The following is a 144,179-nucleotide window of genomic DNA, read 5'->3' on the forward strand; positions in this document are numbered from 1 at the left end:
TCCCCTGCCTGAAGGCTATGTTCATGCATTATCATGCAATATTAATGAGATGGTCTGAACAACAGTTGGAAGTTTCCCTCTTGACATTGCACAAGTATCCCTCTTCCCAGTGTGAAGCCTGCACCAAGACTGGGCTGGTTGTGTGTGCACTATTGTCTCGAGGTGGGAAGCTGAGATGAGGGCATGTGTTAGCCTGCTCCTGTGCTTTTGGACACTTTTAATCTCCTGACAACATAATGCTTATCATAAAGCAAAAGAGGTGCAGTTCAGGACTTCACTATAGATAAACCGAAGAGTTAAAACTGCTGCAAGAGAATACATGCAGAAAAGAGCCAAAACAAACAACGATCCTATATTTTACAGGGACGTTCTGGGAGCCTCTGAAGAAAGAGCCCTCCCATTTGCTGCTCTCTTTCTCTCTGAATTGCATCAGGCACGCAACGTTTCACCACCTTTGCGACAAAGAACTCAAGAAAAAAAGAAACTCTTTCGTGGCGAGAAGCTCTTTGTATGTAGCGATCAAACCCCATTGTTTCAGGGTTACATAAGACATTTCCACACAGTGAACGAAGACGTTAGACGTGTGAAAAGTAGGTCTTGTTATTGTCGGGGCTGCATGCTCCCGCGGCGTGATACTGGCGCTCAGCGGAGGGTGAGAGGGCTCCGCGACTGACTGACGCCAGGCGGAGCAGACCCAAGACGGGCTGAGAGAGCACACAGGAGGAGACACAGGGGAGAGAGAGAGAGAGAGAGAGAGAGAGAGACAGCAGCAAGTGAAGAAAAGGTACTGTGAACTTTCTGTTATATTTTTTTTACACGCTAAATGAAAAGTATCTTTACGTGTCTTTTCGCCTGCTATGGCGTGCATGGTTCTGTTTGTAGGGAAATAGATCCCAGCGGTTATCATCGCAACAGTGTGTCAGTTGGCAGATTCAAACTTTTTTCTTTTTAACTCACACACTAGCAGACTGGAGCTGCACATGTAGCCGCATTTTCATGATGGTGTAAGCTAATTGTTTGGGTTTAAATGGACTTAAGTCATCTTGCAATAATGTAGGCTAGCGTACTGTACATTACAGGGAACAACATCGTTTTTTTTAAATATATAGGAATGTTGTATCATATCTGATTTTGGACACTAAAACAATACCTATTTTGGGTTAATTCTCTTTAAAGCTGGTGTCAGTAGAAGCCCCAGTACATGTATTTGCCTACAGCTGTACACAGTGAAGGAAAATAGATGAAACTGCAGGAATTGAACACATGGTTTCATGAAGCTATAGGATGTGTCATACTTAATACATTACATGGTCAATGAAATGTCAGAACATTGTGAACCATGCCAATCACAATTTCCTAAAGCCCCCATGGTCCTCAAATTGCCAACCCAAAGATTTTCAATTTACGATATTATGAAACCAAGATAAGCAGCAAATCCTCAAATCTTCTGGGAATGTCATTCGTCCTTGACGAATATCTAAAATGACTTTTATCCATTCAGCTCTATACTGTATTGTGGTATGGTGGTAAGCTTGAGCCTTAATACATAGTCTTTTTTCATCATACACTTGTTAAGTGATCATACTTTGATGTGACTAAACCAGTGTTATGAATAAGGAAGTACACATGCAGTATATTTCACCACACGCGCCAGACCATTACATCTTGACATGATAACGTTTTCATCATTTTACTGTCTTTTGTCTGATGTGGAGACTTATCCAACTGGTGCACTAGTGTGCTGCACAGGACGTTCTGGTTTTAGTTTGTCAATATGTTTATGAATTTGTGTATATGTGTATGTGAGAGAGAGAGAGAGAGGGGGGGGGGGGGGGGGGGGTTGGGGAGAAAGGAGGGAGAGAGAGAGACCTACAGCAGCTAAGGCTAGATCTCCTGACATTATTGAAGATGACATATCAGATTACCCAAAGGACAGGAATTTGTCCTTGTCCGTGATTTACTTCAAATAGTTTTTTTTTAGTTTTTTTATCGTTCCTGCATTCTCAGGGTATGCGGTTTTAAATTCTGTTTGAAAATTAAACAAATTGTGTTTTTATAGCATTGGAATTATGGGGTTAGATGTGAAGGCTCTTCAGTAAATGGCAATGCAGATATGATTATAAGACTATTTTATTAGCTGCATTAGAAAATATAACAAAACATTATATTTGCCTCTGTATACTGAAATCAAACATTACTCTATCTATCTATCTATCTATCTATCTATCTATCCTCTATAGCAAAGGGAAAAAACTACTCAACGACACAGTGTAAATATAGGTTAGCAGCATTCCTGTATCCAGAGAGTCAGTCACAACAGTAGTGAACAACGTCCAAACCCTCCTGTGTGTCTGTACGGCCCCGGACAACATAGCCTGCCATGTGTCGGGGTGAGGTGTCCACCCTAACACAACACTAACCCAACACTGAGTGCCAAGCATGGCTGAGATAGCTGCATGAAACCCCATGTGTTTGCTAGTTATGTCTGCAGTCGTTTGTGGGACTGGTGTGTCTGGGACATAAAGAATCTGATATCCCAGTTAGGTCTTTTAAAGTTAGTATTAGGAAGAAGAGTGACTAGTTGGATTTCTCTCACTTGTACGCCAGTGTAATCTTTACTAGGTCCAAGCTATTTATGTGTTGGTGTTCGTGAAGAAAAGTGAGTTTAAGGAGCCTCCCAGGTCAATGCTATAGTCGCTAAGGGCAGCACCTCATGTCTGACTGGTTATTTCAAGCTTTGCTCTTCGACTGTTTCTGCAAATATCTGCATTGGCTGGCTACTAGGACTGGCTATGACATAGCTTAGTAATAGTTGTGCTCAGGATGGGCTGATATACCCGCCAATACTTGTTTATTGCAAATGCGGTATATATGACCTAATATATTGGCCAATAATTAGCAAGAAATTGCATTAAGATATATTAATGCAATTTCATATTGTACATATTTAAATTTGTGAAATTTATTTGATCAGATAGTTCCTGATTTAGTTACATTTTATTAAGGCAGGTCTTGTTCTGCTGTTTGTATTTGGCATTTTTTAATTAATAAAAGGGTTTAGTTTATTAGGACTGCAACTAATAACTATTTTCATTGTAAATGATCATTTATTCTATAAAATAGCAGATAATAAAGAAAAGTTCCCACTACAATTTTTCAGTGCCGGATGTGACATCTTCAAACTGCTTATTTTACAGTCCAAAACCCCAAATATATTCAATTTACAAAGCTCCAAAACGGGGAAATAGCTGATAAGTCAGTTTTTTTTCAATGTGTGGCCTCAAGGTATGTTGAACTTTGGGACATCTGCTACTCTGGAGATGCTTTCATAGTCATTGCTGTGATTTATATTCTTGAATAAGCATATCTTGCATCCTTGTAGTGTCTCTTTGCTTAGTAACGACCCTTGAAGGCACTTAATCGAGAAGTGCTCGGTGAAGAGACCAGATATACGAGTCTTTTCCATATCTCTCTCTCCAAAACAATCACTCTGTCTTACTTTGCCATCACTTTGACTTTATTCCTCTCTTTTTCTTTCTGCATCATTCCCCCCTCTTCCCCTCTCTCTCTCTTCCTCTCTCTCTCTACCACTCTCTCTCTTCCTGTACTCCTCTGTCTGTTTATAGCCAGTGACTCCATTTGAGCGTGGGCTAATGGAGGCCCCATCCAGGACCCTGCTGATAAATAATGTAGCTTCTTTATAATGCTCCGTCCCTGGGGAGGGTCCAGAGAGCATCATTACTGCCTCCTCATCCTACACAGCCCAGGCCTAAATTGATTAACAGACACTGGAGCGGTGCAAAATGATCCATGGGTCTAGTGTAGTGGCTAATAGCTCACACCAGGTGGGTCAAAGCCTCCGCCTGCCAGTGTCGCATGATCCCATTCTGTGCTCCCATTAGCCTCGGTTTCTGTCCGGTAGGCTAACTGATGGCAATAACAAGCTACCACTAACACAATAGCGAGAGAGCATTGCCCGGCTTCAGCTGTTGGGAATGTCAGAGTGTTTTTTATGGAGCTGTTGTGTAAATGATGGTTTGTGTTTTAGCTTTTACAGTGAGGAGAGCAGACATTAGCGATAAGGCTCAAAGGTCGATGACTACATGTAGATATTTGACGCAAGGAATAGATGTTGGAAAATCGACAGAAAATGAATCTACAATGAATGGTCATCAATTAATTGTGTACGTTATCAATCACGCAGACATTGCTGCTTTTCTGTTTACATTTATTGTCAATGTGTTTTGGGCTGTTTTTTTTTTTTTTAAATACAAAAGCTACGTCTCTGGATTTAAGGAAAAGTTGCAGACCTAAAGAGAGTTGTTAGTAGGAATCTAAATAGCTGACCACATTTCACAATTTCAGGTCCAGTGTTTTTGTCAACTTGAGTTGGAAAACTACCAAACCAATCAGATCTTTGGAGGTGGGATTAAAAACAGGGATTTGCCAGTGCCATAGGTTGTAAGGAATGGACATGGTCACCGTAAAGTCACTCATGTACAACCTCTTTTATGTTCATTCTTCCCACACGCAGTTCAAAACCAACCGATTATTAAAAGGAACAACGTGAAGCGCAACTACGAGACAAAACACAACTCTTTTGAGCAAATGTACCCACTTAAATCTGAAATGAAGGCACAGAAAATAAACGACATAGGAGCCAAATCCAATCAGAATCCTAATACATTAATTCACTGCCCAACATGGATGTTAACGGAGAGGAGAATAGAGCTGAAACAAGTGGCTTCAATTTTCTCTTTTTAGAAGATGAGAAGACGATCATTTTTTTGTTGAAATCCCTTCACACCTGAATTGAATGAATATAAAGCTGCAGGGCAACTTAGTTAAATTCATCTTTTTTTAAATAAAGTACTTTAATGAATGCCAAAAACGTTCTTCTCTTTGTTGACATAACTGGGCTAGTCACACAGGCTTAAGAAGTGGTCTTAGTCATCGTGATGTCACCCATTGATTTTTGGGCTGCAGTTATGAAGCCTTGAGTTCGACAATGTTGCCATCGCCATCTTGGAATACGGCCGTCGCCATGTTGGTTTTTTTCAGAATCAATAACAGAGAAGTGACAAAGAGACGCAGTATATACGGCTCTGACCTGTCAATCACAGTAAGCCCACCCTAAAGCAAACTCTGCTTTAAGGTCTATTTGACTCTAAATAACACCATACTTTCACTAAATGAACATCATGCAGTATTGAAGAAGACTTGAAACTATCGATTGAGACCATAAACTCATGTTTACAATATTTACTGAGGGAATAAATAAAATGAGAAGTAGGGTAATTTTGCCATACAATCAGACCATTTTTTGCACCTGGAAGAGTCGCCCCCTGCTGGTCAGTAGAGAGAATACAATTCGGCAGAACCAGAAGTGGTCGCCTTATCAAACCATTTAAATAAGCACCAGGTCAAAAGTCATATCTTTCTTACTGCCAGGATTGGAAATATCCAAGAGATATGGTCTCCATCTGCAGCAGAATGACAACAGAGGGCTATGAAACCTGCTCAAGATGTTACAGTACAGAACGTTCTGGAATTTTATATCTGAAATGAATTAAAGGTTGTCTTTCTGCAGCCAGTCCTGAACTCAGAGGCCATCAAAGCAGCTTTGTGACTGGAAGGGGATCAAAAGACTCCTTATATTTCTGAATGGTGGTCCAAGGAAATATTGCAGTTATCACTTATTGAAGTTGCTATATTTCTGGTATGTCTTTTGTCAGGTCAGGTCATGCTAACACTTGTCTTTTCAATGCGACCCATCAGATCATGCCTGGATGCAATAAAAGCCAAGACTTTAAGCTCCGAGATCGGATCTTGCTCGCATTGGGAACCGAGCAGCATGACCGCATGCTTAAGGTGGCCTGGCTTGCATTGCGTTCGGATCTCAATGAGGTGTAGACAGCATGAAAGCACACACATTATCAAACGTAGGTCTCTCGTCACACAGGAGGAGGAAAGCCAGGGCTGGAGCACAGCTGTAGCCTGATGTCGTTTTAAAGTTACCCTTGAGGAAACACAATTATTCCGGATTTTGCTGCTTCAAAATAAAAGCTTTTAAATAACAAAATAACAGGGTTATCACTGAATTAGCAGATCTTTGATAGCGGATTTTCTTCAATAACGCAAGTTTGCTAATACTGTGGGGAGGAACGGTAATAATATATAATTTAAAGGGATGAAAAAGTTGTTTTTCGTTTTACAGTCACCCGTGAACAGGCTTTCTGACCCATTTCTGACCACATTTTCTGGAAGTTAATGGTCAGAGGTGGCCGGTTTAGGAAACTGCCTTTTTCTCTCCCACCCTGCACCTGTGGAAAAACCTGCAGCTCTCAGCAAGAGGAAGTGACGTCGCTGCTGTGCAGCCGATGACAGATATGAAGACATAACTACACAGCCTGTTTCCTGTCTCTGTGATATTGGAGAGTAGTTCACTTAGGATGTTAGTAGTTTGTGATATCATAGTGGGGTCTTCAGGCACAAGTGATATCAGTGTTGAGATCTCGTATGTATAGTTCAGCCTCATTTTTGATCAGCCAATGTGATTCGGATGGTTAAGCTAAGTATAGGTGCAACTTGCTGCCTTCCCGTCACCGTGTTTAGCAGTAGTAAGAGTCCAGGGCCCCCACAACACACACTACACACAGACACATACACACACACACACACACACGCACACACACACACACACACGTTGTAAACAGCACCTGTTCTCGTCACACTTCCCTGCCTGTTTGTCAGTGTGATGTAGCTTAGACATGCGGGAGCTGACAAAGATAGAAATCACCATTCATCCCATAATCTGAAGGGCCAAGAATAACTACAGAGCAGTCTTGATGATGTATTTGTTCCGGCTAGTAGGAAATCCAATATACATCAGGCTTTACAATCAGCGAGCGACCCATGAGTCAGTGTGGGTAAAAGGTGGTGGATTTCTGAAAAGCTGTTTATTTGATTCTAGGATAGCATCTGATGAGCTGTGCAAAGCCAAACCTGAACCATAACTATGTTTTTATCTTTCTTAATTGCATTCAGAAAAACCTGAAAAGAAGGTGGAACTAGAAGAGCTCAATGTGCTTTTGTTTTCCACCTTTAAAAGTTACAATGTGTGTACGTGCTGGCTACTGAATTGCTCTCCTGGGACCCAAGTGAATGGGCACATTTATTTTATTTTTTTATTGTCCTGCACATTTCCAGATTCCTGCTCAAACCCAGTGTTTTTAGTTGGTGGTGTTGACGCTTTATAGAACATTTGCCTCAGCCGGCGGCTGATTGAAAGACTCCATCTGAAAAACCTTTTCAAATTCCACATATATGCAGAGTTGGCCTGGCCAACACTTTTTCTCACATGTTTGTTAGAGAGCAACATAGAGGTTTTAAAATGTTTTGACTTGCAGTCATATCAAGTAGAACTATGGGCTGGCAATATGGAGAAATTCCTCCATCTCCGTGTATTAAGTTATATATTGCAATAATGATATATTTATGATTTAGTTAGAGTCTATTAATTCATTAGTTTCAACAACTTTTGGCAACAACTTTCACAATTGTTTTTTTAAGTAAATATTTAAGTAGAAATGCAAATAAAGGTACCTGGTTTCAGAGTCTCAAATTTTAAATTAGCTGGTTTTCCTTTTATGATAGTAGCCTGAATATCTTTGGATCTGTGACTGTTGGTTGCAGGAATAAGCAATTTGAAGACATCAAAATTGGGATTTTTTTCAAGCTCTCCTTAGAAAAACTGGGATTTTTTTCAAGTTCTCCTTAGAAAAACTCTTCTAAATTAGGTGTTTACATTAGTGCTGACACAATTAACTGATTAGTCTATTGTCATAAATGTATATAATCAGATCTATCTCAATCAATCTAGCTTTTCAAATGGGAGGATTTGCTGCCTTTGTCTCTTTTACGCTAAATCAGTGTAAATCTGGCTCTGGAAATTTGTGAGGGGCATTTTCATATTACATATTATGGATCATTTTAAAGTCCAAATGTATCCTAGTTTATTTCCTGTTGCAGTGTATATGAATTATATAAGATGACATGAATTAAACATGGTACCAACGGTCGATAGACTGAAAATGTATTCATTAATAATGAACATAATTATAACTTGCAGCTACAGCTAAAAAAACATGTCAAATATTCAATGTTTTGTACTGGAAATGTTTCACTATTTACTGGAAATGTATCGGCCAATGAATGCTTATAGCTGCTATTTAGCTTACAATATAAAATACATGTTGAAGAAATGGTCAGGATGGCAGATTTAACAAGTAAAATAATATACATGTGAAGTCCTTTACTGTACATGACATTAGTGAATGGTGGTAATGTGACAAGCCATACGGACGGGAAGTTATCTGGAGAATGCCTGGTTGGGGCAGACGTCCACTAAAGCAGTTTCCCAGAAGCCGTGACAGACATGGCCATGATGGCTATAATGATGACGACATCGCCTCGTCAAGGGTTGTAATAACTATTTTCTGGTGAGACGTCAGTGCTGCTTGTGAAACAAAAAGGGGGAGAGGTTCATGTGTGCCATAGTTGCTACAACGTTGTTTGGGAATGGACACAGCAAGCAGGACTAATCTCTTTTTTTGATGTTATTGTTAGTCTTGGATGCTAACCTAACTTTCTTTTTCGTCTAGCAAGTGACTGTCAAGAGGACCTGATCTTACGTCGCTGAAGCTGAGGATGATCTGAAACTCCAAAACACACTCTTTTCACCCTATCTTTTGTCAGACGAGACCACTATCGCTGCTCCCACTTTTCTTTTGGACAGAAAGGAGAGGGGAGGAGGGCGGCTTGTCCGACATGAACGTCACCTCGCTCTTCTCCTTCACCAGCCCGGCTGTCAAACGGCTGCTGGGCTGGAAGCAGGGAGACGAGGAAGAGAAATGGGCGGAAAAGGCCGTGGATGCTCTGGTTAAGAAACTGAAAAAGAAGAAGGGAGCCATGGAGGAGCTGGAGAGGGCTCTCAGCTGCCCGGGTCAGGCCAGTAACTGTGTGACAATCCCCCGCTCCCTGGATGGACGGCTGCAGGTGTCCCATAGGAAAGGTCTGCCGCATGTCATTTATTGCCGGGTGTGGCGCTGGCCCGACCTGCAGTCCCACCATGAGCTGAAGGCCCTGGAGTGCTGCGAGTTCCCGTTTGGTTCCAAACAGAAGGATGTGTGTATCAACCCCTACCACTACAAACGAGTGGACAGTCCAGGTGAGTGATTTGGTCCGGAAATAATTAGAGATATAGCGATCCTGTCAGGGCCAATACTAACCTTATTGAGTTAATCAGCCACGACATGATGACCCACATTGTCTGAGATATTCTTACACCATAATCAGTTATAGAAATGCAGTCATGGCATTCCTTGTGTTGCCGTAAATAAAAATTTAATTTCAAGGACATCCTGGTGTCCTTGTAATTCAGGAACATACCATTTACTGTGATCGCAACATCCACATTTTTATGTTTTTCCTAATAAAAGGAAAACCTTGAAGAAATATTTCCAGAACTTTTTGAGCCTGAAGATATTGAATTTTCCTTGCCAGTGATGTCTTTACCTCTTTTTTTTTCCTCCCACATGTTTATATGCTTTAATTTTTTTTTTAAACTGTATAGCTGCGACATCACAACCTTATGGAAGTACTGACGGCTAATTTAGAGGCACAGTTTGAGTGTGGAATGTTTGGTTTGATAATTTCAAAGGTTTTATTTTGCACCTAGACCTGCTGTATGAATGAAAAAAGACAACATGGGGCCTTCAAAGACAAGTTACTTCACACAAGTGAGCAAATTACCATCATCAAATTACAAATATATAAAAAAGCTCAGAATTAAATTGACAAAACAAACTCCAATAATATACGCTAAAAAAAATAAATAAGACAATTCAAGTAAAATCTAATAATAAAAAAAACTAACTAAAATCAGAATAGGCTTTCCGATAAAACTGTGTTCAGCTAACAAAGCTTGAAGAGATATTAAAAAGATTCCAAAGCCGCAGCGCCTTCACTGCCAAGGTAGAGCAAATACTACTTGGCCTCTTACTAAATAAACAGCAAATGAGGGTCAGCTGACAAGATAGAAACAGCTGTTTGCAGAGTGCTAAGTGTGTAAAGGGCCAAGAGTATGTGTCTGTATGTGTGTGTTTTTTTCTTCTTCATATTTTGTTGCTGTGGGGCAGGAAATTCCATCTGGGAGAGAATGAGGGCGTTGTTTTGGGCATGCTCTGTGCTGCTGGCCTTTTTTACATTAATGCTCACATGTAGACACACAGTCACACACACACACACACACATGCTTCGGCCCTTGCACGCATGTTACAAAAACCAGGATACACACACACACGCCTGCTTGCACAGTTTCTGGCTGGAACAGGAAGCCAGTCACCCACACACAATGGGAGGAAAGAGTTGTTGCCTGGCTTGCACACTTTTTGTTTTAGCAGCGGGTGGAAGACGGAGGGTTAAGGTGATTAAACCCCACAGCACCTGTCTGTCCACATTACCCCCTCCCCTTCTCCCCTCACACCACCCGCCTACACACACATCCTGTCAATCTCCCCGTGCTATTTAACCAAACACCTGCTCCACATATATCCTTTGAAATAAACTGCTACATTGATGCATTGGCCTGCTGCAGCACACATGGGCTACCTGCAGGAACACTGAGAGCAGCTAATATTTCAGCACCAGCTTTATTTATCTGCACAGGTATTTATAGACACAAGTGGAGCGTATATCTGTAGTTTGTATGCACTGCATCTGAATAGCCCTCACATCAGCCAGGATATTTATTTACCCCAAGTGATGAATTCCTCAAGAACGGCCTGCCTCAAATGGTCTTTTCAGATCAGAAACCTGAGAGTCTGGGCCAAATACCGCTGGCTAAGACCAACAGGCAGGAAGCTGACATACAAAAAAAATGCAGGGACATCTGCGCTCAGAACGTAGAAACATGGCGAGAGCCAGAAATATATATGTATATTTATTATGTTGGAATTAAATTATTTTTGAATTTGTATAGATTTGTGTTGCTTTTGTGTGACTGTACAACTGTACGACTGGAAGACTGTGTCTTCTTTGTTAAACACAATAGTCAATTAAGCCAGCAGCCAAGTCACATAAATCACAGAACAATAACATAAAGACACTCAAAGATAAACGTAGGAAACAAAATAGAATAAATGATATACAAGTTGTATATTGCCTTGAAACAGTCATCCTCTTTGATTTACAACGTTGCCTACAATGGCTAATAAACTGTATGGCAAAGTTTGACAGTCTCACAGTTTATGGTTTTGTATCACCCAGCTGTTATCAGAAGGGAAAGAAAAAAGGTTCAATGAGAGCTTTAAAGCTTTCTATCAAGTGTTTGGTTTGACTTATTAGTGGAGTGCCATTCTTAAAAAATGTCTACACACAGGAAAAAAAAACATTCTGGTTAAAGAACTGCTGGTGCGTCAAAGCTTTTCCTGTGTTAACCATTTCAATGTCTTTCTCCATCTTCAGTGCTGCCCCCTGTGTTGGTACCGCGGAACAGCGAGTTCAACGCCAAGCATACAATGTTGCCTCGCTTTCGCAACCCTCTACAACAGAATGAGCCGCACATGCCGCAGAATGCGACCTTCCCAGAATCCTTCACTCAGGCCAACACAATGCCCTCCACTTTCCCCAATTCACCGGTAAACAGTTACCCAAACTCGCCGGGAAGCGGCAGCAGCAGCGCCACCTTCCCTCAGTCACCATCCAGCTCTGACCCCGACAGTCCATTCCAAATGCCAGGTGAGATTCAACAGTGAACTTTTCTTCCACTTTTCTTCCACTTTTGTTCCCTTTCCTCAGTGCCGGGCAACAACTCACTTCACTGCTCTTTGTTTTTCCTGATGCAGAGACACCCCCTCCTGCCTACATGCCCCCAGAGGAGCAGATAACTCAGGATTGTCCCCAGCCAATGGACACCAACCTCCTGGTTCCAACTTTGCCTATAGAGAGTAACAACCGACCAGGTAACCATGGCGGTTGCTATCTCACACACACAAACACTCGTCCTTGTGTTCACAGTGATATCATCCACATAAAGCTGTCTGCACCTGCTTCCCTTGATCCGCAGGTGCAAACATTTCTGGGAAGTCTGATATTTCTTTTTTCCTTTCTTGTGGTCAACCTCCAAATGCAAAAAAAAAGAAAAGAAAACCTCAGATGAGTTTGTATGCCATATCCTGTCAGATAAAACCTGAACAGTTGGTGGAAAGGATCTGCTAGTTGACAGTGAGGCTCTGTCTGGGTGTGAGCCCATGGGAAGCTCAAAACCTCAACAAATTAAGCCAGACCTCCGAGCAGTTTTACGAGGTCTTTAAAAGCTCAGGCTTATGTCATCTCTGCTGGTGGTAATGGCTTGAAACTCGTTACCAATAAGGTTCACTAATTACCTCCAACTTTCGGATCGGAAATGTGGTGCAATAATTGCTGCTCTCTCGACTATGTGGTTTTGGCTTTATTGTGCGAGAGACACATGTGAACTGTGCATTCATGAATACGTAACAGACCATACAGCACAATGGACATGAATAGGCGTCCAGCGTCATCTCATTTAGAGAGTCATTCTTAAGGCTGACGCTTCAACGACCGAATCAGTATTCAATTGCATCGTTTGGGTTTTCTCAGGATGCTCTACATGTAAAGACACAATGGCGGCTGTTTTTTTAAAATTCCCCCACAACCTCATTGAACTGACAGCTGTATATCTGATTGAGAGCTGAAGGACTGAGTCAAGGGTGAGAGGCTACTGACGCCTGTAGAGAAAGGGAGGTTTTCTTCCGCTCTTTTGATGATACAACCAATAGAAATTAAGGCCAAAACAAGGGAAGCTGACCCAAGTTGTAATAATCCAATCCATCTCTTTAATAGTTACATTTTCTATTTTTGCACAAACACACTATGCAGGTGTTTGCAATCGAATTTGCCTCGCAACTCATTGGAATAACTGCTGAACTCTGGTATGAACCTTAGTTTTCCACACCTGACAAACAACATATTTGTACTTTTTAATGATCATTCATCCGAGGCCCAGTAATGCTGCCCACACATGGTGACAGCAGTAGCAGGAAGAGCTGTTGAAAGGTTTGCTGAAAGTGGGAGTTTGGGGAGTTTTTTTAGTTCTTTTCCACAAGCTGCATCCTGAACAGGGGGAGCGGGTTTCTATTGTAGGCCAGTTCTGGGTAGGGGACAGACAAAACACACCTGCTAGTCAGTGCCATGCTACAGGAAGTTTAGGAGAAGTATGTGCTTCGATAAACATGATTTATTCTTCCCTCTCAGAGTGGGTGAGGCTGGCTGGCACTGGCTCAGAGAGCATGGCCAGGCACCGTCTATTGACTGTTTTTCTGCTCAATAAAGGCTTGACACACAGACCTCAGACAGTGGACATACTTTAAGAAGTATCTGCATTGATTTTGGTCAGCATAAATGTATAGAAATGTAGCCAGTGGGTCCTATATATTTATTAAGAACATTGTTAATGGGCTATAGGGGACAATTTGCCAGATATAATTGTGCAGATGAGTAAGATTTACAGCTGGCATCAGCGGCTCCTGGCAGCTTGTCTGTAGAGGAGTCTGCTCTGAGGAGTCTTAAATGTGCATTAAATGTGTCTGTGTCTGTGTCTGCGTGTTCAGTGTACTCAGCACACCCCTTTGACCTGACAATGTGTTTCCTGTGCAGATGTGCAGCCCGTGGCCTATGAGGAACCCAAGCACTGGTGCTCAATTGTTTACTACGAGCTCAATAATCGGGTCGGAGAGGCGTTCCAGGCATCCTCCACCAGCGTGCTCGTCGATGGCTTCACAGATCCCTCCAACAACCGCAACCGATTTTGCCTCGGCCTGCTCTCCAACGTCAACCGCAACTCCACCATTGAGAACACCCGGCGGCACATCGGCAAAGGTGCAGTACGGAGAGCCTTGTCAATGAGTGCAATGCACCGACTGTCAGCAGACGAGACTAAATCAATTCATGTTGTCGATAGGAACAATAACAACAAATTGAGTAAACATTTTAGCGTATTGATTTTAAGGCGACGGCGCTGATGTTTTGGGGGCTTTCGTTTTTGCTGATGAAAGTGACACAACGGCTCTGCTTCTCCAGGTGGCCGACATTGAATTCTCTCCTTCTTCCTCTCAGGTGTCCATCTGTATTATGTTGGCGGGGAGGTGTATGCAGAATGTCTGAGTGATAGCAGTATCTTCGTCCAGAGTCGTAACTGTAACTACCACCACGGCTTCCATCCCACGACTGTGTGTAAGATTCCCAGTGGCTGCAGCCTGAAGATTTTCAACAACCAGGAGTTTGCTGAGTTGCTGGCCCAGTCCGTCAACCACGGCTTCGAGGCCGTTTATGAGCTCACCAAGATGTGTACCATCCGCATGAGTTTCGTTAAGGTAAGCGTTGACTGACTAATGCTAATATTGACCTTCCTACGGTGTATTTTGTAAGAACTGACTTGAAGTTTTACAGTTCTTTTTCTTTTTTTAAAGAAATCTGAGAATTTCAAACATTTTATTTCGGTGAACATTGACCTGGATTTCAAAAATCACAAGCATCAGAATGTTGCATTTTATTTGCAGTGCAAACAACTAAAGTATCTTGGTGTAATAAGTTGCTCATTTGTTTTTGACCCACACTTTGTTTTTTTCTAGTTCTATTGTCATTGAAAATCAATACAAACAAAAATCACATTCAAAAAAACCCCACATCAGATATTTGAATATATGTATCGGTATTTTTTATGAATAATATTTGAATTGGGTATAAATATCAACGTCAACATGCGACAGCCTGATATATAAAATAAACAAATTTGAGTAGAAATTAAAAATGATGTGTTTTCGTGTGTTCCAGGGTTGGGGAGCAGAGTACCACCGCCAGGATGTGACCAGCACACCCTGCTGGATTGAGATCCACCTGCATGGTCCCTTGCAGTGGTTGGATAAGGTGCTAACCCAGATGGGCTCCCCCCACAACCCTATATCCTCCGTCTCCTAGGCTCCACTGTCCTCAGCCCCGTGGCTGTCCATAGCCCAGCACGTCGGTCTAAGTAGCAAGAATAGGGTCACAGATTGGCTTGTGGTTCAGCCAGCCTGCCTTTTCCAATAACTGATAGACATTTTGACAGAAACACAAGCTGATTTGGGACAAGTAGGGCTGGGCGGGTTGTTACATTGGTTTGTTCTTGAAGGATGTCTGAATTGGGCACATTTACAGTCTGGGAGAGGAGTAAGCAAAGTGAGCGTGATGCAACTGGAAGATACTTGATCTTTGTGACCAACTGTAATAATTAGACCATCATACTCATCATGATGCAAGTATCCTCCCCGATCTTGCTCCAACAATGTCGCTTTTTCATTGTTCTATTATTCTGACTCATTACTAGTTTTCATATAAATATTCCCTCTGAAATCCAGATATACTTGTGTAGTTACAATAATTATGGGACATTCCACCAAAATTGCAGTCGGCTGCTGTCTATTGCCTGACTGCAGTGAGGTTGGCATGAAATGTACTTACAAAGTGTAAAAAGTTAGCAGGTGACCAGTATGACTGAAAAATTCATCATCTCCAAATACTTAAAACAAGAATGCCGTTTCTTCAAAGTGTTCTTTCTTTGGCTAAAATGTTAAACCAGTACAAAGTTGTTATATAAATAAAATCCCATTTCAGAGATCATGACAAATAATCAGAGGGCGAAATTAGAGTGAGTTTGAGAGTTAAGAGTGGGGCTTAGTGTGAGGCATGGCACTTAAAGGGCATTTCAGACTATTCCGGAAAAAAGTATCTAATGTTTAAATGTTGCTCATCTTGTGTTACACTCGTGTTTCAAATGAATTTTAAGGAAAAAAGAATAGTGTTTAGATATATTCACTATTAGAATATGTGCTGTGCAGTCTGGTTTTGCAAAGCATAGTTTGGTTAGTGTAGTGTGACACATTGGTAGCTGAACACCACAGGAAGAATAGGCAAATACAAGATCAAATGTGTCAGATACAGAATCACGTTGAGGACATCAATATTTCAGTGACTCCTCATTCTCTTTTTACATCGACTGAGCAAAACATGTTAGATGACTGTTATGGGAAAATGTTGAGCATTCAATTTTTTGTTGTTGACTGAAAAAAGGGTATCAGTTACTGATGTCTGAATATGATTTTCTTTTTTTTTTAAATTAAATGCAGATTTTGCCATTCAGTTATTGTATGCTTTGAGCAATCCTTTTTGCTGTTAAACTGTATTACTCTTTACATTCTTTTTGTATTTTTTTGAACATGTTTTCTGTTGTCTGTCTGCACTTTCACACATTGACTCTTTGTTTTGTTTTAGTTTTTCTCCTTCTTTGTGTTTTTGCTCAGTAAAACTCCCAGAAAAGCAGTTTTATTCCATGAATATCAAGCCTCTACTGGAAGATTCAATAAATTTGTTTCAATACTTCCAATATGTCTGTCTCTTTTGTGAACGCTTTGTCAGGGCATGTGTTTGTGTGTTTTTGTGTGCCCTGTCTATTTATTGAAAGGCCACCCATGCAAAGAAAATATGCATCATGTTATTGTCTGATACTTTCAAAACCATCAACCACTCTGTATGTGTGTGTGTGTGCATATGGATGTCGTAGACCTTCAATTAGGGAGGCACAACAATTACAAGTCCATCTGAAAGCCAACTGCACTAATGTTCAGCATGATTGCATTTTCCAGTAAATTTCAGGAAAATGCATGAAATGATGTGTTTTATGGGGCACATTGTGACAATCCTGGAACACTGACAACAATTTTCCAGGAAATCACTGAAATGTGTGTTTGTGGGTTAGGGTTAGCATGCAGGAGTTCCATCTGACTACGTGACGTGGGTGGTATGGTTGCACAGTGGATAGTGCTGTTGCTTCCCAAGAGTTTGCATGTTTCTCTCAAATTCCACAGAGAGGCACGTCAGGTTGTCTACAGACTCCGAATGTTTAAAGTGTCGGTGTCATATCCCTGCATATGGTATATGGTCTAATAATCCAGAGCTGTCTCTCTTCTTGCACTCCAAACTGACTGAACAAATGTAATAAGGGCTTTGAAACACACTAAGATAGGTGTTAATTAATTTTTCTGGAAATATGCAAATTTGTCTCACGTATGGACCTAGAACATTTATTTTATTGGATGTAGATTCATGCATTTTCCAATGTAACTTGTGGTTTTATTTCTTTGAAAAAAAAGCACTACTATTTTATTGTATTATTTTAATGTCTGTAATGTACTTTGTGAGTCCAAGAGGCCACCAAGACCCCAGATGCAAGTGACATTTTTCAGAAATTACGCAACTTAATTTGATTGTATAGCCCAACCAGATCTACGTGTTAAGATTAAGGATTTTAGACGTGAACTACACATTAGAAGTTGCAGCTTTTATGCATTTTCTGTAAATTCATATTTATTTTTATTTTGGTATTGCCACATTCCACTGCTATGCTACGTATTTGCCTATTTTATTGTCTGTGATTAATTATCTAAGAGCTCGACTAATTTTTATTCTGTATAATCAAAGCTTTTGGAGTAGCCTTGGTTAGCCCTCTCTTCAAAACTGATGAAGCTAAAAAGGGGGTTGGGATTATAAATTTTAAAAGCAAGACAAATGCAAGCAGTACATTATATTATCATTTAATGTTCAGAGAAATTGTCCAAAATACTCTACAGCCCAGAGTGATAGGAAGACACTTTTCAATTAAGAGGTTCATAGTTATAAATAAAGAGTGCATAGTCAGTAATACCTTCAAAACAAGCTATATATTAACAATCTGGGCGTCATAACATATTGCTACACGGAAGAACAACGCTTTTGTGTTCAGGGATGTGAAAATTAACCTCTGCTACCCCCTGTTGGCGAAAGTTATCCACTGTCCTTTAAGTTTTCATATTTCATACTTCATATATATATTTATAATTTATTTTTAAATATTGTTTTGCCCTTTGCGTTACATGTCTTCAATCCTAGAGATTAAATATATTTGCATTGCATAAATTAAACGACGGGAACCGTTTGTCGGAGGCGGTGCCCTACGTCACCGGAAACAGGAAGCGGATAAATGAACCGTTGATATGTAACGTTAACCTGTAACACACCTCCAAGCAGCGGGGACGAGGTCAGCCTGAATTGTCATTTCAAACTATTTGTTTTATTAAAGTGTTTTATTCGCCGTATTTGTAACAACTGTATATACAGTCGCAGGACGGGGAAAACGTCGAGTTCACAACATAAATTACCGTTAAAACAGCAAGTTGTGTCGCTGTCTGAAAGTTATAAGCTAACCTAAACAACGTCAGCTAACTATACATAACATAAGTTACCGCAACGTGTATGGGACGGAGGAGACACTCTTCCCTCATTTTGTTATTTAAATAATAAAACATTGTAGCTCTAGCTAAAACGCTCAAGAATCAACTCTGACTAATTGTTTGTCGTCTCGTCTCTCCTCCTAGATGCCCCACATTTACCATAAAATGCGGAGGTTTGGCTTCTCCCTCCATCGCCACATCTCTTCCACTGTCCCCTCGCGCACCAGGACATGCTGCCTCCTCCAAAGGGTCCTCCCGAGTTCCCAGAGCACCGTGCCTGGTCCCAGCTGCCAGTACAAGAGGGATGTGAGCACAGCCCTTGGGTCGCACATACAGGACCCGAGTGGGCCCGAGCAGAGGCTGCTGGATAAACTGTACGAAGGGCTGATCGGAGGACAGCGGGCGTCTCTGGCGGAGTCCATCACTTTGGTGGAGACCCAGCATCCCAGGAAGAAAGAGCTTGCTCAGGTGCTGCTGCAGAGGGTGCTGGTCTACAGGAGGGAGCAGGAGAGTCGTAATGGAGGGAAGCCCGTGGCTTTCCGAGTAGGTGTGTGTTGAGTGGCTGAAGTTGGTTGTTTTCAGCTGGGCTTTTGTGAAAGACACCACCAAGGGAACTGAACTACAATATACACTCTCTTACCAATTCATCACCAATACAACCGATCTGCCACATATTCTGCATTGAGTAAGACTATAATGTTCAGTTTGTGTTTACACTGTCTGAGATATGTTTATTATTGGAAAAAAAACTTGTACGGAACTACCTTTATATTGAAAGAAGTTTCTAATACTCTTATATGTTTATAAATAGGGTGGGTAAAGCATTAGAAATACCTTTCAGTTTAATGCAATCCAGTTCAACACAAACTACTACCTCAGTAATAAACACATGATGTGGTTAACTTGAGACCTCTCTGTCCCTGTCAATCAAAACTTAAAATCTTTTTAAAGGCAAAGTTTATGACTGAGCTGTTGTATTGGATTGCATTATATTTTACAAGTGTACTAAATGAAGTGGCCACTAAGTGTATGTATGTAGACCACGTCTCCAAGTTCAAGTACAGTGGCGCACATTATACATGGCCCTAGGCCTACTTTGTGTCCGTTAAAGTGAAATATTAAAATCTGATCATTGTTTTGAATGTTTCTACAAAGCGAAGAGCAGTGTACCACGCATTAATTTGGTTGCTGATTCGATTGCTTTAATTTCTCAGGTCTGTCCGGTCCTCCAGGAGCGGGGAAGTCGTCCTTCATCGAGGTGGTGGGGAAGATGTTAACAGCACGTGGACATAAGGTCTCAGTGCTGGCTGTTGACCCGTCCTCCTGCACTACAGGAGGTAAACACAGATCATCATCGTATATGATTCTGATGAAGAGCTGTAATTGGGTGCTTTACAGTTTACAAGGAACATAACAATTTTTTGTGAAATTGTAAAAGATAATGTGTAAAGATTAAAATGTTTTATGTATGTTCTGATGTCTTAATTGGGCTACAACTATTATATTTGAATTAACAGCAGCACTTTAACACTAATAAATGTTCAATTTATGACTGATTCATCCCTCTTGTTGCAGGGTCTCTGATGGGTGATAAGACTCGTATGACTGAACTCTCCAGGGACATGAGCGCTTTCATCAGGCCATCGCCGGCCTCAGGAACACTTGGTGGAGTCACCAGAACAACTAATGAGGCCATTGTTCTCTGTGAAGGAGCGGGATATGACATTGTCCTTGTCGAGACCGTAGGTAAGACACTGATTCTCAAAATGAATATTCTCTCAGGCTATAATACTGTATTTCTATCCATTCAAGACATATTTCTTTAAAGTCATAATGTTGGTCTCTACTTGTTAGTAGTTTTTTTCTGTTGTAATATACACCCTTTTCAATATAAAAATAGGAATTGTCATTTTTTTGACAATTGTTTCTCCCGTACGCCTTTTCCTCCAACATATTTAACATTTCAGTTAATTGTTTCTTAAAAAACTGGTAACTCAACACATTGGCACATTTTCTTAGTCGGGCTACATATTAATATTAAATGTTTAGATGCCAATGTGAAAATGCCAATATGCCTTTTTTTGTTTGAACAAAATAAGCCAAACCACACAAATTCATCAATGTTCAGTGCTGTTCTAAAATTGTCTTTATAAGAACTGTTCCATATCAAATCCAGTATAAAATTAACAAATTTGGGTTTTGAAGTCAGTACGTTTCTGACCTAAGAATAAGAAACTCGCAACCATTTCAGCAAGTATGCGTTGTAACTCAGTTTTTGATACTTAGTCCTACAGACACAATTTGGTAAATATTAGCTGTTGAGGTTTGAATTCATCCAGTGTGATGAACGTGAAGTTCCTAATTATTCAAAAGCATTTTTGAACCTCTGAACCACCTTCCTTATTTATTTGTTTGAATATAGTGAATTGCATTTATTTTTCTCCTGTTCATACATTATACTGTAGGATACAACATGCAAGCCTTTTTTATGGATTTAGTTTTAGATTGAGGATTTGTCACTTACTTTTTGTCTGATTTGCTGATCACTGGTGACACTTAAATCCGTCTTTTTGTTTTTAGGTGTGGGCCAGTCTGAGTTTGCAGTGGCTGACATGGTTGACATGTTTGTGCTGCTGATTCCTCCAGCAGGGGGCGATGAACTCCAGGTCAGTGAAAAACACGAGCTGGAAGAAAAGAAAAGAGTAAATCAGATGTTCCAGGTTGAATAATGTTCATGTTCAAGCTGGCAGGTTATAAAGTTGGTTCTGATAGTGGCATTGAAACAATTTCCTGAATGTTTTTCTTTATTGTTGTCAGATAATTGTGTCTAAATTTGCACACACAACATTTGAGTAAAAAGTTTTTATGAAGGGAAAACATTGATTGATTTATTACACCACAGATTCCTGATGGAGTAAATAGATGATTTAGAATAACCTTCTTGCATAAATACATTTACAAATATACATGCATATTAAAGCAGAAATTGACTTGCATTCACATTTGTATGTAAAGATGAGTCACGACTGTTTGCTGTGCTGGCTCCTCATTGGTGGAATGAGCTCCCCATTGACATCAGGACAGCAGAAAGTCTCTACATCTTCCATCGCAAACTAAAAACACATCTTTTTCGACTATACCTTGAATGAGGAAGGTAGCGCCGTAGTAGCACTTTAGTAGCACTTAAATGTCTCTTACTGATAGCACTTTGTAGTTTAACTTTATTGAAAAAATTGTACTTTCTTGATTCTTGTTGTTCTGAGTTTGTACTCATGGTTTAATGCACTTATTGTATGTCGCTTTGGATAAAAGCGTCAGCTAATTGACATATAATGTAAAGTATGTTGACAAAAACTACATGCTAATCAATTTAATAATTGGTTAAATTAATGACTTGATTAGCCTTGGTGATTAGTTTGGGACATTAATCAGCTCGATCGTCATTTGTTTTGATTATTTTTAAATAATACGCATTCTTTTTAAAGATGATCAAACTAGCATATAAACAATAAACATATGGTATTCAGATTGTAAGTGGAGTATTCTCAACAGCACAGTTAAATTGTTTAAACTGTAATTGAATGCCGCAAAACTATGTGATATAAAGACATTCATTTGCATTATTTTACGACGCATTACATGACTCAAAGTAGAGCAAAATAACTTATAAAGCCCAAACAACGTTGACAGCTGCAGACATTCTCTACATCTGCTCTAGCTTCGAGTCGCCAGCTGAATACAAAGTCAAAGACATTTTCAAATAAGCTCAACAACGGCGGTCCTTGTTTTGATCACTCAGAAGCTGACAGCAGTGAGGGATCGATAGAAAGCAACAATATCAGAGTAATAAATTAGTAAACTGGCAGTCAACCACAGCTCCATCCATCACTCTGTACACAGATCCCTCAGTAGATTAGGTGTCTAGACATCAGATTTATTTGCAGTGTTTTGGGAAGTTAATGACCCCCCCGGTTTAATGCCAAAATCTCTGTCCAGGGTATCAAGAGAGGCATCATTGAGAGGGCCGACTTGGTGGTGGTGACGAAGTCGGATGGAGACCTGGTGGTGCCAGCCCGGAGGATCCAGACCGAATACACCAGCGCCCTCAAGCTGCTCAGGAGACAGTCCAAGTCCTGGAACCCTAAGGTGTGTGTATGTGTGTAAGGGACTGATTTTGTGTGTGTGTGTGTGTGTGTGTGTGTGTGTGTGTGGAGGTAGTGCAGTGAGGAAGGGAGCCCACATCAGAATGAATAGGCATTTTCAAAAATACAAAAGGACAATTGACAAGTGTTCAACATTTGACCTACTGGGCGGTCGCAGCAGTATTATTGCTGCTCTGTGTACCCAACAAGCCATCCCACTGAGAGGTCAGTCGACCCTTGATGGGGCGGGTCGATGGTGATGGTGATGATGTCATGGCATCATGGTTTCAGTACTGCAGTGTCCCACCACTCCCTGCATGTCCCAGCTCACCCGCCTGCCTGGCCAGGCCTGCCTGGCCTTGTCCTTTTGTTTTCCCAGCCCGATGCAGCATCTGCCCACTGGGCAAGCTGCCAGGAAACACCTCCACCCCTCATCCCCTTACTCCTCCTGCTCTGAATACTGGGCTGCTGTCTCATGCATTTTGCTGATTAGAAGCATGCGCACTCCACATAAAAGCTGATGGGATTCTCTTCGTCGTCTGCTCTCCGCATTTATCCTTGCTTTGGCTGTCTTGCCCTCTTTTGTGTCTTGTGTGTCTTCTTGGCCTACAGAAGCACAATCTATGATTTAGTCTCTCATCTTCATCAATCTGCCCTCTATGGTCCACCGCGCTCAGCATGAATACCTAATTTATGAATGGCACGACATTAACGCTACTTTGATTTCTAAGTTATTGTCAATAACATACTGTAATATGTAAAGAAATATTGAGGCCTAATGATAAACTACTTTAACTAACAATTAGGGCTCCAACTAACAATTATATTTCGCAATCTATAGTTTGTTCGATGGTTTGTTCCATAAAGTCTCAGAAAGATGTCGAAAATCAAAACCATCTTTAAATGCCTTTCTGTCTGACCAACAGAACAAAATCCAAAGAACATCTAATTGACAATATAAAACACAGAAAAGTATAAAAGCCTCATGTTAAAGAAGCCTGAACCACAGAATATCTGGAGTCTCTCAGCTCTACCAATAATTTGACAATGTCAATTGCTAATCATTGATCAGTAGCAGTCTGTTAATGCCTTGTTCTTGAAGGTGAACTCCACCAATATTACTTTAAGTAATAGTAAGTGGGATTTAGCTTAGTCTGTGAAAATAGTTGAATGATTTCTTCTACTCCAATCTCGTCTCAATTTGATCTTTTCTTGAAATATTTATTTAAATCCTTTTTTTAATCGTCTTTTTTTGTAACTTCAGAGCACTTTGCAACCCATGTTTTGAAAAGTGATACCTGAATAAACTTTGACTCGCTCCCACCTCTTACTTCTGATCTCGGTTTGACTTAAAACGGTGTTTGAAAGTTATTTACGAGGCAGAGATGATCTTAAAGAAATGCTTTGAGTTGGATTATGAGATGTTGAGAAGCTGGACATCAACACTGAAGTCCACTCTCGTCTCTACTTCTCCAAACTCCCTTTTCTCATTCACAGGTTTATAAGTGATAACAAACAGAAGCTTAACTTTTAATGGGGTCCTTAATGGGTCTTCCACATCTTAACGAATGGCCATTGAGATGAATTTAAACGTTATTCTGAATTTCATCATGTGCTCTTGAATCGGCAGCAATCTCTGAAAAAAAAAATGCAGTCACATGAATGAACAAGGATTTTTATGGAGACAAATACTCACAGTTTGAAAAGTGACATGACAGCTTCTTCCAGGTTGACGGTTGATTGCTAAAACAATCTTAAACATAGAAGAAAAAATTACTGAAAAAGCAGCAATGCTCCAAACTCAAGTGCAAATAGAAACGCTTCTTTATCCTTAAAAACAAAGCTTATGCACCTTTACATTATATCTTTGTCAAAAGAAACCCAAAGTGTTTTTTGTATTGAAGAGCAGTATTTCTTTAGAGATATATATATTAAACATACATCATATTGACATATCCAGGTCTACCTTTATTGTTCAATCAACACTGACATTTTGAAGATCTATCTAACTGTAAAAAATAATAGTAAAAATCGCATGAGGAAATAAGAGGAAATTCTGTTTTGAACAAACCTATAGACAATTTCGAATAAATAATGTGACGTTAATTGCCATTTTTGCCTTCACGGGACAGTTGTCAGTACAGATGGGAAACAAGGGGAGAAAGAGAGGGTTTAACATGCAGCGAGGATCCTCGGCTGTAATTAATAGATATTGTAGTTATATATTATGTGTCTCCACCATTTGGGTACTAGGACAATTTTAACTGTATTTTAAGTTTGATTATAAAAATACAGTGTCCAGTGGAAAAGTAGAGTATTCCAGAGGTGTGCTGCTGTCGCCTCTGGCAGCTGCCTTTGTTTTCCTGGAGGTACGGTCCATGAGATTGACAACGTGGTTTAAAGGAGGACATGTTGTTCCATACAGAATCTTAAATAACACACAAAGGTTCACATCACGTTTCCAACTTCCAATACCAAATGCAGTTTGCTCTGCCTGTGAGGATATCCTCAGACCGGACAGTCGAATTGTCCAGACTACCAACTGGTTGTTGAAAAAGAGACCCTTTAAATTCACACATGCATCGCTCCCCCCTCCCCCCTGACTTCCTCTTCAGGTGGTGCGCGCCTCCTCATACACCAGTGAGGGCATCCCAGAGGTCTGGGCAAAGATGGAGTCGTACCGGGACGCCATGTTGGCCCGCGGTGAACTGCAGGGCCGGAGGAGGGACCAGCAGAAGGTTTGGCTGTGGACTTTGATCCAGGAGAACGCCCTCTGCCATTTCCAGAATCACCCCAGTGTCAGAGAGGCTCTGCCTCACCTCGAGGAGAGGGTCACCAAAGGAGCCATCTCCCCGGGCCTGGCTGCTGACCTGCTTCTTAAAGCCTTCTCATCATCATCATAACCATAGCAATCAGTGGGGCTGTACTTTTGGAGAAGGATGGATGGCTCATGGCCGGTCAGGGCCACTTGGTGCCAAGGAAAGCCAGGACCATGTGAGGATATGTGAACTTGACTCTAGTTTGCACAAAAAGAAGCTGCCTTGCTTTTTTCACTCTTAATTTGAAATTCAAAACACCTAATATGAAATAATCCAAATGAGGAGAGGAAGAGCGGGCTGTGAGTTGTCCCTTCTCAGCTACTGCTTCAAGACACATCCATTTGGACCGTGGACGGCATTTCAAAATATTTCAATTGTGTCCGATATTGCTGTGAGATATGAAATGTTGCGCTGCCAACTGGTAACCAGCTGGTTATCCAAAGCAGATCCTGTCCTCGATGACGGAGACACTGGAGACCCTCGTTTTAATACGATTAGTGCAACACACACAGAACTGTAAAGACTATGTTGGTACATTTGGAGTTTGCACAATAACCATCACCTTTTTAAGAATGGGGTCATTAAATGTGACTTGTTCATGCCCTAAATATTGGCATGACAATTACTGTAGTGGTATGATTTATTTCTCATACAGTGATCAATAACGCACACTATTTGTCACCCAAAAATAAATGATCAGGCTCAGAGAGAGGGCATTTTGTTATGGTCAGGTGTATCTCTTGTTGAGCTGCCACGGACAATAACAAACGCTCTTTCTCCCTTTTTGAAAAGCAACTGACCTACAATGTTTTTATTCTCCATTTGTGTTCCCAAGTTGAATATTATATTAAAAGAATGATGTGAATCTTAAATGGATAAGAGAGTAACATTAAATCTGTCAGTACAGTTGGCCAAGCTTTTCTCTCTCCTCCTCTTTGCTCACGATATGAACAAAGGGGGGAGTGATTAATATTACTTCCTCTACGAGTATTAGACCTGAGATTTGTCAAAGACGTAATTACATTTTTTCTGCACTCTGGAGCCAGAAATGTCCGTGCTGGGTATCGCCTAAATGAGTCGGCTGCTTCTAATTCAGGCAAAACACACTTTTAATATTTTCAGAATTACTTTAATAATGCACTGCACTCCTGGACGCCACCAGAGAATTATAGACAAAGAGAAGTCAAAGGCTCATAACTCCAGTGCAGCTAGTTTATTAATTTATGCAGACATGCTGCTTCTTTCAGGGTAAAGCAGAAGACTCCAGTGTCAGTGACATATGCCTGTATAATCTATATAAAGAGTATTTTCAAATCATAGACATCGATCATTGTAAAAATATAATATATGTTTATAATATCCGTGCAAAGTAGGGTTACTACGAACTGTTATTCATTTAGTATGTGCAATTCTAGTAACACATCTGAATAAGTTGATAAAAATGCTAAAAACAGACTATTAACCACACATATATTACAATGATCTAAAACTGAGAAAAGCAGCAAATTCTCACATATGGGAAGTCAGCGGGCCTTTTGGTCATTTTTGCATAATAACAGGTTAAAGCTAATTTAAAAGGGCGTTGCAGATGATTTTAGTTGCAGGACTGTTCGGTGGAGCTTTTTGGAAGTGGAAGCCAATGAGGCCATAATGAAATTGGGGTAATTGGTTCTTCTTTCTTAATTATAGTTAAACGCATAACAGCTGTATTTTGAACCAACTAAAGACGACTTGGAGCTTTTTCAATTCAATTAATATAAAAAGAGTTACAAAAATCAAATGGCTGCGTCAATAACTTTCTACAGGTCAGCGGCAGACAGCAGGGGTTGGATTTGATAATATAGAGTATGTATTTGTGAACATGATACTTTAGCTCTACCCCCCATGTGGGTGTGAGTTTCTACCTTCTTCAGCCACTAGAGGTCTCCCAAATTCCACTCAGCTCTGGATTCATTATTGTAATGACTGGGCCCTTAGTGCCAACCACCCTCCTCTCTATGCCCCCGCCTCCTGCCCTCCATCCATTCTTCATTTAGGGTGCCGAGGGTGCCAGGTCACTCGGAGGTGAGGACATCAGCAGCTGCCACTCTCCCGGAGCACAGGCTGCACTGTAGTCTTCGCCTTCGGTGCCAAACCTTCCTCTGCGGTTCTGGGTTCCTCGCTGAAAAGCAAAAAAGGAGCCGTGTTACAGTGCAGAACAGGAGGCTTGAGTGTGTACGGCTTTCAACCTCAGCCCCTCTCTTTGAAAGTAGGCTATATTTCAAGGCCAAAAAGAAGAAGAAGAACAAAAAAAATGCAGTACTAATCCATGCTTGTCCTTGCTGTTCTGCTTTGGAAAATACTGAGCATGAGCCCCCCGACCGCTGGACGCGCTCCCAGGTCGCTGCTCGTTTGCTCCCGCCTGCGTACGAGAGGAAGAATGCCCCTTGAATGCAGATGGATTCATTAGGTCTGAGTAACACCCTTCTCCTCCATCATGCTGACACAAACACATACACACTGTACAGCTCTGGCTTTGAAAAAGGGAACAGTGAGTTCTGCAGCTCTGGACACACTCACTCACACACACACACACACACACACACATGCATGTACGTACACACACACAGTTGTCTCCAGTGTCAACAACACCATGCGGTTTCACTAAGGAAGATTAACTCAAATGCTGCCGGATCGTGTTCGGCCATTTTAGCCTAAACACAGGACCCATCCACATGTGTTTAGCATTTCGCTGGATCCCTTGAATGTAAGCAGAGGACAGCGAGTGGCTCTTTGAGGGTTTTTCATGTTTTATGGAAGGGCTTACATTGACAGCCTTTCTTTGTGTCAGCAGTCTGAAGTCAGAATGCTTTCCTGGCTCAGGACAAAACAAAACGGTGCCCTCATATTGTTGTAATTGCAGTCGACATACTCAGTCCTCCCCCCCCACACACACACAAAACCTCAAAGTCTGGAATGAGCACTGAACAATGGGGCTGCTACAAATGTCAGTAAACAAAGTGAGCATATCGTGGCACGCAGAGACATCAATGTTTTCCCCTCTCGTTGGTTGAGTCAGAGTTACAGTTTGGTTGTTTTCTGGTCCGATCAGAGCGCGAGGGGGAGCCTGACACTGAGGGAAATGTCAGACCGGCCCTCCTACCAGGCTGATTTGGGAGCTGTGCTTGTACTAGTGTGACAACTGGTCACGGGCTGCTGATCCACAAAGCCTCACCCCGTCCGCGCTCTGTTTGCTCTGCACCTCCTCACACACAAGCGCATACCACCACACTCACCCACCCTCCCCTCTCTTTGAACAGCCATCCTGCTCACCTCCTACACATCTTGTACATACATACAAGCCATCCGTCCCCTGTCACACACTCGCACTCACACGTGCTGCCTGCCTTGTTGCCCAACTGGCCGCTCCGACTCGGCTGGCTGCACTGCTGTCTCTCTGTGGTGACAGATGAGTGTGTGAGATGTATTTCCTCCAGGCTCAGAGCTCACTTTCAAGACGGCTGCAAAACGATACAAGAAGCCACACGCTAATGGGGTTTAAGTGCTGCAGCAAAGCCCTAAGTGTGTGTGTGTGTGTGTGTGTGTGTGTAACACCCCACTCATTATGCTGCTCTGATGGGGCACTGTGCAGCCTCTTTATAAGAAGACGCTTTTGGCAACATGTCTTATTATATCAACTGCTGAGCTGGATGTTAATACCAGGCTGCGCTGTGCATGCTGTGTGCTCTCTAGCCCGTCGAATGGTGAGACGTGGTTGGTTTTTTCGAAGTCCGTCTCATTGCGTGGGCTAATTCTATTTAACCTGGTGAAGTCTGCTAGATGGTACGGTCAGAATCCCCCAGGGAGACCAGTATGTACCTCCGCTTTATTACCCACCTGAGGAGGCTTGCTCTCCCACACATACACACTCCACTGTTTGCTGTGTGTAATTTACTGGGCAGCCTGTGGGCCAGGCCTTCCTCTGCAGGAAGGCGCGAATAGAGCCTTGGCGCCAGTAATTGGACTTTAGAACTGATTGGGGAACTTGATTGACCCCCGGTAATGGATTTGAGTGAATAATTATTTGTAGTTATGGTTGGAAGATGATATCAGGGAGAGAGAGACCAATCCCACCAGTGTGACTCACCCCTGCCACCAGAGCAGAACGCTGCCAGCACTTAATTAATGAAATCCAGCTGCTCAGACTCCCCACGTGTAGTGGCTGATCAAAAAAAACACACAGGGGTCTGGTCAGAAAAAGGGTTATCTTCTTCCAATCTTTCCCTTTCGCACAGCCGGCAGCCCGTGGCCCATCACAATAGTGATTATAAAATCTTCTCCACTCCAGGTACAAGACATTAAGGTTGATAATGTCTCCATTATTTTTTAACTGCCGGTGGCAGTGCTCAGCACAGCCCACGGCAGCCATGATAATGAGACCTCTCAAGATGGCAGGCAGCGCCTCCTCAGGACACAAAATGCAATCACTCTTAATCCAGCACTTTAATTGCTGGCCAAGCCTGCCTAAGTGAATTCAGCTGTTCCATATCTGCAGGCGAGTTGCTGCACCCCGAGAACGCTCATCATCCTCGCAAAGATAAACTCTGCCTCAAAACAAATGGGAAGTGATGCGCGGTGGTCCGTCATGTGAAAGCCAAGGCTTGTTTTCTCCTGATTTGAGGGTGTCGGACAGGGACCGAGAAAAAGCACAAGTCAGATTTTCTTTTTTCTCTTCCCGCACTGCCGTAACCCATAATTTGCGAGGTGAACAGCGACCACCTTCCTCACCATACCTCACCATTTATCTTCCTCTCTTTGCTTCTTGATTGACCTGCATCGTTATCCTCGCAGCCCTCTTCACGACAGTGTGTTTCTTTCCCCTCTCCTCTTCTCAATCTCCATCCTTCGCTCAGTGCTCCTGTCATATGTCCTTGTCTCCCTCCTCCTCCTCCTCCTCCTCCTCTCTCCCTCCGTGTGACCCGTCATTGCCCTCTTGCCAGTCTCTATTATTTCTGGCTGCCCAGTAGCCTGGTCAGGCTGGTGCTCCGGGGCTCCAGGCAGCCCGTGTTATGACAGGTAACACTGGGCCGCACACTCTCTCTGGTAACATGCGGAGGTCAGCCTGTCATACCTGTCCACGGCTCCACTGCGCACACACATGCGCATGTGTGTGCGCACACACACAAATGCCATGATTCACTGTGTATGGATAACTGCCAGGCAGCACTAGCCGTAACCTTAGATTCAGCAAAGGTGAGTGATGAGGCGCAGTGGAGTAGAAATACACCTTTCCCCATTCTCTTCCTTTGTGTCTTATTTTGTTTCTTTACACTGTGTGTTGCTTTTACATTCTTGGCAACCAGTAGGAATGCGGTGGTTGTTCTTGTTTAGCACGAAGGAGGAGGATTTAACTGGATAGTGGCTGTTAACTACCGCTCTCCCTCTCTGGCTTGGCCTGCTCCCCCGTGTTAATGACCACTCACAGTTACTGCCCTGAGGGGCTGCAGGACAGAGTCAGCCAACATCAGACCCCGCGCAGCACCTCCAAGACCATCTGGTCAAACAACAGAAAATATGTTCCCTGTTATTTGTCTTTTGCATCCATTGTTTTTGGCTTGTAAGAGGAGGCGCCAAGTTACAATTTGTTTCATTCATAACCATTTTAAATCGGATGGGATTGCTCCAGCGGAGGGTCCAAATGTGTTCCCTGAATGGATTTCCTACTCATGATCTCTCATTTATGTCCAGCTGCCCTCTATCAACTAGTGAATAGCCACGTTTTGTAAGGTTCAGGGCCAGTAATGAGAACAGCCATCCTCTACCGGACCGAACAAGCTCTATCCACCCCGGACAAGATGGTAGCTCCCCGGTAGTCGATCAGCGGTTGTTGTTACGGTGGCATGTTCCTGGCTCCCTGTCTGATCCAGGGCAGCGGCCCACACCACCAGGCCTGTGAGGGCCAAGGGGCCGGCATGGGTTTGTCACGCCAGGTTGACATTACAGGGAACTTTGCCAGGACACCACGGCACATTTTGTCCTCCTGGACACTGGTGTGGGAGCAAACGTGTCAACTTGGGCAGATGGGCAGGCGCCAGTGCCAACCGCACTGGACCGTACCGGACCGCTGGCCCGGCAACTGTCAACCAGCCAGCCAGACGTAGCGTTTCCTGGCACATAGTGGAGGGGCAAGTGTCTCCCTCTAGCAGCGAGCTCGGGGAACATGTCTGCCTGCATACAATTTATGAGCCTGCGTGTGTGAGACCGTGAACAAAAAAAGATCAAACCATACACATCATCTCAAGATAAGTACGCAGAACAGAATTTAACTGGCTTTGATAGTTGAAGTTCAGGGCTGCCAACACTAAAATTAAATAATTCAAACAAACCAGACAAAGAAAGCACATGGTAGAAAAAAAAAAGAAACAGATACCAGACAAAAATGAAGGGAGAGTCCCTTCATTTTTCAGGCAACTCTCCAAATTTTATATTAGAAAAGTCTACGGCTGCTAATGTTAATTTAAAATCCATTTGAAGAAGAAAACCAGAGCTGGAAACCAGAATACAGTAACTTTACTTTAAAGCAATACTTAACAGAAAGAAATCACCCAAATTGTTTCAGGGGGGGCACAACTCATACAGTTTATCATACATACATAAAGTGTAGGCTATCCTTTTGCCCTCTGCTTCCTGCTGATGGAAAGAAAGACATTTTATATTTATTAGTTAAAATTTAAAAGACAAGTTTGTAGTTAAATTGTTCAAGTTTAGTTCTGCACATTGTCTGCAAATCAGAAAAGGGGAAGTCCAGTTCACATTTAATGTCATTGTAATTGTGACAGTGACTCTTAAACTGAAATGTGTTTGTGGAATAGAAAACAACTACAGGCGAAAGCTATTGTTGGATCAAGCGTGCTCGAGGATGATTTGTGAATGTGTGTATATATATATACACACTCATTTGTGCGTACATATGATAGCATTGCATCATCTGTGTGAGCATACACCTGTGTCTCTGTAGGAGAACGCCTGTGTTGTGCTGCGTGGCTCAGGCGGGCTTGCTTGGAGGGAGGGCCATTAATCTTAGCTAAATCAAATAAATCAAGTGCACTTTAGAAAAGAGCTGTCAGTGTAATTGTTGCGATAGCCATTCCCCAGCTTCACCGGGGTGAGCTCTCTTGAAAACTGTGCCACGGAATGCACACTCACTGCCCCCCCCCCCCCCCCCCCCCCACCCAACCCACCCCAACCCCACACACACTAAAAAAAAAGCAAGGGCTCTGAGAAAAGATAGCCGAGGCTGCCCCTCTGAACGAAGACATCTGAAGGCGCTCAGTGACATGATGAGCACCGCTGACAGCGATGAGACTGAAGTTAGCAGCTCCATCGTAGTGGGATGTTCGGACAAGGCCGTCGCAGGTCGTTGTGTTTGATCTTCTCCTGTGTTGAATGTGGCCAAGACGCCTCTAGCGCTCCCCTCTGCAGCTGCTGCTGCTGCTGCTGCTGCTGTTAAACGGTTTTGCTCAAGAGAAAGCCACCGCTGTGATAACACATCAAACCTAATCTTCAGCTCCATCCTGTGCGTCTGTGCAGAAAGAGCACAATTTGGTATTTGCATTGAAAAGATTGCCAACCCCCCTTTCAAGGAAACCATACTGGTAGTTGTGCAGATAATAGGGGGGGGGAGCAGCATGTGAATAGGCTGCCCTGCACTCTGCGTCCCTCTCACCCAATGATGGTTAAATGACTATCAGGGAACCGTGGCAACCATTTCTGCATTTCTTCCTCCTCTAATTTGGCAGTGAACTGGCTGAGGAGGCTGCATTCATCAGTCCAACGTGCCTTCGCTTTGGAGAAGTATCTTTATACTGTACTTTCTTACAAATATCCTCTCAAGCACTTACATATTTCTCAAGGTTCCAGCAGATGGTGCCAGACTGTGTGTGATTGTGTACCAAAGTGTGGGTTTGTGTGCGTGTTAATCTGTGTGTTGTTGTGTCTTTTGTACGAGAGTGTTCTTGAGACTTCACATCAGGTATTACAATAACCAGCAGAGAGGAGCAGGACAAAAGGGTTTGAGATAAAAGACCATAATGTATTTATTTAAGCTTTCAGTCAACTACATTATAATCACAAGCACAGCACTCATTTGTGCACATAGAAGGGTCAGAGTATTGGAGCCATGTTGACCCTATTTATAGTTAAACATATTTAACTCTTTTGATAGAAAATACTAAATAGGGTTTGAGAAGAGTACAGTGATTCATCCAGAACAAATCTGAGCTACTACATTTAACTACCTAAGAAAAGGTAAAAAAAAAAAAAAAAAGCTGGAAAGACATGGATGGATGCGATCTCTGTTAATTTGTTTGACCCACTCTCTTCTCAAATGAGAATGGATGGAGGGATTCCCGATGTCCCGATTGGAAGATGGATGACTGTGCAGCTATGGCTTTAATTGATTGAAGACAGGAATTCAGTTAGGGATAATTGAATCATGGAAATCATTAAAAGCTCAAGTGCATGAGATAATTAGGAGAGCTAGCCAGGTTGTAATCAACCCTCATTACAAATCATCTTTAGGATACTGACTAAAGGGAGCTCGTTATCCTGCAACATTTAAGGTGTTTGATGTAAAAACATCAAACCCTTCTTTTCACATAAAGTTACATTCAACAGCGTTGAAGCTTCTTTTTTGGATGACTCTGATCATATTTATTAATAAATGACTGCACTGTCTAATATTTCCGTTTACTTCTGGCTAATTGGTCTCCAGGCCAGTTTTCTCTGCTACAGATTCCCAGGGTCAGCCGGGGGTCAGCGTTCTACTTCATTACTCCATCCAGGGAAATGAGGAGCCTGATTAGTTTGGGCTTGACCTTGCTATTCTGTTAAGCTCTCTATAACAAAGTCTCCTCATTTCAGGTCTCAGCAGACTCCATTCATTGAAATCGTTGCATCTCACAGGTGAAAGCAATAAATAAGATTTTAAAAAATGTCGATGTTTGAAAATGAACATCTTGTCGCGCTTCAGTCTGAGAGATTTTTACTTGTAAACTGGTGAGAACCAGTGGGCGACATCTTCAGGTTCAGTGTCATAGAAGATGTGAATGAAGTGCAGCGCCAACTGTTACCCATAGGAACCAAGTAACCTATGGCTGGTGACTGTCATAGAATGCCATGGTAACAGCAGAGCTTAACAACAGGGGAGTTGGCTGGCTTTTGTCCTATCTATTTCAAAGACACGATCATACTTAAGTAGAGCTCCTCCCCTCCCCCTCCCTCTTTTCTATAATGTGTTTGTCATCCAGTTGGAATGGCCAAGCAGTAGCTTTATATTTGAGGCAGCACCCAACAGGGGGTACGATCTGCCCTCCCTACTGATTCAGGCTGCCCTAAATCTGGATATGCTAGGCCCAGGGACTTGTGGGTAATCCCTCCCCCTTGTCCCCATCCCCAAACACCCCCCGCAGGCCTTCCTGACTCAGATTGCTGCTGACCCCCGCCGAGTGATGTCTCACCCCAGAGAATGGGGAAGGGGCACAGCGGGGGGTTTGGGCAGGCAGTGATGCTATGCCCGCGGGCTGGGCTCCAAACATGCATGTAAATATATGCCCCGCCATGCGTGTCCAACCCAACTCAGTGGCGAGTGAGTGACGCACCGCACAAGCCTGCAGATCATCGCTCGCTCTCCGCTGCTCTCCCTCAGGTGGACCTCAGGTGTGAAGTGTCTTTTGTGCACGGGACTTGAACCTGCCATCTTTGTTTTTGGCTTGCACTTTGCATGTGTTTCTAGCGGCCTGTGCCGACTCGCACAACTCCTGCGAAGGACTGAATAAACATGGACATTTCATATTCACCAATTCATTTTGGTGCTTAATTTTTTCAAAGATTAATAGATTTTTTTCGAATCTACAAGCAGCCTCCGCGGAGCCTCGTTTTGCGCGAGTTTTTGCCCTCGCCTCAACCCGTGCCAAATCGATACAGAGGTCATTTTCTCCCTTAATTTTCTCTTCCCCCGTGTGCCAGTGGTCCTGCTCTGCACCCGTACTCTATGGCAGGACTTTGTATGTTTATTTTCTCTGTTGGAGCAAAAACAAAACGGAGATCTGTCTCCACTTAGCGAAACCTCTGCTCGGTCACAGGGTAAATAAATGAAGAAGAAGCTGGCTGGTGGCGAGGAAGGGGGGAGGAGTCCTGGAAGTATCGATGCTGAGTGAAGCACGCATGGCGTTAACTGTAAAATAAGGAAAGGGCAGAAAGAGATGAGAGAAACAGGAGTGAGGGTAAAAGGAGAGATTCAGTGTGATTAAAAAAGATGTATATGGAGCTATAAAGGCAGCGGGAGGGAGGGGAGGGGGAGTAGTGGATGTAGTGAGCAAAATGGAGAGAAAAAGAGAGAGAGAGAGAGAGAGAGGGACCGGGCAGCTGGGAGCTCCCACAGACACGCACTTCTGTCTAAGCAGCTTTCCTCTCAGGGCAGGGTCACGGTGGGTCACGGTGGGATTACACTTTTGGCAAACAAGAGGGAGCTCCTCTCTCACAAAGCCGTGCACGACTCCCCCGTGACTCTCAGCAGCTGTAATAAAGCCAAGGCAGCCTGAACCTTCAAACAAAAAGCTAACACGCTATCGATCGACAGCGGCCAACTTTCGCGAGGTGGTGTCGAAAGGTCGACATTGTGCAGACAGCTCGGGCCGGGGTGAAGGGCTATTATTGGGATGAGGGAAAACTCCGGCGTTTAGTCTCATCACAGAAGTTCCACTCTCGGTTGACAAATTTCACCAAACCGTCAGCATCAATGGAGTTATTGTTATTGGGCAAATGAAGAAAAAACGGCCCCTGTGTACAGTGTGGTATTCCAATCACAAAATCCAAATGAGCTTTTCTATCCTTTCAATCAATAGCCATCCCCTGCAGTGCCTGCATGTCTCTTCACTTCCTAATCAACACTTCCACTCATAGGGAGGTCAGCTGAGCAGGCGCGCAGTGCCCCGAGCGCTGCTTTGAACTTAATTAAGCAGCTTTAAACACAGCCGAAAAGATTCATTATAACGCGGGCAAGATGAGCAGCTAGATGGGAACATGGCCCTTCCACAGTAGCCATTCGGCTTCGGATGGCTGTTGAACCCATGCGGGTCAACATTGAGGGCGCGGCAAACGGAGGTCCCGCCAGGACTGCCAAAATGCCCTTTTGAAGCTTTGAAACTCTCTTTTTCTTAAAGTTAAAACTTCACCTCCGCGTGTATGAACCCTTGGAAGACACATACAAGATGTAAGCAGTGATATTGTGTGAACGCGAAGCAAAATCTGCAACGACAAAGTGATAAAGAGAGCGGTGAAGATTGCGGCGTTCATGTGGCTGGAAGGCTGCAGTGTGCCACCAGGGTGCTGTGAGGCAAGGCCCGTTAAAGGAGAGCTCTAGACCAAGGTGTTCTATAGCTCGGGGGCTAACGGTGATAAATGAGTCCCTTAATGTCGGCAAACACTTTATCTCTGCTTCATCTGTTTTCATTAGGCAGGGCCAACCTTTGGCTGGGCGAGAACGTGCAGTAACTTTCATTACTACAACACAGGAAGGAGAGGGAGAGAGACCTCCCATCGGTCTAATAAAAACACCAGCTAGACACCATGACAGACACCATTTCTTATTATTATGATGGCACGCCACCGATATGAGTTAGAGAATGCTTTTGTCCCGCAAAAGATGATCAGTGCTGATTCTTAACTGGTGTCCCCCGTCTCCTCACTGAAGGATGTCGACTCTTTTCTGCTCTCCTTGTTGCTCCGAAACGAGCTTCGGTCTCTCCTTGCTTTGCTCGAGGAATATTGAATGGGCACCAAGGCTTTTGCATTTCTTTTAATTTGGATTGCAGGATTTTGATTTAAGTGTGTCCATTTATTTGAATGCAAGCTAAATGACGACATTAATAACTCGAGGGGCGGAGAGACCGAATGTCCAATCTCGTAATGTGTGCAATCATTTGTGTCTCCGCCCCATTTCTGATCCACTCCAGAAAGCAACGTAATCTTTCTTCCTGGTCCATGCTAAACCTTGGGCTGAGCAATATTGAATATTATTGATCGTTGACTTTCGGTGGAATCGTATTGTGATAGAATTATTTTTAACACAATTAAAATAAACATCCTATAATAGTATGCCATAACATGACTTAAAATAATCAAAGTATAGTAAGAAATGTGATAGAAAAGTCATAATGCCATAAAAGTAAAGCAAAATACATAGTATAGTATGTCAAAGAAAGTCATTACAATCTTATATTAAAAAAGTCATATTATACGTTTTATATATTATATTTATATTATGCATATATTTGTATGCCATGAAAAAAGGTCATAGCCATTAAAATGTCAAAATAATAAAATCATATATTTAGTATATTATGTCATTAAAAAGTTGTAATATAGTTTGCCACAAAATGCCATGAGAGTCATAAGAGCTGTCAAAAGATCGTCCGTATAGTATGACATACACATTCCATTAAAGAAATTATAGTAGTATAATGGGTTGTAAAAAATGAGAAGATATAAGATATCGTGTAGTATGCCATGAAAATGTCTTGGAAATGTAATAAAAGTCACAAATATTTTTAAAATCAGTATAGAATGCCATAAGTCAAAGCACAGTATGTCATATAAAAGCCATAGTATGCCATAACAAAAAATCATGGTGTATAGGTGTAAAGATATATTTTTTAAAAGGTTATGGTATCCATGTCACATGGGCTGGTGATGTTAAGTAAGGGATCCGTTATATGGAGCACACATACGAGATATGAAAATATAAAGAGCTTTTTAGTCACTATTCAGTGAAGAAACAGTCAGCGAGGAGGATGAAGAGAACATCTTTTGGTCCGCGTTGAGCAACGTGCGAGAGTGATGCCGTCAGTAGTGAATGATGAAAAATATGAGCAGAGGAAAGACAAACAACTGACGTAATATCTGATGTAAGCTTTACTTTCAAATCCTGTTACATTTAGACCTGGCAAGTTGAACATAAAATAATGCCAAACAAAGAAAACAAATACAAAACCAAAAAAGTACAAATGATCTATTTACCAGTTATCGTCACAACCCTGTACAGCCTTAACAATGGAGTAATAAAAAAAAGCTTTGTACAGCACATACCAATCTTTACCGAGTGCCAACAGAGAAGATAGCCGAGCCTTTTCTGATCAGAAAATACAGCCAAACTTAAAGCCAACTGATTGTAGACAGTGCAGTGGGATGCCAGCTAGATGCAACCGAGGGAGTTAGTTTCAAACACAATTAAGTGTTGAGGAACTCAAGAGAGGGCAAAGTCATGCAAACTCTGAAGTGCTGCAAAGGTAGTCAAGCTTTAAAAAAAGAAAAAAGAAAATAGGTCACTGTGCTGCTCACAATTGGGCAAAAAATAAACGATAAGTGCTTCAGAATATTGATTTTTCAAAAAGGATAGAGAGGCCTGTTGCCTTTTTTAAACATTACAAACTAAGTGACAAAGAAGTGCAGCCGTTGATGATGATTAAGCTGTAATAAAAAAGGCAGACATTTATAAAAAAATTAAAATAAAAAAAAAAAAAGGTGTTGAGATTGGACATATCCTTTTAAAAATCGTTTTTTATCTTTCGGACCCTGACAATTAGTTTGACTCATTCTCAGAAGTCTCAGGTGGTTTCCTTCCACCAAGTGGCACTAGAGTATAAAAGATAACGCAGATAGTACAAGAAGTGTGTGTGTGTGTGTGTGTGTGTGTGTGTGTGTGTGTGCGTGTGAGACAGTCCAGAGACAGCGTGCCAAAAAGGAACAAACAAACAGCCGTGTAAAGGGGGACAATCGAGGCATCGCTCCAGACCAGGACGTGACGGATTAAATCCTAACATCACATCCTGCGGCGTGTTACATTTTGGTCTCGACAATTCATGTTCTCTGTCCAATCAACATTTCTTTTCTTGACATGATCAAAGTAGAAAGAAAAAAAAAAGCAATAATGATTCATTGATGGAAAATGCACGAGTAAACTAGACAAAAGATAATTTTAAAAAAACAATCCCTTTACAATAAGAGATTTTGGCTTGTACTTTGCTGCTCTTGTCTCGCAAAACACTCCTTTTTGAACATTTTACGGACAAATACATATTCTCTTAATCAAAAAGTGCAGCACTGTGCAAAACTGGCTATCACAATTTAGCCTGGGCCCTTTAGTTCCCAGGGAGAGCTTGACCTATATGTCTAATTCATGCAATTTGTATTAATTTACGTTCTCCGGTTTCACAGAGGCCCTTTTGCACCGCTAGAAATGCTTACAAGTGAAACTAAGGGCTGATGATTGAGTCATTTCCAGCAACTACTGTCCACTTCACATTATGGTAACTTGGTGGATCTATGTTTGCGCTTTAAAAAAAGGAAAATAAAAAGGTTTAAGTGCTTTTGGCTTGAAGTGTTACTATATTAAGTGCAATTAAAACTCAAAAGGTTGAAAAGAGAAGGGGGGGGGGGGGGGGCAGTACCATGTCTGCCGGCCTACAGAAGCCAGTGCCATTGAAAACAATGCTGTACAAGTGAATGGCTTTGCTTCATCATTGCACCTGCAGGAGCTTTTTTTTCCTTCTTCTTCACGATGGGTTCTCTATGAATGTTAGTAGAAAATGTTTTATTATGATGTAAAAGGCTCAGTAAAAAAAGTGAAAAAAAAAAAGACCAAAAGAAAACAAAGACACAGAAGGCCACCGAACACACTAACTAACTTTCCCGTCTTTTCCAGCACAGAAGACGTCCCTGCTCACACTTCTGTATCGCTTCTTTTTCATGTACATAAACAAAAATACATTCATTCAAGTCATTTTGGAACAGTTTTTTTCTTTTTTTTTTGTACACAAAAATTACAAAAAGCTCCAAAAAGCACCATTGAATCGGCCTGTGGTGACCGTGGCTGTGGGCAGCTTGCTGACCCCGAGCCGGTCACCTCCACAAAACAGTTATCTCATATATCTCTTCTAAGTATAGGTGCGTGATACATAGTTCTGCATATGAAGCTGTGCTGATTTCCACCTGGTCTCAGAAATAACCAATGAACGTTGCTCATTTTTTTCACTGCGAGTGCAAACTCATTGTCAACATTTGACATTTATATTCAAATCAAATTATTAGTAATAAATGTAGAATGTTTCTTCTAAGTCAGAATTTCCTTATTTACATTATCACAGCTTATCTTCTGTTTAGTGAGCTTACAAAAAAAAACTATTACAATTAACTAGTAACCCATTTAAATTATAGTTATTTTGAGACGGAGGTGCTATCAGGCAGCAGCTATGCATAATATGGTTTCACCATTATACAAAAAAACAACAGAAATCAAAAAGATGGGAAGGGGAGGGGCTACAAAACTATGTACAAGACTGATAAATAAGTAAGTGCGTGGTTTGAGGCGTTGCTTTGGAAACGTGCCTTTTTACGATGAAAAGCATTGCGTTTCCTTGGTTCTGTCCACATTGCACCGCTAACACTTCAGGATATCTCAAATGTAGCTTCCTAATGACGTCAAAGCTAGTTGAAACACAGGCATGCTATTTCGATGCATAATAGCAATAGACAAAAATGCACTAAAATATAGCACTTGCGAGTTTTGTTTTGTCTTTTTATCTCGTCAAACGACTAAAGAAAAATATCTATAAAACTGAGATACGTTAGTTTCCTCAGATAATGCAACTGGGTCCAAGTCATTCAGACATTTCAAAACAGAAAAAAAGAAAGGGTAATAGAGAGTAGTAGTTGAAGTAGTAATAATTCAATCGATAGAACTGATAAGAAAAGCAGCTTTTTGATATAAATGCATTTTTAGCATGTACAGCCTTTTTCTCTTATAAATGTTTTTTTCTCTTCTTTTCTTCAATATGTTTGTCTGGTCCAGCTTATTCTGCTGGTCTGATTGGAAAAGACGTTGCTCCCACTGCGGTGGTCAAGTGTCAATTCACACCACCGTCCGAGGAGTGAGGGAAAGAGCGAGGGGAGGGGGAGGTCAAACAGTCTTGGCCCTCTCCGTCAGTCCCAGGTAGGCCAGGAAGGAGTGTTTGTGGGAGGAGGGTGAGGGGGAAGAGCGGGAGGGCGACGCTGAGCTGGAGGAGAAGAGAAGAGGAGATGTGGCGGGCCGCCATCTGGAGTGGAGGTGCGAGTGGAATGTGAAGCGGCTGTTGTGGGTGAACAAGGTGGTGAGGGGGATCAGGTGCGCCCGGTCGCAGTTCCTGTACTGCTCGAACATGTGGCGGGATGAGGGGAGGAAGAGGGAGGGGCTGCCGCTGCTCGGGCCGCCGGGGTTTCTGGTGGTGCTGTTGTTGCCGTTAGTGTTGACCAAGCAGTGCGGAGGGCCAGGGGCGTCCAGCTGGTGGGACTTGCCCAGCGTGAGTGACAGGGCGACGGACTGGAGCGCCTGGGACGCCGTGAGACTCATGAGCGGGCTGTTACTCCCACTCCCTCCGCTGCTCCCTCCTCCTCTGCCAAACAGGAAGTTCTCCTGACTCTTCCTCAAAGAAGAGACCCCTGGTGACGTTCCCTGGAGTGGCAGCTCCTCCTCTCCAGCCTCCTCATCTTCCTCCGCTTCTTCTTCTTCTTCTTCTCCGATCGGACCCCCCGCTCCTCCACTCTGGTGTTTCTTGAGGTGGCGGCTGAAGACGAAGGGGTGTGTGGTGGTGAAAGGGCACTCTTGGCAGCCGAAAGTCTGGCGCGGAGCGTGCTTCAGCTTCTTGTGCAGGTTGAGGTTGTCCTTGCGCTTGCAGCTATAAGAGCAGCGGTCGCAGTGGAAGGGCCGCTCGCCCGTGTGCACGCGCACATGCTCGATCAGCTTGTTGGCCGTCTTGGACAAGTAGCCACACTGCTCACACTTGTAGTGGTTGCCCAGGCGGTGCCCGCGCATGTGGGCCTCCAATGAGGCCTGGTCCGGCCACAGTCCCTGGCAGATGCGGCAGCGGTACTCCATCTTACAGTGCGTCTTAAGGTGGCACTCCATGGCCGCTGGACGATTGGTGGAGTAGATGCAGAAAGGGCACCTGGGTAATGCAACAAAAGGGGAAGTAGGGAAAGGGGGACACGACACACAAAAGCAAAAGGACAGTTGAAGGGGAAAGTGTCCACTCAAAACCACATAAAAACACCTTCAAATTGAATAACACAAGATGATGAAGAGGAGAAGGACAGGTAAAGGAAAAGTGTGCATCATGTAGAGTTCTTGTGTGCTCATGGTGGTATGTGTGGCAGTTTAATGGTGGGAGAATTGAGGTGATCAGGTATGTGTGTGTGTGTGGAGGAGGAGGGGAGGGGAGGGGGGAGGGGGGGGGGGGGGGTGACAGGCTGGAGAAAGGTTTGGAGCAGTAGGACATGAAGGGAAATGAAGGAATGGAGTGGCACTTACATTTAAATAGCACCTTTCATCTGCTCTGGGCCCCAAAGCGCTTCACAAACCCTGCAGAACAGAATCACCTCAGAAAAACCTCGTAATGGTCAAGGCCCTCGCTCCCTTTCTACACACTCCTGCATATATAGTAACACTTCACATTGCTCAAGTGTATACCCGTGTACACACACGGGTCTAGGAAATAATCTTTCGGTCGGAGGTTAGGAAATGTAGGCAATGGGAGTTTACCTAAAACCTGTTTGACCTTCATGTCCATTAACCAATTCTACACCTGCTTTTGAAAGCAAACATAAATGTGGTTTACATAAATTAAGATGTGTAAACCTTGAAGAGCTGAAAATACAACCTACATGTGCGGATATAAACAGTACAGCAAAGAGTAAAAGCAGCTTTTCTTATCAATTTAAAATTAAAATAAAAAGGGCCTTCCTTCAATCGCTCTTCTTTCTCCGTTGAATGAAAAGGATCTAAAATATCCACAACCTACTTCTTTCCCTTTTGAATGATAGCTCAAAGAAATCAACCTGGCTTCGAAAAAACATTAACACCAGACAGAAGAAACATTTAAAACCGTTATAACTCCTAGACATGTATTTACTCACATGCTAACAGCTAGCAGCAAATCCTCAAGTAAGGGACTAAAGATGTTTTTTGGAGATCTGATACCAAATGATACCATTTCCAGAAATTTAGCAATGTTTAAGACATCCTATCTCCACTGAAGGCTGCACAGAAAAAAACGATATAGAACACAGATCTTTGTTTATGACAAGATGAGGCGATAATCATAATGATTCTCAATGATTCTGCACATGCACAGACTGGAGTTATGAGAACTCAAAAACAACAAAAATGGCTTGTGTTATGAATCTTTTTTTTTTTGTAAATATAAAAAGTAGTTTAAATCACAAATGCTGTTATTTGCTACCTTAGAATGGTATCTATGTGAAAGTACATTATGATTGGCTTGAACTCAAACACTAACATCACCAGGGTGTGTTGGGACGGTGAGATCAGCAGATGGGCTTTATGTGAGCTCGACAGGCCTGTTATGGGACATAAACGTGTTACAGTACAACAAAGGCTCCTGTGGGACTGAAGTATGGAGATGGGGGGTGGGAGGAGGGGAGATGACTAGAGCTACATAAAAAGTATATTTGTATATGTAGGGCTTATGATACAAAGCACACTGAGATAGGTTTGCACTTTGTATTTGAAAGCTTTGTTTTAGTGTCATTCTTCAAAAGAAATGCTGTGTATCAAGGAGCAAAAATGTGTTTTATTACAATTTATATACAAATATATATACAAATGTAAGTGATCTGACGTGTGCTTCTTCTAGGGGTGTGCCAACATATTCTATATAGATTTTGTACATATTATAAGTGTCTGTATCGTAGGTTTCCTCAGTGATTTTTCCTTGGCATGGCTGCTGGCTGTGGGCAGTGGAACAACAGACCCTGAGGGGAAACCCGTTTCCATCTCCTCTCCATTCTCCCTTCTGTTCAGAGAGCCACTGCAGACCCAGAGACCACTGTCTAATAAGTTCTTCTTGCCAAGAGAGGCGGTCGGGCAAAACTGCAGCTTGTATCATTTAATTTGCTGGCTGCAAATAATGAACATTACAGAGAGGTTAACTGATCGAGGACACACGGCTCCGGAAATCTTCAAATAGACCGCAAATCTGTGTTTCTGTCTGCAGCAGTACGGCTGTTACAATCAGCTCGAATTTCAAATAACCGTAATAATATCAGCCAGCTTTATATAAAATGACATGCATCTTTTTGTATATGAAAAAACGTGTTAAATATCGCATGTAAAATAATTGAAACCATTGCGAGTTGGTTTAGTTTGTTGCCATAACTTGCACCCCCCCTAAAGTTGGCCTGTGTGTGTGTGTGTGTGTGTGTGTGTGTGTGTGTGTGTGTGTGTGTGTGTGTGTGTGTGTGTGTGTGTGTGTGTGTGTGTGTGTGTGTGTGTGTGTGTGTGTGTGTGTTCAGTGAATTGACAAGGTGAGGAGTGACGGAGGGGGAGGACGGGAGACGTTAGGAACCTCTGTCTGTACTTGCTTTCCTTACTTGAGCCCTCCGGAGGGGACGGTGTGGCACTTCTTGTGCTCCAGCAGCTGCTCGGGCGTCTTCAGGAACTTGTGGCAGACGTCGCACTCAAACATTCGCGTGATGAGGTGGATCTGAAGGTGCCGTTCGTACATACTACGCGTCTTGCACACAAAATTGCAGAAGACGCATTCGAAACCTGTGGAGAAGGAAGGAGAAGAGGGTTATTAGTTAGGACTGAATGGGTTTGAATGATTCTCACGGCGAGATGATGATGTGCTCTTCAGGCTCGGCGTGACTGAAATCTCAGAGTATCTATAGAAACTGAAACAAAGGGAGTTCAGATTCAGGGAGAAGTCCGGTCCAACAATGACCTTTCACATGAATAGAGGATATCGGCAAGATTCGGAGCTGCAATTGCACTTCAATGAACTTGTGGGAATAACAAGAGACTTTTTATTTATTTTTATTTTTTTAACTAGAAAAAAGTAAAAATTGAGGATGAGATATCTTGACTTTGAGCTGCAAATAACAATGGATGCCATCGTTCTCATAATGCACCTGTCAGACCTTTTTAGACATTCTTATGACATTTACAACATGATTTTGTTTTGCTTTTATGTACTTTTACTTTATTTGTGACATCCTACAATTACTTTTCAAGACGACATACTATAATTACTTTTCTACCAAATAAGATGCTGTCCGTTCTTGTGTCATACTTTTTAAAGTTTTTAATGACAAAGTTTACTTTTAAATAACTTTTTTTAATACTTTTGACTTTATAACCACAAATATGTACTCATCTTACTTTTTTCCCCAACATACTACACTATTACTTTTAATCATATCCTGTATTATTACTTTTTTAAATTAATTTTAGTGAGTATATGTTGACCTTTTGGAACATATTTAACTTTTTCATGACATACTAATATGACTTTTTTTGTACATTTTAATAAAATATATGACCTTTTAATTACTTTTTTGTGACATACTTTTTCAATGACATACATTCAACGTACATTACTTTTTTCATTTTACGACTACTATATACTATACTATGACTTTATTGAATTTCTAATGACATACTATATTGATAAAAAAAAACAAGAAATTAAGACAGGCTTCTTTTTTTTACATACTATGCTATGACTTCTTTATACGACAACCTTTTTGTCATTTTAATGAAATACTATAACTTCCAAAAGGACCTTTTCATGACATACTATTCAATGACTTTTTTTGCTCCAAAAATTCAGTTCAGTCGATCCAAAATGCTGCAGCACGTGTATTGACAAGAAATAAGAAAAAAAGATCACATTATTCCCGTATAAACTTCTCTGCTCTGGCTCCCTGTAAGATCCAGAATCCAGACTTTAAAATCTTTACCCTTACTTACAAAGCCCTAAATGGTCAGGCACCAAAGTATCTTAAAGAGATTATAGTAACTTATTACCCCGCGGGAACGCTGCGCTCCTAGAATGAAGGGATAGGCTCAGGCTTGCCTAGAACAGCCCATAGTTATGCTGCTGTCGGCCTAGACTGACAGGGGACTTCCTATAATACAATGAGCTCCTCTCTCCACCTCTCCCTCGGTATATATTCATGTCCCATGAATGCATGTTACTAACTTGGCTTCTTCCCCGGAGTCTTTGTGCTCTCTTGTCTCAGGTTTTCATGGATCGGGTACACCTGGATCGTGCTTTCGCCTGCTACCGTGGACAACCACTGCTACTATAATTAATCATAACATCATATTCATATGATATTATATACTCTATTATTATGATCATTCTATTATATCCACCGCTCTCTCTCTCTCGCTTTCTTTCTTTTACTCTTGCTCCTTCTGCTTAAAAGGGTATCTTTTTTCCGGCCTGTAGTGCTTACTCATTGGAAGTCCGATTTAGTCTTCGATGAAAAGTGTCTCGAGATAAATTCTGTTATAACTTGACATATCAAATGAATTACATTTTTAGTAACAATTGTCAAAGGCAATATTTTTAAAAGTAATGGTAAAATATGTAATTAAAATACCGTACAAAAGCAAAACACCATCATTTTATTTATGTCCAAATTACTTCATCAGTTCTGGAACAATAAAGACGGCTCTATCATTGTATTAAAAATATCATTGTTTGCCGTAACTACAAAATGTTATGGGAAAATCCTGTAACATCACTATAGGTTCTGTTGAGGATTAATTGATGGTGTTTTGTCTCTATATTCTGTGTCGTATACTGAAACATTCCACATGCAAACTGAATAAAAGGGCAACATATTGGTGGAAATGGCTTTGACTAAAAAGTCAGGGTATAGTATGTTCCAAAAAAGTCATTAAACAGTAAATCATGAAAAAGTTTGTTTTAAAGATAGTATATAATGTAAAAAAAATGTCGTAGTAATATTTCCCCCAATCCCTTACCTTTGTCAGACTTGTCCTCGGTTCCTGATCCCGAGTGGCTTCCAGAGCTGGACTGGCTTCCTGCGGAGGAGGGCAGGGCCAGGAGGCCCCTGAGTTCGTCGTTACCGTGGGTGAGGTCTCCGCCCTCCGAGCTGTTGAGTGAGTCGCTGAGGGCCGAGAGGGACGAGGAGGTGCTCTTGGTCTCGCTGAGGGGACTTCTTGAGCTCAGGCCTGGAACACATGGGGACAGACCGCAGAGAGTAAAGAAGCTTCTTCATTTGACCAGGTCCAGCTAAAACTCCTGCATTGGAAAAAAAACTGAAAACCCTTCAGAATTGTGGGGGATCTTTTATGCTGAAAAATACATACACACATAATACAAAACACGCAGCCCCGGTAGCCCAGTTCTCTGACTGAGGACCTGCTGCCAGTCAAATCGAGATGCAGCCTGCTTCTATTGATCCCCTTCTCTAAGTCTGCAATTCACTGGGAAGAGCGAGGGATTTAGAAGGGGAGGGGGCAAGAGGGAGGTATGGGTGAGGAGCGAGGGTCATGGCCGAAGGAGCTAAGATGGCGGGAGCATCTCAGGGCACAGCTCCACAAAGGGCATTCACTCAGACGGGAGTGAAAGGAGGGACAAAAGGCTGCGCAGATCCTGAAATGGTTGACCTATCTTTCTAACACAGGGCGACACACGCGTCTAAAACATACAAGAACATCCGCTTAGAGTTCACACACACGGAATTGTCGGAGAAGATATGATTAATTTGCTCTCAATCAAATCTAAATAAACCAGGGTCATTCAGTGCGGCGTGTTAGCAACATTTTGAATACAGTATTGAACCAGCTCCAGGGGCTTTTATCTTCTCTGCTGCAGTATTTAACATACACTTGCCTTCTCTTACAATAGCCAAAAGGCTAATGACACAGAAAATAAGCAAAAAGGAAAGAAGGAGCTTCTTTGAGCCGGTGGGCTTCGACCTTGAAACACACCTTTACCGAAAAATATTAAATTTTTTTCTTTTACTGAATAGCTTCGTCCCGGTAACGTTCAGCAACGGAAATAAAGAGGCAAAAGTATGTCTAGCTGACAGTGTATCCAGGGTAGATATCAAGTAATACAGTCACATCAATCACCACCTCGCCCCCTACAGTTAAGGGCACCCAACCAACCCTTTCCCTACGTCGAGTCCAGGTTTCACAGGGGGTCAAGCTTGAACTATGACACCTGCTGAGCTGAGCTCAGCCATCTCCCGCCAGGGTGTGTCTACACAGTTGACCAGATAACTACAGTGTGTGAGGAGTGCTGCTCAATCTACCTTACACTCGGAAGTAGAGACACATTAACAAAACAAGGCTGAATCATGACAAACCACTCAAATCTCCATATGTAGAAGGTAGAAAGTAAGAGATGGCTGTAAGACACACTCCTGTATACGTGTATGTTTAGTGGTGTTGTCCATCTTGTGGGAGACTGAGATAAATGCCAAGCCAGGCTGAGAGACTTAAAAAATGGCCACAGTGGCATCGTAAACCAAGCTCGTCTCCAAAGGAACCAAGGCCTATTGATTTTTCCCCCTCAGGCACGATAAGGGCCAACCTACTCAGATAAACAAGGCCACTGTGGCCTCTGAAAGACCCCTCAGCTGTCTAGGCTGGACAATCCCACCCACACACACACACACACACAGGGGAACAGTGGAAGAACAAAACGTCAGCAATAAACCGGATAAAGCTGTTTTAGACAAAAACACTCATATTGACCACCGGGGGTTCAAACCAGCAGCTTTAAAAGTCCAAAGAAGGTCGACTGGAGGCGGCTAGTTTGTGAAACCCAATTCTACAGCTCGTCTTTCCCGGCGTCCTCTGAACTGATGCAACAATAGGTGTTTATGAGGTGTAACTTACTGTTACGTTAGGATTATCTGACCTGGAACTTCACATAAAGTAGATACAGTACAGTCCATTTAGACCGTGCCGCATATTTGTTGTGCTGTACTAAAACACATTGGATATGAAATAAGATTTAATTTATCGTTTTAAGTATTTTACACTTAGAAATAGTCGGCAGATGAATCGATAACCTACTTTACACACACAGCTTCGGTGGATAGTGTATGTACTGTAACCTTATGATTGGAGGGACTAAGTGTAAAAATACTTTATTTCTTAAAACCAATAAAGCCACTGTGTAAATGTAAACCCCACGTGTTGGAGGACAGAGCCAAAACAATAGAAAATGTGTCACTGTCCAAGTACTGTACTGTTTTTCTATTATGAGCTGTGAACAAGAGCCACAATGTGTAAGCTACCACCCACTCTAACATGTGAGAGATATTGTGAAAATAACTCCATAACGCATTTTCTAGGGTTTGAATCATGCCCCTTTGGTAATACACTGAGTTTGAAAACAGTGCATGAACAGCAGTCACAAGAACATTACATTATAAAGCTGAACCTAGTCTATTAAATCGATTAATAAAAAAAAGCATCTACTTTGATAATCGTTGAACCGATTTGTTTGAATAATTCTTTAGGCAATAAAGCCAAACAAGTTCTGGTTTCAGCTTCTCAGTTGTGATGATTTACTGCTTTTTGTGTTATGGAATTTGTAATTAATTGCATATGTTTAAGTCTTTGACTGTAGGTTGGGGGGAAAAAGGGTTTTATTTTATAGACAAAATCAAATAAAGATAATGTTAGTTCCAACCCTTCATTACACCAACACATCTTATTAATGCGGTCTCTCAGAACCAGTGGACTCGTACCTGCATGCCCGGTACTAATGTGGTTCTTCATGTCGTTCTCCTCCATGCAGACAAAGTCACAGACGCTGCAGCAGAGCGAGAACATCCACTGCTCCTTGTCCACATGGAGCGACATGTGGCTGACAAACTGGGCATTCAGCTCCGTCTGGAAATCACACACATGGCAGCTGGACAGAGAACAGAGAGGAAAAGGAAGGAAGATGGCGAGAAAAACTGTCAGCTTCAGTGTTAGATTATGTCTGCATTAATGGGTAATACATCAATAGAAATGTATCCACCATGTACCAGTGAGACGATTGAAAATAAAACATTTCCTCACTGCAGACATGGTGCTATTCAACACGTTTCAGATCATTAGACACATTAAAGTATTGAAGCATTAGTACAACATTTTGGAAAATACACTCATTTGATTTATTGCAGAGAGTTAGAGGAGAAGATCGTCTTTTAGCTTCACGGAGGAGTCTGGTTGCGACTGTGCGGTTGCATCAAAATAAGAGATATTTCAGCACATAACACCCCGTATAAGCAAAAACATTTTTACACTTCTGCTTTTTAAATGCATTGAATAAACAATATTTAACCTTATAATCTGGGAGCTTAAGGTGTGCTGATAAGGGGGTTCTTTTTTTTTTTTTTTTAAACCTTTGTACTATCCATCTCCAAGCTACAGATTCATGTTTTAATAAACAAATGGTTTACGGCTCTGCTTTTGATTTGGATTTTTTCTCTTTTAAACAAAGCAAATTATTATTATTTTTAAATAATATTTAAAATAATTTCCAGATAAATGACTCACAAAAACAGAGAAAAATTGAATAAACAAAATAAAGTAATTGGGGAGAAATTAAATAAATAAAAAATATCTGGATATATTTGGGCATCAAGCAGCAGATGCAAATCAATCCAAAAAAGCCGTGATTTGAACCTCCGCTCTTGGCTGGAGACATCCTCAATAGAGTGTTGTGTTGTGGTCCATCATCATTACCTGTAGTAGTAGAGGCAGTTCTTGCGCTCGGCAGACTCGGCTGTAACAGCGCTCACAATCTGCTCAGCATCTGTATTGACCAGCTTGACGGAGTGGATGGTCAGGTGCTGATTGAGGTTAGCCCTGCACTTGGCTGCATAAGGACACAAGTGACACTTGTACTTCCTCTCGTCTGCAAAAACAAACACAAGACCACAGGTTACTGTATACATTACCTCAGATAATATTTCATTAAAAGTTGCGCACAGCCTCTTTAAAACAAGCTTCAACCTAATTATTTGATGCCTCACTTTCGCCTGACCCTAACTTAAACTCTGATCTTAAGGAAGAAAAAACATGGTGTGATGTCTGATAAAAATCTACTTTTCAGGGAGCATCTGGATATTTATAGCATAGAGACATCATTTTTTACAAATTTTAAAGCATTCTAAAATCAAATAGGGAAAAAAAATCGAATCACAATATTTCCTTTCATGCCAACACAATGTCTTCTCCCACTAGCTCCCCCTAAAACACACACACACACACACACACCATTTGCCCCAAGGACATGAAGCCAGGCAACCTTTATGTCGCCGGGGAAACCAAAAAGACCATCACACTGACATATGCCCCTGCTTCTGCTCTCTGTGGTGTGGCCAAGCTGTTCACAGCCAACACTCTCAGATGGCGTGTGTGTGTGTGTGTGCGCCATGTAGTGTGTGTGCATGCAAAATGTGAGAGCATGTCCAATTGTGTGGGGGCATTTTGTACACGAGTCTCCATTTGTGCTCCCGGAGATTTAATCTGCAATCCCAAGTAGGTTGCATTAATTTCTAATCCAGCGTTTAATTTGCTTTAAATAAAAATCGCATAAGCAGGATATTCATTAATTTATTGTCCTAATAAGGGCAAAGAGTGAGGGATTGCAGAAGACAGTGATGGGATAGAATGGATCAATTGGGAGCAAAGAAGGGCCAAGTTTGAAAACACAGAGTAATCAGGACACAAGGGAGTGTGTGCAGCTTCATTCGGAAGAAGTCTCCCGTGTCTGAGTGTGAGAGACAAAGTGAATGAAGGAAACCAAATTTTGACTGCCTCAGAATTACTTTTGTGTGTGTGTGTGTGTGTGTGTGTGTGTGTGTGTGTGTGTGTGTGCGTACGCGTGTGTGTGTGTCTGTGAGGCATACCTCTGTCTGAGTAATTAGATGGGCAGTTTTCCCAGAGAGACTAATCATGGTAGTAATCTCTTTAAAGGAAGGGTAATCTAGTCTAGTCAACCTTATTTACTTACTGGGGGGCAGCACAAACCCACCAGCTAACATCTATACATTAAACAAAGAGATGGGATGGCGTGGCGCTTGTGTGCACGTGCTTTAACAATGTTGTTGTGCGCGCGTGTGTGTTTATTTACCTGTGTGGAGAGACAGATGTCTAGAAAGCGTCTGCTGTCTCCCGAACACTTTGCCACAGACAGGACAGGGGAAGAGCTGTTCATTTAGTCTCCACGGGGCAATCCCGTTTCCCGGCTCCACGTCATCCTTTTCCGAGTCTGGAACAAACGCACAAAACCAAAAGTCATAATTCACTGCGGACACAATCAGCCACAGAAGCAGCTACAGGTAGACCAAAGGCCGTTACCACGCGGCTATGACTCAAACAAAGTAACTCAATATGTATCGATGTTTAAACCGTAACTACCACACACTGCTGCGGTATGTGCTTATGTACTGTGGTGTTCTTTGAATTATAGGGTAATCTAGATGTTATCCATCTTTCTTACATATTCGTATGGCGTAAACTTATTAACCAAAACTATTCCTATACTCAACTATAATAATAATCTCCTACAGTATTCTCTTTCTGTGAAGGTGGCCGATGGCGGCTGCGATGCTTTCGATGCCTTTCGCCTCCACCTTATTGCCCAGGCAGGCAGGAGAGGCTGGAGGTGATGGCGAAGGGACAAACTACCGGTACTCACAAGCATTAAAGACTCCTCCTCTGAGATTCAGTTTCAGTACAACATTACATTTACTCATTTAGCAACTTCGCTGCACGGGTATTGCCACACCAAAAACTGGTCGTCAAATAGTCTAATCCACCAGGAAAGGTCTCATTCCCTGCAGTGAAACGACAGAACAACTGATACACTGTGGGCTAATTTGCTAACACACAAGAATGAAACCTGTCTGCCACCATTTGACAGATGCTCCTCGTCTAGCCTGCGGGTGGGATGAAGTGCGAATGCATTCTTAATGTCAACAGCGTACACCAGTCCTTTGCTCTAAAGCCCGCAGCGTACACATATCACTGGAGCTCTCCATGCTGCATGTCACCCTCCTTCCCTCCCCTCTCCACCCCGTAATCAAAGAAATAAAAGGAATGAGAGCAACTTTTTTTTTTTAGCTTCTTATCCATCATCGGACATAAAGGAATTCACAAGAAACAAAACATATAGAACTCAGATGGGAGGCATGTACTTAATGTGTGCATTGTTAAAAAACTTTCTCTATTCATCTGTACTATTGCTGTCCTTGTTTCTGCAACAACTGACATTATCTGTGTGAGGATTACTACAGGTGTATCTCATTTTTGTAATGTTGGTAAAATGTGCCACAAAAAAAGTCATAACAACATCATATTTTTTTTCCACATTATCTTGATTTGGAATAAAAGGCCTAAGAATATAATAAATATGTTCCGAGGGGAATAATGAAGGTGTCATAACTTGGGATTACTAAAAGAAAATGTTCTATCAACTCAACTTTGAGGAGGTACATCACGTTCAAAACTACTTTGAGTTAAGTAATGAGTTCACATTATTTTCCGCCAAGTTAATTCTAGGAAATGTAGTATGAGATATTAGCATTGGGCTGCAGGCCATGTCATATTGAATGAGCAGAGCCTGCTGCGACATAAAGATCAGGTTTAACTAGAGATTAAATCAATAGTTGATTAATCAATTAATCATTTAAGTTGCTTAATGTCTGGAGTGGATACATTTTAGATAATTGTCAAATCTTTAAGTCCTTTCTGCTGCAGGTTTGTGACTCAAAACATATAAGTCGATCTGGGAAAAGCAGTATTAGGCTGAAACATATGTGAATAATCTGCAAAAACAGTGTGTATGTTTGATGTTCCTCTCGAAGGTAGCAAGAAACTGCAACTCCGACAGACATCAGAGCCACGGACTTCCCGACATCCTGCATTAGCTGTAACCTCCCTCTCACAATGACAGCAACCGGATATCTGACTTTTAACGGGCTGATCACATCTTTTTCAACCCTATGTCCTCAGCTCATTGTCTGTTTGGCTTATTTGGAGAATCCGAGACCTTCTTATGGGGCTTATGGCCAAAGCTCAGCACATAAAAGCCTTAACTTGTCCTGACTCACAAGTGAGACCAGGGGACGGCCTGGTCACACAGGTGATGAGAAGCAAGGGCTGGAGGCCCCGACCCGGCTAACACACTGATGATAAAGCCAGTTAGGGTGTGGCGTGAGCCTTGAAGTGGGTAATGGCTTAATTAGTGCCTTTAGAGCAGGAGAGAGAGAGAGAGAGAGAGAGAGAGAGAGAGAGAGAGAGGGAGGGAGGGAGGGGGGGGGGACACAAACAAGAAATAAGGGATTGTGCTTTTCTGAAGCGAGAAGACTTTCTTGCTTTATTGGTATTACAATAACGTATGTCACCTAATACTACAGGACATTTAAATATGTTGTTTTTTACATTACTAAAATATCTCCAGTAAAGCGTTCGGCTTTTCCTTTTAATTAGACAGCAAGTTTCATGACGATCACAAAACAGCCAATTGCTGCTCATCACTAACAAATCCTTTTACAACCAGTACATTGTATGTACTAGTAATACTAAAATAGACTGCGCTAAACCTGCGAATTTCTTAATGCTGGGTGCAAAAAGTGTGATGGCTTGCGAGGGACAGGTGGTGTGAACTCACAAGAAAGGACATTAGATTAAAAGGTTTGCCTGCCTACAGCTGCAACTAGATACGCTTACAAATACTTGGAGCAGGGGTTGGTAAAACAGGCGGAAAAAGAAAATGAAGACATAATAGAAAAAGAGCAGGCATAGAGAGACACGCATGAGGGGGGAGAGAAGAGTAAAACAGTACGACTGTAAAACTGTGAGCAACAGAGGCTGGATGTGAAGCTCCAACACACAAGGGAAAGGGGAGGTGGTCGGGGCGAATTAACTTTCAGGACACTCTTGACACCCAGAAGCCAATCAGATTTTCATTAACTGGCAGAGGGACAGGCAAAGCTGGCACAAGCTAATTAACCTCTGGATCTCTCACTGCCAAAAGGAACATGGAGGGAAGTTATGGGATGCCAGGGAAGAGGGGAGGAGAGGGAGACGGGGGATGCCCTGGGCAGAGGCCTTCGGGTTGGGGAAATGCGTGAGAGTGCAGTAAGGCCGGCCGGAGCTCTAAATATGAAACGGGGAGAGGGGGGTTTGGCCGGAGAGGAAGGTGAGATCACGTGAAGTTGGAGGTGGTTAATTGAGATGTGTCCTTGTGGCTGTATACTCAGATTTAAAAGGTGTCTTCATGTAGAGTTTGATGTTGAGTAACTCAGCAGGCTACAAAGCTGCTGTGCAAGAGTGTGTCTGTGTGCACATGTATAATGAGCATCTCTGCTAATTACATTTCTACAAGCAACAGAACAGTGAGAATAACTTGAAGACTTTGGAGATACTATACTATGAATGACTTGTTTTGATCAGCTGCAGATCATTTTTCTGAATATTATTTCTGAGGAGATAATAATTTTATAAAACAACAAGCACAAAAGACACCAGGGCTGTAACTAACAATTATTTTCATTATCGGTGAATAGGCAGATTATTGTCTTAAATAATTGTTCGTTGAAAAATGGTAAAACAAATGCCATTCACAACTTCTTCTTCGAGGATAATGTCTTAAGTTTGCTTGTTTTGTCTGACTAATGGTCCAAAACCAAAAAAACTAGCGAAAATAGCAAACATTTACTGCTGAGGAGCTGGAACCAAAACGCTTAAATATCACAATTGTTGCTCGTTATTGATTAAATCGACTTAATGTTGCAGCTCTAAAAAACACTACATGAGCAAAGATAATGTCCATCCATCTACAGCCTGCTATAAACTGATGCATCTGTTCCATTACTACTACCACATGTTCCTGTGTGCGCGTGTGCGTGTGTGTTTTACACATGTCTTACCATGGAATAGTGCCCTGGCAGAAGAGCTGGGTTCTGCGGGGGAAGAGCTCTTGGAGCGCGAGTTAAAGGGTGATTGTCTGAAGCACTCGTCCAGGAACGAACTGAAACGTGATACATAATCCGAACAATTAACATGGCAACTCAATTAAACACATATTCAAACATCATTATTATCATGAGACAAACCAAGAGGGAAGTCTTGACTCACCTGTTTATTCCCACCATGTTACTGTCTTTGTGGTTGTTGGCCTTGCTGACTTTTTCTGTAAAAAAAACAAAAAACAAGAAAGCAAAAGATATTAAACAGTGTCAATAAAATACTATCTATATATGTATATTTTACCATTTCTGTTCCTTTAATACACTATTTATTCAAATCAGACGTCATGGTAAACCTTTACACAGACACACACGTATGACTGCCTGTTATCATGTGACTGAAGATCCATAGTTACGTCACATGACGGCAACTGAGCCATCTCAAACAAACTATCTGCAGATGAACAACATTATGGGAGGTGCCATGAAAAGCTAGAAAGTAGACCTGGAGTTAAGAAGCTAGTTGTTGTTGTTTTTTATTTCAAGTCCACTGCATTGAACAGACATTTCGATGCCACTATAAATGACTCTTTCTGTGAATAAATGGACACCAAAAAAAGCTTCCGTGCACATCGTCCATCACAGACCAGAGAAACAAACACTACATCTTCCTGGTTTCTTTAGGCTTAACTCGGCTGGTAAAGCCCAGGTTGGCCATGCCAGCAGGGGTGTCCTAGCCATCTGGAGTAGTGGGTGTCTCTCTGGTGGACCTGCCGACCTGCGAGCCAAAAGCTAGCCCAACAACACTCATACGAAAAGATTTTTTCTTTTCTTTTTTATGTGCATGGCTGTTCAGATAAGACAACCCAGATGGCACATAAGTGTGTTTGAGTACGGTTGCACTCGTGTGGCCAAGGCTTTTTTTTTGATTGATTGCATTACTGCACATTGTAAAGATCTACAGAATAGACTTTTAGACACACAGGGAAAGTCTGTTGAATGCTACTCATCAGTGCAAAAATATGCAAATATTTCATGGTGCTACTTTTGGAGGAATTAATGGAAAATGCGTGTCTAACTGGTGATTATCAAACCAACCTGTCTGACCTGAAATGCAGTGTTTTTTTCCTCCCTCACACATTAAACACCCGATAGTAACTAGCTGCGTGGTTCATCTCGTGAACTTTTCCCAACTTCTAAAAACTCAAAAAAGGTTCTCTTTTTTTTCCTTGACATAGCAACGCGCCGCTCAGAATAATTACAGTGGCGGTTCAGAACAATGTGAGATCAAACGGGCTAATGTAGACATCCACTGACTCTTATAGTATTTAAGTGTAACAATTTCAACTGATATTAACAGTAAAAATCAATAATTACTTGTGTTTTCCATAAAGCCTCGATGCTTTGAGACAACAGGTGTGGCATGGTTTACACCTGTTTTAGGGTCGTGATTACACATTATGCCAATTCTGTTCACAGGCAAGTATAGTTTAAATGGAGGGAATCCAAGTCCACTTCCGTGTGCCGGAGTGTTGAGTGAGTCCACTGAATGAACTGGGACAGGATGTCGTATGTGTACAGATTGTAAAGCCCTCTGAGGCAAATTTGTAATTTGTGATATTGGGCTATATAAAATAAACTGAATTGAATTGAATGCTGTACTTGTAACATAGCAGCCTTATCTAGTTACTCACTGTGTTTGAGTCTTAAATACAAAATATGTTTAAAGAGGTTTCTAAGTAGTAATAAAGTGAGAATGTAAAATCAGCTAATGCTATTACTTAACCGGCTGATGAAGCGTACATATCATGGGCTTTCCAGTATCAAGCCGTTAGGACCACTATACATAACGCCTGAGGATGGAGCCATATGTGTGAGTTTCAAGGCGATGCATTGAAGTGAATTTCAAAGCTGCAACCATCTCAGTGTTCAGAGCGACCTTGCTACTGATGCGTCTCTGAGGTCCTACTGCTCTGGGTAATTCATATTGATTGCTCATTGTGTGACAGCAGCCCCCTCTGTTCCAGTCCTCCTCCCATTCAAACCCAGTTCCAAGGGGGCGGTTGTCGCCGTTGCCAGGCGAGTGATGCCCCGGCCTCCCTGGGTGGGCATACTGTGTACCCCTGCTGCCCTCTCTACCCTCCTTATCCTCTACCCCCCCACTACAACCCACCACCACCACCCTCTAAACACCCCACTCCGTCACACTGCTCGCCAAGGACAGAGGTCTCTTTCCACGTTGCCATGGAGATGCCGCACGGGAGAAATGTAAAGGGAGGGTGGGAGAAGTGCAGGGGGAGAGCGTGTGCAGCCAAGTGTGCTTGAGCCGGCATGTCTGAAAACGAGTCAAGGGAGAGGGAGAGGAGGGGGAGAGAGAGAGAGCGAAAGAATGAGAGAAAGGAAGAGCGGGAGGAGGGAAGAGGGGGCATTTGTGCAGACACCACTCCCCATGGGGCCTTGTGTGAGTGTGTAAAGGTGTGCATGCAAGACTGTGTGGGAAAGAAAGACTGCCAATGTGTGAATTTGTGAATAGGTGCGAGAGCAAGAAAATAATTTTTTGTAATTTCTTCTTCTTTTTTTTTTACACAAGCGTGTTTCTCCTTATGGCATTTAGAGGTAGGATAAAGCCGGGGTCACAGCCCAGGACTACACACACCTGACACACACACACACACACACACACACACAGTACCTTTCCCCTAGAGGGGGGTGGGTCCACCTCAAAGCTCTGTCTTAATCTAGCAATACAAACAGCTGTCTGCTGCTTTAACGTCAGTTTCATGGCCATACAGGTAAAAAAGCAGGATGTCATTTCATGTCCTATACCTTGGCCTTAACAACAGAGCCACCGGAGGATGGCAATGGAAACATGTAGGTTTTATGGTCGAGTATCAAAACCTGTTCGAGGTTTATACTGTGGTGCTGCAGGGAAAAAGAAGAAGTGTTGGTGCATGTGTGTGTGTGTGTTGTGTAGATAGTGACTCAGAGAGCAGTGTCTGTCTGACAGCGCACATGTCTGCAAGGAACTTACCTGACAATTTGAACAGTAGTTCTGAGGCCATTTTGACCGATATGTCCTGGGAGAACAGGTCTTTCTGGGGGCGGGCCAACGTCTCTAGAAGGTTACTCATCGGCTCAGTCTTCTCACTTGCCCCTAAAGTGCCAAAGGCCCGCAGGAAAGAGGCAGGTCGGGTGAGTTCAGCAGGGGGTGGGTCCACCTCCATGGGCTCTGCCTTTACTTTCACCCTCTGGTAATGATCTTTGTTGTTCTCTGCAGCAGATGATGGAGCAAAAGAGGAATAACTGATTAGACTTGATTTATCTTAAGAGTTTGTAAACGGATGTTTTGATACATTTTTGTTAAACGCAGCTTTGTTTACTTCAGTTCACTGTTGAGGCATGCAATAGCAACGTTTTCTTCAAGAATTCAGGGTAACAAAGAGTGAGTAATCGATATACATATAGTTATTTTGGGGGTTAAATTATTCCTTAAAGTAGTATTTTATATGTATGACTTTCACTTGTAATGCAGTACTTTAACATTGTGGTATGGGTACTTTACTTAAGTGAAGAATTTGAATTTGAGTACAGCCCAAAATTCACACCTGCTTCAAAAGGTTCTACAATCAGTAAAACTTACGACACCCTCTATTGTCAAAGCCTTCTTACGGGGGGAAAAAACATAACCCTCAGATAATAATAATAAATAATCTAAACAAAACAAAACAAAATAAAATACTTTGGACTTTCACCCAAATACAAGTACACCACACAACCAGCACACATGTTTAAGATGTTGCATAGACGGAATTAAAACTCAAAGAGGAAAATCCAAATAACAGCCAAAACATTGCAGCTAAAGCTGAGCTGAGCCGGTTAGCATCTAGCTGTGTAATCATTAGGGCAAAAGAGCACGGGAGGTCACACAGCTTCACGGGGAAGGCTCCAGCAGCTCATGTAGGTTCACTGAAGCGAAAAGAAAAGACTCTAAACAACTTTAAATGTAACCAAGAAGCAATTAATATATGTTTACAATAACTAGAGGTGTAGGATAGAAGATTTTCTGCTTGATAAAAGGTTTTCAGCACATGGACTAAAAAGGTGAAAACAGCTGTTGACTCACTCCTCATACAAGGAGGTGAGGCGAAGTGACCATCCTAAAAATAGGCAAGATGGCATCTGTTAGGAATGTCACGATTGCAGAAGGAAAACACAGACTCTCCTCTCTCTACGGATATTAAACAAAAGACTAGAGGTCGCCATAAAAAGGTTTGGGAAAGAATTCAAAAGGAAACTGTGATGCACGCTTTGTTTTCTTCACGGAGAGCTATTCTGTAATCAGAAAGTTGTTCTCCAATAGCCTATGTGGCTACATTTATTTGATTAAATGAAGGCTACAGTAAGTATACACTGGGCAGCTGTATGATAATAAATCAATCAATACATCCATTAGCATCTGTACAGCCAAGGTATCTGATCTCTGACTGCAGGGATGGCAGGAGACAGTGTTTCAGTGTGGCGACAAGCAAGAGCAAGACAAAGCAGTGGGGTTGATACAGTGCTGCTGACATGGCGACTCAGCACGATTATGGGATATATGAATTTGGCAGGGCATCGAGAGCAGCGGGAGGGGCAGGGGGAAAGGCTAGAAGAGCTGGAGAAAGAGTAGGGAGGGAAGGAGATACAAGACAGTGACCCTGTGCTGACCCTGACCCCCCTCCCCCTCGCATTCACCACTCATCTGCAGAACGAGGCCAGTGTGAGACACCAAGACCGGACCTTTAGTACATTGTGTACATGTGATGCAGAGTATCTACCGACTAAGTATACGTGTCTGCTACTGTGTTTGTGGGTGAATTAAAGTGTAAAGTCCCCCCGTGCTGCCTCCCTGAGGTCCAGGTGTAGCCAGCATGTGGGGGGACACTGACAACCATCAGCCGCACTAATCCCTTAATCAGGTGGCCAGAGTTGGCCAAGAGTAACCTAGGAGAGGCTGGTGGAGGGGCAGAGGAGGAGAGACGGGAGGGAGGTGGAGCCACTCTGTAAGGGTCAACAAAGGGACACGCAAGCTTCCATCATTGGATCACCACCCTAACGACGAGATGCTGAGTGGACTGCTGCGCTGCAAAAACAGTTACACACACAAACACATCCCTGCACTAACGGACACCATATGTAGTTGAGCTCCCAGCGCGGGGACAAACATGCTTACGACCCAAAGAGCCATTACTGAGAGGTCACGTGACACAGTGTGTGTTTACGAGCAAATGTTTTCTCTCCGACACCACATTGAAAGCATAACATCAGAGCAGGCCAGATCAGAAGTCTACCTGTCACACAATGAAAATGTGGCCTTATTCCCACACTGATAATAGCTGTGGCTTTTTGGTCAGGGTCATGACCTAATGTTCTGAAGCCATAAAAAGCTGCCCTTAGTCTGCCTGAATCCAGCTTGTGTGTGTGTGTGTCTGTAAGTGAGTGCGTGTGTCCTGTGCGTCTGTGAGAGTATGTGTCATCCCCTCTGGTGCAGAAGCCTCTTCTGTGATACACCAGCTGCCATTAGGCCACAGAATCAGGTCTAAAAGAGTGTGTGTGTGTGTGTGTGTGTGTGTGTGTGTGTGTGTGTGTGTGCGTGTGTGTGTATGTGCGTGTGTGTGGAGACAAAGGTGTCTAAATTACATGAAATGTAATGTCTGTTCCCTCCTTCACTAAATATCATAGCGTTGTACCGCCACCAAAAACATATTTACATTATACATATTATAATATACATATAATAATATTTTAAAAACACACTAATGGTATACATGAGACCTGCTTTGTGGTCATATTTTAGAACTATTAGAAATCAGGGAAACAGACTTCTTAAGTATTATTTTATTACATACAAAGCATTATGAATTAGTCGGTAGAGTTTGTCTGTCTGTCCTCTTGTCTGATCATTACATAGGGACAACATGGTCCAATGTAACTCTTAGTTACAATGATATTCCCTTTTTACCTGAAGGTTTCACCTTTCAACTGCTTAAACTTGTTTTAAGTAACAGGCGCAACAACTAAGTATACATGAACACATCTTTGTTCTTCTGGCTTGTGTTTGTTTATCCATTTTATTTGTATTTTGAGTGCTTAAAATTCACATCACTGCTCAATCAAATGCACACGGTTCATATTCAGGAAGCACTGCGTGTAATAGCGACACACTAATAAACTGCCGGATCGCAAGTCTGTCTGGATTAGGTGGGTTAAAGTGCATCCAAATGTATCGGAAGCTTTTTTTCAGCTCCATTTGGTTTGTAATGGCAACCAAATTTCACAGTTTTACAATGTGTGTGAATGTGATCTGTATGCCAAGGTACTTTAAATGCACTATACATACCTTGCTCCCTCTGAAGCAGCAGCACTCAAGTTTTGAGTCAGAATGAAAGTGATTGGGGTTTGTGAGATGTTCTGTTTTTAGTGATCAACTTTGACCTCTGGTGTCCACTTGAATCTGCGTGAATGTGACAGCCTCTTTCGCTGAGAATATACAGTAGGAAGGCACGGACCCTAGACAGATTTGTTACTACACAAAAAAGTCACACACCATTAGTGACTTAGTGCTCACAAAGTCAATTTATTGCACCACTTTGATGCACTGATGGCACAGGAACAAAAACGTGGACAGACAAGAGGGAGAGGTGAGGAGGAAGGGTAAAGAAAGAGAAAGAATTGTCAAACAGTGCCAGAAAAAGAACACCAGAGGGTAAGAGAGAAAACAAGAAAGTGGGATGAGAGAGAGAAGAGCTGGGGGAGGACAGAAGGATGAGGAAGGGCTAGAGCCTAAATGACAACCTCTCTACCTCTCTTCCCCCCACCCCCCTACCATTATCTTAGTCTACCCTTCTCCCTGCTCTGTTATTCCACATCTCTCTATCCCTGCCCCCATCCCTCTCTCTCTTTTCTCCTGCTCTCTAGCCGACCTGCCCAGACAGGGGTGAAGAGTTCATGCGCTTCAAAGGCTGCAGTGTGGAGACTGCATGTCATGTGGGAGCCACAGCAGCCTTGCCTGCAGACTTCACAGACAGCTGCTGCTACAATTGATCCTCAACCAGCTAGCTCTCAGTAGTTCCACCTTCCAACGTTCTCAAACTGCGGCTACATCTGACTCTAGAGCAGCGTGCTTGATGATCAGCCCACGAGAACCAGAAATGGTCGTTATTAAAGTGGTCCGAAACAACAAAAAAAACATTTTGGCACAAGCTGGAGCTGATCCAAGGAGAGTGAAGCTTCATCATAGATGAAAGACAAAAAGACGACAAGTGATGTGCCCCAGTCATTCTGTCAATCACTACCTACCCAGGAAACAAACACCTACACCAAGGGCCAAAAAGAATCAACTCTGCATTTCTGTAAATAGAACTACAGGCAGTGATAAGTAGTCGGAGAGACAGAAAGAAAGATGTGGAGGTGTGTGGGGGGGGGGGGCGTAAGAGAGGTCAGCGAGCGGCCACACCGAGGGGGCATGATGAGGACACCGTAGAGCTCAACAGAGTAATACTGTACTAATACTGTACAGTAATGCCACTGTTGTGCATTAGAATGGTGAACTGCTTACAGTCTGCCATGATAAGTCATATTTAGTCAATAGTGAATCCTTTAATGTGAGGTTGAAGAGGAAGTTGCTTGGTAGCATTTTCTCCTGAAAGCCAAAGAAGGCGAGGCTTCTGATATCATCTTTACTGTTTCTGTTGTTTAAATACATACATTTGCTCTGTCACATAACAGCTGGGGACCAGTGTAACCAGGGCTATGTTACATCTTCCTAACTTACTTCAGCTGTGCTTAACTACCACAGACTGTAGAAAAGCTGGACGTAGTCTCAGCTAATTTAAAAACAGGTAAAGCGGTGGATAGTTGGTGGAGCTGAGGCGGTGCCCGAGTAACCCAGCAGAGGAGACAGCTAGCTACGACCTGGCAATCAGCCGCCACTCCAATGAAAGGAGTGAATCAAAAAAGAATTGCCATCTGTGCAGTTGCCATAAACAGGGATAATACCTGTGGGGACCAAAATTGTTTTTGTCAGAAAAAAAATCCAATATTTGGCACTTACGTGTTGGCTTCTTTTTATTTCCAGCACAGAAAGTTTCCGCTTGTTTACAACCAATGGTGAAAATCCGGTAGAAGTACTGATATGACATGTACGCTCCATACAAACAAGGTAGTGTACAGTGTTGGTGAAGTTTTATAATAAAAAATAAAAAAATCTCAATTCTATCATCAATTGCAATGGATGTGAGTGGTGCAAATAAGCAGAAATCATATAATACTGCAGAATAATGAGAAGAAAAAATAAAACACATTCTACAACCAGTGGAAACATAAAGAAAAAGCACACATCAATACGCCTGTCTGCATCTATCATCCTAAACTGATCATAGACTTTAAGAAAGCCTTCCACTTTGTTAGACTAAATCCTCATAGCTACCCTAAAGCCGGCAGGAGAAGTACAATGTGTGTTTTATCTGCAACAAGTGACGCATCAAACAGCAGAGACATTATCCAGTGTGGTTACGTCCAGGAATTCGAACTAGGGTGGTTTATCTGTCAAATAATTGTGTTATCTAGCAGAATTCAAACGCATGTTTTAATTAAAGAGTAAACTTTTCAGCTAAACAAACCTCCCTCAAAACTCTTGATGAAGAGGTGTGTAACTGTCAGATGTATCCAGTTGACCGTGACGATAGCCACGCTGTAGGCTGACAACTTGTGGTATGTCAGTCAGCTGTGGCTCCTACAGTAGGACGCAATCATGTGACATATTTTGGAGGGATGCCAGGTACAGTTTGATTACAACCAGCGTTAATTATTTCTCAATCAATCAGACTTGGCTACTGCTGTAAGAACTGCCAATGCTCCTGGAAATCATCACCCACTTTCCTGCTTCTTGCTGCATTCAGCTAATTGCTCCGATACGCGGACAAAAAAAGACGATACCATTTTCTTATGAAAACCATAGGTATCAGCAATCGGTAGACGCTGATGTATCAAACCAGGGTTTAACACCCGTTTAATAAACCTACATTTTAATGTAAACCAGAAAAAGAAGGTCCATGTTGCTTTGTTACTGCTGGATGTTTCAGTAGGCTGTGGTTTTCTATCATTAGCAACAAAAAGAACCTCATGAGCTCCACATTTGTAGCTGTCAGTTTGGTTCGAAGTCTTTCTGCTCCTTTGTGGTCAAAAATGGCTTAATGCAACTTATATTAGGAAGGTAACGAGCACTGCAGGGGGGGGGAAGGACTTTAAAATGTCCTCAGAGATGTAAGGCCTGTTCCTAAGGAATGAGGAATGAGTTAAGCAAGTACAAAGTGTGATTTCACACCTATAGTGAGGGTGGCTGGATGGTGAGTGGGTGGCACGGCTGTTACCCACACGATGCCAGTCTGCCAGGCCACCACCTAGGGCCCTGTACCCCCCTTCCCCTCCCTTCCTGTGACGCCATGTTCCCCTTGCCCTGCAACACCAGTGCCCATCTGCTAGGACACGTTAGCCTCTGGCGCCAGGGACTATTTAGTCTGGCGTAATTAGCCCCCAGACACCAGCAGCCTGGTTTTAAACAGATGTGGGGGAGGTAGCGCTTGTAAGGCGACTCAACACGACCAACCAATGTTTGATAAGGAAGAGAGGAGAAAGGAGGGGGAAGGAGAGAGAGAACAAGTGACCTAGTTAAAGGGATGATGCAACTCATGTTACAGCACAATGGGCAGTAATGATGACAACCCCACTTGCTCGGACTGTCCAATGCCGTGGTCGAGGAGGGATGAGCAGCGGGAATCTAATTAGGCTGTGTCCATTTGCTGTACGCCAAGCAACAATGAGGAAATGGGCCCTTTTTAACAGAGAAATGGTGCTTTTTTTGAACAAGGAAACTGCTTAGTCTAAACTCCCGATTGTGATTTCCCTATTTAAGTATCCGTACTGGGTTATTGTGCTCTGGGGCTGACCTTTAACAGGGGACAGAAAGAGGTTACAGTGTAGATGCCCTTGAACCTCATGACCATAATCACACGTGACTGTAACGACATTGACCTTTCCCTGTCTCTCTCCTTCTCTCCTCGCCATCTTTTCTCCTTCCCTTCCCCCCAGGGTCATTTGAGGGTCCAGACTCTTGTCAAGGCTGTCACTCTAGACAGCCCTCTTCATCTACCGCCCCCGCTGTTGCCATGGCAATGGACGGCACTGCGCTCTGAGGACTGTGTGAGGGGGCAGAGGGAGCCAGCGGACAGATGAACGCTGCAGCATCTTTCCCTAACCTAGGTCAACCTTGCAGAGCTAGTGTAAGTGATGGGTGAGGATAAACGCTGGCCATGCTGCTTGAGAACCAAATACACTGGCAGGGTAGCATCGATGCAGGGATTGGAAATGGCAAAATTGTTGGGAGAGGAACAATGACCAAACAAAGAACATAGGTGGAGGCAGTACACTGGAGGAATTACATCCTGCCCACATCATTCTCTCAGCTTCTCTCCCCGATTAAAACACAAAGGCCAGCGTACTAAATCTGTTTTTATTGTTGTTGTTTTAAAGTAGTAATCATGTCATCTCGGTCTTCCTCAAAGACACGCACAAAAGCACACACACGCACAGGAAAATGTGACCTGGGGGCAGGCACTGGAGCAGCACACGTGTAGGACCACAGAGCTTCCAGCCAACATGACTCACTCCGAACACTAGTCAACCCAGAGAGAACAATGGCAACCGGTGTGTGAGGTGTCTGTCAAGTACGCATACACTGGCACAGGATGAAGAGCCGCAGATGGAGTAACGCCCCACTGCGCCACCATCAGACTGCCATTTGCTTTGTGCTTTTAAACACTGTGCATATTTGCACGAGTGTGTCACACACACACACACACACACACACACACACACTTTATGGCTGCGCCATTCTAGCATACCATCAATTCCAATATTGAAATGGATCTGTATTATTTTTTTTACAACAATGCATTTAGTATTGCAAAAATTGTTGAAATCAGGAATTTAAAAAAAACATATAGCTAGGGAAGCCGGCTCTGTTGGTACATACTGATGAATCCTACCTGACAGATACACTCCAGTCGCCCACAGAGGACAAACACCTGTCCATAATACACTTGAACTGGACCTGGCATTCAGTAGTGATTGTGAATGTAGGCTATAATAAGAAGCGGCTTTAACGTTTATTTAGCAGTGTGTAGTAATTGAAAAATAACAACAGGTGAAACAACACAAGAGCAGCAGCAGCACTGTTGCAAGTGCTACACAATAAAGAACTGGGCTTGAGTCCCTGCCTGAGGACTTGGTACCAACATGCATGCGGAGCTCAAACCAAAAGCTGTAAAGGCTAAATCATGCTGCATTGGATGATGACAGAGTGGTCAACGCAGGTGGAAATTGTTTAACTACCTCTCATGAACAAGGTTTGAGTTTTAAGTTCAATGTAGTACGCAAATACTGTAGATCTAATGCCTTTTGACAGCACTGTTGAGAAGACAAAACAGAACTGATCCTCAACGCACTGGTTCTTTTTTCCACAATAACTTTAAAATAAACCACAGATGCACAGAGTGGTACTGTAAATAGAAAATGAAGGGATACCAAAATATCATCACAGAGGGTACAAAGACATTCACAGCCACTATCTAGAGCAGAGGCCTCAAAGAAACAAAAGATGCTTTTTCACCACAGGTACACATTGCTCACCTTTGAGAAGGCCCCAATTTCAGCTTGGTTAGGTGTGTCATGGCAGAAAACAACAGAACCCTTTCATGGCAGTCGGTGACATAACCTTTGGCCTAAAACTAACCTCCTGAGCCGTTATTGGCTGATCTGAAACTAAAACTGCCGCCCAGCGCAACACATATCAATAACACAGTGCATGGTCTGTTCTTTCAATGAAATAGTTGTGTATGGAAATGACTGGTACTTTTCTATGCATATCTGCAGAAGCTTAACAAATACAGTGAATGCATCCATAATTGCGACCACATATGGAATGTTTGCTTAGATTTAGTATAATTAAATAATTGTGTGTACTGTAGCAAACATGCACAGATCCACAGAGCCAGTTCGTACATACCTGAAAGCTTAATCAGCAGCTCAGAGGCAACCTTAATGTTGATATCCTGGTTCAGCAAGGTATTCTTAGTCCTGGGACTTCCTTCCCTTGGTTTCAGTGACCCTGGGCGCTCTGTGGCAGCTGCCGCCCCCACTGGCCCGTTCTGGCAGAAAGTTGCAGGGAAGCTTGGCTGTACCTGGCTCTGGGACTGGGAGGTTGGTCGAGGGCTCACTGCTTCCTCCACTTTGGGCTCTTCCTTCAGGTGGAATGGAGACTTGAGAGTCTCCCTCTGGTTGGCCGCTGCAGCCAGAAAGAAAAGAAGGAATGAGATGAAATTAGGAAAGAGAATTTGAGTGCACCGGGAAAAGAAGAAAAAAAAAAAAAGAGTCCAAATACAGTTTGTGACAAGTGAGGTTTGTTGGGTATTTCTAATAAGATCTATGTTAAGTTAAACCCAGAAATAACAAGAGGCAATATGGCTGCTCTATTCTTCCCATCAAGACATTACTTACTGAGTGTATTGCACGCTTTTATTTTAAAGTAATGTTATCAGAACAATATAACAGGCACTCTCGGAGCAACAGCAAGTTAACATACGGTATATAAATCTGTTTTCTCTTTTCTTCTGAACAGGTACCAGAAGAAACATTTGTCTTGTATCAGGGAACAGCATAAACAGCCTCTGTACAGTAGTATGGGTCCCTGTTAGAGTGAGGTTAAGTGGTCTAGCGCAAACAAAAGTACACAGCTGGAATTTACTGTGTAGGGAAATTTTTAGTCTGTAAAGCTTCTGGATTTCCTTTGGAGAATCTCAGTCAAAGAAAAAATAACTTTGTCAAACGCACTGTTCTGCAGAGATACTGTGACAGAGCGCGTGTTCGAACGGCAGATGTCTCGCAGCAGCATCATATTTCTTGCACTATCCGTGCTAACTTTAATGGAAACTGTGGGTACCCAGCATGCAGTAGCCTCCAGTGAGAGCAACAGTTGGTGCACCTTGTAACGCCGTCACTTGTGTAGTCCGCTCCGTTTCACAAGTGCGACTTGAGGGAGGCTCATACGCGCCGTCATTCATTGCGATTCTAAGGACGCTCCTCAGACCGACATCTTCTACTACAGGAATCAGCCATGCAGTCCGTTACTATCCACTTGGCCGAGGCATTTGTTTGGGTAGCTATTGGCTGGCATCAATGCTGTGTAACGCCTTTAAGTGGTACTTCATGTTCGTAGTACTCCGGTGACAAGATCATTTCAGTTTACAGTGGTTACAAATAGCTTTGCTTTAATCAACTAAGTTTTTTATTTATATTTATAAAAAATAAATACAAAAGTATAATACATTAAAATGCAAATTGAATGGAACCACAAAGTGGTCCACAGTGGATTTTCACAGCCCTATCTCCGCAACAGACACCACAGTTGGCGCGCTGTGGGCCGACACAAAGGGTGCAACCTCATGACTGTCCTTCTCTCTTGGTCTTCAGGGCATCCACAACAAATGCCCAATTCATTTCCCTCCTCTTTTCTCCTTCACACTTCCCCTCCCCCATCCCATTCATTTCTGTACACTTTATTCTCAGCTCTATTCTACTTCACGTCTGGTTTCCTTATCCCTCCTCGCCCCGGACATTGGCTGAATCCTCTTCAGACATAAGGACAAAAAAAAATAACTACTTCTGTAGAGCGCGATAGCAATCGGCTAAAGTCTAATCTGCCATCTCTGCAGCGTGTAGCCTAGGTTAGGGAGTGAACTGTCACATGGATCCCTCTGCTCTAATGCCATCTTCAAGAGAAACTGGGCCACATCTAATCCGCCTTAGATGAATAATTAATAATTAGACATGGAGCAACTTCCGATAGCCACCAAGAAAAGAACAGCAGGGCAAGCGCCTCTCTTTGTGTCTCTCAGCACGTTCCACTACACTCTGCACTAAAACAAAGGTTTACACAGGCTTACGGCATTGTTGACATTTAAGATGGCTATACAACTATGAAGGAATCTGCAGAAATATATGTTTTTAAATGTATTTTACTTGATATCTTCATTATATTCAGTGCAACTATGGGAACTATGAGGGTTAAAGGATACTATTGTCCACTGCCCTAACGTGATTTACAATGGGTGCACCAAGCCCTTTATCAGAAACAATTACAACAATATATATATTATTGAAATAATTTTAATTTCTTTCCAGTTTTATGAATGAATAGCAAATGATACTTTATTTTTTATTTTTGGTCTTATTATAATAAATTATAAACACCTGCTTTAGAAGGAAGTGGGAGAAGCAAAGTTTCTTTGAGTAACACGTTTGTAGAAGTCTCTGTCGAACTTTATGTTCTCCTCATTGTTTCCATGTTATTGTTTGCCAAAAGTAAAACAAATAAGCCTTGATGGATGAAACAGTATCCAGAACTGGAGTGTTGTGATTTAGACTGTTTCACACATGAGTCACGAAGCACAGCTTTGTTGCTACAGCAAACATTATAAGGCTGGCCATTGCATATGCTAATGATAACCAAATGTGGCAAAGGTTGCTTTCTATATTTGCCTTTGTTAATTGTAATAATATATGCATTCAGCAATGATCAGGATCATATGCTGATGTTAGAACTGACACGACATAGCTACACAGATTGTAAAAGTTAGACTCTATAGTTACAGACATGTTTCATTTTGAAGAATAATTCAATTGAAATTGAAAATTAGGTTAATTTTTACAGAGTAGGGTACCAACAAACTTACCTATATAGCTTATCAACACCCTTCCCCACCTTTGACACATCAACAGTTTTCAAACAAACAATCTGTACACTACTACTATCTGTCTCGCACACAGACGGACACAAACACACACTCACTCACACAGGGCATGGATATAAGAGAGGCTATCACTCTTGGGCAGACTGCTGTCCAGTCTCCTCTGGCCCCAGCAGAGATCTGCTCCACTCCTCGCCCTACCGTCTCACCTAACATCTCTAACCACCACAGGCCTGCCGCCCCCTGCCCACATCATCAATCTGTGCCGGCTCCAGCCCCTCTGATTAATGATGATCTATGCCGGAGGGACAGAGGGCTCGGGGATGGGGGATAAGGGGCAGGAAAAGGGGACAGGTGTTTTGACCACCCATGTGGTGCCCACAATGCAACAGTGCCACGGCACGGAGGGCCGAGGCTGCAGCTCAAGAAGGGGAGAAGGAAGAGGTTGAGTGCGGTGGGCGGGGGGGTTGGGCAGTGACCTTCAAGTTCAGGGGCAGTGGCGCAGGGTCGCACACAGCACCAGCTGGAAATGTCACACTGTCAGATGTCAGCGGGCAGGCTAAGTATAACCTGGTCAGCACCTGGAAGGACGTCCTCTAATTAGAAGCGTGTTGGGCCATGTCGGATCAGACAGGGCCAGCACACTTGGTCACCGCCTTACAAACACACATAAAATTACACATCTAATTTACATGCTGCATTCAAACCATATGAAAATGCTGGGTTGCACATAAACCACTGACAAATACAGACTTGACACAGGCTTAAGATTTTCAAATGCTTCTCCTCTGTGGCCTCACGAGAACAAAAACAACCCCAGGATGTGCACTCACACACAAAGTCACACCACTTTAGTGACCTTTTGGATTGTTGCTATAAATAGAGTGAATTTCCACTCAGAATCTATGTTACAGAGCCCAATGAATTATTTAGTAGCCTAATCCAACTGGCAAGTTTTTTTTTTTATTCCTCTAAGCTGATGGCTCAATAACAAAAAGCTGGAGCACACTACCAACAGGAACAATTCAGCCCGCAACGCCAAGCTTACACTTTGGCCTTTTGTCTGTCAGAATTTCACAATAGCATCATGCGCATCCGGTCTCTGGCAGATCATCTTCGAGCACAGATCTGAGGAGGAGATGGGCATCTCTTCTGTGAGAGTCCTGCCTGTGCGAGTACAGACCCAGGCCAATGTCAGCTCCCTGCGCATGATGCTGTACGGCTGGTTCTAGTTCAGGGTTGACGACGCCATCAGTTTGTCTCCATGTTATCACACCCTTTTGACACCTGCCACCAATGCTACTTTCATCGTCGTTCTCGTCCCCGTTTCTCTCCCCCCTTCCCCGCGCTTCTCTCTCGCGCCTCATCCGTCTCGCTGCCAGGCGCTTGTCCACTCCGCCTCACCTCTCGCTCCGTGGCCAGCGCTGCCGTCAAATAACTTCATTAGCTTTCCACCTCTGTCACGCCAGCCTGCTCCCCCTCTGACAATTGGCTGCTGTTTTTTCCCGGAGAAAGGGGGAAAAAAAAAAAAAGCAGAGGGCTACGTGGGGCAGGTTGAGAACCCAACAATAGCTGACAGTGTGCTAGACGTCGGAGAGCGATACTCATGGCTGCAGTGGGGATGTATGGACCAGAGGTCACGCACAAAAGGTCTGCCTGTGTCTGCTCATGCAGCGCTGGAAAGCAAAAGGACATGAAGATGAAATCTTGATGTACACAAAGTGACATAACTGAAGACGGGACATTTCAAAATTCAATAGAAATCTGTGTCAACTAAGATGGTGAAACAGAGCTAAAATGTTCCTACACAGCACCACGCATGCTGTATCCAAAAACAGTAATACACAAATAATGTGTATACCTAGAATAATGACATATTACAAAAGGGGAAAAAAGAAAGAAATCGATGTCCTGGAAAAACCCTAAACAATACTTGTGTACGATGACACAATTCTGCCAGTGCATCATTTCACTGTAGCAAAGCATGCGAGATACTCTCCCAGGAAAAGGATAAATAAGACAACTGCAGAAGCATCATGACAGATGCAACACCTCCCACAACCCCCTGCATGCCAATTATTCACACCCAGCCAGGGTCAAGCTCGTTGTGCCTGTGTCACCGCAGCGGGAGGCGGGGAGGGGGGTGTTTGGAGGGTGTGCAGTGCCCACTGTCATTATTAACTCGGGGTCCACTGGGCACAGGGTAGGGGCTGCGCATTTCAAAGTACCTCTGTGGCTTTCATCTCTGAATCAAAATGTGGATCACACTGGATAGCTAACGGTTGTATCAGCATGCAAGGATAAAAATCAAAGGGTATCAGTATAACACTCAATGGAAAGCAGGGCAACCCCAAAAAATGATATGCTTATTATGTCAGAGGTCAGGAAGAGTTCACTGGCTTTTAATGCCTGGGGAACTCAATGCAACTCCCTCTTTGCCTCTTTCTCCCTCTCCCCCACTTGCTGTCACTTTATCCTTCTCTTTTTTTATCTTTCCCTCTCCACATCTTTATACCACCCCTACCTCCCTCCCTCCCTCCCTCCCTCCTCCCTCTCCTTCCACCCTCCCTCTCCCTCGCCAAGGCCTTGTGGGATTGAGGCACTGAGACAGCAGTGTAAAAGCAGGAGGGATGAGCTGCTCGTGTACACATTCAATCTGAGTTGGCAGGGAGGTCAAAAGAAATAGAGTCTGGAGGTCCCAGGAGGAACTTCCTCACCTCTCCCTTCCCTGGCTACTCCGTGGCATGGGTAAGTCTCACAAAGATCTGAGCCCAGTTCTCCTCGGTTTCATAACCCTCTATCTTTAACTCCACCCTCCAACAAAGGGAGAACTTTGTGATCAAAGAAGCAGTATTCATTAAAACACATCATCATGCATTCAAGTTCAACATCCTCTCGTCCTGTCTTTTCTTTTCTTTTTTTTTATCCTTCCTCATCCTCCTTGAATGATGCCCTGACTAAGATGTCCGCCACTTGACACTGGACTGACATTGCGAGGAGCCATCGTGGCTCCTCTGGGAGTTTCCTGGGCTTGATTGTGCAGTCTGGGAGTGAAATGCAACTGGCACCCAGGGGGCATCCATGTGGAGCTCGGGCGTGCGAGATCGAGGGGGAGTTAACTAAACCGGCCCAGTCCCTGTGCATCCTGGTGGGGTCACAGGATGGCGCTGAGGGCGCTAATCATTTCAAATTATGAATTCCTTTTTAATTATGAATTATGCATACATTTTTAATTAATCTAATGTTCCCAGGGTTTTTTCCTCCCATCCTCGCTGAAGATCTCAATCTAATTACACAGCATTAAGTGGAAGAGTGGCAGCCGTAGCCTCGACCCCGACGCTGAACCTCAGTCAACCTTTTTCCATCAATCTTGCCATCGTCTCCAAGCTCATCCTTTGATATTTTGCAACATGGTGAAATGCATCTAAACACGTCTAGTCTGAGCCTAGTATACCTTAGAGCTGCACGTTTGTCAAGTTTGTTAAAAATAATGCTGTATCAATACGTTATAACACTCAGGAAGTCTGTCATATTGCAACTTTACCAAAAGTAGATAATACTGAATTACATGTCAGCGTTTTAAGTCTTAAACCGTTTCATGAATGGGAAATATTGCTGTTACCACTTTTGAGGCGCAGACAACCAGGTCCTAGTATCAACCTCAGGAAAGGTTGAGCCTTAAACCGTTTCATTTTTTTAATAAGGCCATCAAAGGTGCCATCAAAGTACAGTAGATCTCTTTAAACAATCTTTAATGCAGGGCTCCAAGTGGAAGAACAACTTCTTCCACTTGTCATTTTCAGTTGATCTTTACACCAACAAAATGTGTCACCATTTTAGCGAGAGAATTGTTAAAAGGAGAAAGATGCCTAGAGGTTACAGATCTTCAACTCCCCTGACAGCTAATAAGATGAGGGGGAGAAAAATGAATCCAACAACTTTTGTCAGGGTGCCCTTGAGCGAATCATTTAGTCCCCAACTGCTTCAGTGGAGCTAAATCAGTGGCCAACCGCAGATAAATGAGAATGTACAACTGGGTAGTCATCAAATGTCACTTTAACTGTGCAAAAGAAGCAAAGAAAATAGACCAACCTCAAATATGGAAGAATAATGGAATATCAGTATTGTAATTAAATTTTAAGCAGATATGAAGTGTACAAACAAGACCATTTATCTACAAGATTAGATATGAAAATACCGCATACGCTCTGATTTAGGTCATGACTTTAGTGCTGCTCAGTGGCGCTTCAGTTGATATTCTACTCTGTTACTACCAATCACTGGAGACTTACTTTTAAAAAAGAAAAAAGCGCAATATCAAAATATTGTCAGTATGCTTTCTCCTGAAATATTGTAAATATGCCAAGAATGTCTCCTCTCTTTTGCTTATTCAAACTTGCCTTCATTGTACAAAGAAGTGGCACGACACAAGGAAAGTGCCCAAAAAAATCAGTTAGACGTGTTAGGCTAAACATTATCCACCATTTATACATGGTATGGACCCTCGGGCATTGAGATGCATCTATTTTCAATATAGATTTGCAAATTCCGATCTCATAGGTGACATCTTTCAGGTCCTTACCGGTGTAAAAAGCATGTGGTACTTGGGGAAAGGCTAAAAGTCCATGGCCTACTTTTCTGTCATTCTCATGGGAGACACACAGAAACCAAGGTTGTATGTCTGAATAATCCTGTGTACAAGTGAAGGCATCCCTGATATCCTCAAATATGCACAATGATAGCTAAAGTCAGGAAAAACAACAGCTCAAACATGTGTCTGAATCCCACGCAGCTTTAGCCCACAATGTGTAAACTGGGTTTTACATTTGATACCTATGTTGTTGCCCATTAAACGTCTAAATATGATTGTATTTGCCGCTGTCAACGCTAAAACGGTCTATTCCCTAAAGGCTTGAACTAACGGCGAGACATTTTAGGATACCATTGTTTTAAAAACCATTAAAAACAGCTCACAGAGACACACTGCGGCCTTGACCTGAAACGTTAAAACATAAAACTGTTTACACTTCTTACGAATGTTATTTCTGGTGACAGTGAAAAAAATCAAAACAAAACTTAAGGCAAAGGGAAGACAACATCTAGCTGGAGATCAGAACGGGTGTCTTCACGTTCAAGTCTGGAGGAAGTGAAATACTTTTTATAAAAGTGCAACTGAAATGAGTAGAGTTAGGAAAGTCAAGTTAAGAAAACGGCACAACAAACAAAACAATTATGGATTAAAAGAGTCAAGCTAGTGTTCCATGTTGTTTTTCCATGTATTTCTCAACTTGTAATATTTCCTCCGATTAGACAGAAGTAACTTTTAACTGCAGTACATAATATCCTGGGCATCGGTGGGGTTTATCTTTTTTATATAATTGCAATAAAAGAAAACCCTCATTTTAAATTTCTATAGTCAATTTCTATAGTCTCTTACTTGCTACTGCCATTATACACAGGCTCCTAACTTTGTCGGAATATACATATATGGATTGACTAAATTAGAGATAATACAATTAGTCCATTAGACAACTGTTACTGTGCAAGTATTTAAGCAAGAATGGCCAAATTAAACTGGTAAAAGTGTAAAATATCAGTTTTCTGGGTTTTTCTTCAATACCAGACTGAAAATCTTTGACTTTTTTGAAAACGAGACCTTTTCATATGCCATCAGAGGCTCTGCAAACTTGTGATGGGTATTTATTTGCCATTTGCTGATATTCTAGTAGATTAATCGATAATGAAAGCCATAGTTGCAGCTTTCGCGTGAATAAAAATGTTCTTTAATAAAAAAAAATTAAAAAAAAATGCTAACCTGAAAGCTTCATAAGCAGGTCAGTTGCCGTCTTGGTAGTGATGTCATTGCTGAAGAGGGAGGCTGTGGTTGGACCACTAGAACTGGATCTGACCCCGACCCCAACTCCCGGTAGGTCCAAGGAGTTGGCGCTGCTGCTGGGACGGTCCCTGCACATGCTAAAGGGGGAGAGCACAGACAGATCTCTCTCCTGTGGCTCCTCCTTGATGTGGACGTGATTGGAGGAAGCCTCGACCGGAGAGGACGTCTGCTGCTGGCTGTCTGAGTGCAGTGGCGACATCTCCGTCCCTCTCAGGTCTGTGGGGCCGCTGTCACCCATCAGGGAGCCCTCGCCCTCCGTGTCGGTGGTGAGCTCCTCTTTCACCTTGACGTCCGAGCGGGGGAAGTGCTGGTGGCAGCGCATGTGAAGCTTCAGGCTGAAGTGACGGGAGGAGGTGAAGGGGCAAAGTTCACACTGAAATGTCTCACCCCGGTCCTGGTGCTGATGTACCTGGAAAAGGAGCTCAGGTTTACGTGTCAAAGCACTTATCCTCTTCTCCGGTACGACAGGACATCAAAAGGAAAGACATGACTCCATATTGGAGATCAATGTAACTGAAATGACGCAAACACGTAGTGTTTAATTATGCCATGTAGTGGATTATTACACCTTAAACTAAAAGCATGCCTATCCCTTAATGTTAACAATTATATTCCAAGAGCCATAATTGGCACCAATTGGGGGGTGACAAGGGCTGCAGGGTCACAAGATGAAGACAATTCATATCATCTCACCTTCATGTGGGACTTTAGATTGTCTTTGCGAGCACAGCGGAAGGGACACAAAGGACACTGGTGGCTTTTCAAGCCTGTGTGGATGACCATGTGTCTCTTCCAGTAGCTCTTGCGTTTGATGACCAGTCCACACACAGGACACTGGAACGGTTTGCCACCATCCTCAGGAGAGCCTTGAGTGCACCAAAGAATATTGAGTCATAAGCGTTTTAGTGAATGGAAATATGTACCATGTTGCTGAAATGCACCTTTGTTACTGTAAAGAAATAAAACCAAAGCTTTCCCAAATACAGACTACAGTATTCACAGATCTGGAAGAGACAACTACTCCTCACCTAATGGTGAAAACTATCAAGGGAAATGCCAGCTGGAAGCAATGGAACAATGGAAGGAAAAACTCAAGCATGTTTTAGTATCTCGATTATTGTTGTTGGCTTCATATCCGGCATCCATTACTGTTTAATTGGTCTTATTAGAAAGAGGCATGATTGCATTACAAATTCTACAAGAGCCTGTCAGGATGGCTTCATAAGTATTCCAGTGCTGTTCCTTGAAAAACATCTGGTAATCAGTGTTTGGTGAAATTACTGTGCTCAGCCATTCATTGACCTGGGGTGTAAAACCTCGAGACTGCCTATTTGCAACAATAAACCGCCATCTGCGGCCCAACCTCTCCAAGCACAGCAGAGATCACAATGCAAAAAAAATGACTTCTGCGTATTCGGAGTTGAGCTGAGTGAAGCGGAAATAAAACAGGAGAGGAAATATGCGTGTTGAGTACCTTCAACCTAATATTTAACACGTCTCTTTCCTATGCAATCACAAACATTTTTTAGAAAAAGGAGAGAAATCTTTCCTTATATATTCAGAGTGCAGAACATGCCCGTGCAATAGAGTTTTATCGTTGAACTGGCAAGGGACGACAATAAAACAAGACATGACAGTCAATAATCAAGGTCACATTTTTCAGTCTGGCGACCAAACAACTACCTGCATTTTTACAGCGCTGCTCGACCTTGACGGCTCGCGGGTTAGCGCAGACCCCCTTTTTAGCATGCAGATCACAGAATATTACATCGACTGCTTCATCTGTCTGAAGTCAATTTGATCCAGCCATTTTAGATTTGGCGGGGTTGCGACACAATCCCTCAAAAGTGCCCATCCATCTCCCTGAAAACATTCTGTTCTCCCTAAAGCCTACTTAGCAAGAGCCTGCACTTTGAAGCTTTCTCTCTCCCTGTGCAAGAGTGAGATCTTTGTGTGCACACTTGTTTGGTTATATGTCTACATCGAAGTAGACACTTACAGTATATATGGCACGGCTATTTGTGAGTAACAGAGAGAGCATAGGAGAGAGACAGAGTGTGCGCGTGTGCGCGCGTGCGTGCGTGTGTGTGCATCTGTATCCAGTCAGTGGAAAGTATGATGTGTTTGGCCTTAAGTCTGCAGTGCTGATCAGTGCAGAGGGCTCTGGCTAGTGGGGGTTGAAGCCATGAGTCGGCTGCCGAGATGGATATGGACTCCAGGGCTCCCCACTGTGCCGAGCACACACTGACGGCCCCCTTTTGGCAGCACGCACATCTGAGCACAAACGGGCTGGTCTGGGAAGGCAGTGAGGTCTCAGTCGGAACCCCCCGTCGAGCCCACAGTCTAGAAGGCCAGCCAGAGCCGTTTTCTCTCGGCTCTGCTCTCTGCTTGGCTGACAGTTAAGCTGAGGCTACACTACTCGCTACTTCAGTCACCGTGAGGTGAGAACAAAACCATTACAAACCCAGAAAAAACATATCACGGAGGTCCAGAATTGTGCTTTCTTTGGTGACAAGCAAACAACCTCCTCTTCCACACAAAGGCAGCAAAGGCATTTTATCTTTGTGGTGCTTCCATTGCTAAACCAACTTTAATGTTTCAGTACTAGCGGTTTTGATTTGCATGTCATGACATAAGTGGGATTTGTTCTGTGGTAAACGCTGAATGGGAAGAAGTATTATGTTAGGGGAGACAGTTCATTTGAACTTTGGGTAAATTTGTACGATTACTTTTTGAAAGAAAACGGTATGCTGAAGAAAAATTAAAACTTTCCATAAATGAAGTGCATCTGAAATGATCTTGAACCTTTATACTCCCTCTCTTCCATACAACACAAGGTCCTTTTATTTCATTGTAGCAATCTTGTTTGAGCTTAGGTATCCTGATTATGTGGCAAGACACAATGCAATGATTGAATGTCTTTCAGCGTTTTGTAACTAAAGAAAAGAAACATATTTCCACTGGAAATATATCATAAAAAGTACCTAACCTCAGCTAAACTCTCCTCTTATTATCTGTATTGGTGCAATCATTTTTGATTGATGTAATATATTATTACTTTAGATTACCTGCTTGGCTGTTTGGTTTGCCTCTGTTCTTTGGAGTAGAGGGCAACAGCAAGTCTAGGCTCTGGGTGGGTGTAGAGGGTGTAGGAGCTCTCTGGTTCTTGTCCAGCAGGGGCTTCACATCCTCTTGGAGGACCCCAGCAGTCGCCAAGGAGGAACCATCTTTCTTCTCTGCCAGCAGGTTTCCCGCTGCCCTGGCTGCCACCTCTTTGAGCAAGGCAGCAGAGGAAGTCATTGACACAAGCGAGAGGAAGGAATTGGAGGATTGGTGATCAGTAGCAGCACTGGGCGTTGACGAGGTTTGGCTCCGCTCGCTGACTTTCTTGGAAAGTGCAGCGAGGGTGGAGCTAGCGGACTGAGGGCTGAACGGAGAGTTGAAGGCATCAAAGCGCACCACATCATCTCCTCGACCACCCCCTCCGAGGGCGGGCACTGCAGACGAGGCAGAGGTGGAGGAGGAGGAAGAAGTCGTTGAGGAGGAGGCCACGGCATTCTTGTCTTGAAGCACAGCATTCGCTGCTGCTTTTAACTTCTGGATTGCAGAGTCCGGGGATAGGCTGGAGCCACAGGGCGTGGAGCAGCTGGCCGGTGGCCACTTATCTGCAACACCTGCCCATACAAAGCCACTGCCGTTGCTAGGGGTGACAGAGTTAAAGGGATCAAGGGGCTCTTGCTTAATGTTGGTGACTGAGGGTGCCAAGGAGGCTGGTGAGGCGGAGCCGCTGTTGTTGTTGTTATTGGCCAGTTTTCGGGCAAGAGCACTTAACTGCTGGGCATGGTGGGAAGATGGGGAGAGAGTCAGAGGTGGGGCTAGACCTATTGGAGGAGACTCCCCCCCAGCACATCCCCTGGATGACCGACCCAGCAGCTCCCCAGTGTCGAGTTTCAGCGACCCAGCCTCAAGGAGGCGCCGTAGGTTGCTGCTGAGGGGTTTTCCCAGGGCACGAGATGCTGCCTCGCCATACAGTGTTGACACCACAGAAGAGAGTGTGTCCTGTGCCGAGAATGCACCTCCATCCAGTCCGAGAAGTTCCAAAGAGGCACGATGGACGGGTGTGGGGCAACCCAATGAGCTCTCACCTCCACAGGTATCATGGTCCCCGGACCCAGTGCTAACTCCAGGCAGTTCATCAGGAGAGGAGCCCCTGGCAAGGAGGAGTTCATCTTGGGTGTCTCCATAGGACGACGACTCTGAGCGTGTGTCAGAAGCATTCCCAAACCAGCCTTCTTCCTCCACTGGACCATCATCAGGCCCTCCTTCCTCGTTGCTGTCCACATCTGGAAGAGGAGAGAGAGCATATATACAGATATCACTATGTTGCTATCCTGAAGAGTTAGACTAGGCATCATCTTTCAGCTGAATACTTATCCTAAGTAGGAATTGTCAACATCAAACACTTCCTACAAAGAGTTAAGTAGAGGGAATCGTCATAGCCCCTGGCTACACAGCTTTTTAAAATTGGTAATTGCTTTTTACTACTCCCTGTTATTATTTCCCATACTTGCTTGTCTAATGTGGCACAGCAATAAGTGATCTGGACTTTGTGGACGACTATTTTAAAAACAATTACCTGCCTAAAACAAAAGGCAAACGGCCATTAAAAGATACAAAAAACACACTTGCTTTCCGCAAGGTGCATCTAAGATATTTGAGTAATTTAGATTTTTCTCTCTTTTTTTAAACCATATTTTTTCCCACCCTTGGTCTGGAAGAGTCTAGTAAAGGGGTTACCATGACAACGGGTCCTTCTGGGAGGCTAGACAGCAAAGATTAGGGTAATGGAGGTTACAGAACTAGATTAATATTCATGAGCCTGCAGATACCACCGGGGAGCCAATAAGGATAGGGTTAAGGTCACCAAGGGTCATTAATATACACTTCATGTATCAATATTCATAAGCAAAACATTACAGCTTGCCAGACAAGGGCGAACAAAGAAAAGTGAATATTCCTGATACATATTAACAAACCTCCATAAGAACATTTCAAAAGCACCAAGCTTGAGCAAAACAAAATGTTAAAACTGACTTTTCCCCTCCTCTTTGGGTTTCTGAACAAAACCTCACTAAACATCTGATGAAAAGGAACTTCTCAGAAAAGTGTGCACTCATACAGTTGCAAAACCATGTGGCTCGAAAAAATTGTCATACACACCAAGATACGAACAGTACTTTCATACACACACACACACACACCAAAGCTGCCCTCGCCCTCTAAACCTTGACAGAGGCCTGGTAGGCCTGCTCTCTGTTTACAGGCAAAGGCAAAACGGTTGCCAGGCAACCCAGCAAAGCAACCTGTTGGGATCATTAGAGTTGGCTGACATCTGGCCAGTGTGGCTTGCCATGGTCCACAAAGTTGACCACAATCACAACCCACTATGACCGGTACTCTCCTGCTGCAACAAATAGCAAACAGGGCTCACACACACACACACACTTCCAAACATCTTCCCATTTCTGTCTCACACACAAACACATCTTTAATTTTTTCAGTACCACATAACCAGAAACTGACAGGAAATGTCAGATGCCAAAAAACCAAGGCTACAGATTATGTTATAATAATGGCCTCAGGGCTCTCCAACCAGTCTATGAGCTTATGTCTAATAGACTTCACCTACACAAAAAACAATGCAAGATGTATTAGACCGATGTATTGACCCTTCTCACTTCTTTAAGTTAATGAAAACGTCATAATGTGCCGATTGTGAACCCACTTTTCTCATGCTCCTTGATGCCATTTTGCCACCCGAGTAGGGTTGACAGGAATGAAAGGGAGGGGGAGGGAGAAAGAGCCTGTGAGTCATGCAGGGCAGGGCTTGACCCATTTATATGTGACATGTGAAAAGCAGCAAGAGCCACTAATGGCTGTAATGTGGTTAGAGGGAAATCACTAGATTGCTGACCCAAGGTCTCAGCTTTGAAGCTGAACTCTCTGGCTTCCTAGGCTCACTCTTAAACCTCAGGGTTCGGTACAGCTGAATGCAACCTTACACCACTAAGGTTCTACCAGAGTGCTACAGTGCACTGATGCACTCCACTACCATAGCTTTGTCTGTCACAGGCGAGCCACCACCGTGGGCGGAATGACATTTCCCAAGGTCATGGTCTCTGGCCCAAGCTGTAAGGGGGCTTCGTCTGAACTCTGCTGCTGCATGCCCACCACATGCATAGGCGCAAACATATGCACGTGCATACATATGTTCAGACAACAAACACTAAATGCACAGCCAAGAGTGTAATTTAATGCTGATGTTCTCCCCCCCCCCCCACACTGCATTTCTGACACACATTCAACTGCTTTGCCTCCAGTACGGGGGCTGGCTCTGCGACAGTAACTGCATCCGCCCCCCAAGTGATGGAAGCATGGAGATAGGGAACAAGGCGGCAAGCGTCTGCCACTGAAAGGGAACCATTTAGCGGTGTAATGGCGGGGATGACTTGCATGTTGAGACAAACAGCTGCGGGGTGCTCAGCAGTCTGGATCTGTTATCACTCACACACGGGTGATTCAGTGGTGCAGCAGCGGGGGATTTTCTCTCTGTGGCCCACAGAGATGTATAGCGCCACCACATTATAGACAAAGAGAGAGCCATAACAGGTCAAAGTGCAAGCTGAGGCTACACAAAGAGAAGGTCGTGAGGCTTCAAGACCAGCTAGAATAAACTGCCTTGAGTTTGAACAGAGACGTACACTGAGCAGCTCAAAATATTATGATGTAGCACCTCTGTGACTTACAGTGTTTGGACCTGTGTGTTGTGTTAACCAGTCACAAAAAAAGCTCACAGCCTGCGAATACAGCTAAAAACAGTTGGACATTACAGGTAGTGTACTTGTTCATTGTTTCACCATGCGGTGCTGTCAACAATCTCCATTTGTGAATTTGGCAGGATTATTTTGGCCGTGGCTTTTCTAGGTCAGAGAGGGGTGCATGTATGTGTGTGCAAGTTTAGTATGGGGGTGAGCCAGATTTCCTTGTCAAACAGAATGATTGCCGGTAAAGGGAAGAGTGTGAGTTAGAGAAGGGAGGGAAGAGCGAGGGACTGGAGTAAAGGTGGGTCAGGAGGTCACCCACCACATGACTTGAGTGAGGTTAGGCTGCTGACTAGCACACACGCACAGACAGAGCGAGAGAGAGACAGAGGGACAGAGAGAGAGACTTAGCCAGGCATGAAAATTGGCCTCACTGACCCCAGGCCTGAACTGGGTAGAGGAGAGGAGACCGCAAGACAGAGGGAGGAAGGGACAGATAGCGGGATGGTTAAGGGAGGGGTTGATTTGTCTGGGCTGGAAAGAAGAGGAGGCCATTAGCCGATTAAGGCTGGACGGGGATGCATCAATACTGTGCCGATGTCAAAACGAGAGTCATGCCCATGAGCTAATATAGCAATGAGTGTAAGAGAGGCAATGGGAGAGGGAGCACGAGCTAGAGAGATAGTGCAGGTCAGGGAATCACTAAAATCGCAAGGATTGCTCACCGCAAAGCCATAAAAAGTGAAATAACATAAAAGACTGCCACAACATACCAAGACTAAAGCCATCACATCCACATCGGCAAAATGATTAGTCTTACATCTACCCTGCTATGAATGGGTGGGGAGGGGGTGTATGTGAATGTCTTTGGGAGTGGGTTAAGGAGGTAGAGCAGGGGGTGATGACTGAGGAAGGAGGGCAGCAAGTATGGATGTAGTGTGGAAGGAGCCACGGCGGTAATTAAGTGTCCGGCTGGGCCCTTGCGGGGGTTGCCACGGCCGCGGGCTATGCTAATGAGCACGCCCGGCGGTCAGGGCTGCCTTATTAGCGCCTCCTGGACAATATGGTAGGAGAGACTGGCGGACTCACGTCTCTGCAAATGACTAACTGTCCTCCCGAGGAGGAAGGTAATTCCATTAATTGGGACACACTGGATCAGGATCGCTTCCCTTCCCTTTCCCATAATCTCTCACTTGCTTGATCTCTTACACACCCACATCTTTTTTCCCCTTCTTGTATATCCCTCCCTTCATCCCTTCCCCTGTCTCCATAACCAGGAATACAAATATTAAAAATAAAGCATGCATGCTCTAAATAAATCCAGCTGAGCTATCAGACATGGATATATCCCTACCTCCCCCCCCTTAAATTAAATTATACGCCATCAATTTGTTAAATGCTGTCTTTTGCAGGAGCAACATGATAATTGCTCCAACGTTTATCCATCGTGTTACTTCCATTAGGAAGTTGATGGAACATGACAACCAACAAGGGTACGGGCAAGAAATGTGATCACTAAAGCAAAATGTCATGATGGCATTTGACTTTTGTTTGCACTTAACATCACTCTTTAACATTAAAAACTGAACTCTAAAAAGCAGCACTTTCAACTACATCATATATATATATATATATATATATATATATATATATATATATATATATATATATATATATATATATAAAAATAAGATTTCACATTTAACCAGATTTTTTTGTAAAACAGTTTACCTGCCTACAAGTCACTAATTATACAGGTGGAGAGTGGTACTGCAGCTTGTGAGAAAACTAAACAAAATACTTTAACACATGCTCTTTGGGGGGTTAATTGTTTTTCGAATTACAGGAGATGCCTGGACAGATTCGGTAGATTTGGTCGGCAATTGGAGCCGCATTTTTATTTGTTGCCGATACAGACACCAGCTCAGAGTGGGACTGCAGCCGGTGAGCAGTTCATGACCGGCTTTAATCTTCTTTTCAAAATTATTTGTTGACTCTAACCTTCTGGTCAGCGCTAGCTAAATCCCGGAACCCGCAGTTTATTTTTTGACTGTTGCAAAGTTAAATTGCCCGTTCCCCTGGGATCTCAATCCCAATGCAGGCCTCTGTGTAGAGCTCTGTGTAAACACATTGCGCTGCTCTCACAGATTGATCCAACTTATAATAACTCTTATTGAAACAATGTCATTATTAAAAGTACTGGTACGAACAAAATGGGGTATTTCGCAGTTTTTAACGGCAGTATATTGCGATCCCTTTCTAGTATCGTATACACTAGTTGTCATCAAACAGCCATCTAGAAAAAAACTCCTGTGTTATGATCACGGTTCCTGTTAGACATTATATAATTCAAACTCAGAATCAACTTTTTCATTTCAAACTATCTACATCATCGTACAACGTGTACCCTGTGACAAAGAGCTCATCTTTTAGCTGGAATCTGAGGTGAGGTGATACTCTCAGTGAGGATCAGAGTTCAGGCAGCACGGCTATATATAATGGCGGTTGAGTCGTATTGAAATGTAGTGCAAATTACCATCTGTGTATTTTCGGCCTTGGCCTCGGTGGTTTGAGGGTACTTTGGGCAGCATGCCAGAGGTGAAACAGGAAGGAGAAGTGTTCTTGGAAGAGAATGAGACGACTGAGAGCCTCAGACCTCTGAAATTCCTCATTGCACATGAAGTGCACTTTACCCCCTGGTTTATTTTTCCCTTCCATTTTTAGCATCTCATGTAAAAAATGTTTTTAAAAAACGTGCTCATAAGCTCAGATGTGTCATCAAAGCTATGGCCCTAAAATGCTGGAGAGAGAGAAGTGGTATGTCTATTGCATCTTTGCAGCTTAACTGACATATTACAAAGATTGTGGTTAGAGGAAATAACAACTGAATTAGATTAGCGACTATACTTTTCTAAACCTGAAATGATTGAACCTGGACTGGAAGTAAGTGCATTGTGCAACACGCATGATTTTATGCTTTTGACGGACCGTGTTTTGTTGTACACGTTTGCATTATTGCATTATGATAGTGTCATTAAAATAGTATTGACCGTTTCAAATGTTGTGATCTGAATATTCGTTGCCTATATTACAGCATTAAAAAAAAAGATAATAAAAGTTGGCATTAACATACCTGTTTTTTAATCTCAATATTGAAATGCAGATCAACATCATGCCAAGACAGTATATTAATTTAGTTCAGTTGCAGTGAACTCTGCAGTTAATGTGGCTCCTGCAGTCATGTTTAATTTAAACATTTCCCCAGAAAGCAACAACAGTCTCATGCAAATGTGTGAATTTGGAATGAGATCATTACATCATGGCCTGTATGAGTATCTAATTGACCAGAAATAGACATATTTTGCAATTTGTTTACTTTATCATCTCACTTATGAACACCCTTTGCCGTTGAACATAAGAGAGTGCCTCACAAGATCGATTTTCATTCTTCCAAAAATCTTTTAACCATCAATCATTTCGATGTGGCAAAAGTAATCACGCTATAGCTTCTGTGAATGGGGAGAACTGCGACATCCAAGGAAAACTAAAATATCTTGAAAGAACTACGACTCATAAGAATCAACAATGAACTGTACAATGTACTGGACAGTTAGTGGTTAGTAAATATTGGCCAAGAAAGCCTCAAGGCATATAGACACCTGGTAGGATCCGTCAGCCGACAGATATATCTTGGTTGTCTGTGGACAGATTTGGAAAAATGTGCATGTTGCATTTAGAATACTGTGTGATTAGTTGTACAGTTCCACAGCCCCCGTGATGGTGTTTTTCTATTCGGCCTTTGGCTGCCTGTAATGACTTTCCTTCTTTCTTAATCTAATTGTGCAGTTGATTTAGGGTGTAAATTTAAGACGCAAATGCTGACTGACAATCTTAAGGAGTGACTTCGGCATCTTCTGCGTCTGGTGATATCATCAACAAGCCATTGGCCTCCTACATAGCAAACTGTTATCATCAATGGCAGCTCCCGGTCACTTAACCAATTATTCAATGCATACACCATCTGGACAGAAATGTCAGTTTGGGCTTATTAAATGCCTGACAAATCAAAATCATGAATTACATTGATGCAAAATCCTAATTTAATATTGACAAAAAAACAATACTACCATAAACAGTCCCGCTTACTGGTTCACAATCGCGGCCACAACATATACTGTATTTACTGTAGTCGTACAGTATTTTAGCAGTCGTGGATAATGTGTGCGTTTGCGCAAAGTTTAAAATCTGACAGATTAATTCCTCTAATATCATTGACAAATGTATGAAATGATATTATTCCAAGCACATGAATTTGTGTGTATGGTTGTATGGCACGAGTCACTCTAAATTATTCGCAAAGTTATTGGATCCCTGACTTACTCAGGAGGTGGCATCGAGTCTGACTGGGTACATAAAACGAGAGTGGTCCTGTGCCACAGAGAGGCAACGATTAACTGGTGAATCTAATAATTCTGGTGTAGCTTACTTTAGTATTTCGAGGTGAGAAATACTAAAAAACAGCACACTGTTATTCTCAGGGCACTGGTTTGGACAATCAACTGGCCATGGGTCAGCATCTTACTGGATGGTTTTACTGTCAAACGCTCTGCCAAAGGTTTTGTTTTATTATGGATGACTTACTCATACATGTTTTTGGGAATGAGGAATGTTTTTTTTATTTTTATTATTATTATTATTATTATTCTGCTTTGCAAGTAGCCAGTAGAAAACAGCAGCTCATGTCCAACAAGGTTTTCTTTTTAATGAATAAGAAAAAGATAATTAGACTAACAAAAAAAACGCTACAATGACCATCTGTGGATCACCATACTCCTGACTACAAAACTGTTAGCACTGACATAATACTTTTAAAATGATGATTAAAATGGTGGAGGTCAAATTAAATATGTATTGGGTGTCACATGGTTAGTCTCCCACTCATTGGACATAATTTATTGGTTTGTTGCTAAGAGAGTGGACATTTCCTGGTGTGATTTTACAAAATAACAACTGGCTGCGTATTTAGAAAATGTTTGGCAGCAAAAAGGGGAGGGGGGATCTAAGGAAGAAATCCCAAAACCGAGGAGTACGTTGGGGTCTTTACCAGCATGGCGTCTGTGAGGTGTATTATCCCGCCGCATAAATCCAATCAAAGCATTTAAAACTGCTGATCAGCCATTCTGCTCAAAAAGAGAAATTTGGTCACATGACTTCTTCCAAAAATGTACATGTTGCATTTCTCCATTTTGTTTATTTCATTAATTTACAAACTTCTTTGAGTGAAATGTTTTAAGACCTTTATGTTTTTTAATTAGCTCTAATGTTCCATTGCTTGTCGGCTAAAAACACGATACAATGGAACTTTACATTCAATACAGTACAAATGTAGTCTATCCAAAATTGGATAACATGAATCATAATATAACACATTTATCATGGATAAAAGCCAGATGCCCAGTCTGTCTATAACCAGACAAAACACAATCCTTTTATTTTTCAAATGGCAGTAGGCCATTCAGCAGGATACTGTTGAGATGGCATGGCTTTTATTTTTGAGACCGATGGATTTACACCATAGATTTAGAAACTCATGTAATACTCCTGCACGGATGGAGATCATTCTTCATCTATAATATGCACATGAACTAGAATAATTGTCAAAGTCGCCACCTATATAAAAATAACTTTTGAATTGAAGGTTTTCTTTTATAAATTCTTTGAAAAAAAGCATTCATAAGTTAGTTGCTTGATAAATGGGGCTCATTGCCAGGATGGCGTTTCTGAACTAGACACTACAAACCAATCTTGATTCTGTGAGAAAGAGCTGTTTATATTCATCAAGACTCAAGCCGTTCCCTCTCATAGGAATAGTCATATGTGGGTGGCATCCCTCTTAGTGAAACTGAATACAGGCAGCACATGGAGCACACTTTAAAACACCACATATCGTAGGCAAAAACTTAAGTGTTTCTACTTGTGTGAAATATGAAAGAGATTATGCCTCCGACACATGAGCTCTCACAACAACACAAGTTATTTTGCTTAAATGCCCAATGTTGGATTGCTTACCTAAAATGCACTTGGTACCATTACATTTTGATCAACGTTATCAGATCAATGTTGTGCTGCAGTGGTTGTTTATCGAGGCGTCGTGTAGTCTACAGACTGGCATAGTAACAAATCCAGAAGAATCCAAAACAGTCATATTTGTTCACAATTTCCTCTTCTCAAACACTGAGTAATTAGCATATGCCTGCAACTGTTTAACTAATTCAACTCCCTCGTGTATTTGCTTTCCATCAGGCAAAATTGTCTTGAACACAGCCCCATTACCATTTCCTGTGCTTTTAAAAAACGACTAATTATGAGCCACTTGACATACTAGTCAGATCCCATCAATTTGTCTTCCGGTTGACCAAGTAACCTCATTCAACCACGACGCGGATGTCGCGCTAGCGTTCTCAAGTAGACAGGGTACATTCTTTGGAACAAGTGCAAAAAGAACAGGCCATCACCCTGCTGCGTTGTTTTCTGGCATACTGAAGCTCCTCGCAGAGGTGATTGTGTGTCTGTGGAAGAGAAGTGAGAGAGAGTGGGAGGGTGGAAGGTGGGAGTGTGTACAGCGTCCATGTATTGTTTGTAAATCACCCTACTGGCAAAAGGGACACTCGGCTCTATAGCAGCTAGTCCACCCAGGGATACAAAGCAAGGTCCGGTGGGAGGTGGGGGTAGTGAGAGGTAATTCTATATGTGCATGCATGTATGTAAGGGGACAGTGTGTGAGAGCGATGGAGGCAGTGTCTATTAGAGACACTTGGAATGGATGGCAAGGGAGAATGAGCAGAGGAGCGAGGAAGACGAAAGAGGGAGGGAATCTCGAGAATTGAGGGGGAGGGGGGAAGATGCCTTTTTTTAATGGTGGTATTGCTTTGACGGCTGCTTGGCAGAGGCGCCCAAGGCAGTGCCTGCTTGGATTTTAGCCTGTCACTTAGGACAGGGACACTAATCAGGATTGGTCCTGGTCCCTACCCCAGGAAAGGGGGAGCACTTTCAGGCCATTATTTTTTTTTTTTAAAGAAAAAAGAGGGAGCAAGTGAGGGAGAAGAATTGCTGTGGCACAGCAGGAAATGCTAACCGCTAACCTCATTTACATGCAGGTCCAGGGAGAATGGGGGGTGGGGGGGGAGCTTATTCCGTTTCCAATCTCCATGTTAAATGCTGGCCAGGGCAGCTGATGGGAACGAGAGGCATTGTTCGCCCCATGCTGCTCTCTCCGTTACACCAATACCTGCCTCGCTTTTCTTCAAGGTATAAAAAGACATTTCATCAGTAATTTTAACCCCCACCTGATATCTATATGAACTTGACATGCGATGTATGCGGCTATTTAGCTTGTTCAGCCTGTGTACTGCTGCAACCAACCCTCATTGGTCTATCTGTTCTGTCATAACCAGGTTGTAACCTGAGGCTGTCGCATTCAAAGCCATCCTTCACCCACTGAGTCTGTTCTGTGGCATAATGATTGCTATGACAACCATCACTTAAAGCCATGGGTAGGTGGAGGAGAGATGTCAGCTTCTCGTCTACTCTTCTGATGATCTCATTTCTGGTTGGCAGGTAGAACAAGGTCAAACCACTGAAACTGGAAAAGTGGCTGCTTGCTACATGCAAATGACAGAACCGAGTTTCCAAACAATTACACTGTCCTGTCCAAATCGACATGGGGCTAAGCTCTGAGAAACACAAGGTGGGGCATGAAAAAAAAAAAAAGTTAAATCAGGGGAGTCAGAGAGAATGAGTTGTAGCGGGAGGGATGGCTGTCTTTGGCGAGCTACGAGCACAGAGTCTGGCTGTGCGTGCCAAATGAGGTTTTTAAACGTTTTTTTCTGGGAGGATTTGTGCTAATCTAGAAAACCTTCTGGAGGAAGTGCAAATACATCTGCCGCTGACCACTCCCCTGTAGAGTACAAGGGATTAATGACATGGCAATCTGAACCAACATGGCCCCCATTCAAAACACTCGTGGGGAGTGGGAACATACTGGCAATCGTGAGTTGGGCCATCAGATTCGGTTGATTTTAGAATAGCCTGCTACCTCCAACCATCCATTTATTAATTATCTTAGTCTGCTAATTGGCCCAGCTTCATTTGTGTCAACATATGGTAATGGTGCATATAGGTACCATGAGCTACAAGGCTCCTGACTCAGAATGCAATATCCAGTGAATAGCTAATCTCATTAGCATCACAAGGACAAAACCAAGTGACCAAATGCCCTTGGTAAACAATGGCAATAAAGGATGAGACCTGAATCACATTGTCTGTTTAATGCACTAGGAGATGCTACGACCACATTGTGCAAATAGGGAAGCCTCCCCTACGACACTGAATTAGTCAAGACGCTCACCTGCATTTTCAGCATCATAAATAACCTCACATGGCACTGACAATGGCTTTCTCCGAGATGACATCACATCAATGATTTTAACTTCTCTGGATTTTTGTCCCGGAGCCAAACACTTCCACTCTCCTATTAGAGGTGATATATTGTTTCCCTATAGAGCTGTCACTGCCTTATGGTCCTACTATCCTGTGTCTGTAACAGACATCACCCCCCCCCCCCCTTCTGTACTTTTAATCTCCCTATAAAACTGATCCTACTTCCCAAAAAGCTTCAGACACACAGCTGTTAGTGCGGCTAGTTAAAAGACATTAGCCTGTGCTTTGCTCTTGACGGCCTAAATGTGCAATGTGGAAACACTTCCACACCAAGAGGAGTTAGCCTGGCTAGTGCACTAGAGGCTAACTGGAGCCTGGCTAGTACACTACAGGCTAACTGAAGCCAGGCTGTGCGAGCCAGCGAGAGAGAGAATGTGTGCATGTGTGTGTAAAAGGCCTCTTGCCCTACTCTACCCACACAGGAAGTGAGGTCATCGCATAGCACTGCGCTGTGCAGAGTGCATTCAGGGAAGGCGACAAAGATCAACGAGTTGGCCAAAAGCCATTTTAATTTTGCCCCCTAGCAAAATATACATACTCTGATGAACTACACTGAATGACTGTTTCTTTATGGACACATGTAATATTATATATAAAGCAGTAGGTTTATAAAGACAGTCAAATAGCAATAGTTGTAGCATAATCCAGAGCCACCGTATGCTAAAAACTTTGAATTGCACGCACTAGTTAAAGATGCACCACATGCTTCAAATAATTCCTCACAGCCCACAGGCGATGGTCTTTCTTCCATCACAATTTAGGAAGTACTTTATCTCTGTACAATGTAAATGTTGTGCCTTTCTGGGAGGGAAACGTGAGACAGAGTCCAACAATAAATCACATCCCTGTTTAGAGCGAGCGTCTGGCACGACTGGCCGGCTTCAGCTCCCCAGACCACTACCTCCTCCTCCTCCTCCTCCTCCTACTACTCTTCTTCTTCTTCTTCTTCCTCCACCACCACCACAGCCTCCTCCTCCTCCTCCTCCTCTCCATCCCTCATGCCTGTTAAAGGCTTGTCCTGCAGGGCCTGGATGCACTTGTGTGGTACAACAACAGAGAAACCGCCCAAAGCTCTCAACAGCTCTTCCTCTCCACTTCCTCCCTCCCTCCATCTCCACTGCTACCACCACCAGCTCCTCTCTCCCTCTCCACTCTGCTCTGTCTTTCCCAGCTGCACCGGCGAGCTGTTCCGTATGAACTGCTGCCAGCTGAAAGCCTGCTACTCCTGTGAGATTGCTATTACTCAGTGCAAGCAGGGCTCTGCGTAGCCAAAGGGCTGCTCTCCGAGCTGTAGATCTCCATGTTGTGACTTGTCAACACGGGAAAAATCGTTACCAAGGCTGAGGCACTTCCATTCCACACAGAGGGGGATCTGATTGAGACCAGGCAGACAGGCAGGTACTGTACTGGAGGTATTAGGAAAAAAACACTGTTACCCAATTTGTGCTGCAGAGGATTTTCTGCTCAGAAAATACACTTTGAAATGATTGGATAACAATAAAAATATATTTCCAGAGTATATTTTAACTTAAGTCATTGATATTAAATTAAATAACGTGTAGCCAGATGCTGAACAATCTCATCTGAGACTCCACGTTTTAAAAGTTGACCATTTTATTTATTTTTATAAATGGTACAATTTGAACTAACCTGTGATGTGGAGTATCATTTACTTTTAACTTTTATCATTTACTTTTTTAAGATGCAAGGAGACAACTTATAAAATTGCAAAAAGCAAGTATTCTAATGTGTGCTCTACCCTCACTTTGCTGCATCAATGTTTAGTGTTTACAGCCATATGCCTAAAAAAAACTGCACAAAGTGAAAAAAAGAAGAAGTAAACTACACCCAGAATGTGACTAAGCAGTAGCAACTATCATTATGGCACCAATATTTAACAATCAAATAAATGTATTGAAAATGGGCAAAGCTTGAAGCACAAGATAATTTTTCTCTAAATAAAGATGTTTTGTCACATTTGTTGCTTTTCCATTAAATACGTGAGCAATTGTAATACTTGTTGCGAGTTGCTTTAGACTTGTGGGACACAACTAGCCTCTTAAATGCACATGTAAATACTTTACAGGCTCTTATACTAAAAACATGATTGTTGATCCTTCTAGTGAACACAAACATTTCATCAAGAAAATTTGTAAGAGCAACAATTTAGGGGTCGAAGTCAAGTCCATTTTATTTTATTTATAAAGCCCAATGTCACAAATACCTTCTGCTAACTTGGGTTGAACACAAAGTGGATTTACGACAATTATTAGACACAAAGTTTGCTCGACGTCAACGCTATATTCTCTGTAGTATTGTAAAGACTATGGAAGTGGCCTTGAATTCCTGAATGGCAAAAGAAATCTGGCTAGAGTTAAATAAAACGGGGAGAGTCTCCTTCAACAACTATGATCAATGTGATGATGAACAAAGTACCAGACACTTAAGACAACTCAACAAACACTTAACAAAAGTTGTTGCGATAGTCGCCACCATACAAGGATCTTCTCCTATATTACATTTTCAATTTCAGGCATTAGCCTAGTTCTATAGTGACACTACAAGGTGCTGTGTGAAATAAATGGGCACTCAAATTCAAATGAATTATTCAACGGGAATGTGAGAGGTAATTCTGAGAAAACTCCTATTACGCGTTATTCTTGGGTAACATACAGACCCACCCATGGCTTTGATTCTTAAGTGACATTTATTTTTAAGTTGAATTAACTATGAAATGTATCACTGACATCATGATGATAAACCACCCAGCACTTATCGGCCTGGCCAATTGTCCAAAGTAGTAAATGAGGTTAACGTTTGAGTAGAAGATCCACACCCTGAGGCTCAGCCAGGCCCATTAAACCGTATCCAACTACCTGTTTATTCACATCAGTGTTTTCATTTAGCATCAAGCGAAACACAAAAGACAGAGTCCAGTTTGGCCATTGAATATTCAGTGAAAGCAGGTTTCTCTGCTCTATGTTACAGTGTACGGTGAGCGACGCATCCAACACCTTTCTCTTGCCCTTTAATTCATTTCTAAGTTAAAGCCTGTGTATCATTATTCGCTTGAGCTCCACTCGCCCGACACCGCCAGAGCACCCAAGCCCCATCAACTTGAGGGGGGGGGGGGGGGGGGGGGGGGGGGGGGACGGACGGACGTAGCGGTGGTGGTAAGGAATGGGATTCTTGGCAGAAATTCCCCACAAATTTTATGCCAAGAGCGAAATGGAAACCTCCTCTAATTTTCCTCTCCCCTTAATCCAATGTTTTTCAAGCCCCAGTCCTACCAAGGTCATTATAATCATAGCAAGTGGAAGGGAGCCAGTGACCCGCCATTACAGTAAGGTACAGAGCCACCCAGTCAGGAGGAGCCAATATCTGTCTAGAAATGTTAAAAATCTCTCCATCTCAAATGTAGATTACCGGGGGTGGGGGGGGAGTAAGTAAGCAGAATACAAATGTCCCTCCACCCCCCAATACACTTAAGGTGGTGACCCTTAAGATATGGACTCCCTCTCAGTCTATATTTTTATCATACTCACCAGTTTACTTCCAAGGACAAGAATCACGACTGGTTGAGAAATGTTAACAGGACATGTTTGATCTAATGACAACACAGGCTATAATATGAACAAAATATACCACAACGACACTGAATATTTAGGCCTATTCTGACTTATTTAATGGTCTTTTTTTTTTTTTAAGTCACAAACACAAAACAGTCCTTCCAGGCATTTTTACTAACCCTAAATTTAAAGAGTGAGTAATAAGGGCAGTAAAAATTACAAAAACAATAAACACACTGCAAGGTCATAAAGAATGGCAGTTTTCATTGTGGCACCAAAGGTCATGTTTACTTGTCAGAGTGAAGGCGCCATACTGTACTGTGACCTCCATAGCTGCCTTATGTACCCACACAAACACACTGTTCACTTTCGCATGTGCGTGCCACACACACACACACACACGGAAGAGTCTCCTCTCACAAGCTGTGCCACAGACAATAGGACAGTGCACACACTGGGCAACACAACCCATATATCTGGGTCTGTGCTAAGATAAAGCACCTCCAGCATTACAGCCAGTGTATTAGTTTGCCCTTTTTCACCACAGATGAAGAGATTTGAAGCTCGATATTGTGCTTGTTGGCTGGCACACCACCAGGTTGTTGTTGGCTGAATAATGAAAACACACAGACTGACAGCAAATGGCATGAGGTGACACTTCCATTCTAGAGTGGGAAGATTCGAAACAAAGCGAAAAAAGCTTCTGACAAATTCATACTTTCCTCTGACAGTTTGTTGACTGAGGAGGAAAACAACTCCTAAATCAGAAACGGGCTTTCATTTCAACCCAGGAACACAGGCGCAGCAGTGCTCCACTACAGTGCCGACACAGGAGTACATGATTTCATATGCTTGGGTAAAGGCTATTTTTGCTCCAGACCAATTACAAAAGCAGATTAATCGAAAGGTTTACACGGGCTATCTTTGGTGTTCTTGCCTAAAAGACAGAAAATACTGGACTTCATGTTTGACTCATCCAGGCAGCATGAGGACGCTGTGTGAATACAGCTTTAATAAACACAACCCCTCGCCGTTTTCCTAATGTGCTACAATGTCTTAAAAAACATTTCAATGTTGAAATGGAGAATCAGTTTCAATTAAAAGAGTAGATGCTAAAACATGATACTATGTCATCTAGACAACAAAATAAAATGGATTTAAATGTTGCTATACTAAGTCATATGATAAATGTATTAAAAACTGTGTCCACGTAACACAGGGCTTGACAGTAAGGGTTGCCACTGGCAACCAATTATTGACCTTTGGTTGCCAACCACTTTGTGACATATAGAAAATAGGGACAGTGAACAGCAAAAAAAAGGTGCCACCCAGTCTCTTCAGCTTTATGTGAGAGGGGATTCAGGCAGCCGTCTAAGAAAAAAATCAATCAAGATAGATTGGAGGTCATCTCTAAATTGAGATGATGGACAAGCTCAACTTGGAATCTGTGAAGAACACGACAAAAGCTTCACAATAGGAACTTTGGAAAATGTATAGCTCAAAGAATCCGTGAGCCATACTGTACTCTGTATTGTACTCTGCATCTAATCATAAACAAGTGAATGAATGTCACTAACAAAGAACGGAAAGTCAGATACTGAAAACTGCATGAATACACTGCACTCCAAACACACTTCATAAAACACATATTTTGGTAACTGATGAGAAAAACAATTTCAGTGAAAAAGTTCTCGAAATGATGACTGTCTTCTGCGTTGCAGAGTTCTAGTAATATAGAAAATATAATATAGAAAAAAAAAAATATATGACTGTTCTGCGCAGTTCATACAGAGCTTACATTGTCCCTATGTTGCGTATCACTGTCTAAATCTGTCACTTAGTTACACACACACACACACAGTCACTTACCACTGTCACCCAGTTTCCACCTCTATGCCTTAAAGCCAACCCCTGCTATTTCCCAAGTTCAACCCTAGGTCAAACACCTGAGCAGTAAATCAGTGAATATTACTACCAAAAGAAAAAAAACGAGCATTTGTTTATATTGTGTGACGTTATTGGGATAATACCTCCATAATGTACATTTGAGTTAATGTGCCAGGCATATTAAACTGTGACAGGTGTAGCAGGAGCTCATTCATTACTCAAACCCTTTGAAATGAGACTTACGCCGATGTAAGAAAACTGAGGAAGAGACACAACTTAGTGCCTGTTTTCATGGCGGCTGGCTATGTTGAACAGCTGGCATGGTCTGACATTTAAGAAATGAAGAAGATAGTGTCATAAGATAAATGCATCAAGCCGTTGTTGATTTAAAGATGAATCACCCAATTATTCATCCTATTTGCATACCAATATGACTAATTGAGCTGTTTGCTCACGCATGTATTGAGCAAAAAAAATTTTTTTTAAATGATCAAGAGCAGGAAATGTCACTCTCGGGATAAATCCTTTAATAATCGTTGTCATTGCCCACTACCGTGTGAGCAATCCTCTAGTGGCCGGTGTGCGTTATCGCAGCTTTTCATTATCTGGACTGATAAAGCACAATACGAACATCCAAGATACGGAGGGTCAAATGTACAAAAGTAAATCAACCTCCGACCAAAAATCAGACCGCACGGGCTTTGCAATACGGGTCTGCTGCAGCACGGCGTTTATTTCCGGCAACGTAGTAGAATCACAACTGTCGTTTCCCTTTTTCTAACTGCGTTATTGATCGTAGTCTGTCTGCAATGAATGGCTGCAAAGGAAAAGAGGGGGGGGGAGAGAAGAGAGAGAGAGAGAAAACCCTGAACTTCAGGTGACCGACCATGGCTCTGACATAGCCTGCATGCAGACTGGGAGGGGTAGAACAAAAATTATATATCGGCTTGAGGTGGGGGACTGAGGTGGGGGTGGGGGGAGAAAGAAAAGAAAATCTACACACTTTTTTTTGGGTAAAAAAATAAATAAATTTAAGTCGACGACAAAACAAGAGCGAACAAATTCGGTTCCGCGACACGGAGCAGCAAAACTATGAGGCGAAAGTTACATGTTTATCGCCGAGGAAATGAAGTTTACCGAGCGTTGCTAGATAGCGCTGTTGCTAACTAGGAACACCAGGGTACGGGGAGCCAGACTCCGGCTCGTCTGATCCGACTGACCCTTCATTTTATTGCGGCCAGACTCCCAGATCCTCCCCTTTCTACCCGAAAAGCGACATAGCAGTGGCGAACACATAACCGCCGACGCTCGGCCGTTATTCCTCGCACACGCAAAACGACACGCATGCCAACTGACCGCAACCTTCTTTTTTTTTAGCGGAACCGGACCTCTCATCGATTTTACTCTTAATAAAAGCCACGTATCGTTTATCCACGCACTGCCTAGCTACCGTTACCCATCGCCAACAACATGGCTGCCTCGCTCGGACCTAAAAAGGGAGAAATAACCTACGCCGAGTCTTTTGTCTGTTTCACCTCTTTAACCCTAAACTACTGCGCAAAACATACGGAGAGCCGTTAAAATGGAACAAATCGAGTGAAGGACTTACGTGAAGGCAGGCGCTTGGGTTGCTCCTGCTTCCTCCTTGGCATTTTCCCCCGTTTTTAATCACATTCTCGTCCTTGTTTAGGGATAAGAAGAAAAAAGGTTTTTCCCATTGAGACTGGAGGCGCCAGTGATGGCAGGGACTTGGTCGTGCACCTGGCTTTGCTCGGTTTAAAGTGTATTGTTGGGGAATGGGAACACAGGCGGAGGAGGTGCCGCTGTTGTTGTTGCCGTGTCTTGACTATGGCTGCTCTCGGTGCAAGTGTGTCTCCGAGCCCCTAACTAACACTAATGCAGGGATCAAAGGGCAGCAACAGCAGAGCAGCGCCACACACACACACGCGCGCGCGCACGCACGCACGCACGCACACATACACTCACTCACTCACACACATTCACACGCTCACACGCACACACTCGAACACGCTCTTGCGCGCAGGCACACATTCGAGGAGCTCGCCCCCGAGAGCAGCGGACGGACAAGGTGCCCCCGAGCTTTCAGGGTGTATTGCTGAAAAGAAAATGTATTTAGGGGAAGAAAAAAAAGAGGGTATAATCATTGATCGAGTCGATTTACATTAACAGAATCTATTTAATTAACTTCAAAAATAATATAATGGTGAGTGACGATAATAATTTATGCAATAATGCGAATGATACAAATATGAACGTACACGTCAATTTAGACGCTATGAATACATAACGCAGAGGCATGATAAACATGCATTTAGCTTGCTTTAGCAAAACAGACAATGAAGCATAACAAAAGCTGTATCTTAATTAAAGATACACATCCCAATTGCAGCAAGGTAAAAAAAAGAAAGAAGTAAGCTGAATTTGTGTGGGTTAATATTGACTGGATGACATTTTTACACCCTGATTTTTCAAACTTACATTACATATATTAAACATATGGTGCTATGTAATTTAATATTAATACAGTGGAATTTTAATACAGAAGTATTATTATAGTAAATCCACAGTACGTATATACTTAAACATTAAGACATTTCAGGTCTTTGGCTTATTTTATCCACTCATTCTGCCAAAAAGTTTCTACTATAGGCTGCCATTTCATCATGATTGCTGAACTATAAAGTTGCATGAGGAAAACAACTAAAAGCATCAACTGTTGATTGACTAATAACAAAGACATAATCATGATCACACATCCTATATATTTTAATTTGCTTTATATCTGTCATCACCTCCTCCTGCCCCCACGTCTCACACACAGGCTTCATACATGTCAAGCTTCTAATTTAAAAACTGCCTGCTGAGTTAGGCCTACATTGTGTCTATTAAAAGAACAGTAATACAAAAAAAGGTACATTGTGTGGGAACCAGTATCAAATCAGGTGGAGACAATAACAGGTGTTAGTGTCAGAAAAATGTCCAGCAATTATCAAACCCAGTGTAGTCATCTCCTCATCAAAGTTGAGAGACCAAAACTGGCCAGAGCTGAATCCTCCTCCCTCTCAGCTGGGTGTTGGTGCTTTTTCACAGCGCAGGCTGTCCCCCACTCCCTGCTGTTGGACTCCTCCAAGCTGCGTTCTGTTGGCCTGCCGCGTTCTTTCACACCTCGGCTGTGTGTGAGGAGAGCTGTGTCTTCATCCCTCCATCCTTCCATCCTCCAGTCCTCCTCCTGCCATGCCTTCCACCCACCCCCAGCGGAGGCGCAGGAGGCTCGTTACCGTGGCAATTAGTGAAAAGCCTAAATTAGCCCTCTTGGCTGTCCACAGGTGACAAAGACACTTTGCATTTCTGCTAATTAGGAAACAGAACAACATGATTAAATGGGGCCTATCAAGAGGAGAGTGGACAAACATGTTCCACAAATAGAAAGGAGTAATATTTTATTGCATCTCCTGCATGAAATGATTAAGACATCCCATTAGGTTTTTCATTTGTGGAGAGGATAATGTTGGGTTGTGATACTGAATAGTCTAATGGCTTGCATTACAATCTTAATAGTGTGAATGTGTTTGTCTAGACAGCTGTGTTTCTCACCTTTACCTGCAGATGGATGGTATTTGGACAGTTGCTCTGACCAAAGAGTGGATGAGCTGCTACAGGGGAAAGGTTAAATCCTTTTTGGTTTTTGCATTTCTTGCACATTGTCTTTTTTCTGTCAGCACAAAATATGCATATGGCAGGACCTCGAGATGAGTTCTCTAAGTACTCAGAGGAAAAGTACTTTGATATAAGCTATAGTTCTGCTGGTACAACAATCAACTTAGACAACATACATGGGTTTGTGATGTTATGCTGGTGCTAAAATAAATAAGCTAAAACTAAAATATGCTAGAAATAAGATTTCTTTCAAAGCTGACTATAAGAGCATACATAGACATTTTCTGGTTCAGATCAGTGACCATGTCTATAAAATGCAGTGCAGGGGGAACACGATTTGTAATATCCCACTAAATCATTGTAATGCAGCAGCTCTGATTTGTATGTCTTGATGAAATAACAGATGAATGTCGTAGATCTGTGGGTTTCTAGATTTCTGAGAGTGAAGTTAATGCAGACGGATTTTTCGTATTAACAATCCTAGGGAAGCGGAAATTGTCCTGCCGGATGGCTTAACCAGTGCTAAATCTTGCTCTGTGTATCAAGCCTTTGCTTATCACACCACATTAGGTCTAAATTAATGATGGCAAACTCCATGTAATATCAAACATCATTTATCAGAATGACAATTCTGTGTAGAAATCTTAAACTTCATCATTTCCACCAAACATTTTCAAAAACAAAAAATTATACTAGACTCTAAGTGTCTTGACGGTGTTTTTTTTAGTTTGGTCACCACAGGGAGGTCACAGCATGTTCTATGACCCTGACAATAACAGGCAGCTGAGGTAATGCTGGCAACAGGGCAGTCTGCTGATAGTAGCCATGGCAACACTGCCATGACCTCAGCCGGGGTTGAACCTAAAGGTCATTCCTCATTGCTCCGGGGGAAGAGTGCTCCAGCTATATTACCAGGGACAGCGCTCAAATTTCCCAGCTGGAACACTGTACACATACACGCTAATTCAAAATGGCTTTCACCGTAAACCCCTAAACAACACCACGATAAGTGCTGTGTTATTTGGGTCTGCGTTTCAAACGAAGTTAAGATGTAGAATATACTCAAGTTCAATTAAAATGTTTTTTTGTTTCACTCACCAATAACTGGCGCAGGTTCCCTGCTTTGAAAGCTGCTCATATTGTCAGTCGGCATTATTACTACTTATTAAAATTGTTCCCTATAGTGGCACAACATTTAGTGGAGGCTAAATGAGTTTCAGGTGCTTCAGTGGAGGATGGAGCAGACTGGAGAGAAATGAGCTAACTTGCCTCTGTGCCTCGGGGGCAAACTGAACATCCTCCAGTTTCTTCTTCTCCTTTTCACTGCCTCTTTTTCTTCCTTTCCTCTATGCTCTCAGTTCCTGTTCTGTGCGGGCAAGGCTGGTCAGGCTAACGTTAGGCTCGCCCAGTGAGATGTTGCCCTGGGGTAAACAGAAACATCTGTCCCCTGCCCAGCCGTGACTTTCGCTGAGTGATAAATCCGGGGGTGTCTTGTGCCAGTGCTGTCCGGCGTGCCACCTGTCCCCCTTCTACACAATATCCCTAACCGTGCACACACACTTCACCCTATTTGCACTCGTTCGCCTTCATCCTGACAGTGTGACAGAAGCAGGTGGTTCACACCCTTTTTTGCCCTCTGGCCTTCTATGCTCTCGTCCTCGGCCGGCACATTTAATGCAGCGAGCGAGGAGGGTTGTCGCCTCAAGCAAATACCAGCGACGAGATCCCTGTAGGTTATTCTGCAGTGGTCCTAGGAAACTCAAAAGCCTGTAGCAGTTGTTTACTTTAATCAGACATAAAGTCTGCACATCAGATCAACTGAGTTTCACTAAGGTCAACAAAATGCTCAGTGAAAAAAAAAAATACATTAGAAAGTGCGTTTTTTTGTTTCGAGGATGCGACTTAAATTGCATAGATGTTTTACTTATTTAAGGATTGTTATGCTATAACCCATCTGACCTTCTTGTAAATTCAACTGTCAGACAAAAGCCTAAACACATACTGACTTTCTCCGTCTGTCATGTCTTCCTCTCTCTGCTACCACTTCCTCTCTCTGCTACCACTACTTTTACTAAAGTGACAGAGGCAGGTGGCCAACTTCCTGGCCTTTGACCTTCAACAGTTTCCCCGCAGTAAGACACCAGTGCAAAAACACACACATACACACATACGCACACATACACGGAGGAGGAGCCTATAGGCTGGCCTGGGTGAACTGGGGCAGAGGTCTTGCGAAAGGCCCTGGAGGGAAGCGAAGGTCCTTCAACTCGGGGACAAGAGTTATTTTAGCAGTGCCAAACCTGACAGGCTGAATGATAATCCCTGCAGTGCCAACGCCAATATTCACATCAGAAAGAAAGAGATATGCCCAGTATAAATGCAGCCCTGTCTAACTAAAGAAATCAGTGTGATTAGTGGCACACTCCTTGCAATACATTTTTCACAGAAAGTCACAAAGCACTAGAACAGTAACACTGTCTGCCAGCTTCCTCTAAATCACTTAATTTAATCCAGAGGCTCTGTGAGCAAGAATTATTATAATATATAATATGATAATTACAAAAAAGTGTTATGAACAGCTATTTATATGTCCACCCGTCTGCCCTTGGCTGCTTGATATACATTTTCTTCTTTACAATACGCCTGCATTTATCTGATTCATTCTCTATACCATTTGAAATAATATCAGATGAAGGAGCACTTCAAATCTCAAAACGTGTGTTCTATTGAGGTGCACTTTAGGTGTGTGCATATCTGTGTGTATGATTTGAATGTTTGTTTTAATGCGTCCATGTGTGTGTAAGAGGACCCCCGCTGATTAATGTCACTTTGTACTGTAATGGAGCGTGCTGAAGATGTTCTGATATCTGTAATGTGTTACCAGTCTCAGCTTGATTTTATTGCCATGGTCTAATAGGATATTGCCACTATCACAATTTGGATTAACTTCCATATCACTGCTGTTAAACCGAGAGAGATTTGTGTGCAGACAAATGCTGGAGAAGTGGGGATGACTATCAGGGTGGGTCGCTCTGGTCGATTAATTTCACATTCAGCACCTCCTTCATAGAATGTCTTTTCTGTTTGCCACCACAATAATTTTCATTATAACAAGTTACAGCTGCTGTTTTTTCTTCTTATTGATGTTGGTGACCCTGTGTAAAACTAGGTACTGCTGTCTGAATTGGGGGGAAAAAAAGACCACTGGCAAGTGCTTTCGTGGTCTTTTTTTTCTTTCTTTACCAGCATTATATGATTGGCTTGCATCTAACACACACAAAAAAAAAAAACACACACACACACACACAGGTATAACAAACCCTAGTAAAGAGATCTGGCATGCTTTTGTCTGAAAACATTTTTTGCCAGCAGGAAGCAGGGAACTCTATGCAGAGGAGGCTGCCCTTGCTCTGTGAGTCCTTTGTCTCCCTACATCCCTAAGCTCCACCTCTCTCTCAGCCAGCCCTCCAATGAGAGAGCCTTCAGGTGTTGACCTTATCGGGTGGAGGTCAAAGCCAGGTCAGGGATCTGTTGCTAGGCTACCATCAGATAAGTGGCTAGGGTAGGCAGCAGTGGATAGCTCTGTCATTCAGGGCTTGTCATGTAATCTTGTTCATTTGCAGACAATTGTCTGGACGTCAGAGAGGCTATCTGGCCCATACTGTTGTAATGAAACACATTAAAATATTAAAACCAGCCATGCTGAGCATTGGCAGCTCCGCTTGGCACATGCCTTTTTTTTACTGTCATGCCAACTGTCACGCAGTAACATGAACCCCTTAAATACGCTAGTGTGGCTGGCTGTGTCGAAAATGTGATAGAGGACAGGATGCAATTCATTTAGAGTTTTTTTTTCCATTTTGTCCTGCATCATTTGAATGTTAAGCAAATGCGATAATATGAATATTGAAATGAATGTAGCGAAGCTTAATTTCAGCGGAATTATTGATATAATCAGAGATTTAAAAACTTGAAATCTTGATTGGGAAAGCACAATTTCATCCATCTGTGGACATACAGCTTGAATGTGTTTTTCTTGCAAATACTGTACATGAATAAATGAATGAATTCATGACTCTTGACTCATTTAGGGGTACAGGTGGGAAGGCATCTTGTTGTTTGCTAACCTACAACCTTTAAATAGAGTACAAAGAGTGCTACAGCAGTCTGACTGTTGAGGGAGGGAGGAAGGGAGGGAGTAAGGGAGAAAGAAAAAGAGAGAGATAGTTGTTGCATCTTCACACAAACATGGTCTGTTCTCCCACTCTGCCATTCCACCACCTGGACCGAGCTATGTGGGAGACTGTGCCACACAGTGATGAGCGACACCAAACAGGACAATTTCTGTTCACACTGTGGGTCATATGCAGTAAGACGGGTTGACACAGCATCTGTGTCATATCACAAGTTCCTCTTTGGTGACACCTGCATTTTGTCAATGTCACCCACTCAGTCGTTCAGGTTAACCGCCAGGTCTGGGAGGAAGTGGCCTTCGAAGGGCCGTTTGAGGAGCAAGACCTCAGACAGTCAGACATAAAGAGACCTAGATAAGGCACGTGGCAATTTATCCGTGCCAGTCCCTTGTACTGCAGCTCCAACATGGGATCTCGTCTGTTAGATTGGCGCATTGTGAAAAGAGGTTCTCGGTGTCTGGGCGCTTGCCAGCTGACATTCCACAGAGACAAATTGAGAGAGAGGCTCCGGCAGATTTATCGGGCCATTGGCTCGCCTCAGGAATTCTCTTGTAACATGGCACTCCTGTGAAAGGGATAAAGAAATTAGTGTAAAACAGCCCCGCCCCCCCACCCCACCCACCCCCCACATCCCCTCTCCCACAGAACCCAGTTTAGATATCTAGTACTACTTGTACCCCCCCTTACATATATACAAATGTGGACGAATACAAGGTGGATGGTCTGAGCTTGAGTCCTGTTATATCTATGAATATTCAAGAGGGTGGGCAAGAGAACGCTGCTGTATTCTGGCTGATGAGTCACAGGTCCTCAGTGGCAGGAAGCACTGCTGGTCAAATGACATAGAGAGAGAAGGAGAGGGAGACATGGACGAGAGAAGGAGATCTGCGTGTGTGTGGGATTTGAAAGGAACTGCTCCTGGCTGTCTTGGATATTTATTCCTTTCTAAAGCAATGAGGTGTTTGGAGAAAGAAGCCAGTTATATGTTCAGTGAGAACAGAGAGCATTCTTTTGCACTTGCCCTAACAGACTATGGTCTGTGAATGTAAGCACACGTCTTTGCTGCTGACCTGTTGTTGATCAATAGAGACATTTGATTGGCATTTTCCAAAATTTCTGAAGTACACGATAATCCAAATACACACATTTTTTATTTCATACATTATGTATGAAATAATAAGGATTAATTAATAAATACTGGTATAAGCATCTGTTGGAATTTCACTTCCTGGTTTTGCATACAATAGAGCCCTAAAGCCATCCCCCATATCATCTGTCAGCATCTAGAGGTTATCTGCCAAGTTGATGAACAGAGAGATTGGCTATGAAACACAAGGTGTGACAGTATGGCAATATGTTATAGTATGCAGGCAGAGCTCATCAGGAAAGAGAGGACGAGCGGCTTTGTTCCAAATGTCACGATGCATATTTATGGGCGCACTGGAGTGGCTCCTTGTATAAGCACCATTCACCATCTATCAAGCAAAACCACTACAGTGTCTCTTTGACAACTTGGTAGGATAGTGTTGTGTGACAAAGTGATCAAACTGGGCGATCTGCTCATGGCTCGAGCCAAGTTTTCTTGCGAAACTGAGTGTCATTTAGACAGTCGAGACAATAAAGCATGCTGAGGTTAACAAAGTGTAATTATTAGTTACTGCGCACACAATTATTTTCATGACAGGATGCTTCTAGATAAACTTATCCACACAAGCTTGTCATATTGTTGAAAACATTTTTCTTTTAAATATAGCATAATGCTCTCTTTGTCTTTCTAATGTGACAAAAAGGAACACAAGGATGTGGAGCTTTAAAATGCATCGCCTCCTTTGCCTTGGATTGAGATATTAAATTGAAGGGAGGGAAATAAGGTGACAGGGGGGGTTGTCAGAAAGAAAGGAAGACAGACAGACAGATACAAGCAGCATAAGCTCCACTGAGCTCTCTTTCCACTAAGGAGGATCTCAGGAGAGTTGTGCTGGCTGGCTGTGCCTGGGCCACATAGCAGAGGATGGGCAGTCTGACTGTCTGTCTGCGGTGCCGCTCCTTGGGGAAAGAACAAGGCTCCAGGGCTGTAGCTGATTTGAGATGGTCCCAGGACTAACCCCTGGGGGACACCAACCGGGGAGAATTGGTTCTCTGAACCTCTCTTTTCAGGCTCTTGAAAGCAGCGGAGCTTGGTGGCTGTAGAGAGACGGAACAAGAGAAAGGCTTTCATTTTGACTGTGAGAAGCTCAGTGGATTTCCTCCAAATTACAGGGAGTGATTACATCCCACCTTGTCTGCCTCGCGCCACCCCCTTCTCTTAGCATGGGGCCCCTGGGCAGCCAACCACTGTCAACTGTCAGTGCTCACAGCTGAGTCATTAAGTGCAAGTGGAGCGATGTGTCATTGGAACCAAAATAATAAGGAGCAAAACCCAAAGCACGGGGACACTGGTTGCACCCTGTGGGTAATTTACCACTGCTTATACATTTTCTTTACTGCACAGTTGCGGGCTATGACAAAGGAATCCAGAACTCGTACAGAGGATGGAAAGTGGATGGATGTGGAGGTACAACCACCTGTTTATTTGAGCGCTTTCGCTGCTGCAGTTACATGAACCGACATGGAGAGAGTCACGGGAGCTTTGAACAAGTGAGCCATTTAAAACAACCCTGGGTGCCACAAAGGCAACTGATCCAAGCATCCAGCCATGCCGCTGGGGTTTCCTGGCCTCTTTTTCATAGAAGAAAGGTTTCCCATCACTTCCAAGCTATTACCTCCATACAGTTAGGGATTACATAGAAGCAAGAACAGGGACACTCTGTCTACCAATCTGTTTTTTATTTGAAAACTCCCCCAAGCTTTTCCATTATCTTCTCCATATCAAGCTTGACCTGCAGAGAAAACCTGGCTTCAGAAGGGTCAATGCAGTCTAGATTTTCTCCTCATCCTGTACAGCCGACCCCCACCTTCACCTCCACCCCCATCCTGCATATTGCTTTAGGATACAAGAAGGATGTGGCTCCCATTCTCCACCTTCCTTATTTGCACTCACCTCAAGCCTCTGCCTCCTTTGGTCCAGTCCCCCATTTCCCACCTACAATAGCATCTCCCGTCACCATAATCTTTCTATTTCACGAGCCCGCCCCTTGGGCTTAAGGGGTCTAGAGATGGAGATGGGATTTGTCTCTCAATTGACAGCACTGCAGGTCTGCTTTCTGACTGTCCACTAGATGGTCAGCGCATTCTTCTAAAGAAAAGTAATTCACTGTTTTGGTCCAGACAACGTTGTGTTAGATGTTTATGAAATGTGGCCTCATAGAGCTGATGAGTAGAAGAGCCACACTAAAGAAAGGATTTAAAAAATAACTGATTTATGATAACTAAGATACTAATAATTATATCATGAGATAAATAAAATATAAAATGTAGGACAATTACTCATTATAAGGGTGCTGCTAATAAAGCAAATGCTACACCATTACTGCTGCTGCCTAAAACTACGACTACTAAGAATGAAAATATGTTGTTATACGGAAACCATTTATTAAAATATTACAATTATAATATCTTAAACCTTTAAAGTACTGAAACAGGTATTTAACCTGCATTAATTGATTATGTTTGGCCATGGGGGACAAACTCCCCCCAAAAAAACATTAATGGGGGGGGGGGGAGAAACCTTTGGGAGGGTAACAGAGGAGGGATCCCTCTCCTCGGATGGACAGACGTGCTTATGTACAGAATTAACAAAACAAGTTATTGTGTAACTCTACTACACATATGTCGCAACATTATCATTCATTTGGAGTTGTGTTTCTCTACCTGATGAATATACGTTCAATACTCCCTCTCTTTTAGCATGTATCTGTATCTAAATGCTGCACTTTTCTCTCCAGCTAGTCGCTAACTGTGTCAGTGCGCGGTTTTTAGAGCATTTAGTTTTTTTCAGTAAACACCATGCAGATGTGAGAACCAAAACAGTTAGGTTGTGTGCCTTTTACCCCAAACCACAAGCTGAAAGACGCTAAAATGCTCCACAGAGCGAAGAGGAGCTGTAGAGCTCTCTGTGGATTTTTCACTGCAAGAGATGTTAAACATAGACAATTAGAATAAGAACAAACAATCACAAAATATAAAAAAATTATACAAATACAAAATGATAACACATTAAGACAGAATAAATACTTAAAGCAATTGACCACAAACAGGTAGGTTTGAGTGTAACAAACTATTCAATGAGGTTGTAAACTGGTCTTTAGAAGAAATTAATTGGTATGTACATGTAAATCTCCCTAATGACCAGTGATACCAATATGTGTCTATAATGTTTAATCTTAAACATCCATCCATCCATTTTCAATACCGCTTATCCTCATTAGGGTCGCGGAGGCGCTGGAGCCTATCCCAGCTGACAACGTATTTGAAATACTGACTGTCGGCCATTTCATGGATCAAAGCTAGAAGCAAAAGCAAAACCCACTAATGCTTATGTATTTAACTGATATTACAGGGCATGTAAAATAGGTTTGGCATTTTAAAGGCGTACTCCTACGCACTTCAATTCTAAATAATGTATAGGCTGCGGAATGTTTGGCCATCATAGTTGACATGTGATCTGTGGTGAAATGGGATGTGAACTTGACGATGAATTTAGAGCCCAGTGTCAATGTTTACAATTAACCCTGAATCATTATCTATCCTTGGTGAATTGTCTGTAGGTTACATACGAAACACACTTATCTCAGTGCGCCTGTATACTGCGATTTCTCTGGGATTACTCGGGTTCACGCACAGTGTCTCATTGCCTGCCCAGTTACCAAGCTGCATATTAAAACATACACATATACCAGTGAAGATGTAGCCTGGGTCATAAGTTTAACTTTTATTTTAGCCATAAACTTTATGACCTGTGAAAAAAAAATTAGCACTTTATTATTATTATTGGTTTTATTGTATTAAGCAATCAAATTATGGGTAGTTACATTTGGTGCATTCAGGGACAGAGCTGCATAATAAGTGTGGAACATTTCAAATAGCAAAAAGCCACTTTCTATTACGACTAAGGCCATCTTTTATGATAACAAAGGACGAGTAAATGCAAGTGCACAGAGGTCATTTCTGAAGGCTACAGAGATAAACTGGGATGTTTTTTTCTTTACAAAGATTTCCTTCAAAATGAGAAACAACGAAGGGAACAGGGTACAAGGGAGAAAAAAAAAATTCATTGAATATTCATTAACCGGTGCCTAGGTGTATACATGGCTCTTAACCACTCTTGTTTATGACTTAAGGACTTGTAGTACTGACCTTAGTTTAACACAGCAGCAGATACCAAATTAACCTCTAGCCTCCACAGGGCTAGCCATGCCCTGCTAACAAGCAACCTGTCTAGACACACAAGAGGTACTTTATGATTCCACCTCTCACAATCCCCCTCTTTCTTTCTCTCTCTCTCAACCTCTCTGTCTCTGTTAACATGTACTGGCTCATCCTCCCTCCCTCTGCCCTCTTCTATCTTTCACCTCACCATTTCATCCCTATTTTGCCCCTGCACCATTTTTCATGTACCTCCCAAGCTGTGCAGTGTTTGGGTCATGCACCCGGCAACCAGAGTTTTATCAGATGGTAGACTTTGTCATATCCTTCACAACACAGCAGAGTTGAATAATGAAAAGATCTCACGCTCGCAAAAAAAGTCATACTGACGCAGTTTTGCATTTTCTTTTTATTGTTAAACTATACACATTTCAAAGGCAATGTCCCTTTAAAAATATTACAAGACTTGGAATAGGAATTCCAGATGAGATTGTAAAACAATGTATTATCTAAGGTGCAATAAGGTCAAGTTTTTGTATCATACACTGTATACCTACATTGCTACAGCAATTGTATCGTGAGTTATGCTAAAGGAATAAGATTAAGCTAATAAGACAACACATGAGAAATCTGTAAAAGTTGGGGGAAATTTAATTATCTGTCAAAAAGACTAATTTAGACTGATGTGATTAATGTTTTCTGTTATTTCTTCCTTGAAGAACAAAATGCTGTACTTTAGTTCAATATGTATGTCAACAAATAATGAAAATGCTTATTATAATTCCCCCAACCCAAGGTAATATAGCTTGTTTTATTCAACCAACAATAAAAAACCTCAACATATTCAGTTTACTATCATGCATGACAAAGAAAAAGCAAACAATCCTCACAATCGCTATCAAAATAACTGCTGATGAATTTTCTGTAAATCGACTAATTTGTGCACCTCGACTGTACTTACAGTCTGTACTGGGATCCACACATTCCCTCCTTCTCTCTCTGGCAGCCCAGACCTCAACCCAGTATGTACATCTGGTGACCAGCTACAAGTCCAATGTCCAGAAGTCGAACCAGACTGTGAACGTTTGCACAGGTTCATGGAGGCTGTGCTATAAAAATTTAGCATAGTGCAGGAACATATTTCTTCATCAGACATCTGTGAGATTTGATGAATGTACAATACGGCTGGGCAAATAAAAACACTATCTTCTATCTTCTCTCCATGAGCAACTTGTAAAACCAAACTGTCATATTCTAAAAGAATGATGAGTAAAATGTAAGATGATACTTTAGTATTGCTATAGGATTTATGGGAAATAAAAAGTGTCATTAGGATGAATTAGAATTTTTTGTTTGTAAAATGCCATTTTATCAAGAAAATTCTGTGTTTATTATCCCCATAGCAATTTTGTCAATATTCCAGACATTTTTATCTAAATTTTTTGTAGATGTTGGTTGTTGTTTTAGCTGAAATTGCCATAGTTTTTTCAGGTAATGTTTCTAAAAATGTACTAAAACTAAAAACTATCTCACGGTCGTCATGATCTCACAAGATGGCTAATTATATATATAAAATTACCAAATACTAAGAGGGAAAGTCAGTTATGATGTATTTTTCCGAAAGATATGTATAGTTGGAGCTGGCGTACAGGATCAGACTATATCATCTAAAAATAGTTAAGAATATTAAAGAATAAAATACTCAACCTAATTGGACTGTATCCTCATATTTATTCATATCTAGCCAATTTTAGGTGGAAACATAGGCCCAGACTTTTCATCAGCTTGTGAAGTGTAAAAAGAGTTGGAGATATGTTGCTATCTGCATAAAAACAATGATCTGTTGACTGAACATGTGTCTTAAACACAGTGAAATACTCTCAATGTCTCACTAGTGTCTGTACATTGTTCTGTCTCTCCAGCTTTCAATTCTTTCAGTCTGTACCACTGCGCTCTTTGTTCTTTTTGTCCTCACCCGGTTTCCGTATAGAGCGCGTCTCTGATTGGTCAATACGGGGTCCATGCCAAATACAATCGTTTGGAGAACGTCTATCGGGTAAGTGAACTGCTACTAAACACTGATAACAACTATAACAAGCAAACGTCTCCATCGAGTCCAGTAAACGTATTAAACGTACGCACACGTTTAACGACCCACTCGCACCATTAAGTTCAAGCACGTTCATTAAAGTGTTTGCAGTTAGCGGGTTAGCTAAAGCAATTAGTTAGCAGCTAACGCTACTTGCCCACGCCGTATTAAGCCAATTAGCAATGAACTGTATTCCACTAATTTAGTTTTGGACAGGTCAGAAGTATAGCTGCGTGCTGCTACACTCACACCGTTGTGTAAACAAGACTTCGTTGCTGGGTTGAATGAACGAACGCCATCGTGCACGAGTTAGCTGACACGATGCTAATGTGGCTGGTTGAAAGACACTGCGATCATAACATGTCGCTAACTAGCTGCTCGTCTTCAACCCTTTCAGATCGCAGTCAAGATGAGTCTGAGAAAGCAAACCCCGAGCGACTTCCTGAAGCAGATCATCGGGAGACCAGTGGTGGTCAAACTGAACTCTGGCGTCGATTACAGAGGTAATGACCCTGGCGTGTGTATGACGCGTCGACTTATTTTTCCCCATGATGCCGTTTTAAAAGAGATGAAATTGTCGTTTGCCATAAACATGTATGATGTAAACGTTACAGGTGTCCTGGCCTGCCTCGATGGATACATGAACATTGCCATAGAGCAGACTGAGGAGTATGTGAACGGGCAGCTCAAGAATAAGTATGGAGATGCTTTTCTAAGAGGAAACAATGGTAAGATTCTCTCATATATAATTATATCTCTAATTTTTAGACACTTAGGTAGTTAAAGACTTGACAATGAGTGCATAGTTCTTGTCAAGGTTACACGTGTGCACAGTTTTGTCTTAAACAAATCAAATTTAGGGACTCCGGTTACAGACAAAGACTCCATTTTTTTTGCACAGGAGACATTTTTGACTTTCATAGTAGAACAAGCACAAATGACATTAAAACATTTTTAAATCACTGAAGTGCCCAACATGAGTATTTTACTGGCAGCGACGCATTACATGGAGCCAGTTAACAGCTTGAGTGATGACACAAAGCTCTCCTGTTGAACAAACAAAAAGTCCAATGGCAGAGAAAGACTTGATGGGTAAATCCACAATAAAAAAAAACCCGCATTGTATTCTGATGTTCCTTAAAATGTTTCTTCAGCTTGCCCCATTCAAAAAGAATAAACTGTCCCTTAAATCAACAGTCATTAGTTCTCCTGCTTATTATTTTTAACTTGTCTATTGTCAATCCTTGATGAATAAAGGATTGTAGTAAGTGAGTTTCATATGATCTGTATCCAGCTTAACAGTCAGAAGAACAGACTCTAGATTTTTCCTTACACCAGCCAGTATTTACAGTCTGATTCCCTCTTGAATATGAGTCATGCTGGCCAGTGCAGTTCTCACTGTGATAAAAGGGCCAGCAGCTGAAGATGGGGCTATTTTGGTCCAAACAGAGCAGGTTGATAAAATTATATTTTAGGAAAAGATGATTTATCCGACTGCTTTTCTGTACAGTCCGAGCAATACAGCTCCAATCCACTAGAATGACCAGTGCAAAACAATTCCCCCTATCTTGGGTGAGAAATGTGACTGTTTTCACAATAAGATCTGCGTCAGTGGGTCAGTATTAACCCCAGATAATTATGTATTTATTTGTTGTATCGTGGGAAGTAAAGGGTGGGGTGAAAACAAATGGAATGGAGCATCAAGTCAGCTGTAAAAAATATTATAACTGTTGTATTTGGTTGGGAAAATAGTTGGCCTCAATTATGACAAAAAGAGAAATATAAATAATTAATTTCAGATTGGTCTCACAGATGTTATTGTGTTTCTCAGGAAAACTATTGCCTTCAATGTTCTTAATATTTGTTTCCCTGTCTCTCCCCAGTCCTTTACATCAGCACCCAGAAGAGGAAAGCGTAGTGAAGACCCTTCTGTTTTTCTTTTTATTTTACAGTGGATAACTGTCCTGTTTTTGGTTTTGTAAAGCCCGATGTCCTGAAGAATGTGGATTTTTGTAAAAGTGGAATTGGTTAATAAACGCTGAGTTTTGATTTATGTCTGATATGGTTCACAAGAAAAATGATAACGGGTATTTCTTCCTGTACTCTATTGTTCTTTGTAAACATTTAGATGAAAGTTTGAACTAACAGTGTGATTTCAACAGGCTTCATTTTGAAAAAGATTGCCATTCCTTTGCCGATTTTGTTCATATTGTAATACCTTGTGATTTAATTCTTGGCTATATCAGGCTTCTCCACTGCCAGTGGAACAACGAAGGATGTTTTGTGGCCAAATCATTCACTCGAGTTCACCCCTCGAGCAGCAAATCTACCACTGTTTTACCACAAGGCTTCAAAAGGATTAGAACATAATTTTGTAATTTGTCAGTACTAATGTCCTGATTGTGTACTTGATCTTGATACGACTAGCCTGCAGAAACCTATTACTGAATGGCCTGTGTACAAAAGTACTCATCATCCTGCATTTACTTTACATTACAAGTCATTTGATGAACAGCTGTTTGTACAATTAAAAATGAAACTCTCCAAGTAATGTTTCACATATAAAAAGAAACCATTTCACTTGTAAGCACCTTTTTTTTAAAAATGGCTTTTCAGGTTGCTTGTTTTCAGATGGAACATGAGTAATGAAAGTATTCTGCAGCCCGAGATTATGACTCAGTCCAGTAATGCACCTGCATCTGAACTTTGAGTGCCCATACATACGAAAGTAACTTGTTGCTTGCTTTAATGCAGTATTATGGAACAATTCAATATGCACATGTGAAAGAAAATCCTTCACTAACTACCCATTTAAATATCCACTACTGAATAAAAGAATGAGACTGCAGGACTAATCCATAAATGGTGCCACCTGCAGGCTATGTCAGGCTGCACTAACATGTAGACAGATCTGTCGGATCAACTCCCACCGCCATCTGCAGCAGACTTTCATGTTTTAGTGCCTTTAAATGTCGCAGAACACACAGCTTACCTTTTGTCATCTGGCTGCACGGCGAGGTGCTCTTTGTTCCTAAGGTTGGCTCTGACGTTGCCCCGTGGAAATAAATGCAGCGTGTATGCAAAGAATTGATGGAAGTTTATTTCATTTTTAGCGTGGCCTGTGGTAATTTAGCAAATGAGTTCAAAAGTGGCATCACCTCATTACGCTAAGATAAGAACGCTATAAATATATGATTCATTAGGCTCTTAATGAGAATGCTGTAGTGAGGAGGCAGTGAGGGGAATTCTTTCCCTTCCAAGGGTTGATTTTTGAGAGCCTTGTTTTCCAACCTGTACATGCGCACTCTGGCCCCTGGAAGGAGACAAAAGGCTGCCAAGGTCAGGCCCGACTTGAGAATGAAGGACACGTTATTGATCAAACTGCCGAGCTGCAGCTGTAGAAAGGGAATGTTTGGGGGGGGGTGATTAAGCTGCAACACACACACACACTAGCAGACATAAGCACCGAATGATGCGTACACAGAAACACACAAAGAATCATGATGGCACCATGTGAGGGTTAGTACAGGCAAATATTTACCCACTGGAATCATAACTGAGCTGCTGGCTGTGTGGCCTTGCAGGGAACCCAATTAATACTATTCACGCAAATGACCTAGTGGCAGACGTCATGCTTATTGAACCATGAGCTTTTCTTTCCAAAAACACCGAACAAAAGCAGTCACTGTTCCATTTTGCATGTCTACGTCAACATCAGATTATTGATTTTTTTTTTTTATCCCCCACATTCTTTTTCCTTTTTTTTTTGGATCATCATAACGAATGTGAAAAAACAATAGATTTCTTTCTTCATATAGGTTATGTTTCAAGATGCCGTAGTTGGTTTTGGGCACCGGCTCGTCCCCACGCGCCTCATAAACGCAGACGGCTGGCGGAGGATGCTGCAGTGGCTCAGCGTTGACGTATGGAGGTGAGTGATGGAGGGGAGAGGACAAAGGAGGATAGAATAGGTGACAGCCTTGTTATGGGAGAAAAAGCAAAGGGGAGATTCAAGTCTTACAGCACCACCAGCTGCCAGAGCCACACAACTACAGTGGAGTCACAGGAGGGAGGGAGGATGGAGGAGGAGGGAGGGAAAGTGGCGTATGACTTTGACCCTGACTGATCACTGCAGCATGACTGTCTAGCCTTTTCACAAGGGATCAAAGGATGACAAGGACAACCTGAAAACCTGTGATGTTCCCCGTGTTTGGCTGTACCATATTCTCAATTAGACAAGGACACATTTCGGTCGTCTTCTATGCAAATCTATTCAGAGAGGATCTTTTCATACGAATGGTTTTTGCCAGGGTTGAGAGTTTGCTGCACATCAGGAGCATTCAAGTCATTTTTCTCCCCCTCCTCCCATTCACTTTTCTCTTGTTGCACATATTCAGCAGCAGCAGCAGCAGCAGCAAGGTGAATCACCACACGGTAAATGAATGTGTTGTGCGTGCACAGAAATAATGTTGACAAAATATTAAACACTGTAAATGCAACACAAAACCACCAAAAGTTACAGCCTCATAACTTACCATTTGGCTCAACCGACACAACTCTGATTCTCTCTGTTAAAAAAGCAGTTTATTATACTATCATTGTACCCACTGTATGTGTGGATGTAAGAAAACAACCAGTGTAAAGAGACCTCCCTCCTCACAGCGTATTGGGATCTCGGCAGTCCTGTGTGAACTTGACCATCTCTAACCTCTGCCTGACAGCTTGTCATGTGTTTAGGATGTAAATGATGGCGGTGACCTGCCACACTGTGTCTCTGCTCTCACATTCCACTGGCTGGGTCAGAGGTCCTGTTAGGTTAGTGCAGAACAAACAAACACCTTAGAAACAGCCTAACAATGGCTGACTAATGTTGAAAACAGCTGCTACTGATAAATAAACTCAACGCTCCTTGTTAGTTTGTTAATCCATTAATCAGATGTGGTTATTCCGCTCAAAATACACATCAGGGTGAATTGTGTGGTACTGTGCTTTACTGCTCCACTTCCTTGTTTTTCAGTAACCTAAATCCAAGTTCAAGTGTGACGGTTGTGTTGATCCTAATTGAGTGCGAGGGCCTGTGCTTGTCTCTGCCGCTCTGCGACCCCTAGGTTCTTTATTTAGCCCCGAGGACGGTCAACCTTGGCCAAAAATGTGACCCCTGACCTTCATATCTGGAAGAAGCTATTCCCAGCATGGACAGAGGCTTCTGTGATTTATCTTGGCCCCAAACGGCAGCGTGATGCAGATGGTAAGGTTAGGGGAGCGTAACTAGGTGCCCTACAGGAGGCCAGAGAGCAGTGCCGCTGCACTCAGAGAGCGTTGTATGTGTTGCACAGGCCAGGACAAAGCCTCGCATGGTACAGTAACACGGTCCACGTGAGTCCATGAGCCTTGAACCCAAAAGGCTCTCCAGCTGTCCCACAACATAAGGGTATATTTTGGAAACACACTTGCTTGAAATCTCTGACTAGATTATGACCATATTGTATTATCGACTATGACCTGACCCACTTACACCCCAATAAGCTGGGTGGACGTGGACACTTCTCCTCAACAGGTTGTTTTGCTGATTGCATGTTCGTTGTTATTGGTATTAATTAACTTGTTCATACCTGATCTTAGAAACGGAGCTGAGGCTTCAGGGTTTGGGTAAAGTGTGAAATACTTGATCAACTTCTGTATCCCAAAATATTAAAAATGAGAATTATTTCCTTCATACATTTGATTTGAAGAAAAAGGGCCTTCTTACCCAGCTGTAGACTTGAGACTTTGAGTCAAGTCAACTTGGACTTGAAATTGATGAATTATTGATTATTGAAATTGATGAAGATTGTGCGATATCGTTGAAAGCTCAAGAACAGCTACTAAATAGACATTGATGTGAGGTTGTCTTTGTCAACTGCTTGTTCCAACGTTAAAAATTTACATTGAAATTCAACTTTTTAGAGCTTCGAAACTAACCTTGAGGTGAGATTTGTTGAATTAAAGTTTCAGGTTTTGACCTGGAAAAATCTCTGAACAAAAACATAAATAGCAAAGCTAGGCAGGCCTTGATAAGCCAATAAAAGGCTTGAATATTTAATTATTTGGCCCATTCATTCGGAGGACCATGTCTCAACTTTATAAATGCAAAATGCTCAAATTCCATGTCATTCAGAGATCTGAAAGAGATTTTACTGGCCATGTGCTTTGGCAAGCTTTAAAACATGCCCCAAAATGTCATCATATTATATAATAAGTTAAACACTTTCTTAACCTGAAAGAGAAAGACAAAAAAAAGTATCATATGTAATAATTCTGCTTTTATTTTCCTCTCTGATACATAAATGTATGTTTGGTTTTATTGCAGGTTGTTCCAGAACAAATCATGTTCCAATACAAGGTCAAATATAAGGTTGTGGAAGCTTATTGAATGGTCGTCTTGGGACCTTATCTCATGAAATAGTATATTTTAAAATGAAGTAATCAGTGCTCGTGAGCAATAATTAGTGAATATGAAGTAATCAGCCCATGTCACAGAGCCATTTTCAATCGCCTTTTTGTATCATAAAGGCTATTGCTTGTTCTGTTTGTCCGCCAAGTCTCACTACTATGCACATGAGATTTGCATGAAATACAAACTAACCCGGCACTCAGGCAATTAGCCTCCATTACGCCGGCGTTCCAATTGGCAATTTGTCTACCATGCAAGGTAATCCGGAGTGTTGCTGGCAAGCACCCAAAATGGTAATAATGGTATTGCAAGAGTCTTTTGTTGTTGTTTCCTCTCAGACTAACGGCCACAGGCGGCTGGCGTGTCACTGGATGAAATGTTGAGGAAATGGAAATGTTTGCTCGGCAGTCAGGAGTCAAGACATGACCCTTTGCCCTCAAAAGCTTCAGTCTAAAGGCTTTTAGGCTGCCGTTGTGGAGAGTTTAGTTTTATTTTCTCTTTATTCAGAGTATGTCTTGTTCTGTTTTGGTGGTTGTTTTTGTTCGACTGTGTTTTTAGGAAGACCAAACAAAAAAGCTGCTATAATCAATGTATATTAACAATGGATCAAATAACGATGTGTGTGTGAACAATATACTGTTTGTAGTCACGAACCCTCAGATAATGAATTATCACCCATAGAGTTAATGTTGACTAACCCAAACCTATTTGGAAGAAAAAACTAAAGTCAAAGGTAAAATTATTACCAAAATTGTCTGTTGTAAACATCCATTATAGTTTACACACTAGCTTGATTAAACTTTCACCGATGTGTTCACAGTGTTCAATGAGGAATTATGACTGATGCTATTGTGGTGCTTAAAGTGTTAAAAGTTATTTTATTGCAACCAGTCTGAACACTTTTAATTCCTTTCATTCTTTGTTGTAGTGACATTGTTGTTGATTTTGTATTAGGAACCACGTTGTTATAAATAGGAATGGTACAGCTTATAATGGTAAGCCTTTTATTGTTGGGGTGGTTGACTGTGCGTGCCTTTGTGTTTGTTTCACTCGGTGTGTCTACAGTTATGGAAAGAGGCTCAGTGGTTTGACTCGCTGCACTCTGAGTGCCTGTGATATTGCTCAAGGGTAAAAGCAGACAGGAGAGTTATGACTTCAGCCCATCTCTAGCCATCAGGGAGGTCAAAAGGAGGCTACAGACACACACACACACACACACACACACACACACACACTTACCTAATACTCAGTAACTCTAAGTAACCTAATCCATCGCAAACACACACATGCACAAAACGCACACACTTGGACACTGGACTGGGGCCAGTATCGGAGTCAGGGCCCTAAACACAATTAAAGCCTTTCAGTCTTGGTCCAGGTCTAGGTCTCTCTCTTTATGGCCGTTTGTGTGAGAGAAACTGTGCGTGAACATTTGCGTCACAACATATTATGAGGCAGACGAGGGAGATCACCTTTCACATCAAGAAATCATTTCCCGTACAGCGCGGCGCGAGAACAAGAGGCCATTAAATTCAATGTGACACTCCCTGGGTTGGCCACTGATGCTTCTTCATGTGGGTGTGTCATTTTAAGAGTTTTTAACGACTGTCATGGAGAGTGGATGTTCTTCAGCTCTCTCACACGCTCACACACGCTCACACACGCTCACACACACACACACACACACACACACACACACACACACACACACACACACACACACACACACACACACACACACACACACTTTGGGTTGGAGGAGCAGCTTTTATAGTTAAGACACATATAAAAGCAAAAGCTGAGAGAGACTTTTATGAAGTGCCAAAAGGGAAGGTGCACAGCTTTTAACTGTGCATACAAATTGCAATTAAAAAAAATATGGTTTATCGTGACCCGGTAATATGTAACCTTTAGTGAAATGTGTATGGAGATGTTTTTAGTGTTATCTGGGCCGTCACCGGTCCCTTGGCTGATGCTCTGCATTGCTATAAGATGCGTGTTCTTCATGTTCGAGACATATCTAAGCCCCTGGCGCCCTCTTGTGGCAGAGCGTGGTGGTGATCTCACTCGCAGCCAGCCACTCAGCCCTCTTGTTCCTTATTTTAATTGACCTGGATTTGTTCCTTTGCTTTGCTGTAATGAAAAAAGCGAGAGGTGCCTCGGGACTGAAGATCCTGTCAGCTTCGCCCTGCAGCAATTCCCACACCCCAAAACTGGGTCCCCTTTACAAGATCTACTGTTTGAAGCTGAGCAGAAATAAAAAATTTAAAAGACCTGGGTGCTTCAATGCCTTGCAATGAATAATTAAGAAATATGCATTTCCAGATAATGGAGAGGGGAATTTTAATGCAATTGGATGTAAATTCATTGAAGAAACACTTTGGCATATATTTGTGTGGGGCTTGTACATGGGTTTGTCTTGTATCCTTATTTCTCTGTGTAAAGAGACAGTAAAATATTCATCCAGCATTTCACACAGTTTCCCTTTATGTTGAACATAGAGAATGAGCAGGATGACTTTTTAAAAAACGGAAACCTGTACAAATGGGACATGTGCTCATTTGGGTCCTGCACTAAGAGAATATGAACAGGGACCACCAATCCGTCTGATACATATACATATTAATGCCGTCTGTGTCGACTTCTCAACGTGCTGCTGGGAGACTCATATTATCAATACGGGGCAATCAATAATCTACGTCATGAACAAGGTCATTCAATCAAAACATGTTGGATTAAACTGAGAGAGGCGCAGAATCAAACTTTGTAATAAATAGATTATGCAATGATTTTATAAAATATAAAATATAATTTAAACATGAACAAATACTGCATATATGTTTGGTTAAGCACAAGCAAATATTTTTTAATGATATAATTTGAATTTAGCTTTAAAAAAGTTATTGATCCAAAACGAATAAATCATAACAATTGATTCGGTCATCTCCACCTGACAGTATATATCACATAAAAAGCACATTTAAGGATGCATTTGCGCTCATTGTTTTGTTGCCCCCCCTCCCCCTCCCCCCTCCTGCTGTCATGAAAAGAGACGCGCTTACAGCTCCCTGTGCAGTTATAATCATAGACCATGGGCCTGTTTGATTTTACACATGACTCATCAGAGGTTTACCTCTTTACTTTAAAGCCTGGTGACACATTTATGGCCTCCATATTGGAAGAAGAGTGAATACGTTGTGTCGTGCTGCAACAGGAAGCTCTCTGTCTTCATCACTCATCTCCTGCGATGGCTGAGCTGGATCTGAATCATCTCTGCTCGGGGCTGGTAGCAGAGAGCCTGGCAGGGCCGGGGCTGAGGTGTGCGTATGTGCGTGTGTGAGTGCGTATGTGCGTACGTGCGTTTGTTGTGTGTCTCTGTGTGCGTGTTTCAGCAGCTTCTTGGATCAGGGGGAGGCAAGACTTCACAGCCATTAAATCAGAACAATGCTTTTTGTGTCACTGGTGCTGGTGTAAGATGCCCTGCGTCCCCTCCTTCTCCTCCCACCTCCTCACCCTCCGTCAGTCTCACAGCTGCCATGCAGCCCAGGGCTCCAAAAATAAACGATGGCTTCCCAAGTGCATGGTCAAGGCCAGGCAAGTTGGCAGGAGCAGTGACTTATCTCATGCCTGCCCTCTACTGGTGGATGGTGTTAACTACAACTACACTTTAGGAGGCACACGAATGCACAGGGGCGATACAGAAATAATAAAATGCAGTCCACTGCAACAGAAAAAAAAGTCCTGCTTTATTAAAAGAAGATAGAAAAGAAAGGATCCGGTGTGCTCTCAAATTAAAACAAGTGTCAGGAAAGTGATTTTTGAAAAGGAGTACAAAAGTTCACAAAGGGAGAAAGGTCCAGAAGGCTGTTTGTCAACTCTATCTTAACACGTATACAAGCATTGTTTATGTTTTTAGAATTGCACCAATTAAAAATGAATCTTTTGCTTAAAGATTGCTTTGGACCTTCTTCTTTGAACTAATGCTTCATGGTGGAAGCTTCTCTGACACAGTGTCAGCTAAAATGATTACTCGCTTCATGAACTGGCTCCAGACGGCATATTGAAAGCATTGTTTTTCGTATTTTATTTAATGTGAGCAAGTTTTGTTTGCATGTGTGTATGTACAAGCAGGCTATATGTCGGTTATAGAGATGAATTCATCGCTCATATTTTGATCTAAGACTCGTATTTTTCTTTTCTTTTGAAGTACTTTGTAATATCTGTTATATCTCAATAACAATGTCAAAAGCATCACGATGCTGTTGGACTGGATTCATTGTAAAGTTGTTCATATTATGTCCATTGAGCTTTGCAACTTTGCATATGGATACTCAACCCTAATATGTCTTTTTGAGATCAATAGTGTATCAGTGTACACTATACGAACTTTGGTCTCTTGTTTACTTTGCTGTGTGTCAGATCCCAGCAGATAAAAAAACAATGTTCTTATCTGCTGTTTGGCACCTGTATGTCGTCAATTTGTAACGCGATGAAAACAAACTGGACGAGTAGAGAACCTATTGTCTCCTCTCTTCATCCAAACTCTCTGTGGCCACTCTGAAGTGGCAGTGAGGGCACTGACGCTTCAGAGAGGGTCGGTTCCTAACACATGACCTCAGGCTTACCGGGAGGTCAGCAAAGGACCGGCCTGTGTGTGAGAGATGAAGAAAGAGTATTTCACTTGTCCCACCGGACACATACATAACATACGACGAGAGCTGTTATTATTATTATTATTATTCAATTCATTGATTTGCCCATTGGCAGTTATATTAATAATTGCTACTGTACAGATTCCAGCTTCTCAAATGTGTGTGTGGATCTATCTGCTGCTTCTTCCTGTTTTAAATTATTGGAAATTAAAAGAAGATTTTGGTTTATTGGACAATTTGGGACATTTGAAGGTGGGACATTTGGGTGGGCATTCTTGTACTATTTCAATAATAGACAAAACTTAATTGTTGATTGTTCATTGATAAAACTAATCAACAGATTAATCAACAATGAAAATGATCATGAGTTCTATTCCCACTTCATACAATCACTGTTGCATTTCCACACTTAACTAGCACAGCTATTTGAGATAAGTAAAACCAATGAAATTATTGTCATGAAAAGGGTATACAAACGTACAAGAAAACGTTAACATATAATAAAACTCAATGCAATATCACAAGTTTAAAAGTACTATCAAGTATTTTACATATTTATCAGCAAAATAGTTTCATTTTCATTGGTCTGTCATTGCATGTGTTCATATTATTCTGTCCACACACTGCAAGGTTACCCGTGTTCCTCGTCAGTGTGCCCATCGGATGCATAGACAACGTAACACTACCGGTTTACACAACTCACACACACACACGCACACACACACGCGCGCACACACACAAGTAGCCTCATCTGCCCTCCATCAAATCTCAGCACAGAGTTTTAGAGTATGACGTGGCTGAGAGGCAAGAACTTTTGGTCTGGTATTAATTTTGCATACTCTGAGGAGGCCATGCAAGTCTTTTATCCATTTAATTAGTTCAGCTGTCTCTAAGTCGGTCGGATCTATTTTACCCATAAAGGCTGGTCCAGTCAGTCATGGAATTCATCAAATATATTATATGCATTGCATCTCTGAGGACTTTCCGGGCTTTAATACATATTCAATGTCTGAGTTATTGTTGTCAAAGGCAGACGCGATGAACTGCAGTTGAAGAGAGAATTGAGAGCAATATAACTCCATACAGCCCGTTATTGACTTTGGCGCGAAACATAATGAATAATGACGTAGTCTACTTAAAAACAAATAAATGTTCATAGACAGAGGCCAGTGCTCAGGGCCCACTGCGTTACAGCTTGAATACTTATGGTAAAACAATTCAGGACATGTGTTGCCTGTGAAATGCAATCAAAACATCGTAATAGATGATTTATTCATTCAAACAAAATGTATCCAAGTTTTATAGATGTTTTCCTTTTGCTGTTTTCGTGTGATGCCTCTGTGAAAGGGATGGTTTGGTGCAGCTGTGGGTGACCGGGTGTCCACTAGGGGTCAGGCTGACACAAAACGTGCACTACCTGCTGTGTGAGCGGAAATTACTCCACACACCACGAGATGTTTGAACAATGTGATTAGAAAATGTGTACATTTCTTATTAAAAAAGACACTTTATTTATGTTCAAATGTGTTTTCGGAAACTTTTGTCATATTTTGTAGTAATAAATGTCCCATAAAGAAAAATTCCACAATAACCTGGAGATAAAATAAATGTTTAATTTCCAAATTAATATATTCAAGTAAAATCCTCATAGAATTGGTGGCCAGAGCCTCATTGCAGGTTATTAAACACACATTTATTTATACTTTGTTGATCCTCATCTATCAACAGATCTGCTCTTAAATACAGTCTGTATTCACCTCAAGTACTGAGCCAATATCAGAAGTTATCGTACGCTATATTATGTTATATACTGTCTGCTCTCTTTATAGCAACCCTCATGTCTATAATCACAAAACCAATGTAGCAAAACAAATACATTCCAAAATGTCAGAGTCACTTATAAAAGTTGAGAATCCTTATTTGTCTGAAAGTGGAAACTTAAAGGTGAAGGCAAAACAACACTAACCATAACAATAGAATATAAGAACATCACATTTCTAACATTTCAAGCTTTTCTTGATTCCTACATTCAACTCACAGTTCAAATTTCAACTATAATTGGTCCTGTCATTCAAGGTGGATGTGAACATTTTCACAATATCTGCTGTGTAAAAAAACACCTTTTCTCTAAATCAACGATGCCCTTCTACTGAAACATTCCTGACTCGTTATACCTTTGCAGTTTTCTAACTGTGCCAGTTCTTATTAAGGTCTGTAGGTGAAGAGAAGTGAACAACTCAATGGGGGCAGCGGGTTAGACAAGAGACGGCATTTAAAACGCATTCATATACTAAAACAACAGAAAAAAATAAATGTTAAATGTACGGGATAGAGTTTATTTATTTATTTTTATACAGTAACAACGTTCAGATTTCTCAGGGAGGTCTGCGGCACTCAGTATTCATTTTATATATTGATCTTCTTTTAGATAGACAAAAGATAAAAGTGATGGACCTTTATAATTATTTGGTATTTAAAATGTATACTTATGTGTTTCATATATCTGTACTTATATAGTCAATCTTTTAATGAAGGCAAGCGCTGCCCTAATTTGGTCCATCATTCTTTCATCGATACATCCAACAAAACACTTTTTATAGATTCAACAAATATAATCAAAAATAATCAAAAAGACAGAACAGGAACTAAATATAAGGTGTGTAGAAAAAAAGAGTAACAAATCCTGCATGAATTTCTACCTTGTCCCACTTTACACTTTCACATGTTTGCAAGCAAGAATATGTGTTTCCTGTATGCGTGTTGAAATATGTGTTGTGTATCGCAGGGTGCTAATACACAACACAGGGGGAGCAGCTCCAACATGGCGCAATCTTTAACAAGCTGCAAGGGGCCATAACATTGTTCTCCTGCAACGGTTATAGCAACAGCACACCGGCTCCAGGTAGTGACACCCCAAACACACACACACACACACACACGCACACACACACAGAGAGGAGTGTGTCCGTGCAGACTCCCGACTGTGTTCTCCCTCCTGGCCACACACACACACACACACACACACACACACCACACCACAGCAGCTAATAGGCGGCAGTGTTCTTGCTTAATGGAAGTGCAGAGAGAGCTCTGCTGTTGAGGTAGATAGGGCCCTCTGGGCAAAAACACATTAACCTATTTGGAGGGCGTGAATTCTAGATGGTGTTATTAGCAGAGAGTCTGAGCACCTTGAGCCGAGCTGCTCTTATACTCAGCGCAAGTTTTGTGTTTGTATGTCAGAGAGAGAGGGAGACGAGGTGAGAGGAGGAGAGAAAGGAGTGAAGGTTTTTGCACTATCCTCAGCCGGTCTGAGGGAAAGCTGGACTTCCTTCACTCAGGGCTTTATCAGCCATTCGGCCGCTGCACTACAAGTCAATGCAGAGAAGCGAGGAACGTTTGCGTTGGACAGAAATAAAAGTCGAATGGACGTCGGGTTATGTTGTCTTGCCCTTAAAAATAGAAATGAAATCACTTCACTGTCATTGCAATTTTGCCCTAAATGCTTTGGAAAAAAAAGGGGCAATTACGCTTATGCCATCCGACAATTCCCTCCAATTAGCCAATTAAGGCTAATTACAGTTTTAGCTTTGGCACAAGGGTTTTCATAATTAACCATTTATCAAATCTCCATCCTCTTTTTCTCCAGAAGACGCCCAGGCAGCGGAGCAGGCTGCCTCCTCCTCCTCCGCCACAAAGTCCCAAGTCCACCTTTCCCCGCGGGAGCGAGGTTGTAACTGGGCTGCAGCTTGCATCATATTCCCCTGATTACCTTGTAAGGCTTGTAAATACATGTTTGTGTGACCTCTTTTAACAGGAAATGTTAATTAATTATTTAATTAATTATTCTATACACACTAGCAGCCTGGCTATAGAGTATATGGTATGAATCTGACCCAATATAACATTGCACAGTTTTATCACCTTGAGGTGACCACAAGGTCAGCAGGGTCTCCTCTCTGCCACACACACACACACACACACACACACACACACACACACACACACACACACACACACACACACACACACACACACACACACACACACGCACACGCACACACACCACTCTATTGTCCTACTGCATTATCTACTTTTACTTAGATTCTACAGTTTCACAGTGTAAGTGAATTTCTTTGAGTTGTGCATTATTAAAAGGCAGAAATTATTTATCTAATATTCATTATTTATATTTATACAAGGAGCTTGTCCGAAGGGAGCAGGTCTCATTTTCAGCCTCATATTTTGTAAACAGGCAGTCACAGAAGCGACAGTTCCTCTGATTTAAAGAGACAGGCCTGCTTATGGAGAATGATGCCTACCTTGAATTCAAATGGAAAGGTGATCAATTTTTTATATATCTCTTCATGCAGAATTTGCATTGACTCATTCTCAGATTCTGCCGCTGCTCCACCTTTCAAATGGCCGATGAGGGCAGACAGGTGAGTTTGAAGTGGAAAAAAAGGAAAGAGAAAAGCCATCTGTGCTGGACAGCCCAGGCAGAACAAATTATTAGACAGTCTTCGCTTTACAACATAAATGTGGGACATTAGCAGCAAGAGAGCACCTTTTGCAACTTGATAATAATTATTGACAAGTGATTAAATTGATTCAACACGATGACAAACATAATTAATTATTCAGATTCATGGTTTCTTTACTTTTGTTTCAAAAACATTGTCTGGTGGAAAGTCGCAGTCCGCTTTCAGGAGCTCACAAAGTGTCCACAAATATCCCAAAAACTAACCGTCTCTACCACAAACTCAAAAATCTAGTAAAGTAAAGTTGTCTGCGAAGAACTCGCTGACGGCCTGCGCGTACAAAGAGCAGCGTTCGGCTGGTGGGCATTGTGACACTCAGTGTGCATCTTTCCATGTTAACAGCCCAGAGGAGACAGACAGAAGGGATGGCAAGGCTAGACTAGCAAGTGCGTGTTTGTTAGCCCGGGCGTGTGTGTGCCCGCACCTCCACACCCGACGCTTTAAGTACGAACAAAATCGCTTTTCAAAGGGAATAATGTAGAACAACATCATGTCAACTTTAGGATATATATTTATATATTTCTTTGGGCCGGGCATTAATTTTAAAGCAGCATTTTAAAGTTGAGGAAAAGGGAATGCTGCGCTCGAACCGAGACGAAACAAGAGACACGGGGAGCAGTTATGCAAATGAATGAAATAAATGTCAAAATGGCAGTGAAGAATTGATGAGGACAGAGAGCGCTTGTCTTGGATGTGAGGGAAGTGGATGACTGAGAGGACAAGTGACATTCATTTTCAAAGGAAAGTTTCACGCCGCTATCATGGCAGCCATTGTGACTCGCGGATAAATTTTAATGCCCCACTCTGAAGATTCTGTGTCACTCTCCCACTCTTCCTTTTTCTCTCTCTTTTATTTTTTTGTGGGTGAGTACCCATTGCTTTCTCCTCTCCCTATCTTGCTGTGATGACATCCGAACAGACACATGTGCATGTGATGCGGCCAGGACCCAGAAAGCCTGTGCACATGGAAAAGAAAGATGGAGGGGGGGGGGGAAGTCTACATAAAAGATTCATCACAAATGTCTCTAATCCACTACTGCATTGTCAAGGAGATGTTATAAAGCACACATTGTAAATGGATTCTTCCCTCACTGACTAAAGTCATTTCTGCAGAGGGATGGGGGAGTGGAGCCGGGGCGACAGGGGGCATCCTTGTGTGGCACCAGACAAGTACATAGTGTGAGCAGATGAGCAGCACTCTCTGGGACTGCATTACTACCTGTCCCCAGTGCTGCGCTGCCTGTAAGCCCGACTCTAATGTACAAGCCGGCCACATTCCCCTTGTCAAGGCCTTGACGTGCACGTCAGAAATTACCCAACCTAAAGTGACAGCCCCCTTTCTTCCCATCCCTCCCCTCTCTGCAGCCTGGCCCGCTCTCCAACCCTGCTGGAAGAGTGCTTTGAAAGCCAAGACTGCCAACGCCACTCGACAGCGGCAGGCACCTTATTTATTCGTCACTGCAGGCAATGGGAGGTGAAACAATATGGATGGCACTGTGGAAGCTCATAATATTAGCTTTGGCTGTGGGCAATTGACCATAAATATCACAGTTCCTCGCGGAGAATATGATTGGAGCCACTTGAAGTATCACGATTTTGAGCAAAGGTTTGAAAAAAAAGAATGGGGGAGCGGGGTGTCACTACCTTTCTTTCATCTCTTATCAAATCACCCTTCAGCTCCTCCATCCTCCCAGCGCAAAGTGACATAAGTCTCTCATGCTTTTAGTGGCACTTTGAAAAATAAGACCTCAGTGAAGCAAAGATAATCACTCTTTTCAACACTTCACTTCATCTGGCGATGCTCTTCACTCCTCCATTTCAGAGTCCTCTCAATCACATATGATGATATTAGGTATTACTTATTTATTTTCCGTTGGAGAGGAGGTCGCAAAAAAAATAGAAAAGAGGAAGCGACAGGGAGGTGAAAAGGGAGACCCGTCCCGCTACACGCACACGCAGACACACAGACACACAGAACCACACACAGAACCACACACACACACACACACACACACACACATACAACACACACACACACACACACACACACAATCTGACACATTTTGTACAGCTTTGATCTGTTTGACTTTTACATTAGTACAAAATTTGACATTTTATGATCAGAAGTTCTTTTTAACCTCATCGTGGTAATTTTTGTGTGCATGTGTGTGTGTGTCAGGAAGAGAGAGAAAGAGGAGGAAATACATGCTTCGGTGCCTCTTTATTACATGTTTCTTTAATTTGTTTTTTGATTTATAAAATGGTTAAAAAGCACCTGCTGAGTGGTGTATTAAAAACACACACACACACACACGCACACACACACACACACACACACACACACACACACACACACACACACACACACACACACACACACACACACACACACACACACACACACACACACACATCCTGCTGTATTTCCCTTCTCCCTGAAGACTTGTTCATTAAGATAATACAACAGACTGTATCAAGGGAGGACAGGGATATGAACACCTCAGCCTGATCTGTTTCACTGATCAATAATCTTTTGTAGCTTTGATCTGGTCTCTGTTCTAATGCCTGTTCAGAACGGGCTGAATGCTTGGCCTGTGGTTTTGTTTAAAAGAAAAAAGAAATGCTCAGTCATACAGTTTGGTCTGGAGCAAAACACCTGCCATGATGCAAATACTCGCTGTCAGAAACACTGGTGCAATAATCTCGGGTTCACAGGGAAAAACACCGGGGGAAGACTTTACCGTTGACCTTTACCAAAGTATGCAACCGGGAGCCCAACTATGAGGGGTCCCTAACAGCTAAAGATTCATTATGGTGTTTAGATATGAAAAATATTAAACTGCGTTCCTGTTGTAACACATTTGACCCCAAAACAACTTTCAAAATATGCATCTCCACTGTATACTTACTGCGTGTACTTCGGAGGAAAACATTGTTTAATTATGTTTACCTGACAGAGAAAAGATACTGGTTACGTTGCAGATCCAGATTTGACTAAGAAAATATAACAATTAAAAAGCTTTTTTCAGAAAACATTTGAATGCAGGAGTTTTAAAGTGCAGTATTAATAGTTTTACAGCACGCATTCACTAACTCCGCCCTTGAAAACACAAGTAGCGGTTACTTGCGCCCAGAAACCTCGGTGAAACACACTCATTGGGGCTTTGACATAACCGGTCCGGTCGTGAAGTCGAGCATAGATTCAATAAGAGTTATTTTGTTGTCAGTAACGTTATTTGTGTTATAAGTTAGTGTGGGGCCTTACTCACACACCCATGTCTTGGTTTACTGGACCTTGTCTGCAGAGCCCGGAAGCCCTGCCCCTGCTTCTGAGTGGAGTGTGTGTTTATTCACAGTTTACTAATATTGAACGGGTCGCAAGTCTAGACTGCACCAAATTTGATACTGCTCTTCCGTGGGTCCCCAGCAATCCACCTGCCAAGTGTGAAGAAGTATGGATGAACGCTTCTCGAGATATGCGAGTAACAGAGCGATAGAGAGAGAGAAAAAGACAGAAAGTGCTTGCTTTATAGTTTGCTTTATATTTGTTTTATTGAATTTATTGAATTTCAGTTTTTCATTTTATTCTATCATTCTTTTCTTTTTCGTGAACATTTGGACAAGTATGTTGTGTGTATACTGTTTATGACTAAATCAAATCAACTATTTTCTAAAAATAAATCCTTGGAAGGACTACATCAAATTATGTCGGGAAAGTGGAGACAGTGTTAAATTGGTACATATCCAATTAAGTTCACAGCGGGTCAGCAGAACATGAAACATTTTTTTGATTTGCTTGTCTATGAAGATAATTAATCATGGACAAACATACAAATCAACAATTATGAAGTGAGTTTAAAAAAAAATCATCTTTTTAAGATTTTAGCAGTTCTTTCAAGTAAGAATGATCTGGAAATGAAAAGTACCAAACTGCCAAGGAAATTCTAAGAAAATGACGGTACCTTAAAGTGTTAAATTCGCTCCTCTACGTCTATTTTTTTAAATGTAGCATACACTTAGTGAAGGAACAACCTCAAGGCATCAAGAGTTCCTCATTTGTATCTAAAACAATCTGGTATTTCAATACAATCCATCTTTCACGCAAGTTTAATTTGTGGGAACTTGAAAGTACAAGCAAAGCAAAGAATGAGTATCAGCCCTTTCTCTGTTCCTGTTCAGCGCACACACAACGGCAACATCTGAGCCGGGTCACTTAGGACCTCTGCCTCATCACTTTAACCAAGTTACACAATCCTCTGCTCCGCTGTCTTTTCATCCCCACTTCCCCCTCCTCTCATCGTACCCTCCTGCACTCGCATCTGTGTGCATCTGCGTCCCCAACTGCCACGCAATTAAAGAGAGATGAGCAGTGCTGTTAGTTTATAAAAAAAATAAATAAAAAAAGGAGTGAAAAAACATAATGTAGTTTGTGTGTCACCACCAATTTACTGCATGCTGAAATTTTAAAAGAGCAGATGAATAATTCGAGAGGAGTGGAAAGGGTAGGGAGGGCGACGGTGGTAAAAGAAGTCGACGGAACGCAGGAAAAGAAGACAACGGGAGAAGAGGGAGAATGTAGAGAAAATGACATTGTTATTCATCCGACTCTTTGTCACAAGATGAGAGTGAAAGATGCAAAACTTCAAGCACACAGGATCCCCTGGGTGAGATACTGCAGTTCAAACAAAGTAAACAACTGTTTTACTCTGATGCACACTTTAGTCTTGCTGGAGGCTAAGCTGCCTTCCTGCTGCAGCTGGTATCGTGGCACACTTTGCCGGCAGGGGAGAGCGCAGAAATTGTTGCAAAGATCTCAGAGTATTCTCACCAAGTGTGTGGCACGCAGGAGACTCTGCCTTGTTGTTATTAACATAAAGAGAGCAGGTTGTCTTTCATGTACGTGGGGAGCTGCTCTGGTAGAAAAGGATCACCAACGGAGTTGTGACAAAGTGGGGATACTGTGTGCTCTTAGAGGGAACTTTTACTGTCAGAGATGAGGATGTACATTTGAAAAGAACAGAGGTGTTAACGAAAAGTTTCCCCATTGTCCCCAAAACTTTAACGCAGTAATAAATGACAACTGGAGCTGTATATATATTTATAGAAATATAAATATATATATAAAAAAAAAAAATATATATATATATATATATATACATATAAATATATATATACATAGAAATATATATATATACATAGAAATATATATATATATATATATATATATATATATATATATATATATTTTTTATATTCAAAGTTTCCCAAACCTTTATTTATTCATCAAAGGATTAACATATTCTCAAATGTTAATTGTCTAAACACAAGCAACTATTGAGCTGGACAGCTGCTGCAAAATGTAGTGATTTTTCTGACCAATAATGCAATAATCTTGGTCAGTATACGTAAATTATTCGTTGATTAATTAATTAATTAATAGTCATTGTAGTCTGTGAAATCAATGTTTGTCTTTTTTTTTTAATTGCACTCATCATGGAGATGATTATTTGTTGCCCAGGTACCAAAAACGTAGGCTGCTGATGTTTGATTCTCAGCCCGAGCAGACACAAAAAAATCAATCTTTCAAAGGTGATTAGATTTTACGACAATTACAACAAAGATCTCAACAGGAGTACAATATGTGTCTTATACTGTTTCAAATGTAAAACACAATGGACATAAATGGATGCTGAGCCCTGATTTACAGCTGTTTGGTGAAACTATGAAGCTTTAATGTTTTACCTGGTCCAGGAGAGAATCCCCCACAAGAACATACATCAAAGCTCCTGCTACAACTAGAAGATTACACAGAAAACATGTGAGAGCTTGTGCAGCATGCAAGCTGTTTATCTGAATCATATCATCAAGTCTAAAGTCTGGAGGCATAACCACCATTTATGCCTCTCTGAAAATGTGGGATTTGAGCTATACTTAGAGAAAAAAAGACAACATGCCCTCAGCCTTTCTATTGTAGCAATTTAACTTCTAACACAAGTACACAGGTTGAAGGTGGGTTCCACATTGAGCAGCAAGATAAACAATGATTAAAGCTATTGAACAGTAGCTGCTCGTTATAGTGAATGAGGGATTAAACAGATGGACGTGACGGTAGAACAGAAGAAAGAAAAGTACAAGAGAGAACCAGAGAAGCAGATATAATGAGAGACGGAAAATCAAAAGACGTAATTCACCGTTACCTTCAAGCTAACTACAGCTGAAGTACATGGCCACATATCAGATTTAGGCTTGATCACTTAAGAGAGGGAATTAAATAATTGATAATAGATCTCATAAACCAAGTATTGACCATATAAATTATATTGCACAACTAAAACAGCAAACATAGAAAGATGGGAAACGTACAAAAAAAGAAAGAAAGTGAAACCTAATTCTTTAACTGACGGATTAGGGTTTCTTTTTAAATGCATCATTTAATATATTAATGTAACCCATTTAAACACACACATTGGATAATCATACAAATGCTTTGTCACAAAGACGAAAACTCATGGAGTTTTGGAAACACATGGTTTTCACAGGACAGCGAAGGTCCTTTGGCGATGTTATAAAAAGCTACATTAGAGCAAAGAAGTTCATTCTTAACCCTTGGGAACATTTAACAAAAATAATGTAAGCTCAACTAACTTCCATTGCAGCATTTCCTGGTCTTCATCAGTGACTGGAGCTGGCTTGAAGTCACCACATCACCTGAAGTCCTTTACACACCGGGGACATTTTAGCTAAGGCTACACAACATGCTCCTCTGGATCCATACAATCCCAGTGGCCTGTTCAAATCTGTCCCAACTTTTTATTGAACAAATTTGAATCGCTGCCAGTATGAACAGTTCTGATGCAAAATATTCTGAGGCAGGTATTATCCCGGTGCGTAAAGGCCTTCGTTCAAATGCTAGTAAGTAAGTGAACCTTTAAGAACCGACTGCTTGTTCATGATGATAGCAAGAGGGTGTAATACGTTATACTGACATGCATACGCACACACTGCACATTCATGGGCTGAATTTCCTCAGACATTTAATAACAACATGTGCACAAAACCTTAATTAAAATAAAACTCCTCTCAAACAGACAAATGTTACCACACACGACAAACCGGTGCATTGCTTTCTGTTCAAATGTACATACTAAATAAGAGATGGGGGAAAATGAACCCATTTCCCCTCTCGGTACTTTTAAATGCAAATTGGCTCCTTCATTAAAATGTGTGGCTAAACTTCATTAGCAGCAGATATTGATTTTCAGGCAGCGACGATCTGATAGGCCCTATAGGCAAGTGAAGGTACAAAGGTTTGTCTAAATGCTAACTGGTAGTATGTGGCTCAGGGGCTAGTTGGAGTTCTGGCTCTGAGAGCTATAGAACATCTGGAGAGGTAACATTTACATAAGCTTCTCTTTGTACATGGGAACCTTCATTAACATCACGCTGCTTTGAACTCAGGATGAGATGGTAATCCAGACGAAAGAGAAGCGGAGGAGAGAGGCGCTGTGTTGCATCGATGTGCTGCTTCTTTTTTTTCTGACGGTGTTTCCTGTTTTTGCACAATATTTCAGGAAAAAGTGCAGGAGCTTCTGGGTAATCCCACAAGAACACAACATTTCGAGAAATGCAATGTTTAACTTTGTTGACTTGAAGGCTTTGGGGAGGACATAGGACCTTGTTATCGCTGATTAGTGTTACTTATTCAGTCACTTGTGAGTTTACTTAATATTGTTGTTATTGGGACTAATGTCCAGCTCCAATGTACACTGTAAAATGTCATAATCAGTATGATAAAAATATAGACAATTAATAAACTGATCAGTTTAATGTATACTTATTCATTTATTCACATATTTATTGATAGCTTGGCCCAGCTATGATGCTACCTGGTGTTACGAACTAGACAGGGTTTGGAGGAGGGCGAGTCATCCAAAGGTAAAGCGTCAACAACGGGAAGTTTTTGCATACTATTTCATCAGTAAATACTTCTTTCCGCTTATCATCCCTCTTGCCAGAGAAGTTTTCGAAGTCTTCCTGGTGAACCCCGAGGCGTTCTCAGGCCGGACCAGATATATAATCCCTCCAGCGTGTTCTGGGTCCTATTACCAGTTAGACATGTCCAGAAAACCTCTAAAAGGGTCTCCATAAACCAGCTGGTTGTGAACTGTGTCTGTCTGCAGTTTGGTGCAATGCACATAACGTACAGTGGCTGTTTCGGGGCTTTTCATTATGAATGGCTGCTGCTGGAAACAAGATTAATGAGAGCAGTGAAAGTGAACCAAAACACCAAAGTGCGCTCTGTAGAGCTGAGGGAAACGGCAGAGTTGGGTGGTAATTCTCTGTGGGTTCATGAGTGACCTCTTTCCACACTAAACATCGTTATTTAATCCATTGTTAATATGAACATAATGATTAGAGCAGCTTTAAGTCCCCCTTAACTTAACTGAGATTCATCAGCCTCCACACACACAAATCATATTTACCGAGGTCATCTAAGAATTAAGTTAGAACTGTAAAGCAACCTGACCACTTATAGTTGTAAACTGAACAACATATCTTTTCACCACTGTAAAATAAAGTGCAGCAACTCGGCATGCCAGGAGTTTCACGTGATCGCAAATGCACCTTTCCTGCTCTCATACAGCTGGTTCGTCGACTTGTTATCCTCCATCTCTTTCCACCACCCCTCCTCTCTCCGTTACCCGGGTCTCCACCATAGACTCTCTGTTAATTCAATCTCATTATTTTCCCAAACATGGTCATACTGTGTGGCTCCCCCTCAATCACTGGCCGGCCTAACCCCCTGATCTCTGGCAAATGGGGGCCCAGTCGTGTGCCGCTCCTCTCACCGTGAGCAGCACACAAAAGGCCATGACCCAAATTGCGGGGGATTTAGACCCTAATCTGTCTTTACTTTGCAGAAAAATGGAGGGCTTGGATAGAGACCAGAGGAAAAGAAGGAGGAGGAGGAGGAGGAGGAGGAGGAGGAGGATGCGAGGAAGGGAGGAGGGCTTTATAGGATGGTAGGTATAGAAGCATTAAGAGCATACCCCCAGTTGGAAAAACATCTGCTCTTTATCATCTGGGTGCTCATCTGGTCCAAAGCTGCGTGTGTGTGTGTGTGTGTGAGTGTGTGTGTGTGTGTGCTTGTGCTTGTGGTCGGTGGGCAGAGACTAACATGGCCTGCTTTACATTTTTAAAAAGCAACACACGAGGCGTCTCCAACAATCACGTAGAGTGTAAATTATTGAAATTATCCCCAGTGTCAGTGGTCTGAGACAAGCACAACATGATATACAGAGACACGATGTGGCTCTACCTGCCAGGCCTGCTAACACACTTGTAAACAACTGTAATTCTCTGCAAAGCAAGTACAAGTACAGTGCGTCTGTGTGTCATTTATTTATCATTTATTTATCTGCCTCCCAACAGGCGGTTGCGAGAGATGCTGTATGTTTACCCCTCTGTGAACACACACTGCCTTACACACACTCTTTCTTTAACCACGTGCATGTTTCTGATGAAGAGGGAAATGTGAATTGATGGGTCATTGCTGAGATCTGGGAACACGCTGATGCCACTCTTTTAACTGGGAAAACTGCAGACAATAGGTGTTGTGTGTACAGAATAAACCAAAATAGCACATTTGGAATATGGAAAATCAGGCTGACAAAATGATAGATACATTTTAAACATACGTGAAGAATACGACCCGGGAAAAGTGTGCTGCCAAAAAGACCACGGCTAAACAAAGAACAAGAACTCACAGATCTTAGCAATTAACTTGGTATTACCATGTTATTATTACCAACTGGAGTGATGGCCAAGACTATGACTATATGATCCAAGTTGTAAACAAACTAAATTATCTTTGAATAGGAGACTTTCTTTTATTTTTTTCAACAACTACTGAGATTTTCTCCAGTCCACTTGACCTCCATCTGCGCCAGTCAACAGGCTTAGTGCTCTCAGACGTGAACAGTGAGCAAACTAAAAAAAAAAAAAAAAAAAGAAGGATTATTGTAAAGGTGAAAACAAGATGCTGCTCACATGAGATCATGATAAGTTTTCTCTGTAAGGACTGCTGTACCGTCCGGAGCATGAGAGTCATGCTTAACCAGCCCTGGGGAGCGGGATTATGAAGAACAACCATCTGATTTCCTCCTCCTCCTCCTCCTGCCTTACCCCAAAAAACCTCCCATCTCATCACCGCCCCTCACTCACCCCAGCCTCCTCTCGCTCGTATGATTAAGGGTCAAGCGTGCCACCTCGTCTCCAGGCCATCATTAAAGGGGCGACAGAAAAGAGGGAAAGAGAGAGAGGGAGAAAGACACCCTGGCACATGGGGCTAATGAAAGCCATGAATCACAGTGTGGTCTTTAAAGAACATATTAGTGGCATCATTAACTCTGCACAAAGGCCAGAGCCTGGGTGAACAGACAGGTCGCTCTACCAGCAAAGCCCGCTGCCCCACCCCCTGCCACCCACCCCTCGCGCTCTGCCTTTCATATCCCCTAGAGCCGCCTCTCATTAGGGAGGCACCCACGCTGCCACATACGGTATGGCGCTCATTTCTTTGACTATTTCCTCAGACAGGTTTGAGAGATCTAAGATGCAGCGTGCAATAAATAGATAGACCTGCACCATAACAACTGGCTCATTTGTTTTTGATTATTTGGAAAACCCCCAAAACAAAAAGGAGGCACTGAAACAAGAGTGAGCAGCAAAACGTGCTTTCAGAGTGTATCCTGGAACAAACTCCAAAACACAAAAGCCTCTACTTTCGAGCAAACAGCAGACATATTTTTGATGGACACGCTCCTCTTAACCTGCCACTTCCTGTTTGAACAAAAACAACTCTCCCTCCGGACGCCCTGCAGCGGGGGCCTGTGGGCACTCCTCACGGGCAGTGACCTTTTCACACAGCCTCGGGACAAAGTGGGTCTCCCAGCTCACCCTGGAGCAACACCCACCACCACCACTCTCCCTGTGCATGCTCCCCCCTCCCCCTTTTCCTTGCCACCTTCAGATACCCATGACCTGACGGTGTTGCTGGCATAGGCTGGAGCCCCTCAGTACCCTCCATCAGAGGTGCGTCTGGAGCCCTAATGCTCAGGGAATTGGCCCGGGCCTCATTAGGAGCTCCATGATGAAATGAGCTGAAAGGCCCCAGACTCAGCCAGCACCATCCAGCAATCACAGCAGCCTGAACTGGCAAGACTTATCTCACGGCCCCATAGGCGTTAAATCATGGATAACCTTCTCGTTTCTCTCGCTATCTAACTATCCCGCGTCTCTGTCTCACTCAGACTGTGTAAGGTTCGCATCTTCTTTCTGCTATTCCGACAATGCCTCCTCCTCCTCCTCCTCCACCACTCCCCCCCATCTCTTTCCCCTCTGTCTATTACTTCTACTCGCAGACCACACTGTACTTTACTCCTTCACTTGCTAGAGGCATCAAAGTTTAACGCCTACAACTTATAGCTGTCAATCACATCTCATCTCTCACTTTCTACATGTCCATGTTTCTCTCCCAAATTGTTTCTCCAAGCTTTTCATCATGCTCTGCAAGCGCAACCGTTCGCTTTTGAATCGCTCCGACTCTTTTCTTCTACTCTCTTGCCTCAACTCTTTTCGTCTACTTCGTCAATCCGATCTATCCATCAACAACGGAGGGATGATCTGTTACAAGTAAAACCCGTTCTATCTGTCGGTCTGGCTGTCCATCTGGCCCCTCAACATCCTGTTCCTGCTTTGAAATTAAAATCATAATTCCCTCGGCTTAACTGTACTGGTGACATGCAGGCGTGAGTGCCTGGAGGTATGCAGGTATGAAGCACAGTCTGCTCTGCATGCACCGCTGAAAGAATCAAAGCGCAGGCTCTCCGAGAACCAGTGTTTGAGGACCTATCAGAGTAAAGGGGAATTCATTTTTTTTTAGGACTAAAGAGGGCAGTGAAGACACCAGTGACAGAGATATTAGCGCCTGTACCTAAACATCTCAGTGAGCTTTGACTCTGTTTTGAGCCGCGAGGCATCGCATGTAATCTAAAACGCAGTATCTCCGGAGGAGTGGAATGCCAAGAGCAGGTGATAGCAAGCATTATACTGCCTTTCTTGAATATATGTTTGAATAATTGAAAGCCACTTAGTCCCATTTGAATGGTTGAGTGTTGTGGATCAACTACACCTATGGAGGGACGAGGTCAGTATGGCTGACAGGGACAGGCATTTATGCTAAGGCATCTAATATATTCATGAAATGTGGGAGTATGAATTTTTCTGAAGTCCCCACCTAAGTCACAACACACACAGAGCCATGGATAATTAAGGATTCTCGCAATGCTTTATTTCTGCAGGCAAAACATCTCTCCCCCACCCTCTTCTCCACACCTTGTATTAAAAGCACACTTCTATGATGAGGCTAGTTTAGGGAAACCTAATGTTATATTAAAGCAGAGTTAATCTATGCAAGGGGCACCTCCTTACCATACATTATTATGCGCTACAGAATGCTTTAATGTGCAAAAAAGAGCTTTTTTGTTGGCCAAGAGTAGACATTAAATTACTACAGGTTAATAAAACTTTGGGTTTCTTAATTTCTCATACTGGTTAGTGCATATGTAAATATTTAATACGGTCTTTATGCTCCAGATATTCCAACAAAAAGGTTAATAAGCTCTAAGATGGAGGATAGGGTATATAATTGCTGGCCTGTTCTTCGGAGAGAGGAGGAATGGCAAAGCAGTAATACAGAACTCCGAAGAGGAAAGTCAGCGGGAAGAGGAACGACACTCAAACAACATTATGAAGTAATGTCAGTTATTTTGGGGATTAGTACATGAATCATTTAGACTATAAGAAGTTAAAAACACACTGAAAAATAACCCATAACCCTTTTTTATGTTCCAATTACATTATTGTCCAAACAGCCCTTCAAGCGAAAAAAAATATTACATTTTATAATGACATCAAATCTGCAGCACCTCGCATTCAAGAAACAGAAACGAGCAAATGTTTGACATTTATGCTTTATAAACAACTCAGTCATTTATTTAAGTTTACTTTTAATTCTACGTCGGCAAATGCAAGCTTCTTATTAAAGACCTCCATTAACAGACAAATCTGCCGTTAACCAAACACGCAACTGAATTACTTATATCAGTAATAGATAGCAGGATAATACATTGAATATGATAAAGACAGTCGCTGTCATTGGCTGCTCTCTTTGTACGTTTGCCGTTTGAGTTTTACTTTACTAACATACAAGCACTGTATGAAATAAAATCTACATATTGGCATCGGCCTAGAGCTGGGAAACCCAAATGTCACTTCGATTTAACTCATCTTCCACCATTATGGTGTGTTGAAAGCCCTGTCCCATCCAAAGCATATAGCTCTTTCCTTAATTAACACACACACACACACACACACACACACACACACTGTGGTGTGTTGTAATATCAAATTAATATTTCAGTGCCTGCTTCGTTTTATGGCCACTACCATTTGAACGGGCCTTAATAGAGTGACAAGACATTCCCACCGACCACTGTCCCATGAAAAATGCACAAGCCACTTAAAACCAATGGCCAGTCACGAGAAGACACTTGGCCCCTGAAGACAAACCATGACTTCTTTTCTGATGAGGGCAAAGCAGGCATATTTTCAGCGCCATGCTGTGGAAACTAATGCCTTCCCCTGCACACACATCTGTTATGAAGATTGGTTGAAATGGTTTGATAGTGAAACATTAGCTTCCTTTAAATCTCACGCCTGGTGAGCATTCTTCAAATGTAACGCAGAGTTAATAATTAAAGTGCCCCATTCGCCATAATATAAATCGTCAGAGCCATCTGATGGTCCAAAAAAGTGCAAAAAAGCCTTTGACTCCGGCGTTGCTTTAACGTATTTGAAGTGAATATTTGGCGGCAGATCAACTCATTATGGATGGAGATACAGTATATGGAATAGACAAGGGGGCTTAAAGTACTTAATCAGCAGGGCCAACGCAGGAGGCCGGTTCACCAGGCATCAGACACCGCCAGGTCCAATGGACCCTATGAGACGATATTACAGTATAAGGCGGTATGAGTATCTGATCACTTTTTTACAGGAAGAGATAGAGAGAGAGAGAGAGAGAGAGAGAGAGAGAGAGAGAGAGAGAGAGAGATACACTGTTCTAAATATATGGTTTATATTGTTTGTTTTTTTTAAACTCCTAATAACCTCTATATGAAATGAGAAGACATAAAAGCACATGCAACAGTGTTATTTGCTCATGAGATGGCGTATTAAAGACACATTAAAAGGGGTTGCCAGTTGTGCAAATGGAACTGAAATATGTGCAAAAACCGAGAACAACCAACATGAATGAAAGGGTTCTTGAAAGAAGATCGGGGTTGAGAGGATCTGCCGCTCCAAAAAAAATGTTTTGAATCAGAATTCATTCTATGAAAGATCTGCACTGCTGTCTCTCTCTGAGAGAACCAAGTGTCAGGACATTTCCTGCACCATTAAGTTAAACTTTCTGATAGAGTACATCAAGGCAAAAGTTTAGTAAAGCAAACGAGAAACCATCTTCGTTGCAGCCAATCCCCATCAGCAGTCAGGAGTTGGCTCCAGCGCGTACCAAGTCACATATGCTATTAAGACGGAGATCGGATTGGTTGAATGCATGCTTTGTTTGCCACAAAATGAACTTTGAATTTTGAAAAAATTCTGTTTCAAATTTCAACATATAAATAGAGAATATACAGCTAAGTATGTTAAGATAAAAAGGTAAACAAATAAAATGAAACAGCATTGAATCCTGAATCCTACTGATATTGTTATAATATATAAATATAAAATAATATAATATAAATAATTATTATAGTTAAGTTTTAGTGGTTTATATAAATAAATAATTCATTTATACGATTAAAAGCACAGTTATGTCGACATTTTCTGACCAGAAATAAAGTGCTTTATTCACATGTAACATGTTGCAATTAAAAAACTATAATATATAAAATAAAATAATATATAAAAAGCTACATTTGCCCAGATCAATGCATCAGCATGATTAATATTGTACAGCAATTTATCCCAATATGCTGAATTCTAAATTACAATTCATCCATATAGTTGTGCAACATCCCTGATATGAAGGAGATTGAAGCATGAAATGTTTTCTCTGAGAATAAATGATGATGATGATGATGATGACGATTGAGGGAACAGAGGATGCAGGAACAGAGGAAGAGATGAAAGGAATTCGCAATGACAGGATGAGGCGGGAGAAGGACAGGACCCCACGCGATGGGGGGGCTTGAGAGGCCGTCTGCAGCGCTGCCTGACTGACACACAATCGCAGCGCTATTGCCAGGGCCCCTCCCAGAGTTTGGAGACACAGAGCACAATGCTGTGAGCCGACAAAATACACCTGTTCAGAGGCACAACATGACAGGTAGAAATACACAGGAAGACATAAACACACACAGGCACACGGAAGAAAAGTATTCAACGGCATGTCATGTGAGAGCTATTTCTGAATCAAAAGGTACAGATGAGGTATTTATCTGTGCATCTGCAACAGGAAAGAAGAGCTCAAG

At 42.3% G+C, this 144,179-nt stretch overlaps 4 protein-coding genes across 5 annotated transcripts; 3 read left to right on the forward strand and 1 right to left on the reverse strand.

Moving 5' to 3' along the window:
- Positions 1-537: 537 nt before the first annotated feature.
- On the forward strand, positions 538-16,497 carry smad1 (SMAD family member 1). Of its 2 annotated transcripts, none has more exons than XM_034544048.1 (7): positions 538-784; positions 8,664-9,229; positions 11,527-11,799; positions 11,907-12,023; positions 13,738-13,959; positions 14,197-14,453; positions 14,914-16,497. In XM_034544048.1, the coding sequence occupies exons 2-7, from the start codon at positions 8,830-8,832 to the stop codon at positions 15,055-15,057; spliced, it is 1,413 nt and encodes a 470-aa protein (XP_034399939.1). In that variant the 5' UTR covers positions 538-784; positions 8,664-8,829; the 3' UTR covers positions 15,058-16,497. The 2 variants fall into 2 exon arrangements, with proteins under 2 accessions (XP_034399939.1, XP_034399947.1); XM_034544056.1 differs by having other exon boundaries at positions 8,668-9,229.
- Positions 16,498-18,103: 1,606 nt separating this feature from the next.
- On the forward strand, positions 18,104-25,974 carry mmaa (metabolism of cobalamin associated A). Its single transcript, XM_034544204.1, has 7 exons — positions 18,104-18,190; positions 18,528-18,930; positions 19,598-19,720; positions 19,959-20,129; positions 20,964-21,049; positions 22,380-22,529; positions 25,141-25,974. The coding sequence occupies exons 2-7, from the start codon at positions 18,528-18,530 to the stop codon at positions 25,426-25,428; spliced, it is 1,221 nt and encodes a 406-aa protein (XP_034400095.1). The 5' UTR covers positions 18,104-18,190; the 3' UTR covers positions 25,429-25,974.
- A 12,303-nt stretch (positions 25,975-38,277) lies between these two features.
- Positions 38,278-99,660, reverse strand: znf827 (zinc finger protein 827). The gene is made up of 15 exons (XM_034533514.1): positions 99,306-99,660; positions 79,989-81,263; positions 77,614-77,786; positions 76,840-77,329; positions 68,285-68,563; positions 59,213-59,452; positions 56,351-56,405; positions 56,143-56,243; positions 52,341-52,478; positions 50,948-51,119; positions 49,960-50,126; positions 47,213-47,422; positions 44,806-44,983; positions 42,725-42,775; positions 38,278-42,362 (listed from the first exon to the last, which is right to left on the reverse strand). The coding sequence occupies exons 1-14, from the start codon at positions 99,346-99,348 to the stop codon at positions 42,727-42,729; spliced, it is 3,570 nt and encodes a 1,189-aa protein (XP_034389405.1). The 5' UTR covers positions 99,349-99,660; the 3' UTR covers positions 38,278-42,362; positions 42,725-42,726.
- A 13,185-nt stretch (positions 99,661-112,845) lies between these two features.
- Positions 112,846-115,540, forward strand: lsm6 (LSM6 homolog, U6 small nuclear RNA and mRNA degradation associated). The gene is made up of 4 exons (XM_034545496.1): positions 112,846-112,927; positions 113,358-113,463; positions 113,575-113,688; positions 114,844-115,540. Exons 2-4 carry the CDS (start codon positions 113,370-113,372, stop codon positions 114,876-114,878), a joined length of 243 nt encoding a protein of 80 aa, XP_034401387.1. The 5' UTR covers positions 112,846-112,927; positions 113,358-113,369; the 3' UTR covers positions 114,879-115,540.
- Positions 115,541-144,179: the final 28,639 nt, after the last annotated feature.

Source organism: Cyclopterus lumpus, chromosome 1 (assembly GCF_009769545.1).
Source record: "Cyclopterus lumpus isolate fCycLum1 chromosome 1, fCycLum1.pri, whole genome shotgun sequence".
NCBI lineage: Eukaryota > Metazoa > Chordata > Actinopteri > Perciformes > Cyclopteridae > Cyclopterus > Cyclopterus lumpus.

What these genes read in the sequence shown, in the direction of transcription:
- znf827 (XM_034533514.1), bottom strand. Translation starts at nt 99,348, where the DNA reads ATGCCAAGGAGGAAGCAGGAGCAACCCAAGCGCCTGCCTTCAC. An exon ending in GCTGCTGATTAAGCTTTCAG is followed by an intron (nt 59,453 to 68,284) that starts GTATGTACGAAC and finishes CATCTGCTGCAG; the next exon opens with AGAACAACAAAGATCATTAC. An exon ending in CGAGGACAAGTCTGACAAAG is followed by an intron (nt 44,984 to 47,212) that starts GTAAGGGATTGG and finishes CCTTCTCCACAG; the next exon opens with GTTTCGAATGCGTCTTCTGC.
- lsm6 (XM_034545496.1), top strand. Translation starts at nt 113,370, where the DNA reads ATGAGTCTGAGAAAGCAAACCCCGAGCGACTTCCTGAAGCAGATCATC. An exon ending in CTCTGGCGTCGATTACAGAG is followed by an intron (nt 113,464 to 113,574) that starts GTAATGACCCTG and finishes TAAACGTTACAG; the next exon opens with GTGTCCTGGCCTGCCTCGAT. An exon ending in TTTTCTAAGAGGAAACAATG is followed by an intron (nt 113,689 to 114,843) that starts GTAAGATTCTCT and finishes GTCTCTCCCCAG; the next exon opens with TCCTTTACATCAGCACCCAG.
- mmaa (XM_034544204.1), top strand. Translation starts at nt 18,528, where the DNA reads ATGCCCCACATTTACCATAAAATGCGGAGGTTTGGCTTCTCCCTCCAT. An exon ending in GCCCGTGGCTTTCCGAGTAG is followed by an intron (nt 18,931 to 19,597) that starts GTGTGTGTTGAG and finishes TTAATTTCTCAG; the next exon opens with GTCTGTCCGGTCCTCCAGGA. An exon ending in GTCCTCCTGCACTACAGGAG is followed by an intron (nt 19,721 to 19,958) that starts GTAAACACAGAT and finishes CTCTTGTTGCAG; the next exon opens with GGTCTCTGATGGGTGATAAG.
- smad1 (XM_034544048.1), top strand. Translation starts at nt 8,830, where the DNA reads ATGAACGTCACCTCGCTCTTCTCCTTCACCAGCCCGGCTGTCAAACGG. An exon ending in CAAACGAGTGGACAGTCCAG is followed by an intron (nt 9,230 to 11,526) that starts GTGAGTGATTTG and finishes CTCCATCTTCAG; the next exon opens with TGCTGCCCCCTGTGTTGGTA. An exon ending in TCCGCATGAGTTTCGTTAAG is followed by an intron (nt 14,454 to 14,913) that starts GTAAGCGTTGAC and finishes CGTGTGTTCCAG; the next exon opens with GGTTGGGGAGCAGAGTACCA.